Below are 144,179 nucleotides of genomic sequence, written 5' to 3' on the forward strand. Positions count from 1 at the left end.
TCAGAGGTGGATTGGGCCATAATGTTCAGAGCAAAATGTCATTTTCATTTTTAATCTACCCCAAATTATTTATTGTTTTGCGAAACACACTATTTAATCTTCGAGGTCATATCAATTACTGGTATTCTGGGATAGGGAAAAATGATCAGAAACAGGAAAACGAGGTGGCTAAATGTTCATGTCCTGCTTTAGTCTGTGGATTCATTTTTGGGCTAAATATTAATTGAACAAAGCAAGGAATTATCCTCATTACTATCTCATATATGGTTGACGTATGGGCGCCACTATAGTGCGGATTAAAAAGCTTAATTTTTTATTTTTTTATTCCACACATCTCTCCCTCAGCTTTAAATGCAGCCATTGTACATGGCGTATAATCATCCAGAGTACAGGACTGATTTTGTTTTCTTTTAAGGAAAGGTACAAAATTAGAAGGGTGGCAAGAAAGTACTGGCAAATGCAGCATTGTTTTTACAATGTACATGGTGTGTGACAATTATAAAAAAAAAAGCCAAACCTCCTGATGCTAATGCAAAGTGTGTGCTACAGGGTAATATGGGTGCATCAGTATTCAAAGAGGTGTGGATTTTTTCATTGTATTTATTTCACAGCAGGACTGAGCTGTGTAGCTGTGAATCCAGCAGTTAAGTGTGATGAATCACTTGCTAGAGGATACAGCATAACCTGTGTCTGTGTGACTGCCTCTCCCTGCTCCTCCCCCTCCATTCTCTATAGACTTTAAATAGAAGCTGAGCAGTAATTTAATATGTCAGTGAGCGGGCAGTCCTTATTATTTTGACCAAGATGGTTTTGGGATGAATTAGGAGTTCAGGGTGTGTGGGAAGTTGGATGCCTCATAAGATGTATTACAAGATTTCTTACATTTCTTTCAGCTATTAATTTATGCTAAGTTTGTTGAAACAACAGTGACCACTAAAAGGGTATAGTTTAACAGATGAGCCTTGTGTTCTTGCTGTGTCCTACAGATCATTCGGGTGATCTTACCAGTGATCTGCACACAGACATGCAGAGAGGACACAGATTGCCAATAGACAATTTATGTTTTGTGCCTCTTCCTTTAAGAAAAATGCATATATTGATATGATCAAGGTTATACATGTTACATTATCGGCATCTACCAAAATGTGAACATTTTACTGCTTCAAAATTAAAAGTTGAGCAGAGTGCGCAGACAGAATTCCTCGCTGTATTGATACATAGGTGTTTGGTTGTTATATAGTTTGGTATATAAATTATTTTCCAAACAGCAATAAAGCAAATGAATGACACCAGTAATCACCATGAGAAAAAAGTTGCCAACATTAATCAAAGAAAAAAAAAGAAGCCGCATAGTGCAAAGCTTCAAAGCATGTGTATTGCTAGCCAGTGGGAACAAGCACATTTATCTTGTTCAGGAATCTCATTTACTTTGCTGGCACTAGGAAACCAGTTTTTGCGACAAAACTAAAAGGAAAAAAAGCGCAATGTAGAACGTGTGCACATACCCTAAAGGCTATGTTCACATGCAATGGTTCTCCTGCGTTTATTAAAAAAGCAATATTTTTTATTAGTAAAAGCAAAAGCTATGGAACTTCAGAAATCTCATGCACGCACTTTGTTTTCCTGATTGAACTGCAGAGTTTTTTTGAAATCTACAGCATGTCAATTCTTTCAGTGTTGTATTTTTGCAGCGTTTTTGGTTAATAAAACTTTATTACACATGTACTGTAGATAAAGCAAACAAGTAATCCGTACCCCAAAAAATAAAAAAAATTTTTACATATAAATATCTGACACTCGGATCGCACTCAGCCATGGAAGTCAATGAGCTAATAAAACCATCAGACTGCATTCGGATGACATATGAGTGCAGTTCGATTTTCCAGACTGACACAAAGGAGACCTTTTTTCTCAATCTTCTCCTCATCTAAGAGAATCTGATTACACTCCGATCAGAGTGTGATTTGCATAATCGACCCAATTCTCTCGGATGAGAAAATAAACGGTCGTCTGCACCTGCCCTTACAAGCAGAAATTGACTATAGACACAAGACTCATGCTTGGAAGTGAATCAGTCAGGAAATAAAGCACCCGCCAGCCACAATTTAAAGAGATGGAAGAGTGATAAATCGGTGAGAGCTCCCTTAACTGAATATACCTTTTATGCTATAAACCTTACAAAACATATGTGCACGTTGAGTTTCTCCTGCAAAATATGCAGCATTGTACTATCCCAGCAAAGTGAATTGAGATTTCCGAAATATCATACATGTTGCTTATTTTTTCTCTTGCACATTTATAGCAGTTTCTAATCTGCAGCGTGTCAATTCAAAAACAAAATCGAATCAAAAACGCTAATTAAATGTCTGCAATAAACACTTATAGCGTACATACCTTACCTGCAGTACCCAAACCCTAAAAACTAACTCCAGTGGAAAGCAATCAACAGATTAACCCCTTAAGCCCCGGAGCATTTTCCGTTTTTGCTCCCCTTGTTCCCAGAGCCATAGCGTTTTTATTTTTTGGTCAATATGGCCATGTGAGGGCTTATTTTTTGCGGGACGAGTTGTACTTTTCAACGCCATTACTAGTTTTACCATATCCTGTACGGTAAAACGGGAAAAAAATTCCAAGTGCGGTAAAATTGCAAAAAAAAGTGCAATACCACAGTTGTTTTTTATTTATTTATTTTTTTTACCACGTTCACTGAATGCTAAAACTGACCTGCCCTTCTTATTCTCCAGGTCATTACGAGTTCATAGACACCAAACATGTATAGGTTCTTTTATATTTAAGTGGTGAAAAAAAATTCCAAAATTTGGTAAAAAAAAAACAACAAAAAAATAGTGCCATTTTCTAAGACCCGTAGCGTCTCCATTTTTCGTGATCTGGGGCTGGTTGATGGCTTATTTTTTGCGCACCGGGCAAACGTTTTTATTGATAACATTTGGGGAAGATCCGATGTTTTGATCGCCCGTTATTGCATTTTATTGCAATTTTGCGGTGACCAAAATACGTAATTCTGGCGTTTAGAATTTTTTTCTCGTTACACCGTTTACCGATCGGATTAATTCTTTTTTTATATTGATAGATGGGGCGATTCTGAATGCGGCGATACCAAATATGTGTATGTGGTTTTTTTTTTATATATATTTTATTTTGAATGGGGCGAAAGGGGGGTGATTTAAACTTTTATATTTTTTTATTTTTTTTTATATTTTTAAAAACTTTTTTTTTTACGTTTTGCATGCTTCTATAGTCTCCATAGGAGACTAGGAGCAGCAACTATCCGATCGCCTCTGCTACATACAGGGGACGAGCAGGTCCCCAGCATGCAGCAGAAATGGTCCTGTGCTATGAGCGTCGACCACTAGGTGGCGCTCACTCATAGCGACAAGATCATGACAACCACAGGCGTCTGCTGCAGACCCTGGGTTGTCATGCACGCCCATCGGCGACCCGCGATCACGTGACGGGGTCGCCGATGGGCGGGGCTTGTGACGCGCTACCCGGAAGCGCGCGTTAAATGCTGCTGTCGGAGATTGACAGCGGCATTTAACATGTTAACAGCCGCGGGTGGATCGCGATTCCACCCGCAGCTGTTGCGGGCACATGTCAGCTGTAAGAATCAGCTGACATGTGCTCCGTTCAGTGAGGGCTCAGCGCAGCAGCCCTCACTGAACCCGGGGCACGCAAATATGCGTACTAAGACGTCCCCGGTAAGTAAGGGGTTAAAAAGGATCTTTCATAAATGTTTCCTGTTGAACTGGACACATGATTTAATAATAGTGGTTGCAGAGCAGAATAATTTTTTTTTCTAATTTCGCCTCTCGTTGCAAAGTATTTTCCACCTAAAGCGCCAACACCCACCTGAACTTTAAAGTTATCTGAGTTTTCACTGGGGGCGTGTACTTCTTCCACCTGTATGATTTTGACCAATTAAGCAAGAGAAAGAAGAACACACCCCCTATTAGTGTGTGAGATACAAGTGCTTCTCACAAAATTAGAATATCATCAAAAAATTTATTTATTTCAGTTCTTCAATTCAAAAAGTGAAACTCATATATTATATAGAGTCATTACAAACAGAGTGATCTATTTCAAGTGTTTATTTCTGTTAATGTTGATGATTATGGCTTACAGCCAATGAAAACACAAAAGTCATTATCTCAGTAAATTAGAATAATTAACAAAAAACAACTGCAAAGGCTTCCGAAGCATTTAAAAAGTCTGTTTCTTAGGCTGTTTCAGTAGGCTCCACAATCATGGGGAAGACTGATGACTTGACAGATGTCCAGAAGGCAGTCATTGACACATTCCACAAGGTAGGGAACCCACAAAAGGTTGCTTGCTAAAGAAGCTGGCTGTTTCCATAGTGTTGTATCCAAGCATATTAATGGAAAGTTGAGTGGAAGGAAAAAGTGTGGTAGAAAAAGGGGCACAAGCAACCGGGATAACCGCAGCCTTGAAAGGATTGTTAAGAAAAGGCCATTTAAAAATTTGGGGGAGATTCACAAGGAGTGGACTGCTGCTGGAGTCATTGCTTCAAGAGCCACCACACACAGACATATCCGGGACATGGGCTACAAGTGTCGCATTACTTGTGTCAAGCCACTCACGACCAATAGACAACGCCAGAAGTGTCTTACCTGGGCCCAGGAGAAAAAGACCGGGACTGTTGTTCAGTGGTCCAAGGAGTTGTTTTCAGATAAAAGTAAATTTTGCATTTAATTTGGAAATCAAGGTCCCAGAGTCTGGAAGAAGAGTGGAGAGGCCACAACCCAAGCTGCTTGAGGTCTAGTGTGAAGTTTCCACAATCTGTGATGGTTTGGGGAGCCATGTCATCAGCTGGTGTAGGTCCACTGTAGCTTTTTTGGAGATGGAAATTTCATTCTCCAGCAGGACTTGGCACCTGTCCACACTGCCAAAAGTACCAATACCTGGTTTAAAACAACAGTATCACTGTGCTTGATTGGCCAGCAAACTTGCCTAGTATTGTCAAGAGGAAGATGAGAGACACCAGACCCAACAATGCAGACGAGCTAAAGGCTGCTATCAAAGCAACCTGGGCTTCCATAATACCTCAGCAGTATCACAGGCTGATCGCCTCCATGCCACGCTGCATTGATGCAGTAATTGATGCAAAAGGAGCCCCGACCAAGTATTCAGTGCATTTACTGAACATACATTTCAGTAGGCCAACATTTCAGATTTTAAAAACACTTTTCAAGCTGTTGTTATAAAGTATTCTAATTTACTGAGATGATGACTTTTGTGTTTTCATTGGCTGTAAGCCATAATCATCAACATTAACAGGAATAAACACTTGAAATAGATCACTCTGTTTGTAATGACTCTATATAATATATGAGTTTCACTTTTTGTATTGAAGAACTGAAACAAATTAACTTTTTGATAATATTCTAATTTTGTGAGAAGCACCTGTATATGCACACTTATGTCTATGTGCTGAAACAACTTGGAATAGTCCTGCAGTGAGAGCAGATCAGGCAGTCATTCCTGCTCACACAATCTGTTCTGGGCTCCTACTATGTGAGATATGATGTTCCCTGCTCTGATCTCACTGCGTAGTAAGTACAAGCTGAGTGTAGGAGTGGGGCAGTACAGCAGCGGTGACCATGCTATGAGAGGAGGAGAGCTGAAGAGTTTGTAATGTGACACAGCTAAACTTAGCTGTGCTGCTTCCCCTTCAATAACTGACTCATGCAGGAGGTTAGGTCTCTATCATTACATCACAGGCACTGAGAATCCTATTCTAAGCTATGGTGAGGGCGTGTTCTTTTTCTACTGTGTGGCTGCCTGCTTATGATTGGTCAGCATCATTCAGAGGGAAGTAATACATGTCCTCAGTGAAAACTCTGATAAATATTAGGTGCCAAATACTTTGATTGCCAATATTCTCTGCAACTGAGCGGCAAAATAAATTTTAAAAAACCCACAACGTTACATTCTGCTCTGTCTCCACTATTAGATTACGTGTCCAGCTCAACATGAATTTGATTGAAAGGTCCTCTAATACAATGCAAGTACAACATCCATCCGGAATTGATTGCTCAGCCGCCATGAAGATTTTCATTAAGTTTTCAGAGGTCTGAAGCTTTGTTTTGTCTCTAGTCACGTATTTCCAACAATATTGCATGTAAAGGAATAAAATGAAAACAATCTGGACACTTTGGCTGCCTTTTTCTGGGGATACAGAAGAGCTGGATGTTCACGTAATGCATGTATTATTTTCCTATTACGTGATGTCAACTCAATTTTGTAGTAATTACAAGGGTTGGCAGGTAGTTCTGGCAAGTGGAAAACTGGGGCAAAATGGTACATTTTATAGGAAGCAACATATATTTTAATCTCTTACTGGAGAAAAATAAAAATAAGGTTTCAAGCTCCTACATATGGCATTGTTGTAATATCCAATGTAAGGTAATTCATGAGATGGATAGTAGTCTATAGTTTTATTGTGATAGTTTATTTTGGACCAGAAATCATGATGTTTTGTGCAGGTATCCCAGCAGTGTTTAATGAATATGTATCATACCGAGGACTACTTGGTGTGACTGATGATTTCACTGCTTAGTGGCCACAGAAGTCCACAAAACCCTTCCAATATTCTCAGTTACGGCAGAGGTCACTAGTCTTGCACATCAAAGTAATCTATTACAGGTTCTTCTCGCATGGTCTTCTGTGGGCCACTGCTTCCTCCATTCCTGAAATAAAAATTTGCAAGCACATGGTCAACTCACATCCCACTGTAAGCAACACAGATCTATTTCCAATATGTCATTTGCTACAGTCATTGTACAGTCAGTCATTCTGCACAAAAGTTGATGTGAAGTACTTGTGAAGTGTAGTTTTTTCCTTTTTGTTTTAAATGACTTTAATAATACGGGTAGATAACCAACATGGTCTCACCTTTCACCCTGATGCCTGTAGTGGGCGATGGGAGGAGGGGGTCTTGCCTGGATTTCTCTTTCAATTACAGAAATAAGGGAAACACTTGGGCACATGGATTTGCCTCTGCAAAAGATTAATGACAAAAATGTATACATATTCAAGAATGACAGATTACACGTGTCAATATCTGGCTTTGAAAGAATTGGCTTTCCTTAAGCGAGTTATCCATTATTATTTTCTCACACTCATACTGGTCAATGGAAGTTCAACATGGCTCCTCATGGCAAAGAACTCTATAAGGATCTGAAAAAAGAATTGTTGCTCTACATAAAGATGGCCTAGGCTATAAGAAGATTGCCAGCACCCTGAAACTGAGCTGCAGCATGGTGGCCAAGACCACACTGCATCAAATTGGTCTGCATGGCTGTTGTCCCAGAAGGATGATGTACATGAAAGCCCGCAAACAGTTTGCTGAAGACAAACAGACTAAAGACATGGGTTACTGGAATCATGTCCTGTGGTCTGATGAGACCAAGATAAAGTTATTTGGTTCAGATGGTGCCAAGTGTGTGTGGCGGCAACCAGGTGAGGGGTACAAAGACAAGTGTGTGTTGCCTACAGTCAAGCATGATGGTGGGAGTGTCATGGTTTGGGGCTGCATGCGAGCTACCGGCTGTGGGGAGCGAGAGTTCACTGAGGGAACCATGAATGCCAACATGTACTGTGACATACTGAAGCAGAGCATGATCCCCTCCCTTCAGAAACTGGGACACAGGGCAGTATTCCAACGACCCCAAACACACCTCCAAGACGACCACTGCCTTGCTAAAGAAACTGAGGGTAAAGGTGCTGGACTGGCCAAGCATGTCTCCAGACATAAACCCTATTGAGCATCTGTGAGGCATCTTCAAACGGAAGGTGGAGGAGCACAAGGTCTCTAATATCCAGCAACCCCGTGATGTCATCATGGAAGAGGATTCCAGTGGCAACCTGTGAAGCTCTAGTGAACTCCATGCCCAGAGAGTTAAAGGGGTATTCCCATCTACAAGATCCTATCTCAATATGTAGTAAGTGTAATAATTAATATTAGCAAATACCTACAATTAGAAATGTAGTATAGTTTTTCTGATTAGCTATGTCTCTTTCCTTATGTGCAGGCATTGCAGTATCCATAGTTACAGCCACTGATATAGTGACCGTTAGCTAGTTGATAGTGGTCCTGGATACCCAAGGTCCTGCAATGCTTGCACATAAGGAAAGAGACATAGCGAATCAGAAAAACTATACTACATTTCTAATTGGAGGTATTTGCTAATATTATTATACCTACTACATTATTGTGATAGGATCTTGGAGATGGGAATACCCCTTTAAGGCAGTGCTTGAAAATAATGGTAGCCGCACAAAATATTGACACTACGGGCACAATTTGGCCATTTTCACACCAAATTTAACACCCCTGCTCCCCATTCACATGAGACCTTGTAACACTAATGAGTCACATGACACCGGGGAAGGAAAATGGATAATTGGGCACAATTTGGCCATTTTCACTTAGGGGTGTACTCACTTTTGTTGCCAGCGGTTTAGACATTAATGGCTGTGTGTTGAGTTATTTAGAGGGCACACCAAATTTACATTGCTATACAAGCTGTACACGGACTACATTATATTTTATCAAAGGGTCATATCTTCTGTGTTATCCCATAAATAGATATAATGCAAAGTGAACGAACAAAAGAAATCTAAATCAAATCAATATTTGGTGTGACCGCCCTTTGCCTTCATAGTAGCATCAATTCTTCGAGGTACATTTGCACAGTTTTTGAAGGAACTCAGCAGGGAGGTTGTTCAAAACATCTTGGAGAGTTAACCTTACTAACTAGATCTTCTGTGGATGTAGGCTTGTGTAAATCCTTCAGTCTCTTCATGTAATCCAAGAAAGACTCCATGTTGAGATCAGGCTATGTTGGGTCAGATCAACACTTCCAGGATGAGAATAGTTCTTAATGAAATTGTCTCTATGTTTGCAGACATAGGTGCGGGGACTGGAAGAAAAAATTGCGACATTAAAACTCATCAAGGAAAATGAAGACTTCCTGGACAGAACAGAAGCATCACTACTGGTCACGGAAAGTGAAGGAAGAGTCAGAGAACCTCCAGAGGCAGACAAGTGGAGGCAAGTGACCAAAAGAAGCAAGAAGACCATGGAGACACCACCAACCACACAACTGAGAAACAGATTCCAAGGACTTGTGGAGGACGAAGATGGCACACCTAAGGATGAGGAACTACCAGCAAGCAAAAAAGAAAAGAGCACCCAGAAACACCCAGAAGCGACAAGAAAAAGGACAGCCAAGAAGGGAAGAAGAGTGGTGGAGGTGGGAGACTCACTACTGAGAGCAACAGAAGCAGCTATCTGCAGACTGGACATAACCGCAAGAGAAGTATGCTGCCTCCCAGGGGCGAAGATCAAGGATGTTACCGATAGGATACCGAAGCTCATCAGTTCCAAGGATGTCCACCCATTTCTTCTGATACATGTTGGCACCAATGACACGGCAAAGAAGGACATACCGACAATCTGCAAGGACTTTGAAGCATTGGGGAAGAAAGTAAAAGAACTGGATGCGCAGGTAGTTTTTTCTTCTATCCTTCCAGTAGACGGGCATGGCGTCAGGAGATGGAACAGGATCCTTGATGTGAACAACTGGCTGAGACGATGGTGCAGACAACAAGGATTTGGATTCCTGGACTACGGTGTGAATTACCTCTATGACGGACTCCTTGCCAGAGACGGACTACACCTCAACAAACCCGGGAAACACACATTCGCCAGGAGACTCGCAACACTCATCAGGAGGGCGTTAAACTAGAAGAAGAAGGGATGGGAAGAAAAACGCCGAACACGAACATGCAACCAGAGAACATACTAATGAAAGATATGAAGTGCGACAAAGAAGGTCCAAGACAAGATACTTGGAAGGGAGGTAAGAAAATTTCTAATACAATCCACAGTAGGAAGATTGGAACAAAACAAAATCGTGTAAACTGCGTGCTAGCAAATGCCAGGAGCCTGACAAACAAGATGGATGAACTGGAAGCAGAAATATCTACAGGTAACTATGACATAGTGGGAATAACCGAGACATGGTTAGATGAAAGCTATGACTGGGCAGTTAACTTACAGGGTTACAGTCTGTTTAGAAGGGATCGAAGAATTCGGAAAGGGGGTGGAGTCTGTCTATATGTAAAGACGTGTCTAAAGCCTACAATACGGGAGGATGTATGGGAGGGAAATGAGGAGGTCGAGTCCTTATGGGTGGAGATACATGGGGCAAAAAACAATAATAAAATTATCATAGGAGTCTGCTATAAACCACCAAATATAGCAGAAGCCACGGAAAGTCTATTAATGAGACAAATAGACGAAGTAGCAAAAAATAACGAGGTGATTATTATGGGGGACTTCAACTACCCCGATATAGACTGGGAAATCGAAAGCTGTAGATCTCAGAAAGGAAACAGGTTTCTGTCAATTATCAAAGACAATTATTTGTCACAACTTGTGCAGGAACCAACTAGAGGGACGGCCCTTTTAGACTTAATATTAACTAACAGGCCAGACAGAATAACTGAGGTGCAGGTCGGGGGGCACCTGGGAAATAGTGACCACAACATTATACAATTCCACATGTGCTTCAGTAGGGTGCCCAGCAAGGGAGTCACAAAAACACTGAACTTCAGGAGGGCAAAGTTTGATCAGCTAAGAGATGCCCTTCACCTTATAGACTGGGATAGTATCTTTAGTAATAGGAGCACGGATAGAAAATGGGAAATTTTCAAAACAGTCCTACATAGTCACTGTAGAAGGTACATACCTTATGGGAATAAAAGGGCTAGGAATAGGAGGAAGCCAATGTGGCTAAATAAGGAAGTCAAGAGAGCAATGAAAAACAAAAAAAGGGCTTTCGGTAAACTTAAACAAGAAGGCAGCGAGGAAGCGCTAATATCTTATAGGGAAGAAAACAAAATCTGTAAGAAACAAATAAGAATAGCAAAAGAGGAGACAGAGAGACTAATTGCCAAGGAAAGTAAAATGAATCCCAAACTGTTCTTTAACTACCGTATATTCCGGCGTATAAGACGACCTGGTGTATAAGACGACCCCCCTACTTTCCTGTTAAAATATAGAGTTTAGGATATATTCACCGTATAAGACTACCCCTTTTCCAACGCATACCAAACACCGGTAAAAATAAAAAAAAAACAGATTTGAATTTAACATGGTCCTTTTTTTAATTTAAATTCTTATGACATGCAGGTATATAGCAGGAAAACTGTCACTCATAAACATATTAAAATAGGGGGGACCCCACGTCATTTTTTGGGGGGGTCCCCCATTCTAATAGCTAGTAAAGGCTAGGTATTCAGCTGGGGGCTGATATTAGTAGCCTGGGAAGCTCCGTGGGTATTACCCCCTTCCCAGACTTCAAACATCTGCCCCAGCCGTCTGCTTAACCTCCGCTAGAGACTATAATGATGGTGGATCCCACGCCAATTTTCTTTTTAAAAAATCCTTTATTTTAACACTAAATGACAATTGAGGGGTTAATAAAGATGCAGTCCCTAAATTATTATTAATTTTGTAATTAATTTTTCCCAAAAATGTTGACGTGGGCTTCGCCATATTTTTGTGTCCAGCCAGGTACAGCAGGCAGGAACGGGCTGCCCCCAACCACCAGCTGCCTATTTGTACCTGGCCGGACACAACAATATAGGGAAGCCCTTTTTTTTTTTAAATTATTTCATGAAATAATTAAAAAAAAAAAAGACGTGGGGCTTCGCCCTATTTTTGTGTCCAGCCAGGTACAACTAGGCAGCTGGGGGCTGGAATCTGCAGCGCAGGGAGGCCCAAGCTTTCTGGCCCCCGCCCGCTGCAAATTGCAGTCCGCAGCCACCCCGGAAAATGGCGCGTTCATAGAAGCGCCATCTTCTGGCGCTGTACCCAACTCATCCAGGGCCCTGGTGCGGTGGCTCACTGGGTAATAAAGGGGTTAAGGCCAGCTTGGCATTATCAGCTGGCCCTAAGCCCGAAATTCATGGGGTCACGCCAATATTAGACATGACCGCCATGAATTTCTAGTAAAGTAATTAAAAAAAACACAAACACCCAGAATAAAGTCCTTTAATTGAAATAAAGACACAATTTTTTAATGTTCTAAATTAAACCATACTTACCATCACGCCCATTCCAGCTGAAGCCAACGATCTCCTGCAATAAAAGTAAAATAATAAAGCAACCTCATCCTTACCTCTCCATGGTTCCCAGGACCGGTCCAGCTCTGCTACATTCACATGACAGGCTGCACCGCAGCAGAACGCTGCCGTTCAGCTTGCCATGCGGCAGACACTGAGAAGCGCAGGCATGCTTGTGCTCCTCAGTGTCTGACTGTGACGGCATCCAGATGAGCCGAGATCATGTCCAATGAACTCGGCTCACCTCATGCACGTCACTGACAGCGTGGGAAAATTCTCCTGCGCAGTAGAAGTTTCCCACGCTGTCAGTGACGGACGTCCAGGAGGTGAGCTGAGTTCATTGTCGGCTCATCTGGATGCCGTCACAGCCAGACACTGCAGAGCGCAAGCATGCCTGCGCTTCTCAGTGTCTGCGGGATGACAGGCTGGATGGCAGCGTTCTGCTGCGGTCCAGCCTGTCATGTGAATGTAGCAGAGCTGGACCGGTCCTGGGAACCATGGAGAGGTAAGGATGAGGTTGCTTTATTATTTTACTTTTATTGCAGGAGATCGTTGGCTTCAGCTGGAATGGGCATGATGGTAAGTATGGTTTAATTTAGAACAATAAAGAATTGTGTGTTTATTTCAATTAAAGGACTTTATTCTGGGTGTTTGTGTTTTTTTTAACTTTTACTATGGGGTTAGTAATGGGGGTGTCTTATAGACGCCTCTCCATTACTAACCTGGGCTTGATGTCAGCTGGCATTATAAGCTGACATCAACCCCAGCCCTATTACCCCCTGCCACCGCACCAGGGCAGCGTGGAAGAGCGAGGCTAAGTGCCAGAATTGGCGCATCCTATGGATGCGCCATTTCTGGGGCGGCTGACGGCTGGTGTTTCTAGCCTGGGAGGGGGCCAATATTCATGGCTCCCTTCCTGGGCTATTAATATCAGCCCCCAGCTGTCTGCCTAGCCTTTGCTAGCTATTAAATTAGGGGGGACCCCACGTCATTTTTTTGGGGGGGGTCCCCCATTTTAATAGCTAGTAAAGGCTAGGTATTCAGCTGGGGGCTGATATTAGTAGCCTGGGAAGCTCCGTGGGTATTACCCCCTTCCCAGGCTTCAAACATCTGCCCCAGCTGTCTGCTTAACCTCCGCTAGAGACTAAAATTAAGGGGAACCCCACGCCAATTTTTTTTTAAATAAATCCGTTATTTTAACACTAGATGACAAGTACAGTAACCAGCACTGTCACTGTACTTCTTATATATGTGACTGACATGTTTCTATCTATCTAATCTATGTGTGATGCTCTATCTTTCTGTTATAAATTGTCGGGTACAGATGCTGAAATGCCGGCCGGCTTTTTTAAAGAGACGGTGCATGAAAACACTAATATTTGTTTTAATAAATCCTTTACACTAAATGACAAGTACAGTAAGCAATACTGTCACTGTACTTCATATATATGTGACTGACATGTTTCTATCTATCTAATCTATGTGTGATGCTCTATTCTTTCTATTCTAAATTGTCGGGTGTCGGCTTATGCCGCTGCTGAATTGCCGGCTTTTCATATATTGTCACAGAAGCGATGCGAACTTCCCTGCTCCGGACACAGCGCACCGCTTCTGTGACAAGTGAAAGCTGTCGGCACAGAAGCCCTGCGCTGTGTCCGGAGCTGGGAATACGCAGCGATGTGTCAGTTTCAGCACAGAAGCGCTGACTGTCTGGACCTACCGCCGCCGTATTTTAACTCCCTCCACCTTATATTAACTCCGACATGGCAGGGATACGGCCACGGCAGCTTATTAACACCCCCAGAGTATCCCCGCATGTCAATTTCTGAAAGTTCAAAAGCATTACCGGCGTATAAGACGACCCCAGACTAGACAGAAGATTTTTCAGTCTTCAAAAGTCGTCTTATACGCCGGAATATACGGTATATAAACAGTAAAAGGATTAAAACTGATGGAGTTGGCCCATTGAAAAATAACCTGGGTAAAATCATAGAGGGCGATGAGGGTAAAGCAAACCTACTCAATAGCTTCTTCTCCACTGTTTTCACAAAAGAAAACAATTAATCGGAGGAAATGCAGAGTGATAAAGTAAACCCTCCGCTAAATATCACCCACCTAACCCAGGAGGAAGTTCAGAAACGCCTAAATAATATCAAAATAGACAAGTCACCAGGCCCAGATGGCATACACCCCCGGGTACTAAAAGAATTAAGTAATGTGATAGACAGACCGCTGTATCTTATATTCAAGCACTCTTTATGGACAGGGACTGTCCCACTAGACTGGCGCCAAGCAAATGTGGTACCAATATTCAAAAAGGGGTCTAAAAGTGACCCTGGGAACTATAGACCAGTCAGCTTAACATCTGTTGTGGGTAAATTGTTTGAAGGATTTCTTAGAGATGCTATTGTAGAATATCTTAATGATAATAACTGTCTAACTCCATATCAACATGGATTCATGAGGGATCGCACCTGCCAAACAAACCTGATCGCCTTCTACAAGGAGGTGAGCTCACAGCTGGACCGGGGAGAGTCAGTGGATGTTGTATACCTTGACTTCTCCAAAGCGTTTGATACCGTGCCACACAAAAGGTTGGTATATAAAATGAGAATGCTTGGTCTGGGGGATAATGTGTGCAAGTGGGTAAATAGCTGGCTGAGTGATAGAAAGCAGAGGGTGGTTATCAATGGTGTAAGCTCAGGGTGTGTCAGGGTTACTAGCGGGGTGCCTCAAGGGTCTGTCTTGGGCCCTATATTATTTAATATATTTATTAATGATCTAGTGGAAGGGTTGCATAGTAAAATAGCAATATTTGCAGATGATACTAAACTTTGTAAAGTAGTTAATACAGATGAGGATAGGGCACAGCTACAGGAGGATTTAGATAAATTGGGGAGTTGGGCCAAAAAATGGCAAATGGGGTTCAATGCCAATAAATGTAAGGTCATGCACATGGGAAAGAAAAACAGCAGTCACCCATACATATTAAATGGGAAACCGTTGGGGAAATCTGACATGGAGAAGGACCTGGGCGTCTTGGTTAATAGCAAATTAAATTGGAGTGCCCAGTGTCAGGCAGCAGCTGCGAAGGCAAATAGAGTTATGGCATGCATCAGAAGAGGAATAGGGGCATATGATGAGAACATTGTTCTTCCTCTGTATAAAGCGCTGGTAAGGCCGCACTTAGAATATTGTGCACAGTTCTGGGCTCCGGTGCTCAGGAAAGACATATTGGAGCTAGAGAGGGTACAAAGGAGGGCGACTAAGGTAATAAAGGGAATGGAGGGACTAGAATACCCAGAGAGGTTGTCAAAATTAGGCCCATTTACGTTGGAAAAGAGAAGGCTTAGGGGAGACCTCATAAACATGTATAAATACATCAGGGGGCAGTACAGAGATCTCTCCCATGACCTGTTTATACCAAGGATGGTGACAAAGACAAGGGGGCACACTATGCGTCTGGAGGAAAAGAGGTTCCTGCACCAGCATAGAAGGGGATTCTTTACGGTCAGAGCCGTGAGACTCTGGAACTCTCTGGGAGAGGAAGTGGTGATGTCCAACTCACTTAATGAGTTCAAGAGAGGCCTGGACGCCTTTCTTGTGAACAATAAAATTACATCTTATGCTTAGTGATAGTTAATTAATCCAGGGATTTAATCTGACTGCCAGATTGGTGTCGGGAAGTGAATTTTTCCTCAATGATGTAAATTGGCCTATACAGCATGTTTTTTTTTTTTGCCTTCCCCTGGATCAACGCTGCGGAATAGCTGCAGTGCACAAGAAATAGGCTTAACTGGATGGACACTTGTCTTTTTTCGGCCTTATAAACTATGTCTATGTAACTATGTAAGTCAAGTCCTGCTGTAGAACAATTTGAATACTTTGTAATAGAGGAGCGAAATTTGCGGCACTTAAAGCGTTAAAACAAAAACTTTATTCCAAAGACGGAAAAAAACAAAAACAAAGAGGAGAGGGGTAGTGGAATCCCATACAGACCACAGCGGTGTAACACCTAGTATACGCTTCTTCCTGTGCCAACAAGCGCATACTAGGCACGAAACCTCTGTATCAGGAAGAAGCACGTGCTAGGCATGAAACTGCTGTTGTGTGCATGGAAGTCTAATACCCCTTTCGTCCAAACATTGTTTTTATGCCTCTGGAATAAAGTTTGATACGTTTTGGTGAATGATGCAAATTTCTATTTACAAAGTATACATGGACTGTATCACCTTTTTCAATAGTTAAGCACCATTGAAGTGTATGGGAAACATGGTAATTGTTTGGAGTGCTAGCTCCATTTCTTAAATATTGGATAGAATAAGTTTGGAGCCAATCAGACGGCAGCCCCAAAGTTGCACAAAACCTCCACCATGATTCACTGTTACCTGCACACACTCATTGTACTGCTCTCCAGTCCTTTGGCGAATAAACTGACTTATTGTAGCAGCCAAATATTTCACAATTTGACTCATTAGTGCAAAACACCCGCAAGCAATTTTCTGTGCATAGCTTGAGTCGCTTGTCCTTATTTCCATGACGAAGGTATGTTTTTTTTGCCACAACTCTACCATGCAGACCACTTCTGGCCAGACTTCGCTGAATAGATTGGTGTAGCTGGGTCCCACTGGTTGTTCTCAGTTTTGAGCTGATGGCACTGCCTCCGATTTTGAAGGGAAATAAGCATGATGTGTCTTTCATCTGCTGCACCTAGTTTCCCTGGCTGAATCTATGGTTTTCAACTTTGACTATTATTTTGGGTATTTTCAAAAGAGCATAAAGAAGCACTCCTCCCATCAAAGTTTTTATGCTCTTAATATATTGCAATCACATTATATAGCACTGTGTACTTACAATTGCTCATTTGTCTTTCTACCCAGTTGATTCTTCTGTTTTCCATTAGGTCTATGACATCACGTGATTAAAAACTGACTAGCTGAATCCTCCTAAGCATTATGTAGAAACAGGAGGTCAGTTTTCCCTGCAAAAGTCCCTCGCAGGGGGAGGAACGGAGCTGCTGGGTCAAGAGTTGAAGAGAGGAATGATTTTTTGCAGGGAAAAGAGACTTCCTGTTTCTACATAGAGCAGAGAAAAGAGAAGAATTTGCTGAGTAGAAAGGCAAAACGAGCAATTGTAAGTGCACAGTGCCAAATAAAATGATGATTGCAATATATTAAGAGGATAAAAACTTTGATGAGAGGAATGCTTCTTTAACCAGCACATCATACAGCTCCAGTCTGCTTTGAAATCTTTTCCTTGGAGTGACCTTGCTGATGCAGTATAAAATCCCTTGTGTTTTGTTGCTGATGCTCAGTTCTGCCATAGTGTATGACCTGTGATCTGTATTCACCAATTTCACCTCTGTAGCAGATTTTGGCTGTTCCTCACCAAGTTTTAACCCTCCTACACAGCTGTTTCTGTTATAGTTAATGATCATCATCTCCATACGTAGGTTGAATCACAGTCAATATCACCTGTTTCATATAATTGGTTACACTTACAAAATCCATGACTTTCTGCAAGTGTACCTAGAATTAATGCTATTTTGAGGAGAAAGGGTTGTCACACCAACTATTGATGCAATTTAGATTTTTCTTTTGTTTATTCACTTTGTTAATTAATAAAAATAAACTATTAACACTTTTTTTTTTAAGCATTCTTACATTGCAGAAAACTTTCCCACACCTGCCTAAAACTTTTGCACGGTACTGTATATATTCGTACTAATCCATTTAAAAAATGTAACAATAATGTGAAAACGCACTCACTTGACAGCAGTGATGACAACATTTCGTTTGGGCTCGTTGTCGTAGCTCACACTTTCTACACTGTACACTTCAGCAAGGTCATGAATAACTTTTCGATGGTCTCTATTCATTGGTGGGAAACAATGGCTTTTTTTTGTTTGTTTTCCCTGAAAAAAATCATTACATAATAGAAGTGAGAACTCACACAGTTTACTGCACACGACAAAAAACATCAGTGTGTTACTTTATGACTGCCTGTATAAAAAGTGCCCTCTAAATCTGTCAGCAACATGGCCATATTTTTTAAGTCATAAGTGATTCTTGTAACATCTCCACCATAAAGGATTCAGTCTTCACAATAAAGAATCAAAAATGTATCTATAGGGGTCTAGAACACTTTTTTATCAACTACTAAATCAAACAAAATTCAGGAGAATCACAATTTAAATTGATTAAAGAAAAAACCTTTACATGGTGCAAAAAAAAAAAAAAAAAAAAACATTTTAAAATGATTGATAAAAGATAATATAAGGAACAGGTAGGTGATGGTGTTAAAGTGCAGGACTTAATACATTGCAATCAAGACTATGAAGATCCAGTGGAAGACTAGTATATGAATAGAAGCTATACACTATATGGAGATTGGTCTATGTTCCATGTGTCCTTCTAAGTTGCAGGTAATATCAATTGAACATGTATGAAATTGCTCATGTAAAACTCAGCCTACCTTATTGACTGCATCCACTAGAGCTTTCACCTCCTTCTCAATTTCAGAGACAAACTTTAAGTCTTTTCTGCGGTTCAAGCAGAAAAACAACATGAATATGCATCATCATTCAATGGCTACTTATCTATCATTCTTAATTTTTCTAAATTATTGACAGTTGCTTTATTTAGGTGATATAATAGTAGTAATTTTTGTAAACAGGGTCACTCATGACAGATCCATGTTAGACTGGCTATTTTAACATTCGTAAAAATCTCAGTGGTTCCTAAATACTTGTAAATGTGTAATTTGTTACAGCATGTTAGAAATATTCAGACTGTTCTGTGCAGGTCTTTAAATACTGCTGCTTTTTAATGCTAATTAATGTGAAGGCAACGAGTGCCATGTGATAGAAGAACAAACCTTGCATCATCTTTCAAGCTGTCACTGAACTTGAATCCAGAACGAGTATTAAAAGGATCCGAGTTCTCAGTAATGTTCAAAGCCTCTGCCAGACGTCTGTGAAGGATTTATAAAATTAGTGATCAACAACAAGAAAATCGGATTGTATTAACCTACAATTTGCCAGATCCTTGTCACCTGTCCCTGCTCCATAACCAACATAACGCAAATTTCTGCACTGACCATATTCTTCCTTCAGTGTCCCATCTATAATTGTCCCAGCCCGAAGGTTTACTCCCACATGCAGATAAACCCAGGGCCGCCATCAAGGCATTACTGCCCTTACTACTGTATGGGGCCCAGTGAATAGAAGGAAAAAGGGGGGCCCGCGGGCCCCGTGCCAGCCCGGGCTCCCCTTCTCTTTGTCTCTACTCACCGGGTCTCAGGGAGTCAGGGGCAACCGTTCAGATCTTAATGCACCCGGTGGCCGGAAATTAGCGCTATACCTTTAAACCGCCGCCGGGTGCATCATGGTCCTGACGCCAGTCCTGTGACACGCTGCTCGCTCACTTTCATTTTGGAGCAGAGCAGCAGTATGCCTCACGTGGATTGGGACTGCCTGGGACAGGCAGGTAGACTTCGCCGGCAGCAGTAGGATGTAGGCAGACTGTCTGTGTGTGTGCGTGTCAGTGAGGAGGCCACGGCGACAGCAGCGGGCAGTGTATGAGGACTGGGGGGTTTCTGGCCCTGTGAGGGGGCTATTTCTGGCCCTGTGAGGGGGCTATTTCTGGCCCTGTGAGGGGGCTATTTTTAGCCCTGTGAGGGGGCTATTTCTGCCAATTTTACCAGTATGCGGCCCCGAAATTCCTAGTGGCAGCTCTGGATAAGCCTACATGTCACCTAAAAGGAATATTTTTTTTTTTATTATTATTATTATTGAATTTTTTTTAGTGAGGGTTCATTACATGCATTTTTATAAAAAAAAATTCCATCTGCTATTTTTGTCTCCTTTTGATATATGTCAGGTTTTAAATAAAACAACTTTGTTTTGGAAATCTCCTGTTTACCCAGTTATGTAGATTTGATACATTTTACTTATAAAGTCATGTGCAGATGATTTTTTTTACGGCACTTCCATTGCAGGAATGCACCAAGAACCATATGTGCTTTTTTATCTGTGAATTTTCGGCATCTCACGCAAGTCTGCGGGAAAAATCTTTACTGCAAAAGAAAATGACATGCTGCATATTCAATTTACATAAATCTCATCCACTTTGCCAGAACTGTCATACTTTGCGTTTTTGGATCATGAAAGTATGAATTGTGAAAAGTAATATTATGGCTCTGAGAGTTGTTTGGCTGCAGTGGTGATGTCACATTGACATGGCTACAGCCAATCATTGAGCTCATTGGCTCTGAGCAGCAGCAAGGACACTGTGCTGGACTTGGGGAGGGTAAGTAAAGCACAGTTTGTTTGTTTTTCCCGCAAACAGTGCATATAGGGAAAGTTTTCAGAAAGGGTGCAATAATTTCTTTATGGAACTGTGACACCAATGGTTATTTGTACTTCGTAGCAAAATGTATACAATTGGCCATCCTAATACTAAACCTTGCACCCCGGCACAATGAAATTACTGTAATCCGTTGCCTGCGCTGGTATGCTGTCATACTGTGCATGAAATGGCAGGGTAAGGAGCCTACGGTTCGGAGGTGAACACAGATGAAGGCTTTAAATAGCTGAAGGCTGTTTGCCCAGGAGTCTGGGCCACCCAAAAGTCTCAGCCAGATCTGCAGGCACTTGAGCCAGGACAAGCCTTAAAGAGGATGCAAGCTGAGCAAGACACAGATGGTTGAGGCATCTCTATGATGTGAACCCCCACCAAACTATTGCTCATATACCAGCTTCCTGAGCTCTTGTGGGTGTGAGATTGAAAATTAGCAAGGTTACATGCAGGCAAAACTACATTTTTGCCTTTTAAATGATGGTAGACATCAATGCTTCAGGCCCACCATTTATTAGTAAACCATCATCTATGAATTTACTATTACTAAACCTCCATTTTCCATTGCATTTTCTCAATAGTTGGCATTTTTAGCTAGTTGCTTCCACTGATAATTTTCAATGACCTTGATTGATCAGAAGATGGTTTAGAACATGTTAAGCCCATATAAAACTCTACACATCCTCAGAGAGATGTCACCATGTGCCGACTTACCTGTTTCTTTCCATAGCCAAGCATTCTTCATCACACTGCAGCCTGTAATCAGAGCCAAACAAAGGCAACGTCAGTGGGGAGCGAGCTGAGAAGAGCGCGAGCTCAGAAGAGCGCTCATTTACAAGGCCAGGTAGCCAGCGTTCCTCTACACTGCTCATTGTACAGAACTCGCCTACTGCTTCTGACCTTTCACAATCAGCCGAAAAGTGTTCTCGCAGAATACATTCTAGTGGATTGCTGCGACAATCACAGAAAATTGGTATGTTAGGCGTTGAAAACAAAATTAAAGTGGCAGTCACCCACGCATATTGTTTTTGCAGAAAGCATAGGCAAATATGACATGGGAACTAGAACTGATACGTGCTGACCAATTTGTGTAATGAGAAGACTTGTAGCACTTACAAGGATAATCACTCTTAACAAGCATTGCGTAATCAGCATAACAAATGCTTGTCAAGACGTATTCTACAGGGCAAAACCTCAGAACTTACAAAGCCTCTGTTAATATGACTCCTTCATACAAAGCTGGGTGGCTACCACCTTTCTAACACGTTGCTGATTAGAAGTGACTAAGATGCTGCTGCTTACCAGTCATTTCCTAGTAAGACAGTGCAAAAGAGTGCAATAAAACAGGTCATAATAAAGAGCACCAAAGTACAGAAAGTACTACTGCGGACTATATCTTAAGGTGCATTTACACTAAAAGATGAACATGAATGAGTGTTCTGCTAAACACTTGTTTCACTAGAATCCTTCCTTGTATACAGGCTGCCGTTCACTCGATGAAAGAGCAAAACGCTTGTTCACTGGGTGATATGATCTTTTGCACTGCGCATATGATCATTGTTCTCAATGGTGCCACGTCTTGTTTAAGAGGACTCGCACAGCCGAAAACAATGGCAGCCTATGCGCAGTGAGCGATCTATTACAGGTTGCTCAGTGCACATCGCTTACTGCAGTCTCCCTGTGTAAACAGGCTATTAAATGGCAGCCAAACAGTTAACCTTTACCGATCTGCGATTTTTTTCTCCTCCTAATGGGGTCCGTTTACTCGGACCAACCTGTGGCATTAAACACCTTGATACCACCTAAATAATTCCCGACAGAAAGGCAAAAATGCAAACGTAACTGTGGCTAGAGTGATTAAACGCTTCAATAAAATTCCAAATGCATGGTCTGTTTCTAGGAACTGGAAACTATTCACATACATGTAGATGTAAAATATACACTTCTTCCGTGACTGCTCAAAAGAAACTCCTTCAAAGGCTTATGCCTTACTGACTGAACAAATAATCCGCTATACAACCTAAAAAGGGGATCTAAAGATCATATCCAGAAACACTATTTACCAGCAGATACAGTGGTAATCTGCACGCAGAAAGCATTGAAATCATGTCTGGATTCTGTATTGGAGCAGCGGCTACAGGGAAAAAAAATAAACTTACATCCTCCCTGCAGCCTCTCGCTTCCAGTTCTCATGGAGTCCTCAGTCACTACACAGTGAGAGCGGCTGTCACCACACACCGGCACTTTGATTGACAGCATGCTCTGCAGCGTATGTGAAGGCAGGTTATCAAAGTGACGGGAAGTTATTAAAGTGGCTCTGTGTAGTGAGTGGTGACTTACTCCTCCCTGCATCGCCCCAAGGACTGGAAGCGAGCAGCAACAGGAAGCATATAAATTAAAGGGGTATTCCCATCTCCGAGATCCTCTCCCAATATGTAGTAGGTGTAATAATAATAATATTAGCAAATACCTCCAATTAGAAATGTAGTATAGTATTTTTGATTCGCTATGCCACTTTCCTCGTGTGCAGGCATTGCAGGACCTTAGGTATCCATGGTTACGTCCACTGATAATGTGACAGCTAGTTAGCTTCCAATATGGCAGGCAAATTCCCTTTAACACACATGAAATTAACTGCAATAGCACTGGCATATAGCGAGCCATGTCGGAAAAATGCTTTATAGGCTATGAAGGTTTTGGGGAGAGCCACAAAGATGTGAATGCAGAGACTGAGCTTTCCCTCTGCCTTCCCCTCACCCTCCACTAAAAGTCTAGGACTAGATGGAGAGCAGAGGATAAGAGACAAAAGACAATTCAAGAGTAGAGAATAATTCCATTCCTATACTCTCAGCCCACATAAGTCAATTTGCTTACCTGGTCTGCTTTATTTCTTTTTTGGTGACGAGTTTTCCAATATCCACTGAATCACCTAGTTGCATTTCTGTCAGCTTTGTGGCCATCGATATAGCAGCTATTCTAGAAACAGAAGTGCAAAATATTTGCATTATTAAAGGGAACCTGACAGCTGATACATGCTACCTGAACCACGGGCAGCATTTATCAGACACTGGCTGTATGGTTTTAGGACAGACCTGTCAGTCACTGGCAGAAGGTGGATAGAAGCCACCGGGGACCCACCTGTCCGACTATTAAACTAAGTTTTTCTCTGCAGCACCGCAGCATTTTAGAATTAAACATACATGAAATCATGCAGCCAGTGGCTGATACATGTGTCAATCCAGGGGCAGCATATATCAGCTGTCAGGTTCCCCTTAATTAACAGTGAAAGTATATAAGGTTGCACTATTTTTATTTTATGCAGTAGGCTGAAGCTATGAAAAAGGCTTTGTTAATTTTACATATGGCTCAGAGGCAGAACAAAGGAGTGAACATGTGAAGAGATAAAAAACACTGGCCAAGACTGATGGGTCTATATAATGATCAGAACTAAATCAGGATCTGAACTTATATTCAAGAGTGATACAAAGATGCATGCAAATTAGATTACTTTTCTGCCATCTTTATCCCCCAAGAAGACTATATGCAATAATTAAGTACCCCACCATCTTATAAGAACGATCAGTGAACAGTTCTATATATTAACCTTTGATAAGCAGAGGAAGCTGTGGAGCACACTACGCTCTCTTTCCTTCGCCCACATTCACATTGGAGATCTACCTAAAGATTTCAGAAAAAATATTGGTTAAAAACACGGATGTCTTCATCCAGCTATAAACAGGAATAAGGCTGTGGGCTGTAAACTGAAGAATAGGGCATTCACATATGTTTAATATTTTCAAGATGTCTGCTTACGGTCAGTGAATAGAAACAATCTGCTGAGAAAGATGTGGATTTGTTACAATGCATCAATCTACTCAACTGTACTTGAGTTCAGCAAAAAAAAATAACAGGACCCTGGTCCAGTGACCACACTGGTCGTCTATGGCCGCCAGACCAGAACCCTCCAAAGCTCCTGTCATGGTCGCTTGGCCAGGGTCCTCTGAATCTTTTTGCTCATTGTTACACTGTACTACGATCGACTACTGTAAATATATAATCTTTCCTCTTTATAAATCCATTTATCCGAAAAAAAAAGGTAACCACTGGGGTTAAGAGGATTTCTCTTTGGGTTTGCTGTTCTTGTGATAGACACAGGAAAAAAAGGTGGCGCATCAGAAGATGCTCAGAAGCAGCCGTAAAAACATTAGTTGGCGCCATAAAGGGGTTAATAGAGATCTAGCCCCTTAAGAATATGAGAAATATCTCAAGCATATGTATATAGTAGTAAACATCCAATTACCATTGCACTGCAAATAGAAGGCGGGCAGGGTTGTGAAGGGTGGCAAGCGGCCAAGCAGGGGTGACCACAGTCCGGTCGTGGAAGGATGCACGGCTGCTTACAGTCTTCATCTATCAGACATTCGCCTTTGTGGCAGATCCTTTTGCATTTGTGCATTGCACATTGTAACAGCTGGTTGCATCTCAGGCCACATGAAATATCAGTAAGATGGCAGGGAATATTGTTCCTAAGCTGTGTAAAGAAAATGGGAGAATTTTATATCGCTCTGGTTACAATATTCCACGACATTATCTCTGCAAAAACTCCCTGGAGGATCACAATTTATTTTAGCAAATAAAAAATTAAAGTTAATAGCCCTTACCTCATGTTTTCCCATACACCACTTCTGAGTGAGATATGTACATGGGGGACATTTGTCCTCGCTGTGACATGAATGAAAAACTGCAAATGTAGAAATAAAAAATATATATTATTAGCATTTAGACAGAATAATCATTCTGGTAACAACAAATCTTATCAACGCTTTTGCAGTTTAAATGTCAAAACTTGATGAAGGCTGCTGGAAAAAAATAAATAATTGTCATTTGCCAATAAGTACAGTTTTTCTCCGGTGAGAACCTCGTAAAGGTTATGTATGAGGACAATTATATTTACAGAGAGGAACATTCAAAGCCAAAAGGTTAATTCTCCCATTCACATGCAGATGTTCACACACTGTTGATATTTTTCGTGCATTTTATTTTAGTGTGTTTTATAAAAAGTGAGCAAATAACAAAAATACAAATGAAAAGGCAAACACAAATCTCAAATAAATAGTAAGGAAAAAAAAAATGCAAAAAAACGTAAAGTAAATAAAATATAGTATGACGAACTTAACACCCCCACCTTCTTTGACTTTTTTTTATTTTTATTTTTTTTTATTTCTCATACGAGCGCATTTCGATAACCGAAACTAGAAATTAACAATTTTCCTGATGGCGCTGTCAAGGAATCTTTAACTCACAGTTGTTAATTACAGAGCTGGACAATTTCCAACGTTCCTGTATACATCAAGCCTTCACATCTAGACGATAATTACAGCCATCACAGATCCAATTATGCATTTTCTATTTCCTTATGGCAACCAGAAGTAATAATCTACCTCGCAATAAAAATATATTGCAGCACGGGAATTAGTAATAAGGGTATTAACTCTGATGCCTTAGTGATGGTCTGGATCACATCACACCATCTACATGATGCAAGAAGCCAAAAGTATAAAGACAAATTTAAAAAAATCTACATAATGAATGAGCTACCCTTATATATTTTAGGGCATTACATAGACTTTCTGTTCTTCATTCTTAGATACATGTTCCATGTCTATTTTAATACAGTCAAAATGTAAAACGTCATTGACGGTATACCTGGATGGTCACACTCGTGTTGTCTGGTACAAGAGTTTTTACACTCTGGAGGCCTGGTGCCACATGGTACAGGAGGGTATATAATGGACTCTCCACAATAGCAGGTAAGCTCGTCAAAACCTTAAATAAAAGGAGCATAGGCATTGTTAAAATAGTGGCTACTTCCTATTGCCCTATCAAACCTTTCAGCCCTTAAAAAAGACGACATTGAGCCATGTTCACACAAGATTAGGATGACATTTCTAAGAGCATGCCTTACCTATACAGATAGCAAAACTTCGCTATTAAATCTAATCTCATGCATCTTCTTCATTCAACAAAAACCTCACCATCCATCCTATAGAAATTACCCACTTGTCTCCAATAACATAATGTGTCCATCCGATCAAGAGTAGTGCCCCCCATACACTGCTGATAGCTGTTGGCCCACAGCCCTCCCCTCCACACTCCTCCATATGCAGCCGCCCTCCCCCCTCCACACTCCTCCATATGCAGCCGCCCTCCCCCCTCCACACTCCTCCATATGCAGCCGCCCTCCCCCCTCCACACTCCTCCATATGCAGCCGCCCTCCCCCCTCCACACTCCTCCATATGCAGCCGCCCTCCCCCCTCCACACTCCTCCATATGCAGCCGCCCTCCCCCCTCCACACTCCTCCATATGCAAACGCCCTCCCCCCTCCACACTCCTCCATATGCAGCCGCCCTCCCCCCTCCACACTCCTCCATATGCAGCCGCCCTCCCTCCTCCACACTCCTCCATATGCAGCCGCCCTCCCCCCTCCACACTCCTCCATATGCAGCCGCCCTCCCCCCTCCACACTCCTCCATATGCAGCCGCCCTCCCCCCTCCACACTCCTCCATATGCAGCCGCCCTCCCCCCTCCACACTCCTCCATATGCAGCCGCCCTCCCTCCTCCACACTCCTCCATATGCAGCCGCCCTCCCCCCTCCACACTCCTCCATATGCAGCCGCCCTCCCCCCTCCACACTCCTCCATATGCAGCCGCCCTCCCCCCTCCACACTCCTCCATATGCAGCCGCCCTCCCCCCTCCACACTCCTCCATATGCAGCCGCCCTCCCCCCTCCACACTCCTCCATATGCAGCCGCCCTCCCCCCTCCACACTCCTCCATATGCAGCCGCCCTCCCCCCTCCACACTCCTCCATATGCAGCCGCCCTCCCCCCTCCACACTCCTCCATATGCAGCCGCCCTCCCTCCTCCACACTCCTCCATATGCAGCCGCCCTCCCCTCCACACTCCTCCATATACAGCCGCCCTCCCCTCCACACTCCTCCATATACAGCCGCCCTCCCCTCCACACTCCTCCATATACAGCCGCCCTCCCCTCCACACTCCTCCATATACAGCCGCCCTCCCCTCCACACTCCTCCATATACAGCCGTCCTCCCCTCCACACTCCTCCATATACAGCCGCCCTCCCCTCCACACTCCTCCATATACAGCCCTCCCCTCCACACTCCTCCTATACAGGCCGAGCACTCCCATGCTCTCTATGAGTGCCGCTTCTAGACTCCTCCTCTAGTGGCTTGTCTTATAAAGAACAAAAAGATCCGCAATCAAAATCCTTCTGTCCCGCAAAACATAAGGGAGGCAGGAAGGGGGTATTGGCGAGTTTGACCAACATTATTCTACTGTGTATGGGGGCCCAAAGGAGAAATTGTGCTCAGTAGTTGGTGACATATGATGAATGGCGGATGTAAAGAACAAGTGTAACCTCCTTTCATTCTCCACAAAATGTTACTTTCTCGACAACTTTTAGCATCAATTTTGCTCTTCCTCGCATTCATTGTCAAACCATTTACATAAATGTGCCAGAAGCCTGGCAATTTGTGTTGCAGTTTGTCTAACATGCTTATCACTTTCATTACCGTATGTATTTTACACACTGTGTCCCATGTGTCAAGGAGTGTGCTATAGAGGAAATCAGACGTGGTTTTTGATTTGCCACCATGCACCAAAACGTCACCACAACTCTCTGGCACAAATTGTGCCTGTGTAAAGTTAGGTTAGACAGTTTTAAGATGCAATAACTTTATCACAGCATGAGTCACAGGGATAAATTAGATTTAATGCCGTGTAGTCTAAGTTTACGCTCTCCAGAAATTAGACATTTTTAGTATGTACATAAATTGAATATTTATTCAGCATGTGTGAATTACTCATCCAATAACAATGCAGCCAATTAACATTCATCCAACTAAGCATAATTAATGAGAAAACATCATTTCCCACAGCACTAAAGACATCACGATTCAATTAAGACTTAATTAAAGGGTTATCAACATTATCTATATAAGATGGTTTTCTGCTATTGGAGAAGGAGGTGGTCAGCGCCCAAAGATTGACAGTTCGGGCTAGTGGCATGGCTTCATAGCTGCACTTTCAAACTCTACAGAAGGAGCTTGTAAGCACCTTCTAATTGCCTAGGACACAGGCTACCCCTGATAGACTGCATTAGTAAACACCCCAAGCACTTTGCAATTTTACTCATATGAGAAAACACCCAAAGCACTTTGCAATTTTACTCATATGAGAAAACAGCATTAAGGTTCACATCAAGTGTTCATCCTTATTTAGTGAGCGTTAGCCAAACAGCATGCGCCACAGTGATGAATTCAATTGAAGGCTGCCTGGTCCAAGTTTACATTGTCTAGAAATTAACCAGTTTTAATAAATTTGCCCCATTTTATGTATATATATTGAATATTTACCTAGTAAGTGTGAAATCCCGGACCAATATAAATGCAGCTAATTAAAACTCATCCAACTAAACATAAAATAGAATTCACTTTCCACAGTGCTAAAGACATGAAAACGCAATTAAGATTTTTAATTAAGGTGTATATCTTCCTACAAAATGAAGAAATAACTGAGAACTCAACAGTAACCTAGAACCAATTAGCCATCTTGAATATGAAAGGAAGAAAAAGGAATTTAAAGGGTTTGGCCACTACTTTTTAATTTCATCAACTTCTGATTGGTTGGGGGGTGCGAGACCTGGTACCACTGCCGTTCAGCCGTTACTGGTTCTTGTGGAGGCTGGAAGAACATCTTGGATGCTGGTGGAACACAGCAGCTTCGTCATTTCTATAGTGGCTGCAGTCGGATACTGCAGACCCAGCCCTTAGTGAAATGAATAAGGGGGGATTCAGCAGTACCCAGCCGCAGCCACTATCATTTTGATGGAGTTGCTGTGTTCCGGCACTATCGAGAACTTCTGGCCACAACTAGTAACAACTGATCGGGAATCTGGAACCACCGCTATCAGATATTGATCGCCTATCCTAGGGCTAGGCAATCAGTAAAAAAAAAAGTAATGGCCAATCTCTTTAAATTTGGTGCATCGCTAGGATGGCCATACGTATACCAGAAAATGAACTGTAAGTTAGTTTTTTGGTGGACACTATAGAAAAGGTTTGCATGGCGGATGGCCAAGCTTTAGCAAAGTGAGGTGGCCAGATCAATAGTTTTGCTTCACCTAGTTTTTCAGCAGCAACACAAAGTAGTCTTTGATTGGTGATTATAACATATACTCACTGTGTCTACAATTAGTTTAGTTGTAAATTATAGCTTGTTTTGCTCCAAGGTTTTTGTTATTGCAACATTTAGAAGAAACTAGAATTAGACTTACTGGTAATTCGGTTTCTAATAACCCACCACGACAGCACACAGGAGGATGTAACCCCACCCTAATAGGGACAGGAAATACGAAGAGGTTTAAATAGCCCCTCCCATATCCTCCCACCAGTGTTATTACAAAGGACCACAAGAGTATAGATGTTTCACATTAATTTTTATTTCTACTGATCCAGCTGTCGTAGAAACAATAAGAGAGGGGGAGGGAAGGGACAATAGCCTGAAGGACCTTCTTTCCGAAGGCTAAATCTCCAACAGACATAAGGTCTAGTCTGTAGTGTTTGGAGAAAGTATGAATTGAGGTCCATGTAGCAGCTCTGCAAATCTGTTCGATGGATGTGCTGGCTTTTTCAGCCCAGGAGACAGATATCGCCTTTGTAGAATGGGCCTTGAGCTTTGCTGGAGGAGGTAGATCCTAGATCTGGTAAGCCTCCGTAATTGCCCTCTTAATCCAGTTGGCTATTGCGGAATTTGCTGCCTTCTTTTCTCTGTTTGGACCCTGTGTATGGACAAATAGGTTCTTGTCTTTCCTTCCTTCTTCTGTTTCCTGAAGTTAGTGCAGTACTATTCTCCGAACATCCAGAGTGTGGAATTCCATTTCTTTTTTGTCTTTTGGGTTGTCACAAAATGATGGAAGGATTATCTCCTGAGATTTGTGGAAATTTGAGACCACCTTAGGTGGAAATGAAGGGTCAAGTTGGAAAATTAGACGATCTTCCAGGATTCTCAGGTAGGGTTCGTTGACCGAAAGGGCCTGTAGTTCACACACTCTTCTGGCTGTAGTTATTGCCACCAGGAAAGCCGCTTTCCAGGTCAGCCTGTCCAGTCTTATGGCTGATAAGGGCTCAAAGGGTGGAAGGGTTAACCCCTTCAGAACAATGTTAAGGTCCCAGGGGGGAACCAAGTCTGTTACTCTAGGGTGGATGCGGGTGGCTGCTGTCATAAATCTTCTCACCCACTGATGTTCCGCTAGTCTTTGATCAAAGTATGAACTTAACGCCGCTACCTGAGTACTAGGTCTGAGACCTTTTGTCCAGACCTTCTTGTAAAAAATCTAGAATCAGAGCCACATCAGCCCTATGAGGGTCTGGGCGAGTGGGTGCACACCACCTTAAGAAGGTTTTCCAGATCTTATGGTAAATGGTGTTCGTTACAGGTTTCCTGCTCTTCTGGAGAGTTTTGATGACTCTCTGAGAGGCCTCTTGTTTTTAATATCAGGAATTCAGAAGACAGGCAGTTAGGTGTAGTCTCTCGGGATCCAGATGGTCAATTGGTCCCTGGAGAAGGAGATCTTTGATGGGAGGAAGGATTAGAGGGGTCTCCACACTCAGACTAGTTAATGTTCCGAACTAACTTCTTTTTGGCCAGAGAGGGGCCACTAGGATTACTCTGGTCCCTTCGGTCCTTATCTTCTGTAAGGTTTTTGAAAGGATAGGCAGTAGGGGAAAAGCATATGCTAGTTTGAATTCCCAAAGGTAAGCGAATGCATCCATGCCCAAGCAAGGGCCGTTTGGATCCAGGGAGAAATATTGAGGTACCTTCGCGTTCTGGTGTCCGGCGAAGAGATCTACCTCTGGATAGCCCCATCTGTCGACCAACATCTGGAAGACGTCTGGGTTTAGGCTCCACTCTCCTGGATGAATCTTTGTTCTGCTTAAGAAATCGGCCTGGACATTGACTGACCCTTTGATAAAAGGGCCGACAGGGATAGAAGATGTTCTTCGGCCCAGGAAAATATTCTATCAGAGATTGCTTTTAAGCTTTCGTATCTTGTGCCCCCTTGATGACGACGGTGGGCTACCGTGGTGATATTGTCTGAAAATATCTGAATGTGAGATTTCTGGACCAGAGGATCTGCCGCTCTGAGGACTTCCTCTACGGCTTTTAATTCTCTGAAATTTGATGAGTGTTGGCTCACCTCTTTGGTCCATATAACCTAGAATAGCTCTTGGGAGACCATGGCTCCCCATCCCTTCTCGCTGGCATCCACTTTTATGGTTACTAGCGGATTCTGGATCCATGGTACTCCTCTGTTCAGATTCTTTACGTTCAGCCACCAGAATAGAGAGGTCCTTACCCGTGGTGGCATAGGGATTCTCCTGTTCAGAGATCATGGGGATCCGTCCCAATTCGTAAGGATGTGGGTCTGTAATGTTCGGGTATGTGCCCGAGCCCAGGCCACCATCTGAATACAGGATGTCATAGACCCGAGGACTGACATGGCATGTCTCAATGATACTGATCTCCTGCTCCTTAGGACATTGATCTTTGCTTTTATCATGACCTGTTTTTGTTTGGGAAGGTATGACATCTGGCTGTGGGAATCCAATAGTACTCCTAGAAATGTTTTTGTCATGGAGGGAACCATATCCGATTTTTTGTGGTTCACTAACCAGCCCAGAGACAATAGGATCTGAGTTGTCAACTGTAGATGTCCTTGGAGTACTGGTACTGAAAGCCCGATTAATAACAGGTCGTCGAGGTATGGTATTATTGAAATATTCTGACCCCGGATATAAGCCATGACCTCTGCCATGACTTTTGTAAATATTCGCGGGGCTCATGATATTCCAAATGGGAGAACATTGAATTGAGAGTGGACTATTTGTTCCCCTTGAGCCACTGCAAATCTTAGGAACCTCCTGTGAAGTGGATGTATGGGGATGTGGTAATATGCATCCTGGAGGTAGATTGCGGCCATGACATGGTTCTGTCCTATCAGGGGGACCGTCGACCTGATGGATTCCATCTTGAATCGTTGGTAGTGGATATAATGATTCAGTGGCCTTAGATTGATTATAACTTGGTGTGAGCCATTTGGTTTTTTTTATTAGGAAGAGTCTGGAATAATGTCCTGTGCTTATCTTTCTTGTAGGAACCAGGGATATCACCCCTGAGGACAATAGGTCTGTAAGACCGGATATCAGGGTGGCCTGACGACTGAGAGGAGAGCTGTGTTAACTTTATCCTCTCTGGAGGATAGGAGGAGAAATTTATTTTTACTCCCAACTAGACAACCCTCAGGACCCATGGGTCTGAGCAGATTTCTTTCCACTGAGGGAGAAAATTCGAGATGCGGCCCCCGACTGTCCTGACGTCATGGTCTGTTCTGATGTTGATTTTGGGAGAGAAAAAGACTTTTGCCTCCTCTACCTTTTGGGTAGCTCCATCTTCCTGTTTTCCCTTTACCACTATATTGAGGGGTCTGCTCCTGGGAGGGACGAAAAGGCCTTATCCTCACATTCCTGAGTTCCGAGTGGGCCTTCTTCTTGTCTGAGGCCTTCTCTAGAAGATTATCTAGGGCTGGCCCGAACATGTATTTCCCTTTAAAGGGGATGGAACACAATTTCATTTTTGATGTCACATCGCCGTCCCAGGATTTCAACCATAGGGCCCTTCTTACAGAGTTTGATAGCCCAGATGCTCTTGCCACCACTCTCACTGATTCTGCAGAAGCATCTGCTAAAAACCCCATAGCTTTCTGTAGAAGCGGTAGGGATGCCAAGATATCTTCTCTGGGGGTGCCCGAGACTAGGTGTTCCTCCAGTTGATCTAGCCAACGAGCCATTGATCGAGCTACGCCCGTAGAGACTGCGTTGGTGTTTAATAGTGCTGCCAAGGTTTCCCAGGATTTTCTGAGTAGTCCCTCCATTTTGCGTTTCAAGGGGTCTTTTAATTGAGAGGAATCTTCAAAGGGCAGTGTGGTTTTCTTTGCCACTCATGCAATTTGGATATCCACTCTTGGGACTTCAGACCAGCATTCCGCCTCTCATTGCCTACAGGAAATTTATCTTTTAACTCCGTAGGGGTATTTAATCTCTTTTCTGGAAATTCCCACTCCTCTAAGACTAAGTCCCTAATACGCTGATGTATAGGGAACACCAATTTTTTTCTGGAACGTAGCGCCCCAAACATCTGATCCTGTACAGTTTGGGGAACTTTTTCTTCCTTGACCTCCATAGTTCCCCTTACTGCCATGAGGAGTTCCTCCAAGCTATCTGATGGAAAGTAATATCTCTCTCGCTGGGAGTTATCAGGAGTTGGACTCAGTTCACCTTCCTCTGGAAGATCTTCCGAGATATATATCTCCTCTTGAGAGTCTTCCTACCCTCCCTCTGGAGGGCTAATCTTCCTCTTTTTGGCTGCTGAGGGAGTAGATGTACAACCCTGACTAGGTGAGGCTGTAGGGAGCGTGACCGATGCTAAGGAGGATTTGATCTCTTGACGTACAATCCCCTTTATCTCTTCCATTAAGGAAGGTTGTTCCTGCCTGATAATCTTCTCCGTAAGTCCTTGCATAGGTGCTTTCTATGGGAGGACGATAGTTTTTTTGTACAGATGGGACATCTGCGTGACGGTTTAACTTTGTCTCCAGATGCAGGTTCTTTGTCCCCCTACAAGAGAGGGGAGAAGGGAAGGGGAGCTAGAATCACTATTACCTGCATCTGGAAGATGGACTACCAGTGCCATACTTACTGGGACCGGACCAGCGCTGGACTCTACAGATGCAGAGCGAGAAGCTTCAACAGACATGGCTTTGTCCTACCTGTAGATGTCTTCCTGTCCAGGGCTCCTTTATGGGCGACTGGACCAGTGCCCCCCTCTATTTAGAGGGCTCCTTCCCCCGGTGTCCAGGTGAAGACTTGTGATCACCGGCGGCATTACTGCTCTTTTCCCCCTTAGCTTCTGATGCGGTCCACAGTGGAACGCAAAACTACCGGAAGTGACGTCATCATCCACCGCCGGCATACGACGTCACTTCCGGCGACGCGGCGTGCGCTCCACATCCTGGAGCCGGCATCGCCCGTGCATCCAGCGGGGGAGAGGAGGAGGAGATGGACCGGAGAGCTCAAAGAGGCCTCCGGTCAGAAGATCCTGCAGACCTTGCCCGAGAGCGCAGACTGCAGGAGGGGGTCCTGAATTCGGAGGAGACGGGAGCAGCGCCCTGAGGAGGAGAGGTAAACCCCACCCCTATTAGGGTGGGGTTACATCCTCCTGTGCGCTGTCGTGGAGGGTTATTAGAGAAAATATATTACATTTGTGCCACTGAATTATCAAAGTAACTTTGCTGTTAGCCCTAAAGGATGTCAATATCTCTGTATAATTTCTAATCCCAAGAGCAAAAGAGAAGTCCTCAAACATTTCTCTAAGGCCTGGTTGACACTACCATAAAAAAAAAAAAAAAAAGTCAGTGTTTCATTCAGAAAACTTGGATGATTTTTTTCTCACTTGTCATCCATGTGCAAACTGTTTATTTTTGCAGCAGCTGTTAATAATTTACAGTTTCCCATTTACAGAGTTGCAATGTATTCGTAAAAACTCTGTATGGCGATTTTTTTTTCTTGTGCACCCATCAACTTGAATGAGTGAGTATCCTAAGATTTACGAGAAACTAGGGCATGCTGCGATATCTTCCAGAGAGATTCAGTCAGTGTCCAAAAACACGTTTATTCTATACTAATCTGTATCTCACAGTAATCTTTACCTACACCTGGGTTACAATTATGATATCAGAGGAGAGAACAGCTTACTTGTTTGCCAACAGTTCTGACAGTTCCCACGATGGCATGGTTGATCACATCTGTGAAGGCCACAGTTTAGTTTATGACCACAAATTAAGGAGCACTTATGTTCTTTGTCCTGTGTAGAAATAAAGAACAGTGTATTACAGTCAGAATACAATGTAATTTCTGTCCCTTCATAAACAGAAATAAAAGCACTTTTGACACTATTCTAACATTAAATCATGTTATTTCCAACTACTGAAGACCCTTACTACATGAGTATGCAATAACAATCTCCTAAGCCTGCACTGTGGTAGCAAGAACCTGTAGCCATCTTCTCCTGAGCAGTCTGTGGTGGTGCTTGCCCTCACTCTGTGCCACCAGACCTTCTGCTTACTAGTCTACCAGACTCAAGTGTCTCTACAGGGGCTAGGAACAGCAGTAGGGATTATTGCAGGACAGCCATCTACTGCCACGGTCCTCCCACCCACCAGTTACTCATATCTGCGCTAACAAAATGGCATTTATAAGCTTTGTAAAGAAATGGATTGAGTTTCTAGGACACTTATTTGAAGACATCTCCTTTGTTGTCCAAGTTGTCTACCCTGCATGGAGTTTGATCGCTCTTCAGTGAGGCCCATTTACATGGGAATTTGGAATATCATATCAATATTTCCCATCAGTATTTGGTAATCCATTGTTATTAGGGCTTATAGGGGATTTTAGTAAGTGATGACATAACATCTGGCTGTGCCATCACATGCGTGTGAAACGCTTGTTACCTGAAATGTCACATGGGTGATTAAACATATCACATTTCCTATTGAAAGTGCAGCCTGTCTTGCCTTTTTGGATTACATGCAAGATTTACACGGATCAAATCTGTTATGGGCCTGCATATTTGGTTTTTAATATATTTTATCTTGGTTTCTTTATTCAAGATCACTAGGTGGTCCTACCACTGGGCCCCCACCAATTTGGAAAATAAAGGAGTTGCAGGTCAAATTCAACCCTTTCACAGTTTTCCCTCTGAAGAAGATATACAAAGGGATACAGCACAACTCAAAGTGAACAGGGGCAGCTGCAGTTCCCGGCACATCCGGAGCACTGTGTACAAAAAGCTGAAGTGGGTGCAGCAATGTGGCCACCTAATTCCCAGGATTGGTGCGGGCTCCAGAAGACAGGGCACAGAGATATCACCAAGTAAAGGCAAAACCTAGTGATATACCATTACTTAGTGTGATAGGAATATCCCTTTAAACTAATGTTAACAGACAGAAATGATTGAGAAGTTGATCTACAATAGTGTAGCGTAACAGTCCAGAGCCATCAGCAGACCGCATCTAGTGGCCGCTCTATTCCATCAAATACATCAACTCACCACACAGCAAATTTCATTGCATTTATGTCGCCCGCACTGACGTTTCTTGTTACAGCGCTTGTCACAAATGAACGTGAGATCTTCTATAGTTGGAGAAGCAGGAAAAATAAAACAAAACAAATGAAGGTTTTTAAAACATTTGATGCTAATGAGATCTGTTGACTTTCCGCTGCTCCATGTGTCTGGCTGGTATATGTTTAGTTTCCTACATTGGTGACGGGGATTGAACAATAAAGTATCAGGTGAGTAATTATTCTATTTATTTTCAACCACACTTCCCTCTGGGAGCTTCAGTTTATCAAATCTAGGACAACCGGTTTAAAGCCCTGCATAGCAAAACATAGGGAAACATGGGAGACCCTCCTAAAGACACACAAAAAATAACTACTTTTTGGCCCAAATCACTCCAGAAAGCTTGCCTCAAGCTAATTTCCTGTAGGCCATCTGTAAAACTGACAGACAGAGTCACAAGCCAAACCAGGTCATCTCATCACCACAGCAGGTGAATCCTGTGAAAATACAGCCAATTTCCAATTCCAGATCAAACTGCTCATCACGAACAGAATGCTGCCGTATTTGTGGTGAAATAAATTAGCTCATGTTTACACAACAATTATTGTAAGGAACATTTCATTTTGCATCTCAGTTGTTTAATTTTAAATCCAAAATATTGGCATACAGAGCCCTAATCAAAGATTGGGTCAATGTCCAAGTATATCTAGACCTAAATGTATATAGCTTTAACATCCCACATCTATAAAATGAATTTGAATGAGCAGCCTTTGTACAATACCCCACTACCCATCATGTATCTGGTAGTTTTCAACACCCTCACCAACTAGAAAATTGGGGGAAGAGTGAGATGAACGGCTCAGTAGGTGCATCTTTACATTAGCAGGGCAGATGTGTGACGTTCGAAGGCTAACTTTGCAATTCTGAAATTCAAGTAGTACATTGTACCCACTGAAATCAATAGCCTGTCCATGTAGGAGAAAGACTGGACCAGGGTATCCAGAGATAGCAACTACAGAAAGTGGATATCTCCTTTAGCCAATTCATGGATAGGGGACTCCCTTCTTAAATTAGAAAGATGCACCTAATTCAAATGACCCATTTCAGAATACTCCGACAACCTCTTTAAACAGCAAAAAAATTAAAACAGCCACAACAATGTATCTAAAATCCTGCTACATAGTCACAATCAGATATAGTGACAGAATGGAACTGGTTTACCTTCATTTTGTATCAGTGCACATGGAACTTCCTGTAGAAGAATAAAATAAAAAAAAATGGAGAAAGTAATGGTGAATACACAAGCAAAAATCATTAAATTAATTCCTATATTAAAAAAAATAAAAAACACCATAAAAAGGTAAAATGTGAAAAATGTAGTAAACTATGATCAATACATACATAAAATGGATAGTCTAAAGTCTGTCCTAGCTACATCTGTTAGGCAGTTAAAGGGGTATTCCCATTTCCAACATCCTATCCCAATATGTAGTAGGTGTAATAATAATAATATCATCAAATACCTCTAATTAGAAATGTAGTATAGTTTTTCTGATTTGCCATGTATCTTTCCTCATGTGCAGGCATGGCAGGACCTTAGGTATCCATGGTTACGACCACTGATATAGTGACAGCTAGTTGCTAGTGGTCGTATCCATGGATACCTAAGGTCCTGCAATGCCTGCACATGAGGAAAGAGACATGGCATCTACTACACACTGGGATAGAATCTGGGAGATGGGAATACCCCTTTAAACGGAATCTATTCTTCTTGTAAGGGTCCATTTTAAGATGCGGATTATTATTGGGATTACAAACTAGAATTTATTGATCCTAAATATCACCAGTTGCTATCACTTCCTAAAATAATTCCATACATATGATACAACTACACCTATAAAGAATGTTACATTTACAAGCTTACACTATTAGTTTCCATTTACATTAACAAATCACTTCAGCTCTTTAGTGCATGGGATAATGTTCCTAATTTTGTGTTCATGCATTATCTTAAAAAAAAAGTTTAAGCAACACTCTGGGGAAAAGTTGGCTCGGTTCTGCTATAGTGCAGCTCCTGTGCACAATTATGCGGTTAGTCTACTGAACAATCACTACATTCCGTCATGATCAGCTCTTCTCCGGTACTCCGCTGTACCACTTGACCCTCACTGTGACTCTTTGGATCACAGCATGGATTGGAAGTCACTTTTTCTATCCAAGCCTATGACAACCTTGTTAGGAGCCTTATGGAAATGTAAAAAGAAAGTGACTTTCGTTCCTTACTGAAGACTTTGTGATCCATATAATGAAGTATTTCACATTTTCCCTGGTGTGGTTCTTAAAACATGATGTTAGTGGTTTGCAAAATACACCTGAGCAGTCACTGTGGTGCTGTCGCTAACTCAAAAAGTCACACTTTTCAGCCCATTTCAGCCTTGACTGACATTCCCCTAGCCGAGATAAGTTATCAGAAGCCGGCTCTGGTGGCATCTGGCACATGAGTAGTGAAGCGAGGAGTCCTGGCCTCTACTTCATCTCTGAATGCACTGGATGCTGCTGCGTGGCTGGCGAGGAGCTCCATTGTATTGCTCCACAGTATGCACCTGGCTATCCATCAATATCACAGCAAGTCTACAAACCTTTGTTTTAAAGCCACATCGGCAGGATACACTGGATGAACGAGAGCAAGGACCACATTCTCCTTCATGACAGAGATTCTCACAGGTATGAATGAAGTCTGAATGATACAGAAATTAGTTATTGTTTTACTACAATACTGTATTCAAAAAACATAAATAACCTGATTTTAATATTAATAAACATTAAATATTAAACAGCCATTGTACAAAACTATACAGAGTGTCTGAGGTATATGTTCTGCCGTAATTGAACTTTGCTTCAATAGAAACTACTCCTTTTCTCATAAATAAACCATTTACATGAAGATAAGATACTTGTAGTATATCTTATTAAAGAAAAATGCTTCTTTCCTCACATCTCAGTCACTTTGTCCCCTGCTCTGATTATTCTTGCTGAAAACCTACTCAAATCTGTCTATAAATCTGTCTGCAGTGAAGGATCAGATTACTAATGCTGCTTATAAAATGTATAGGAGAGGGGATGGAGAAATTAGAGGGAGAGAATAGTAGAAAGGCACAGAGAAACTGCCGAGACCTCCAGTGCAGAGGAAAAATAACTGCTAAAAATGCAGGATACGAGTCATTAATGGGCAGAAGTAGTGTTATTTCTCATGTACACATACATGGCAGCTTATTCTGGAGTCACCTGAAGGCACAGTTACAGTGGGTACGGAAAGTATTCAGACTCCTTTAAATTTTTCACCCTTTGTTTCATTGCAGCCATTTGGTAAATTCTAAAAAGTTCATTTTTTTTTTCTTATTAAAATACACTCTGCACCCCATCTTGACTGAAAAAAATAGAAATGTAGAAATTTTTGAAAATTTATTAAAAAAGAAAAACTGAAATATCACATGGTCATAAGTATTCAGACCCTTTGCTCAGTATTGAGTAGAAGCCCCCTTTTGAGCTAATACAGCCATGAGTCTTCTTGGGAATGATGCAACAAGTTTTTCACACCTGGATTTGGGGATCCTCTGCTATTCTTCCTTGCACATCCTCTCCAGTTCCATCAGGTTGGATGGTGAACATTGGTAGACAGCCATTTTCAGGTCTCTCCAGAGATGCTCAATTGGGTTTAGCTCAGGGCTCTGACTGGGCCAGTCAAGAATGGTCACAGAGTTGTTCTGAAGTCACTCCTTTGTTATTTTAGCTGTGTGCTTAGGGTCATTGTCTTGTTGGAAGGTAAACCTTCGGCCAAGTCTGAGGTTCAGAGCACTCTGGAAGAGGATTTCATCCAGGATATCTCTGTACTTGGCCGCATTCATGTTTCCTTCAATTGCAACCAGTCGTCCTGTCCCTGCAGCTGAAAAACACCCCCATAGCAGGATGCTGCCACCACCATGTTTCACTGTTGGGATTGTATTGGGCAGGTGATGAGCAGTGCCTGGTTTTCTCCACACATACCGCTTAGAATTATCACCAAAAAGTTCTGTCTTCGTCTGATCAGATCAGAGAATCTTATTTCTCATAGTCTGGGAGTCCTTCATGTGTTTTTGAGCAAACTCTATGAAGGTTTTCATATGTCTTCACTAATGGAAGGCTTCCGTAGGGCCACTCTGCCATAAAGGCCCAACTGGTGGAGGGCTGCAGTGATAGTTGACTTTGTGGAACTTTCTCCCATCTCCCTAGTGCATTTCTGGAGCACAGCCACAGTGATCTTGGGGTTATTCTTTACCTCTCTCACCAAAGCTCTTCTCCCACAAATGCTCAGTTTGGCTGGACGGCAACGTCTAGGAAGACTTCTGGTGGTCCCAAACTTCTTCCATTTAAGGATTATGGAGGCCACAGTGCTCTTAGGAACCTTGAGTAATGCAGAAATTCTTTTGTAACCTTGGCCAGATCTGTGCCTTGCCACAATTCTGTATCTGAGCTCCTTGAGCAGTTCCTTTGAGCTCATGATTCTCATTTGGTCTGACATGCACTGTGAGGTCTTATATAGACAGGTGTGTGCCTTTCCAAATCAAGTCCTATCAGTTTAATTAAACACAGCTGGACTCCAATGAAGGAGTAGAACCATCTCAAGGAGGATCACAGGGAAATGGACAGCATGTGACTTAAATATGAGTGTCTGAGCAAAGGGTCTGAATACTTATGACCATGTGATATTTCAGTTTTTCTTTTTTAATAAATTTGCAAAAATTTCTACAGCCAATCAACAGCTGCTAGTCCTCCGCTTCACAGTAAATTCTTTTGCATGAAACAGACATCCAAAGGAGCGAGCAGAGTTGCTTTTCTCAGACTTCCTCTTAATGTCCGTTACGTCTGAGGGAAGTGAGTGAAGCAGCTCATCAGTGACCGCTAATTGACTGTAGGGCTCACGAGACATAACGTCACGCGAGCCCTGGGAGATCAGGTGCTGGCGTTTCCAGAATGGCCCCGGCACCAGGGGAGAGTACAGTCATTTTAGAAGGGGGAATATAGCAATTGAGACAAAGGGGGTTGTCCAAGTAGTGGACAACCTGTTTAATCTATACCTGCATATTTGGATGACTGCAGAATAAGCCATCATGTGTATGTACATGAGAGGTAACACCATTTATGACGATTAAGGACCTGCATCCTATATTTTTAGCAGTTTTTTTCCTGCACTACAACATTTCATATTAACAAAGAGAATATGTCCAGAATTGGGCAGGGCAGGGATCCTGGGTTCAAATCCCACCAAGAATAACATCTGTAAGGAGTTTATTCACATGGGTTTCGTCCAGGTTCTCCGGTTTCCTCCCACAATCCAAAGACATACTGAAAGGGAATTTAGATTGTGAGCCCAATGGGGACAGTGCCAATAATGTCTGTAAAGTACTGTGGAATATAGAGATGCTATAGAAAAGTGACTAAAATAAATTAATTTTTCAAAATGCTTTGCGTTAACATTAGACCAATCATTTCACAATAACATTTTGCACTGTGAGGGTTATTTTTCCAGTAATTTTCTTTGTAATCTTCCTGAATGTCTTTTGTGCATCTTAAAGGGAACCTATTACCAGTTTTTAAATTTATGAACAAATACCACCACTTTCGTCAGCGCTTATGCTGCATTCCAGAAAGTTGCATAGTATATCCTGACTCTGCTGTATATCCCTAAAAAAACCTTTTGAAGTGCTCCAGTGAGGTATTCAAACTAGGAAGGTCTGGTCAAATTGGCTTCATTTCAGCGGCACTTGCCCCTCCTCTCCCCTGCTAAACGCCGTCCTCTCGCTGCGATTGATGTGGATGACGCGTCATCCACATATCCGAACAAAATCTCTTGTCTGTGTAGGGACATCGCTGGCTCATACATGCACTCTCTGCTCTGCTCTACTGCGGGCAGAGCCTAAAACCTAACTGCTTATGTGCCTTTCCAGCTCCTGCTTACCGGAACCATTTCGCCCATATTGTTTTGTTCCCTGCTACCAGATTGGAGTTTAATTTTTTGGGATATACAAGGGAGTAAGGACATAATATACAACTTTCCGAAAAGCAGCACAGGCACTGAGGAAGGTGGTAGTACTGTTTCATACATGAAAAAACTGGTGACAAGTTCCCTTTAAATCACAGAATTTACCAGCTTTCTCTACCTGCCAAATCATCCGTAATGTGACCTCAACTACACTACTGAAGAGCAGAGTTTAGCCAAAGCGCTTACTAAATTACCACAGCCATTAGACTCTGAATGAACGTATATTTATAAACTTTATTCTGACTCTAAAAACGAGACGCAATTATATGAAATACTCCCCAGAGAATGTAGTGTAAATCACTTTTAGATACACAGTGTCATGGCCAACCTATGGTAGAAAGAAGGGGCCAATAGCCAAGTGTAAATCGTAAAATTCTGACAAAATAGAACAAATATCTGGACATTTAAATAAAATATGTGAGACTACACCGCGTTCCACATTACACCGGGCTCCATATTATTATGCAAATTGGATTTAATTGTCATAAAGATGTCATTTTTTGCTTTTCAAATAGACTCATGGATGGCATTGTGTCCAGGGCTCTTTAGGTCACTGAAATCAATCTCAAATACCTGTGATAATTAGGTTGCCAGGTGAGCCCTATTAAAGAAAAACTACTTTAGTAGGATGTTCCACATTATTAAGCAGGCCACAGATTTCAAGCAATACGGGAAAGAAAAACATTTGATATTTCAAGAAAACTTAAGAATGATCATCGTAATAAGAACAGATTGGTGGCTGATACAGAACACAGATGGGTTTGTGCAGATAAAGGAATAATAAGGAAGGTTTCTGATAGACAAATTCTTTAAATTAAGAGAGCAGCTGCTAAAACTACAAACCTCAAGGAGTAGGATCCTCCAGAAGATTGGAGCTGTGCATAAACCTACTATTCGACCACCCCTAAACAGTGCTCACTAGCAGAAACAGTTGCTATGGGCCCAGACACACATGAAGACTAATTTTAAAAACAGTCTGGTTTACTGAGGAGTGCCATGCAACCTTGGATGGTCCAGATGGATGGAGTAGTGGATGGTTGGTGGATGGTCACCATGTCCCGACAAAGCTGTAACGTCAGCAAGTAGGTGGTGGAGTCGTATTTTGGGCTGGAATCAAGGGGAGAGAGCTGGTAGGCCCCTTTTGGGTCCCTGAAGGTGTGAAAATGACCTTGGTAAAGAATTTCTAACTGACTGCTTTCTTCAATAGTACAAAAAGAAAAACTGTGCCATCCGTAGCAAAATCATCTTTATGCATGACCATGCACCATCTCATGCTGCAAAGAATACCTCTGAGTCATTGGCTGCTACGGGTACAAAAAGGAGAGAAACTCATGGTGTGGCCACCGCCCTCCCCTGACCTCAGCCCTATTGAGAACCTTTGGAGTATCCTCAAGCAAAAGATCTATGAGGGTGGGAGGCAGTTCACATCAAAACAGCAGCTCTGGGAGGCTATTCTGACATCCTGCAAGGAAATTCAAGCAGAAGCTATCGAAAAACTCACAAGTTCAATGAATGTAAGAATTGTGAAGGTGGTATTCAAAGATGGGGTCCTATGTTAACATGTCACTTGGCCTGTTCAGATGTTTTTGATTTAAAAAGTTGTATATTTCAGTAAATGTGACCTCTTAATGCTGCAAATTCAATAAATGATTATTTTCAGTTCTTTACAACCTATAAAATGTGTGGAGAGTGGAAGTGTGCATTCTGAGCTTTTTTTTAGTTTTGAAAAAAATCCTGTTATCATTAAGAGGTTTGTCCAATAAAATGTGATTCATACTCTGATGGTTGAAGATTTGAACCTTATTCATTGAACTCATTTGCATCGACCATTTAGGAAAATCAGAGAAAAATAGCATTTGCATAATAATTTGGAGCACGGTGTAAATAATATCTGCAAGCTCCATTTGTCTGAGAAGATACATAAAAGTGGGGTTAGATTACCATGAGAACCACAAGGCAGAGGTTTTCCACAGGTCTTCCCACAGGATGGTATAGGATCAGTGCAGGTTTTTCTGTCCACACAACCCAACTCCAGTAATTTACTTAATGGAGTTTGTCCACAGGGGCAGAAACGCACAATCTGGGGGAGTCGTGGGCAAGGCTGGCAAGGCTGTGGATGGCAGACCTCCGTACACCCATGTTTTCCACAGTTTAATTTCCTAGAAATAAACACATTATGAATGCTTTATCCTGTACAATGATCATTAAACGTCGCACTATTTTATGTAGCTACATTTTAAAATGTGGCGAATGTCTTATAATTACCACTTTCTAATTTCAAATTGTCGTCCTAGCTTTTTAAATTTACAGATTGTACCCTGTACATGAAATCTTTCTACAAATGCATTCAATGAGAGCTTCATTATGAAAAATCTACTACTTCATGGATATAGAATGACATTTGGCACTTGCTAGCAATGAGAGCGGTTGGAGTGATCTAGAGAAAGCCCATTTACTTTTCTTAATTTTCTTTTGGAGCGCATTGCTCCTCTCCCTCCGTTATTACTGCTTGCCGGGGTTGGTGCGCTCCTGAAGACAGTATGAGCCGGGTTTAACTATGCGTTCTCCCATGCTACAAGCAGAGGCAGCTTTTCCTCTACAGCAGCAAAGGGGGACGGAGACTGGCCGGATCCAGCAAGCTTCAGCGCAGGGCTTGCAATCTGCATAGCAGATGGCTTGCAAACGTCCATGTTGCCAGGCTTCAAAGGAGACTGTGATTTCTGCTATATGCAGCGATGCTTGTATATGGCTCAAGCGATCGGACGATCGCATCTTCAAGTCCACTAAGGGGGCTAAAAATAATAGTAGAGAAAAAAAAAAATCAACAACGCCAGAATTTGTTTTTTTTTGGGTCGCAGCATTTCCACAAAAAATACTGTAACAAGCGATCAAAAAGTCACATCTATCAGAGTATGGTACTAATAAAACTATGTCTCGCCCTGCAAAAAATAAGCCATCACACAGCTCCATCGGCCAAAAAATAAAAATGTTACGGGTCTCGAAAAATGGAGAGACAATCCCCAAACTTTTTTTTTGCAAACTTCTGATTTTTAAAATAATTTAAAAGCTGGATGTGTTGGGCATCACCATATTCGTATTGATGAGCAGAATCACATTGCCAGGTCATTTTTACCACAATATTTACACCGTAAAAACAATGTCAGAATTGTGGGTTTTTTTTCCACAATTTCAGTGCATTTGGATTTTTTTTTCACATTTTCCATTGCACTATGTGGCAAAATGAATGGAGTCATTCAAAAGTACAACTCTATTCTCGTCCTGCAAAATCAAAAAAAGCCTTCATATGTATATGTGGACAGAACAATAAAATATTTATGTCTATGGAAAGAAGGGGAGAAAAGGAAACGGGAAACACAAAAATGGAAATTGGCCGCAGCATGAAGGGGTTAAAAAACTATTACAGATGCCCAGTTATGTGCAAAAGACCAGATGTGCATTAGAGCAAATCCCACCAATGCAGACAACTTCAGAAAGTGTACAGGCTCCTGCAACCGATCAGATGAAAGTTGTCCGAACCCACAGATATCGTCACGAGCAGCCGACCATATAATGTGTATGGGGGCTTCCAGACTTCCCCTCGGCGCCCACCCTGACAGGTTATGTCAGGGACACTAGGATCGGCAGTGGGAATTGAATTGCCTGCTCCTTTTGTTTAGCAGGGAGATCATTCTCATATAGTTCTGGCAGAGAATACAACAGAGCACACAGGAACGCGCAGCCGAGCTGACCATACTTGTACCTGCGGGAATTGGAAAAGATCGCCATCAGCCAAACTATCATTTTGCTGACAGCTATCTAATGTATATGGTCAGCTTAAGACAGGCCTCTTGGAAGGATGGACCAGGAAAAGTTGAGTTTCAACAGCCTATCCCTTTGTCTTCAGGGAAGATACATTGCCACCAGAAGTGTGACAGCAGCTTACTCCATGTTTACAGGAGGTGGGAAGCTACACAAGTAATAAGCCTAAGGTTACTGAAAGTGTATGGGCACCTTCTTAAGGCATCGTGAACAGATCTGATCCACTTCTTGTGTCAGACATAAGTATAATATCATACAGATCTACTAGGAAAAAAGGTTTGTAGGAACTAAAATAATAAATGAACTGCAAAGATAACAAAAAGTACAAGTATTAGCCTGTGGTGAAAAGCAATACAAGTGATAACTAGACAGCGGTGATACCGCTGAGACCAGAAGTTTACAAGCACTATGTAAAAAGCCCTGATCTCAATCCTATTGAAAGCTGAAAAGACAGGTGCGAGCAAGGCGACCTACAAACCTGGACCAGTTACAGCAGTTTTGTCAGGAAGAATGGGCCCAAATTCCAACCAACTATTGTGAGAAGCTTGTGGAAGGATATCCCAAACGTTTGACCCAAGTCATTCTGTTTAAGGGCGATGGTACCAAATACTAATGAAATGTATGTAAACTTTTGACTTACCAGTAAGTAACAAAAATGCCTAAAAACATTCTCTCTCTCTCTCATTATTCTGGCATTTGGTAAATATTAAAAATTATGGTAATCCTAATTTACCTAAAACGGGAAAGGTTTATTCTGATTTCATGTCAGATATTGAGAAAAACATGCCTGTGTCTTTTTATATAGTGTATGTAAACTTCTGGTTTCAACTGTAGGTGTGATGTCATTACTAGTCTATTAGTATAGCACATTTAACTTTAAGGAACAATCAGTATCATAAGCGATGAAGCTTACTTGCCACAGAGCTTTTGGCAGGAGAAGTTCCCAAAGCCATCATAGTTATCTTTGTCTGTTCCACATAGCACATCACGAGAGTTGCCACCACAATAGCACGCTGAGCGGGATCCAAACAAAAAGCATATCAGTGCGAGAAATCAATTACACGTTTCACACAACACAACTTACATTAAAGGGAATCTCTCACCAAACTTTCGCCACCTAATCCGAAAGCAGCATAGTGTAGAGACAGAGACCCTGATTCCAGCGATGTATTAAATTACTGTTTTAATCAGCATGAGATGATCACTAAAGGACTAGTAAATCTGCTGCCATGTAGTTCTAGAGATTTATTAGTTCTGTATAACCCCACCACTGATTGGGAGCCGTTTACACTGTGCATAGGCAGAAGACTGACAATCAGTGGTGTGGGCAGGGTTATACAGAGCTCGACGTTTAGAGAACTGCTAGATCTGCAGCAGAAAAAGCGGATTATATAAAATCTGCAGCAAGCAGCCCAGTAAGCGATACATCACTGTAATCAGTGAGTCTGCCCCTATATAATGCTGCGCTCAGATGGTTGTAGCAAAAAACTGGTGAAGGATTCCCTTTAAAATCTGCTGTTTTCAGAATTGCAAAATTATGTTAACCATGATGGGCAGCAATAAAATAAATTATAATACTTTCACATAGTTAAAATGCTGTATACTACACTTAACGCATCTGCAGATTTATTCTCAGATTAGGATAAAATTACACCCATCTGGTCAGCTCAACCTCTTCATTTGCAGTGACTGTGGCATCCAATTAATCAAAACAAAGGAAGCAGAAACTTTTGTTCCTGTCATTTTATCACTGACCGTTGAATATGGCAGTCTGGAACCTGAGAAAGGCCCTCATGACTACCATACATAGTTCACTACACTAATAGGCAATAATAAAGCAGTATTCAAAATGCACTATTTGTTAAACGTTACATTCATAAGTAAAAAATTATGTATCTACCTAGGGTGAAAAACTACAGACAAATAGACATCATATACAGTTCGGTATACTGTCCTGTCTTTTGCACACAATTATACCTAAAAGTTCAAGAGCTCGATCAAACATCGAAACAAATGAAGAAGGTAGACAGAACTCCAGAAGAGACAAAACAGTTTTATCCAGCTGAAAAACCTCAAGGCCATTGCTGAATGCTATATACATATAATCGTTGTTTATTTATTTTATTTTTCATCAATTAGCTAACTGTGAAGTGAATGAACACAAGAGAAAACTAAATCGGATCATTATTTGGTGTGGCCATCCTTTGCCTTCAAAAATGCATCAATTCTTATTCACAGTTGTTAAAGGCACTCTGCAGTGAGGTTCTTCCAAACATCATGGAGAACGAACCACATATCTTCTGTGAATGTAGGTTTAAGTAAATATTGTTTCTTCATGTAATCCCACACATACTCGATGACGTTGAGATTAGGGCTCTTTAGGGGCCATATCACTTCCAGAACTCCTTGTTCTTTACACTGAGGATAGTTCTTAATAAAATTGGCTGCAAGTTTGGGGTCATTGTCCTGCTGTAAAATGCATTTCAGACACCTCCTTGATGACATTGTCTGATAGAAGTATTGGTCTGTATTTGTCAGCATTGAGGGCACAATTAATACTCCCTAAATACCCAACACTATTTGCTGAAGTGCATCTAAAACTTGCAAGCAACATCCACCATGTTCCACTGCTGCCTGCAGTTGTACTGTTCTCCAGCCCTTTGGCTTACAAGCTGGCTTCTGTTACAGCCAAACATTTCACATTTTTCACCTCACAGCACCTACACACATTTGTTTGACACCCTAGTTCCTACGTTTTCATGCACAGTTGAATCGCTTGGCCTTGTTTCCATGTCAAAAGTATGGCTTTTTGGCTGTAATCCTATGAAGACCACTTCTGGCCTTACTTCTCTGAACAGTAGAGGGGTCTAGCTTGGTCCAAATGGTTGCGGCTAGTTCTGAGCTGATGGCAGTGCTGGACATCTTTCGATTTCAAAGGCAAGTAAACATGAGGTGTCTCCTCCGCTGCATGAAGCTTCCTTGGCCAACCACAGTGTTTGCGGTCATCAACATTGGCCATTTCATGGTGCTTCTTCAAAAGATCTTGGACTGTACTGACTTGAAGTGTCCTTCTGCTTTGAAATCTCTGTCTGGGATAGACATTGCTGATGTAGTATACCTTTTGTCTTACCATGCTGTATTACCTATGACATGTAATCATCTTCCACAACCAGATGATTATCACCACCTATTTGGTATGATTGGATACTCATACACATGACTATAATCCTACAAAATCCCTGAGTTTGTGGAAATGTACATAGAATAATTGATGTCGTTTTGAAGACACGGTGGTCAGACCAAATATTGATCGGATTTAGATTTCACTTTTGTTCATTCACTTTGCATTTGGTTAATTGAAAAAAATAAATTAATTATCTTGTCCATATCTTCTGTTAGAGCAAATAATCAGCATAAAAATAGATCCCCCACAAGAGCCCCCCCCCCATCAATAAGCTAGAATAGAGCGTCGCTTTGTTAGTCATGAGAAAAGTCCATCCATAGACAACTTTCCCCAATGACTGCAGTTGATCATGAGGTGCTAGAAGAGAAGCTAGACATGCAGTGGGCAGCTGATTGATGTACCAGCTTTTGTCCAACAAGGGTAACATCAAGTCAACCCCTTTTTAAAGAAAATCTGGTCATAAGGTTTTTGCTACATGGGCTCAGAGCAGCATAACATAGGGCAATAAAGCCTGATTCCAGGAACGTGTCACTTACTGGGCTGCTTGCTATAGTTTTCATAGGATCGCTGTTTTGTCTAATGTAGATGTAGCAGAGCCAAGTCTTCTGCTCTGGGCATAACTATGCCCACATCCCAGACTGGCAGCTGACTTCATAAACTCCGCATGGTGAGCAAGCTGCAACTCAGTGGTGGGGGTGGGTTTACTAAAATTAGCTGGTCTGCTATCTGTGGGAGATGTAGTCTGGCAAAAAGGGAATCTCACCATCTATCCCATCTGATGCTAACCCATCTGAGAGCAGCATGATGTAGTGGCTGAGACCCTGATTCCAGCGATGTGTCACTTACTGAGCTGCCTGCTGTCATTTTAATAAAATCACTGCTTTATCTGCTGATCTACCAGTTCTCTGAATGCTGAACTCTGTAAAATTCCGGTGATTGAGCAGTAAAAGGCCAATCCGTGGTGGGGGAGGGGATATACAGAGCTCATGAATGCACTTGACTACCTGGCAGCAGGTTTAACTAGTCCTCTAGTGGTAATCTCCTGCTGTTAAAACATTGATTTTTTAATCAAAACTACACTAAGGATCCCAGTGTCATGCTCCTGGATCCAATGACTTGAGTTTGTGTTCTGTGGTTGGCTTCTCTTTCTGCCGAGCCACAAGAGACACCTTTTCTCTGGGTGTTCGGCTTCTGTTATTCTGGCTGCTGTCTGTCTAGCTTAACACATATGTTTTCATTTGTCTGCCTATCACCTTTCAAGTGCAGCTTTATATTATGTTCCCTGGCTGGCGTTTCCTATGTAACAGCTTCATTTGGATCTTCTGATATTCTTTTGAGGTTTGGAGACAGTCTGCGAAATTCCAGCTAAGGGTTTTTGCTTTGCTGTTTCTTTGCTATAGTTTGCACCTATGTTCTGTTCATCTTTAGTAAGTAGGAAGTATATCTGTTAACAGCACTTGCTTTAGTCTTTGTTAGATTCATTATTTTTTCTGTAGCTTAAGTTGGTTACGTTTGTTTTTGTGTCATTCCTTTATTCCTCAGGGAATTGCTACTCTAGCTATACTAGGAGTTGGTAAGGACATTCAGGGTGAGCCGCTGTCGAGGGGGTGCGCCATTGCATTATCTTAGGGTGCCAACCTCCACGGTCAGGCAGGGTCAGAGGAGGGCTTTTCCTAGTCTGAACAGGGTTCTGTCAGGTTCAGGTATTTGTCTCCCTGGTTTGTATGCTACACATGTGAATGTGCTTTAGAAGTCATAACACCCAGTAAGTGACCCATTGCAGGAATTAGGGTATCTGTCTCTAAATTATGGTGCTCTCAGATTAGGTGGCAAAAACATGGCGAGTCTCCTGCTGATAAAACATTGTTTGTATTGAAACTACAACACAGCCTAATAAGTGACACATACCTGGTATCAGCGACTCTGCCCTATTTTATGCTACTCTCAGATTAAATAGCAAAAACCTGCTGACAGATTCCCTTTAAGTAAACCTCTCTGAAGCAATTCTCCATAGTGACAAAGCCCACCTACAGACTCAATAGTCAATAGAGCTGCAATGAAGACTCTCAAGTGCTACTTTAGGGACTAAATTTCCATGTTATAAATTGGACACAATAAGCCATAGAAAAAGGATTATACACTATAAAAAAAAATGTTCAGCTACCATAGTAACGCTTTTATAAAAATATAAAAGTGGCTACATTATCCAGAGGAATTAAAACAATTAACTTTTATTTAATAGTAATTTTGACATTACATAAGATGAGACAGTGCAAGTTCAAACGGCATTTTCAAAATAAAAGAACATGGATATAAATAATAGTTCTGGATATTACTGACCGTGTACTTGTGATAGGTCACACAAAGTCACGTTTCCTACCTTGATGTATGATTTGCTGGCAAGGCTGGCACTTCCCAGCATGGCACACCTGATTACAGTTGTGTTCCCCACAGTTCAATGGATTTCCACAAACATTTGCACAGTGCATAGTAGAGGACTGCCCACAGCGAACAGACTGACTGCAAAAAGAGCCGGAGTCTTAGGAAATTAAACTTTTAACTGAAAACTGCAAGACATTCATAGTTTTTGTAAAAAAAAAAAAAAATAATTAAAAAATGAAAAATTAATTCCTGCAAAGATGTGTATCTCTGTAAATGTCAAAGAGAATGATTAATCCAGTGTGTTTTGGTGATCTTATTATTACATTTCACTCAAGTCATTTAGTAAAATGCCATAAAATATGGCACTGAAATGCAGTAAAAAGTGGCTTTGGTCCAGGTTTTTAACTTTGGTCCTGAACTTTTTAAGTTCTCATAGCAAAGAGATCAGATGTAATAAAAATACAGATCATAACCCAAACCAGGTCAATAATTTTATTTGCATTTTAGTTCTTTTTATAGTCTTTAAAGAGGACTTGTCACCAGGTCAGAAGTGGGCAGTTTTTGCTTTTATGTATTCCTGCTGCTCAGGAATATTCCATTTTTTTTCCCTTTTCAAAAATCCACCACACAGTTCTAGAGACAGGAGCTTTTTTATTTAGGGTGTACGTTTTAGGGTCTTTACAAGGAGACGTTGCTCACAGTATTCTTCAGACTGCTCTGCATACTTACCCTGTGAGCCACGCCCCTTTGGTAAAGACCATCAAATATACCATATTGGGAGCACTAAATAAAAAAGGCACATAACTCTAGGACTGTACGGCATATTAAGAAAAAAAACACGGAATAGTTAGCGGAGCAGCAGGAATAAAATAACCACTTTTGATGTAGCGACTGGTCTTCTTAAATCCCTGTCCACACAACAGGTCGTTGCCACATAAGACGTTCCTTACTAGCCCCCATCCTTGTGATACACGTTGTCTCATTTAAGGCATTTCATACATTTTACAGATGTAACTGTACAGAGCTTGTTAAGGGGGTGATTATCAGAATAATGAGACATTTCACACAAAAAAAACACTTCTGTTCTAAGGATCAGCAACATAATGTTAATTACATTCCCATATTACTCATCCCGCTGTCATATGTCACTACTACGATGCCAAGGAAAACAAATGCACACAATCTCCATATGGTCATTAGGTTGTGGAGACGGCTAGGATGGTGAACGCTGTATAACCCACGATAAGTAATCCTAACATTTCCAGGCTTTATCCGATGACCCCTCTTTAGTATAGGTCAACCAATATCAGATCGGTGGGGCACTACACCCAATCAGCTGATATCAACAGAATATACACAGTGAACAGAGACACACAGCACTGTGAATAGGGACAAGCTGCAGTACCCAGGAATGACCACTACAAGATGAATGGAGCCATTCTGTTCACATTCAACTGCAGCTGGAAAAAAAAATGGTGCGGGGGGCCGGGTGTGGGACCCCCACTGATTTGATATTGATGACCAATTCTAAAGCTGCATTTACACTGCAAGATAATGATGAACAAGTGTTCTTAAAAATGCTCATTGCATGAAGAAATGATCTTTTGGGCAGTGCACCATCCTGTGTAAACAGGACTCTGATGAGACAATGGTAGCCTACACGTTCTGAGCGATCTATTACAGATCTCTTCATGTGCATCTCTTACTTTGGCTGGTTTACCGATCAACGGTCATATAGTGCCGCCAGTCGGTCTATGTAAAAGGACCCTATGGATTAGTCAGAAAAACCCTGTAAATGCACAGACAAATCAAATGTGCAGTAGTTGTAATGCTTCAAAAACACTAAAGAAAGTCCTGCACTGGGCCATTTTTTCTAGAGGGTGGGTTGCGGGAGCGTGTAACGTTTTTGATGTGTGAATAAGGCATGCAGAAATCTAGGACCTCTTACCCAGTATTTGGGTGTGATATTGCATTACCAAATTGCTTACAAGTACATTAAAATCACTTACTACAATTGCAGTTTACAAACTCACCTGGTTCTTCCACATTCACAGGTTTTTGTCACAAAGGCAGGACATGAGGGGCAAGGTCCAGGATGACACAGACTACAGGAAAAAGAAAAAACACAATTCTAGTCACGCCAAGTTAGAAAACAAATGTAGTACTGACGATAAAACATAGTAATGGGGCAATGTATAAGAAGGAACTTTACAGGACTCCCGCAGTCAATTATAAGGCCCTTTTGTAATTTCTATGCACTATTGGAAACCCACTAGGCAGGGTTTACAGCACCGATTTACTGCGCTAAATACGGCAGAATACTAGAGCATTTTGTGCCAAGTCTGTAGTATTACACTGATGATGTGTCTTAGACACTATATTTGCCTGGCTTGACCAGGGATGTAGCTTCATAGAAAAATAGATGTGGAACCCATACCCTTAAATTTTGGTGCAAAGTAGGCCAACCAACAGTTGATCTAAAGTTAGACAAAGTGTCTAGCATGAGATACATGTGGCACATTTTAAGACTATCGTGTCTAAGTTTACGCGGTCTAAGAATAAGACAGGATTAATAGATCCTGCCTATGGTTACCGACACACAACTACTGGTACATCCGTGAACAGAAGCAAAAAGTACATTATTCTCAAAGTAAACGGAACGCATGCTGCAGTGTTCTGTGTCAATCCAACAACTACAGGTATACTTGCAGTGTAAAAAAAATGAGCTACTAGTAATAATTACATAATTAGGAGAACCTTTATTATAAATACTTTCTTTAGGACAGTGTTTTCTTTTCCCTTGATTTGAGGGACATAATGTCAGAAAGAAACCATTACCAAGTCCTGCAAAAAAAACTTGAGAGGATACCTCCATCTGAAACATTAATGGCATGCAAAGCTGTAATCAGTGGAAGCCATCAGGAAGATGGGGTTCCGATTCTTCCCAGTTTAGCATTTCAGAGAGGAAGAGACTACCATGCATGTGGATCCCCCAACGTAGAATAGTTGCAAAAACAGCCCAGTATATTACAATTCTCGTAAAGTGCAATGGGGAGAGCTCCAAGCACAGAGGACCACCATACACACTTCTTTTTGTAGTACAAAATAAGGGTCAACGAACTTTGTTCCTTAATATGGTCTCATAGTGGTCCATTAGTAGCGATATTGTGTGTTACTCAATCTGGTATTGGAAACTACATGTGACGTCATCTGACAGACAAGCAGAGCTTTGTCCCAGATGGTCATGGCAGACGAGCATAGCTTTGTGGACCACAAGTTGTGCAGCCATGCTTTAGGTGATAACAGAAGAGCATAGTCATTAGAACGTGGGAGCATTAGGACTAGCATTTTAAGAAAAGGGGCTCTCTCCACTCACAATAAACAGTTTGCCATAAAGGAGCATTCTACTGGAGGGGCCTGAAGGGCAGCCACATAGGAATAGCTTTCCCCGCAGGAGCCCTGCTTCATTATCGCAGCTTCAAAAATATACTTCATAAATTAGAGCCCAATTCCCCCAATATATACTAAGTTTCTCCTACATAAGGACACTACTTTGTGAATAAACGGTTCAAAGTCTGTGAGAAAGGCCCTGTGCGCTTTGTCTTGCCTCTAGCTAAAAAGGACAAACGAGAGGACTCTTTTGAGGAGAACCCCGTCAGCTGCCTTTGATAAAAGCATCTACTTTAAACATAAATGTGCCCGCCATAACTAACTGGGGGCTTAATGTAACATGTAAACATTGCAATATACAGTAATAAAGTGGGCATTTTATTTGTATCTAATATCACAGGAAACAGTGTGACCATTATGCATAAACTGGACATAAGAGATCTTCAGTGGCCTTACATGTTGCAGGTATGAGGACAATCGAGGCCGGAGCGCTTCTTTCCACAAAGTTCACCGCAGCTATGGGGAATTTCATTTCTATTCCATTCAGGGTTGTTGACTTTACCTTAAGGATGCCACAGAAATAATGGTCATTTTGGTTTTCATTATTTAAAACCAACTATTCGTTTTCACCATGTACAGATTCATGTGCCTCCCAGACGTTCATACCACAGAAGCAGGTGTAGATGCTCGGGGCCCGAGAGGAGACATTTTGACAGGCGGGGCATCTCCAACCGCTAGTTCCATCTGGAAGAAAATAAACATGTATTCTCATTTACACTATAATGGGCTGCATGTAAGATATCAACAGTATGCACAAATAAAATAGGTCTTCCTTAAAGGGGTTGTCTGGTCCAAATCGATAAGTCTTAAGTCATGGCTTAAGAGTGTTGATCCTACTGAATGATTCCCTTTAAAGGTGCTGTCCGGTCCAAATCGATAAGTCAGCAGTCACTGTGTGCCATGGGGGCAGATTCTCATGCAGATCAGTGTCCGGCCCATAGCTCTTATCAGCTCATTTACATATAAGAAAAATGTGGATTTCTCTGGAATAAAACATCAGATCGCAGACATCAAGGGAGATTATGTTGTGTACACAATGGGGGTGGGGAATTTGGAGGGAGCTCTTATGATGACACAGGAACAGTGCAAACTCAACCAGCTGATAGCCCACTACAAGGACGGAATGGAATAACGCCAGGGGGCGCAAGGGAGCATACTTCAGAAGATAAAAGCTTGGTATTGATGGAATGAAGCATAATTTTTAAATAAATGTAAATTACAAAACCATTTATTTCCACATTTTCTGCTAGGTTAAAAGTATTCTTTATGGTGGCACAACCCCTTTAAATGCATGCATTTAGACCAGCGTCCTGAGATCTCAGCCAGTACTTGAATGCCAGCAGCCTCTGGCACTTACAAGGCCCAGGAGGTCATGACGTCTGCCACAGAGTATAGACGTGGATGCCAAACCACGATCCTTTGAAATAAGGTCTACAGACAACTCTTAAGAATATTCCTGGTGGTCTAGTGCAGGGTTCCCCAACTCCAGTCCTCAAGGCCCACCAACAGGTCATGTTTTCAGGATTTCCTTAGTATTACACAGGTGATAATTGCATCACCTGCACAGGCAATAATTCCATCACCTGTGCAATACTAAGGAAATCCTGAAAACATGACCTGTTGGTGGGCCTTGAGGACTGGAGTTGGGGAACCCTGGTCTAGTGTGACTTAGTGGTTAGTAGAATTTATTTCTGAAAGTCGTATACTTGTTTAGGAATCCATGGAAATATTAATTCCCTAGATTTGTTAAAGGATTAATGCCAGCATTGTTAATGCTAGAATCTTTGATTTTCTAGGGTAGAAAAGGGGATAAACACTGTCACTTCCTCTAGTGATCTTGGGTAGTGAAGGGGTTAAAGCTAGCTTTTATGCTGAAGTTGTCACTGAACAAGATGTAATAGTCCTCAAAGGAAAATAAATTTGCATAATTTCCATGAAACAACCTGTCTACAAAAACAATAAGACAGAATTGCTGTTTTTGTTCATTGTGCTTCACAAGAAATTGAATAAAACGTGATTAAAAAGTCAAATGTATTCCAAAATGTTGTCAATGGAAACGACACTTTGTTATGTGAAGAAACGAACACAAAGAAAAGAAAACCCACAACCACACCCCAAACACTCACATAAGTCTGCAAACAGTATATTAAAAAGAACATCTGTCTCCGAATAAAAATAAAATCTTTTAAAAAGGTGTTTTTTGTGTAATAGTAAAACTTAAAAAATCGTAGAAACTGGGCACAGTGTAATCACATTGACCCACAAAGTTGCCAGACTCTCCTCCGTGACAATGCCAGAATTCTCAATAAGTCGTACGTACTGAAAATTAGTACCAGTGAAAACTATTTTTTTAAAGAACAGTCCCTCACACAGGTTGGAATAAAAATAAATTATGGATCTCAGAATATATTAAATATATAAAAAAAATAGATTTATTTATAGTAAAACTTAAAGAGCTTTTCTACCACTTTGATATTGATGATGTATACTTCGGATAGGTCAGCAATGCCAGGTTGGTGGGGGCTCGTCACCCAGTACCCCCGATTGCAGTGCTAGCACAGAACAGATGTAACAATGTATGGCGCTCCTATTCGAATAGATGATCTGCAGTACGCGGCACTAAACGGTGTAATGGAACGGTACGGCTTCTGTGCCTATACTGTTACACCCAGCCTCTGCAAACAGCTGGACTTGTGAAGGTCTAATGTTGGAACTCCCATCTGGTATTTAAGACATATCTTAATGGTAGATCAATGTCAAAGTGATGGGAAACCTCATACATATACAATGAATACAATTGTTATGATACCAACCTTTTTTTTATTATTATAATTACTATGTAAATTATAATGAATTGGTTTTAACCTCTTCCTCATGGGTAATAAGTGCTATGTGTAAGTTGTTTCATTCGAGTTTTGGGTTGACAGACTACTTCCTTTAAATTATGAGATCACCCTGCTCACGCTGTCCCAGTCTACACAACCATGCTGATCAGTGCGGTACTGAAAACAGAAAAGGCCAGTCTATTGTGTCTACCAAGTGTGAAAACTGGATTACTTCAAAGACTAATAAATGCAAAAAAAACACTTTAAAAACATAGTTTATATTACTATGAAAATCTCCAATTATATGGTGCAACTCAACAAACTACTATGTACATAAATAATAGTGGCCCCACTGACCGCTTTTATTTCCCTGTTTAAACACACACCAGTTATTTCAGTACTTTATTAATTCTATGCCATCTCCCACAAAATAGGACTAAGAAATTATTAGTGAAACCTGGTTTGAAGTCTATTATAAATTCTTTAACAAACAGACAAGATGCTAATTGGATGGCATAAATTGTTTCTGTATTGTTGTCAAAATCATCCTTAAATGTTACCCAAGCGCAGGATGAAAAACAAATGCCTGCTGTCCTATAATTACCAATGTACAAATGACATTTCACAGCAAGCCACAATAAATCATGTGTAAATGTAAAAGCCTTTACCCCAGTGTTCATCATGCTGAGAGCTGCTCCTCAGCCATGCTCCCCTAACAATTCAGCAGATCCCCTGTGGTGTAAAGCAGAAGACAACAGCGGGATTTTAAAGAAGAAAGAAGATCTATTAGATCTACTAGAAGACTAATAGAAGAGGAGTAAGGACACCGGGAGGTTAGTGTCCTGCAATATCAGCCACTAGTCTACAATCTGGCTCCAGGAACAGTAGACGGTCCTCAACCACTACTATATCGGTGCGGGTGTAGCTTTCTGTTGTTTGATCATGTCTTCAATCAGAATCCATATTACTCCCAGAAAAACCAGCGACGCGTTTCTAAGTGCACTCTGACATCCAGTGTCAGCTCAGACTCGGAGTGCGTTACAAACACGCGGCTGTTTTTTCTGGGAGTAATATGGATTCTGATCTTTAAATCTTCCAATAAAGTTTTACATTTTTATCTGGAACTGGAAGCATATTCTTATGCATTTTTACATTTGGTTACAAGAGAGTCCAAGTCCCCTGCACTCCATGAGCAATACGTGGTGAGCTGGCTGCAATCTTTCTTTTGGCCATTAGAAGATCTGAGGCAGGACTAGTCCAGGGATGGGCTCCAGTGTGGACTAGTCCTGCCTCATTAGCATATGCGAGCTGCTCATTACAAGTACAATTTCAAGCATGGCTGCCTTAGGATAACTATATGTCCAGCAATCATCTGCTTGAATTAGACCCAGCAGCAGCTAACTTAGTAAGACAAAAAGAAAACAGAGGATGACTGGACACGTGAACTTAGCTTCAGGAAGTTACATAATAATCAGATTAACGAAATCTGCACCCGTATCGCTATAGTAGCTGTGGGGGATCGTCATGGGACTTGACAACTTCCCTTTAAGTATTGTGCTAGTTTTTATAGATTTCTTCTTATCCCCTTCCATGTAAAACAATGAACACTTACACCGTTCTCCCAGAATTAAAGCCGCCTTCATGCGCTGCAGTGCACGGTACTATTCGGTATAAGATGGATTGGGGCAATACAGCAGTACGGAGCAGTGCAGATGTCAAATAATGTATTGAATCTAAGGAAATCTTAGGGGAACTTTATATAATGCATCCAGAACAGCTAATCACTCTTCTCCATATCACAACCTGTCTTTTTTCCATTGCCGACAATGGCTCAGCATGGCAGCTCTACGCCAAGTTGCCATAACAACACTATAAAAGAGTAATAAAAACAGGAAGGAAAATGCTTGCACTTGGGCTAAGTAGCACATTACCTTCCGATGAAATGTCATTACTTGTGTAGTACTTTACAGAGGTATACATTGCGCTTACTGGATGTGACGGCCACAGTGTTACAGACAGATCAAAAGGGTTATCAAGCGAGTGACTGCAGACAGCTGTGGGATTTTCTAAATTTCCATTGTGAGCACAGCCCAAATCACTTATACAGTCAATATGCTTGATGGACGGGTCTTTTTTTTCTACCATGTTCAACCGAGGGGTTGGAAAAAGTTAGAGAACCTTCTAGTGTACTATAGGCACAATGGCCACAAGTCCTTGCTCAGGCATTGATCTTGCTAAGGATTTCAGACACGCACCAGTTTACGCCGCTTTAAAAAAAGAAAAAAAAACACCCAGTGGGCAGGAGATTTCTATAGATCCCATTCACTTTGCTGGAACTGTAAGATGTAGTGTTTTTTGCACAGCGAAGATATGCAGCGTCAAAAACTCACAAAAAAACTCACCGTGAGAACTTAACCTAACGTGATTGCATGAAACTGGTAATTGAAAGATTAGTAAAAGTGACAGCAAGGACTGTGCAGCAAGAACTGAAGACTCCTCCACACATTTAGAGAGAACATAATGCCAAAGGGATCAATAAAATATTACCCAAACTACTACTTTTTACTATACCACAAGGTCACTACCCTAAAGCAATTTCTGAGACATTTTAAAAGGCATGCAGCGCTTAAAGAAAGTGTGCCAAAGTGTATGCATTATGGTGAATGAATGAATGGGGGTCCTTCCCTTTGGACCCATGTGTTAAGCCCAAACAGTAGTTTATGTCCACATATATGGCATTTCTATACCTGGGATAACCTGCAATGTTAAGAAATAGGTGTCTCAAGAATCACAAGCCAAGATCCTCATTATTGGGCACTGACATATCTGTGGAAAAATGCACGCTCATAGATAGCATCTGTGGAGTCAAACTGCTTAATTCATGCTAAATGCCTGTGTAAGGAGATGGAAATGCGGCCCATGTTTCCCCTTGAAGACCCGTGTATCGTTATGCTTGAGTGTTTAATGATCTGTATTGTTAGTGATGAAGCAGAGTTCTGCCCAGCAACAGGTAGTTGACAGGACACTTAGTTAATAGATTATATGAAACACTTGTGGGGTCAAGGTGCTTATTACATTGCTTAATAGATTCTTTGAGAGGTTTTGTTTCTAAAATGGTGTTGCTCCTCCCGAGAGTCCACTGATAAAGTCAGTTAGTTAGCTAGTTTCTAGTGGTCGTAACCATGGATACCTAAGGTCCTGCGATGACTGCACATGAGGAAAGAGATAGTGAATCAAAAATACTATTCTACATTTCTAATTGGAGGTATTTGCTAATATTACTATTATTACACCTACTACATATTGGCATAGGATCTTGGAGATGGGAATACCCCTTTAAACACAATTGCGTTTTTACATGTAAGTTTTCATAGAGAGTCCAATAGAGACAAAAATGCACAGTTCAACAGCATCTCTAAAAGCAAGTGGGCATAAGTTTTAATGATGTCACATCCTCTTTACTTAACACAGCAAATTCGCTGCACAAAAAAAAAAGCAGAGCATACATTAGGTAGGAACATGACAAAAGCCAACTGATGGAGCTTCTCTTCAGAGCTCAAAATGTACCCAAACAGAAACTTATATGGGATCTTACTGTATTCAGGAAGTATATATATATATATATATATATATATATATATATATATATATATATATATATATATATATATATATATATATATATATATATATATATATAAAAAAAAAAAACACAGCGTAGATTGTTACCCAATTACTCCCATTACCCCTTGAAGTAGCTCTAAAGGGAAGTGTTCATCAGTTTAATGCTAACCGAACCATGGGCAGCATGAGCAGAGCCTGCATGATTACATAGTGAAAGACCGGTCAATCAACAGGAGCAGGGCAGGGATAAGCCGGAGAAGAACGTCATCGGGCTAGTGAGATCTCTCCCTATAGTCCCGACCAGCTTTTCAAATGATGTGTCCTCTGAAATACCGCAGCGTTTCAGGGTAAAACATGGCTGCATTCGTGCAACCAGTGCCGATTCCTGCCAAAGCCCGTGGTTCAGGCAGAATGAATATAATGACAGGTCGCCTTTTAAATAATTTGCGCTAAAGTTATATTTTATAGGAAAAAAAAATAATTTTCTATGGGTGAAAGCTAATTCTGCACATAGGGAAGAAATGGATACAGCTCATCAATCTAGCAGCTGTTTCTGTCACAGTTCCTGGAAATTCTCATCTCATCTTCCATTGCACACGAGCCCTTGACCAGGGAGCAGTGATAGTGTATCCATATGGTGAAGGTGTATGGGGTTAAAACTTCATCCTTGATTTAGTCAGGTGTGACAGTCTGCAAATATAGCTATGAACGCAGACTGTCGCACGTGGATATGGCATTATTAACCGTGACTGCATAAAAGATGAACTGTAAAGATAAAATACTTATCAAACCTCTTGATGGATTTTCTGAGGTGTTAAAATGTCCAGAATTAGCCATTTAAAAGCCTGATATGATGCCTGATATGATGCCTTATGCAAAATGAGCACCTTCATTTCTGATGCCCATAGCAGCACGTTAGTGTAATAAATGGAATATTTCTAAAAACTGCAAAATCTGGGTAATGCGTCACTTTGTAAACACATGCTGGGTTATAGAAAAAAACAAGAGTTACAACTGGATCACTTAGTTAGGATAGTTTTTAATATATGGGCCCCTTAACCCCCAAAGCCTGTTTGCACCTTCATGACCAGGCCAAATTTTACAGTTCTGACCACTGTCACTTGATGAGGTAATAACTCTGGCAATCCCCCTGATTCTGAGACTGTTGTTTTCGTGACATATTGTACTTAATGACAGTGGTAAAATTTCTTCAATATGACTTGCGTTTGTCGAAAAAAATGTAAATTTAGTGAAAATTTTGAAATTTTCAATCTTAATTCTTATGCCCTTAAATCAGTCATGTCACACAAAATAGTTAATGAATAACATTTCCCACATGTCTACTTTACATCAGCACAATTTTTGAAACATATTTTTTTTTTTGTTAGGAAGTTAGAAGGGTTAAAAGTTGACCAGCGATTTCTCATTTCTCAAACAAAATTTACAAAAACATTTTTTTTTTTTTTTTTTGCTTCTTAAGGACCGCATCACATTTGAAGTGACTGAGTGTCACCCTTCAAGGTGCTCAAAACCACAATCAAGAAGTTTATTAACCCTTTGGGTGCTTCACAAGAATTAATGGAATGAAAAAAATAAACATTTAACTTCTTTCCACAAAAATTTTACTTCCGACCCAATTTTATTTTTTTTCACTTTTTATTGGAATAATTAGCAGACGCCATGTCGCATTTGGAGAGCCCCTGCCTAAACAGTGGAAACCCACCACAAGTCAGACCATTGCACCATACAATTTGTTGTACATTTTCTACTGAGTATGCAGATACCCCACATGTGGGGAAAAACTACTGTTTGGGGGCAAGGCAGGGCTCAGAAAGGAAGGAGTGACGTTTTGGAACACAGACTTTGATGGAATGGTCTGTGGGTGTCATGTCACGTTTGGAGAGCCCCTGATGTGCCTAAACACTGGAAATCTCCCACAAGTGACCCCATTTTGGAAACTAGACCCCTCAAGGAATTTATCTAGATGTATGGTAAGCACCTTGAACCCATAGGTGCTTCACAGAATTTCACAATGGTGATCTGTGAAAATTAAAAAATAATATATATTTTTTCCCATTAAACTGTGGTTGTAGCCCAATTTTTTTTCATTTTCACAAGGATAGCGGGAGAAAATGGACCCCAAAATTTGTTGTGCAGTTGCTCCTGAGTGCGCAGATATCCCCATATGTGGTCAAAAGTTACTTTTGACACACATTGCAAAGCTCAGAAGGGAATAAGCGCCATATTGGAGTTGATTTTGCTGGTGCCAAGTCACATAGGCATAGCCCCTGAGGAGCCAAAACAGCAGAACCCCCCCATATAAGAGACCACATTTTTCAAACTATACCTCTCAATGAATTTATCTAGGGGTGCAGTGATAATATTGACATCACAGGTGTGTCACAGAATTTTATAATATTGGGCAGTGAAGAAAAAAAAAGAATTACATTTTTACCACCAAAATATTGTTTTAGTCCGAGATTTTACATTTTCACACTTGGAAATGGGTAAAAATAGCACCAAAATTTGTCTCACAATTTCTGCTGAATGTAGAAATGCCCCCTATGTGGCTGTACAGTACTGCTTAGCCATATGGTGAAACTGAGGGACAGAGCGCTATTTGCCTCCTGGAGTGCAGATTTTCCTAGAATGGTTTGCAGACTCCATATACAGAGCCCCAAAGGCTAGAAGAGCAGAAATCCCACCTCAAGTGGCCCCATTTTGGAAATCATACCCTTTTGGGAGCTTATCTACAGGTGTAGTGACGATTTTGACTCCATGGTTGTTTTCCAGAAACAAGCAGCAGTGGATGTTACTGGGTGAAAATTGCAAACTGCTGTTGTAGTGACCAGTATGATGTAGTGACCAGCACGTACTTTCGGAGACATGCACCCGTAAATTAGGCGAGCTCTCATTGCTACAGAAATGCCAAACATGTGGATGCTAACTGAGGTTTAGGCACACTGTGGTGCTCAGAAGGGAGAGGGGCATTTGGATTTGGGAGCATAAAATTTGCTCTATTTCTCTGGACGGGAAAGGGGCCTCATTATAGGGAATCTTCCACTGGGGTTCAGTGTAAATCACGTATTTCAGAGATTTACACGGAAACCGCGGTGTAAGCGCTCAGCGTATGGCGCAGGATAAATATGCGCCGAGACATACTGCGATCTTTGGGAGGCAGAATGAACAAATCAACAGCAGGTGAAGAATTGGTTTTATTTATTTTTTACGCTGTTCCTCATGCGGTATAAGTGATTAGATGACTTTATTCTTCGGGTGCGTGCGATTACAGCGATATCAGATTTACATCTGTTTTTTTATGTTTGACAGTTGTCACACACTAAAATACGCTTTTATTCGCAAAAACTAGTTTTTGCAGCGCCATATTTTGAGCGATATAATTTTTCCATATTTCGTTGGAAAGAGTCATGTGAGGGCTTATTTTTTGTTGAACAACTTGACGTTCTTATTGGTACCAATTTCGGGCACGTGACATTTTTTGATCGCTTTATATTCTCATTTTTGGGAGGCAGAATGAACAAAAAACAGAAATTCAGGAATTGTTTTTTAGGGCTTTTTTTATGCTGTTCTGCATGTGGTAAAATTGTTAAGGCAGCGTTATTCTTCGGATCAGTACAATTACAGCGATACCATATTTATATAATTTTTTTATGTTTTAGTGCTTTTACATAATAAAAACTTGTAAAACAAAAAAATATTTTTGCATCGCTTTATTCTGAGAGCTATAACTTTATTTTTCTGCAGATTGAGTTGTATGGTGGTTTGTATTTTGCGGGATAAGGTGACGTTTTCAGCAGTACCGTTTTTATTTACATTTGTCTTATCGCGTTTTATTACACTGTTTTTTTGCCTCGTTTTTTATTCATTTTTTAATGGTGTTCACTAAAGGGGTAAACTAGTGGGGCAGTTTTATAGGTCGTGTCATTTCGGACTCGGCAACACCAAACATGTACTTTTTTTGTTTATTTTTTTTCATAAAAAATGTATAGGAACAATATATTTTAATTTTTTTTATTTAATTTAATATTTTTACAATTTTTTTTCATTTTTTTTTTTTACTTTGTCCAACTATGGGACTTTCACATTTTGCATATATATAGTATAATCCCGGCACACAAAAAAGTGGAAAGACCAGAAGGTGATGATAAAGTAATATTCTTTTATTGATTAGATCCACAAAAACATCCGACGATCGTTTCAATCATAACATGATTTTCATCAGGGACAAGGATCTATATAGAAAATAATATAACATTTAAAAATTCATACATATACAATCATATAACCATGTATACAATAACGAGATGCTGCACGACTGGTGTGTTATATATTACCGTATACACTAATTTAAGACTATCTAAGTCAAAATCATCACAAGAACAGTGTATGCATATATACCTCAGGTCAAAATATGCTTAGAAAAAGCCAATAGTGAGGCCCAATAGAACAACCCACATCTCTGGCTCTGAGACCTGAGGTATATATGCATACACTGTTCTTGTGATGATTTTGACTTAGATAGTCTTATATATTACCGTATACACTAATTCAACACACCAGTCGTGCAGCATCTCGTTATTGTATACATGGTTATATGATTGTATATGTATGAATTTTGAAATGTTATATTATTTTCTATATAGATCCTTGTCCCTGATGAAAATCATGTTATGATTGAAAAGATCGTCGGATGTTTTTGTGGATCTAATCAATAAAAGAATATTACTTTATCATCACCTTCTGGTCTTTCCACTTTTTATGTGTGCCGGGATTATACTATATATTTGGTTCCTTTTTTTTCCCTGAGCACCAATATATTATCGGTCGAGCACAGCTTTATCTTTCAATATTTCACATTTTGCAGGCTGATCACTTATAAAGCATAGCAATGCTATGCTTTAAAAGCTGTCAGAGCTGCACTGACAGGCAAACTTGCTCTGAGTATGGTGTAGCAAGTTTGCTAGCTCCGGCGACTCGGATGTCATCCTGACAACACTGGATGACAACGGCAATGATCGGCCACTCACGATGACGCCGATCACTCTGCCTGGTCTCTAAATGTTGCGATCGTTTTCGTGCTGCGATACTGAACGTGGTTTAAGAGTTAAACATTCTGATCGCTGGAGGTTCGACTACCGAAAATCTGGAACCCTGAGAACAGGGCTCTGCCACCCCATCCTGAATGGAGCGGAGGTATGCATGCTCGGCACCTATTCTATTCATTGCCTATGGAGCATGCACAGTTTGGGCCATCCATCTAACCATGCTGCTGGCCTGAAATGCCAAACAAGCAAGAGCGCATGGTATTAAGCATATGTCAAGAGGCTGGGGAGTGGAGACAGCTCCTATAATAATTAACTAGTTACCCATTCGCCACAGGGTCCAATATAAACTCATCGCTCTCACCCACAAAGCTCTCCATAGTTCTGCACCGCCTTATATCTCCTGCCTCATCTCTATCGCCCTACATGTGCCCTCTGTTCTACAAATGATCTAAAACTAACATCCTCCATAATCCGAACCTCGCACCTCCGTCTCCAAGACTTCTCTCGTGCTGCGCCAGTTTTCTGGAATGCACTACCCCAGATGATCCAACTAATACATAGTCCCCACGTTTTCAAGCGTGCTTTACAAACCCATCTCTTAACAAGCCTACCAACCTCAACTCACTAAACTAACTTGCTCCTGTCCCCCCCTGCTAAATATTATTCAGAATCTGCTCCCTTCTATTCATCTGTCTCCACACCCTCCATGCACACGATAACTGCACTCGATACTTGATAATTGCACTTAAAAATACTGGCTGATGACCGGATCATGCAGCTTTATATGAAAATCCCTATTTATTATAATGGATAGAACTGAAATAAGCATTTTTCACCTACTTTTTCCCCCAATTTCCTTGTAGATTGTAAGCTTGCGAGCAGGGACCTCACTCCTAATGTAAATGTTTACACTGTCTGACCTTGTATTGAATTTATCATCTGTAAATGTCACTGCTTAATTGTAAAGTGCTGAGGAATATCTTGGCGCTATATACAGTTGAAACCAGAAGTTTACATACACTATATAAAAAGACACATATGCATGTTTTTCTCAATATCTGACATGAAATCAGAATAAACCTTTCCCGTTTTAGGTCAATTAGGATTACCATCATTTTTAATATTTGCCAAATGCCAGAATAATGAGAATGAGAAAGAGAGAATGAGAAAGAGAAAGAGAGAATGAGAAAGAGAAAGAGAGAATGAGAAAGAGAAAGAAAGAGAGAGAGAGAGAGAAAGAGAGAGAGAGAGAGAGAGCGAATGTTTTAAGGCATTTTTATTGCTTACTGCAAAGTCAAAACTTTACATACATTTCATTAGTATTTGGTACCATCGCCCTTAAACTGAATGACTTGGGTCAAACGTTTGGGATATCCTTCCACAAGCTTCTCACAATAGTTGGTTGGAATTTGGGCCCATTCCTCCTGACAAAACTGCTGTAACTGATCCAGGTTTGTAGGTCGCCTTGCTCGCACCTGCCTTTTCAGCTTAGTCCATAAATTGTCAATAGGATTGAGATCAGGGCTTTGTGATGGCCACTCCAAAACATTGACTTTGTTATCCTTAAGCCACGTTGTTACCATTTTGGCAGTATGGTATGGGTCATTGTCCATTTGGAAGACCCATTTCCGCCCAAGCTTTAACTTCCTGGCTGATGTCTTGAGATGTTGCTTCAGTATTGCCACATAATCTTCTTTTCTCATGATGCCATCTATTTTGTGAAGTGCACCAGTCCCTCCTACAACAAAACATCCCCGCAACCTGATGCTGCCACCCCCGTGTTTCACAGTTGGGATGGTGTTCTTAGGCTTCCAAAATCCTCCCTTTTTCCTCCAAATGTAACGATGGTCAATACGCCCAAAAAGTTACATTTTAGTTTCATCACACCACAGGACATGTCTCCAAAAATTAAGGTCTGTGTTCCTGTGTGCATTGCAAACATTAATCTGGCTTTTTTATATGTTTCTTTTGGAGTAATGGCTTCTTCCTGGCAGAGTGGCCTTTCAGCCCATGTTGATACAGTACTCGTTTCACTGTGGATATTGACACAATCTTACCAACTTCCGCCATCATCTTCACAAGGTGTTTTGCTTTTGTCCTTGGGTTTATATGCACATGTCGGACCAAAGCACGCTTATTTCTGGGACACAGAACCCATCACCTTTCTGAGCGGTATGATGGCTGGACATTCCCATCTTGTTTGTACTTGTGTATAATTATTTCTTCAGATGAATGAGGCACCTTCAAGTATCTTGAAATTGTACCCAAGGATGAGCCAGACTTGTGCAAGTCCACAATTCTCTTCCTGATATCTTGGCTGATTTATTTAGATGTTCCCATGATGCTACACAAAGAAGCAGTGTGTTTCAGGTGAGCATTAAAATACATCCACGGGTGTGTCTCTAATTAACTCAGATGTAACCAAAAAAGCTTCCAAACACATGACATCATATGGGCAGTCCAAAATTGTTTAAAGGCATAGTAATCTTAATGTAAGCAAACTTTTGACTTTGCAGTAAGTAATAAAAATGCCTTAAAACATTCTCTCTCTCTCTCATTATTTTGGCATTTGGCAAATATTAAACATTATCGTAATCCTAATTCACCTAAAACGGGAAAGGTTTATTCTGATTTCATGTGAGGTATTGAGAAAAACATGCATATGTGTCTTTTTGTATAGTGTATGTAAACTTCTGGTTTCAACTGTAAATAAAAATTATTATTAACTATATTTTATGGCATAACTACGTATTTTTCAAGTATAGAAATTCAGATTTTCGAAATAGCAATTTTTTTTCATCCAGAGATCAAACAAGAAACACATCAAAAAAAGAAGAAAATCATGCACCAGCTCATAATCTCTTGGATAGGTAGTGACATTAAAGTGGTTGTCCAGTCTAAAACTACACTTCGCGCTGTGAGGATTCTCCAATATCGGCGGTCACGTAACCACAAGTATGTGATATGCACACACCTGGCCACAGTGTGACTGGATGCAAGTGTGCTGCGAGAGACCGGAAACCGTGTAGTTGGATTGTGGTCGGGTGTGTGCATATCACATACTTGTGGTCACATGATCACATTTCCCACCAGACACCGTAAAATCCTCACAGCGCACGTGATGTGACAATTCACAAGTCTGCAGCCACATAGTCCTTCATACAGTATTATGGGCACCACATAGCCCTCCATACAGGATAATGGCCCCATATACGGACGGTAGTTCTGGTGTCGCGGGCCAAATAAAACCACCCTGCGGGCCAGATCGGGCCCACGTGCCGGAGTTTGGTATGTAAGCTGTAGTGTAACAAAGTATGCGGCAGAACATACTTTATATTTACATACAGGAGATGTCCCTTTTCTATGCAAAATGAGGTAAGCCAACACTTTACCTGCCACACTTCTCTGTGTGAACAGAGCTTTACTGGTGGTTCTGCCTAAAAATCTGCAAAAAAACACAAAAAAAACCCACACAAAAACAAACGATAAAGAAACACCCCAACATAATACTGACCTTCAGCTTGTGACGCAGGAGACCTGGCCCATTTTTTGATGCAATTAAGGTGGAAAACATGGTAGCAGCTCTGACAGCTCCACACCGGAGCCATAACGCGGACCACCTCACAGCAGACCATGCACTCGTATTTTTCTGCCGTAAGCTGCTCAATCAGAGACCCTGTAAAGAGAAATACCCAGTATTACAGAAGAATGCTATGGATTATCAAGCAGTAGATAAAAAGGACTTAAAAAAAGTAGAGAAGAAAATATCATAAAACGCCTATTACATTAGAACATCTTAGTTTCATTTAGGCACGGTCTTCCGTCATGGAAAATTTCAGATGGGCTTGGATTATTAGAATTTCTGTATGATCAGCTTTAGGATAGATGGACTTTCATAACATGTTGAAAAAATAAGTGACAGATGCCTACCAACCCGATTTCCACTTGTGACTACATCCACCCCTCAAATTCATCTATAGTGGCAACGCTTCTTACCCCAGAAATATTACTCCAGTTCCCAACTGGAGTAACATTTCTGGCGAGGCATACGCCACAAATAAGATGCACCTAATTTAATAATGTGCGCCTCTTAATCAATTCGGCACATTTTATTCCTGTATGCCCCTCATTAAGACTGGCGTACGAAACACTAGTCCTAATGAATCGAGCCCTAATCTCATCAGAAATATATTTTATAACATTAGATGTATGTAAGGACCTTTATCATAAAACATGAAAAGCTATTGTTGATATACTTATTACATGTAGAGATGCCTGTGACGAAAAAAGTGACGTGGCAACAGACACTTATAAATTCCCATGCAGAAAGTATGCAACGCAGTAAATACTTGTTTCATGACCTCCTTTTATATATTGGACATATTTTTTTTGATAGGGCAAGATGCAAGCAGCGATTTGGACTGCCAGTGACTTTTTTTAATGATTTTATTCCATTTCATTTTTGTAATTTTTATTTATTTTATATACTGTGACAACCATAAGGTCTTGAAAGGAGGCATTTTAACATATACAGTTTTTTCAGAAATTCCTTTGTAACTGGGACTGGTATATTAGAACCAGCTAAAAGAATTTCAGCCTGCATATCAGAGCTATCTGGGTTTCCTAGGACCCAGCGATCAAATGGAAGCAGGGTAAGAGCTTCATGATCTAGCTAAAGCTGGTTAAGATGCAGACGTTTTGTAATGTCAGTGAAAGAATAACAGAGTATTGCGCAGACATTTAAAGAAGTTATCCACTATTATTTAAAATGCCCCCAATGGATTTAAACTGTAGAGGGAAGATATTTTCTAACTACCTTGCGTTCTGCTTATCGCCTGTGAGCGGCGCTATCGCTGACTGCTCACAGACATCACGTGACCCCAGACTGCAGCCGGCTCTTGCTTCAGCTGATATCTCGTCAAGTCAGGTGTGATCCAGTGGCGCTCCCTGCCTTGGATGCTGGGCTGTGGGCGCGTCACGTCTGACTTGACGTGACATCAGGGGGCATTTTAAATAGTAGTTGACAACCCCTTTAAAGACTACGCGAAGTCCAGAAGCGGTTAAAGAACAGAGATCTATCAAAGTCTGATCTTCACAAATACATTTATAGAAGTGTATCATGGCATAAAAAAGGAGATTTCTAAAGACCTCAGAAGAAGAGTTGTTGATGCTCATCAGGCTGGAAAAGGTTACAAAACCATCTCTAAAGCGTTTGGACTCCACCAATGTACAGTCAGACAGATTGTGTACAAATGGAGGAAATTCAAGATCATTATTCCCCTCCATAGGAGTGGTCAACCAACAAAGATAACTCCAAGAGCAAGAAGTAGACCGACCCCAAGGTCGCAAAAGGAACTCAAGGTAACTTCCAAGCAACTAAAGAACTCTCACATTGATGTTCCAGAGTCCACCATAGGGACATTGAAGAATAATGGTATGCATGGCATGACAGCAATGAGAATTCCACTGCTCTTCAAATAGAACATTGCTGAGATGTGCAGTTTGTATAGATCAACTGGACAAGCTAGAAGGCTATTGGAACAACGTTTTGTGGACAGATGAAACAAAAAAAAAAAAATAGAGCTTTTTTGTTTAAATGAGAAGCATTTTGAAGAAAAAAAAAGAAAAAGAAAAAAGGAAAAGAAAGGAAGAAAAAAGAAAAACTGCACTACAGAATAAAAACCTCCTATGATCTGTGAAACAAGGTGGTGGCATCATCGATTGAGCCTGCTTTGCAACATCTGGGTCAGGAAGTCTTGACATCATTGATAGAACAATGAATTCGGAATTATAAATAGCAGATTTTCAAAGGAAAATGTCAAGACATCTTATCCAGGAGCTGAATCTCAAAGAACGCGAGTCATGCAGCAACACAAAGACCCAAAACACACAAGTTGTTCTAATAGTTAAAAGGAAATCTGCCAATTGATTCATGCAGCCCAAACCAAGGACAGCATGAATCAGCCTGGTTGCACGATAGCAGCCAGGTACATCCATCTCTGAAAAGCTCCAGCGTTTTAGAGACAACATAGTTTGAAGAGCCAAGTTGTTCACGGTGATTGACATGTATGTACTTCGCTAAATCCATGCTAACACATACAGCTCAGCTGCATGTCAGGAGAAAGAATTATATGTACTAACATTTTAGCATATATTACATCAATACACACTTTGACCCACAAGATCAAAACACATTTAAAGAGAACCTAGTCATCATTGTTATGCATACTATAATGGTGCTGGTATACTGATTTAATTCATACATTCAGTGAAAAAATCCACAGCCTGGATGTTTTAAAATCACCACTAGAAGTTTTTGTCTCCATGCATTGGGGTGGAACAGTGGGTAGGGTCTTCGGATTTGTTTTTATACTCTTCCTTATTTAAATTTCACGTCTGCGCCATCCCAGTCACGGGCGGCGCTCATAGATTGAAGTTGTGATGGGCTTCAGTAAAATGACGCCAGTAGCAGCGCATGCGCAGATTGAAATCTTGGCTTGTCATTGAGCCCAGATCTTAAGCTGCGCATGCGCCGGCACAATTTTCCTGAAGACTGCCAGGAGATCAATCTGCGTAAGCGCCGCCCGCACCTAGGAGGGCACTGGCTCGAAATTTAAATAAGGAAGAGGATAAAGACATCATAGGCAGTGGAGGGAAGGTAGCAGAGCCGATGACCCTACCCACAGTCTCAAACCGATGCATGGAAACCAAGACTTCTAGTGATGATTTTAAAACAACCAGGCTGCGGAATTCTTCACTGAATGTATCGTATTTTTTTGACAATAAGACGCACTTTTTTCCTCCAAAATTTTGCAGGAAAGTGGGGGGTGCGTCTTTTAGTCCGCAAGTACCTGCGGTGGACGAAGAGGGCGAGGGGGTGGCAGCGGAGGAGGAGTGGGTCACAGAGGCAGTAGCTGACTGCTGTGGTTAACAGAGCAGTGAATATTCCGGCAGCTGAACCGGACACAGAGCTGGAGCGGAGGGAGGGAAGGAGAGTAGAATAGTTTATTTTTTTTTCTATTTTACTCCTCTAAAACCCAGGTGCGTCTTATAGTCCGAAAAATACGATCTGTATTAAATCAGTATACCAGCGTCATTATGGGCATACTTTTAGTTTAATATGCATAACCCTGATGACAGGTTCTCTTTAAAATATTTAATATCAAACATGACAATGTATGGAAATGCTTCCAAAAATACTATAATTTGAATTAAAATTACAGGTTGACATACAGATGTACTTATTGGACCTAATAACTAGTTTGAACCACATAGAGCTAAACCATGGTAAAATACTTCTCTTCTCAAAGTAAATTTAGGAGATTAGAGCCTGACACAGTGAAAGGCACTAAAGAGAAGACTGTTCCGGAGCCAAAGCAAGTGGGGCAGAGCAGTTGAGGAGTTTAAGAGAAGGTGCGGCTGGGCTGTCCAGGGACTGTGCAGTGACATAGGATTGTAGTTCTAAGGAGAACTCATGCAGAGTAGAGAGACTCCCTATTTCTACATAGAGCTTAGAAGGATTCAGCTCGTCGGTTTTGTAATTGCGTGAGGTCATAAATAGTGTTGGGCGAACCCGAACAGTAAAGTTCGGCGTCTGTACAGAACATCTACTGTTCGGTCCCGGACCCCGAACACGGACTTCATCTGGAAGTCTGTGTTACTGTTCGGGTGTTTCCAGCGCTGTCACGTTTACACTCATACACTCAGCAGAGCACAGACGCCGGTGGATGGGAGACTACTGCTCCCATCCAGCGGTGCCTGTGCCCCCTGTTTCCTATTGCAGGAGGCGTCGGCTGATGGTGGTAGTAGTACCATCAGCTGGCGCCTATGACCCACGGTAAGCTATTTACCGCTGGGTCACCTGTCACTACTGTGCCATCATGCGGACACATGTAAGCATGATGCCACAGCACTCTGACCACGGTAATGCAATTACCGTAATCAGAGCCTGTATTTCCTGCGCTGTCACGCAAGTGACAGCGTGGGAAACCAGGTGACTGTCACAGCTGTGGCATCATGCTGACACCTGTCAGCATGATGTCACAGTGCTCGGACCGCGCTAATGCACCGCGATCAGAGCCTGTGTTTCCTGCGCTGTCACGCAAATGACAGCGCAGGAACCAGGCAAATTCGGGTCCCACATTCATATGAATGGGGTTCGTGTTCAGGGTTCGGGTACTGTTCTGGTACTCGAGCTTTAAAAAAAACTGTTCGGTGTTCGGTGATATTAGCTGAACCCAAATAGTGATGAGTTCGCCCATCACTAATCATAAACCTAATGGATAACAGAAGAATTAGCTGGGTAGAAGGGCAAAATGAGCAATTGTAAATACACAGTGCTATATAACATGATGACTTTAATATATTTAGAGGATAATAATATTTGATGGGAGGAGTGCTTCTTTAAAGAAAAATAAAGATTGTTTTGGAATAGCCAAGTCAAAGTCCTAACCTTAACCCCTTATTGACATAGCTAATTTTGACAATAACCGATCCAAATTTTAGAAATCTGACCAGTGTCACTTTATGAGGTAATAACTCTGGAACACTTCAACAGATCCCAGTGATTGAGACTTTTTTTTACTTCACGATAGTGGTAAAATTTGTTTGATATGACTTGCCGTATTTTCACAAACAAATGCAATTTTGCAGAAAATTAAAAAAAAAATAAAAATGCAAATTTCAAACTATCAATCTTTATATCCTTAAACCAGATAGTCGTGCTATACAAAATAATTAATAAATGACATTTCCCGTGTGTCTACTTTACATCTGCATCATTTTTCAAACATCATTTTATTTGGTTAGTAAGTTAGAATGGTTAAAAGTTTAACAGCAATTTCTAATTTTTTCAACAAATTTGCAAAAACCTGTTTCTTTAACCCCTTTCTGATGCAAGATGTAGCTATACGTCCCTGTGCATGCGCGATCGCCGCCCGGTGTCAGCTGATTCTGACAGCTGACACCCAGCACTTAGTGCCAGGAGCGGTTCTCGCACCACTCCCGGCACTTTAACCCTTCAAATGCTGGGATCGCTGCATTTAGCGAGCGAGAAGAGGGACAGAAGCCCCTCTGCTCTTGGATCGCAGACCTGGCCTCCACAGTCACCAGACCTGAACCCAATCGAGATGGTTTGGGGTGAGCTGGACTGCAGAGTGAAGGCAAAAGGGCCAACAAGTGCTAAGCATCTCTGGGAACTCCATCAAGATTGTTGGAAGAGCATTTCCGGTGACTACCTCTTGAAGCTCATCAAGAGAATGCCAAGAGTGTGCAAAGCAGTCATCAAAGCAAAAGGTGGCTACTTTGAAGAACCTAGAATATAAGACATATTTTCAGTTGTTTCACACTTTTTTGTTAGGTATATAATTCCACATGTGTTAATTCATAGTTTTGATGCCTTCAGTGTGAATGTACAATTTTCAAAGTCATGAAAATACAGAAAAATCTTTAAATGAGGTGTGTCCAAACTTTTGGTCTGTACTGTATGTATAAACGATATTGTGCAAAATGTTCACTATCCTATATGTATGTATATTTACAGTGACTTATGTAGCATTGGTCCCGTTTTCATTCTAGAGTGATATAGTTTCTTAAGCGTACATACAATATTAGAATCTTCCATGCTTTTAATAGGCTATTTCCTGATCCCTCTTGTTTGTATTTGGTAGACATCTATATGTGCTGTATGTATTGGGTTCCAGTGACTGGCGTGAGGATGTCGACATTCCCATATACATTACCTTGTGACCTAGTACGCAGGGGTGTCGCCATCCTTGCATGCCCGGCTTCTTTTGGCATCCCAGGGTGGCTTGGCCGCCGCTGTCGGGTATCCTAGTTACGGCGACGACGCCTTGCGTCACTTCCGGGTAGCCACGGTGATGTACTGGGTAGCATTTCTTGCTACCATGGTAAATAATGACACACAATGTACAACTTCCGGTGGAGGGGGTGCCGCATCCCTGTTGCTCTGCACGCCAATAGATTTTAGGCATCAGCTGTTCATCTAGAGCAGTCCCCTTGAGAAAGGCACAAGCGCCGAAACATGCGTCGGGGTAAACACATGCTGATGCAGGTTTTGTCTCCCTACTAAGGTAATGACGGCCGATGGTGGCCATGTATGATGTGAGGGACATTGATATATAGATATAATAGTATACTATTCATTATGCGAATATGTCTCCTTCTCTCTGTTGGCACTTTTTTCATTCTATCTATAGCTGAGGCTTAGTATGATCCCAGAGAGGTGTCTTACCTGCATCTTACATGTTATGTATCTGCTTTTAATCATTTTTATTGCATATGTATGTACTTTTTGCTCCCCTCCTCCCCACATTTCCTGTGCAATATTTATAATAAAGTCCTTTAATCTTTTTCACCATAATGGGCCATTTTATAAAGTGACAGTGGTCAGAATTGTAAAAATTGGCCTGGTCATTAATGTGCAAACAACCTTCAGGAGTTAAAGGGTTAAAAGACCTAATCAGATTTCAATGGACTTTGAGGGGCCTATATATTGGAAACTCCCCAAAACGGATACCATTTTAAAAACGGCACCCCTCAAATATACCAAAAATATTAGGCTATGTGTGCACGTTCAGTATTTGCAGAAATTTATGCAGGGTTTCTGCATCTCTTGGCAGCAAAAACGCTGATTTGCCGCGATTTGATGCGTTTTTGTACAGCAATGAATGCTTTTTGGAGCTAAATAAAGATATTTGAAAAAAGAAATGTGTGACATCGCTTTAACACTCGGATTATCGTCAGACCTGGGGTGAGTATATTGGTTAATTTAAATGATTAAAGAATGTGTCTGTTTTATTTCAAATAAACTTTATTCTCAGACCATTGTCTCCACTACAGAAATTGACATGCTGAGGGTGAGTTTGGGTACGTGCCCATGATCAGGAAATGCTGTGGGTTTGCTGCAGCATATTTATGCAGCGTCAAACCCACAACAGCCAGATGTTACAGCATAGTGGATGGGATTTCTAGAAATCCCATGTCCACTATGCGTGGTTCAGTGAACACATGCGGATTTACCTGCGTTCAATAGAATGTAGCGTTTTGGAAGCAGCAAAAATATGCTGAGTCCAAAGTGCTGCTACGTCCGGATCGTGGGCACATAGCCTAAAATTAAAAAAAAATGAGTGGGCTCCCGCGTCATTTTTATAACAAGCAGAGGGAAAGCCAACCACTGAAGGCTGATATTACAAGCCGGGGAAGGGGTCATTAGCCAAAAATGTTCCCTGGCTATTAATAACAGCCCACAGCTGTTTGCTTAGCCTTTACTGGCTAGATTACATGGGGACCCCAGAAAAAAATTGACGTAGGATCCCCCTATAAAATCTAACCAGCAAAGGCTAGGCAGAGAGCTGCGGGCTGATATTAATAGCCAGGGAGGAAGTCCTGGATCCTGGCCCCCTTTGAGGTTAATAATATCAGCTCTCAGCGGCCCCAGAAGTGGTGCATCCATAAGATGCGCCAAATCTGGTGCTTAACCTTGGCTCTTCCCACTTGCCCTGGTGCGGTGGCAAGAGGGATAATAGGGTTAGGATTCATGTCAGCTTTGTATTGGCAGCTGACATGAAGCCCAGGATGGAGGGCATCTAAAAGCTGAAGCCACTTTCACCTATAAAAAACAAAAATAAAAAAAACATATCCCCCTCACCTGTCCAACATGATGACATAATCCAGAGTGTACCACGAAGATCTGGGTCACTTTTAGAGCAGTCACATCAGCAATCACTGGTGTGACTGTTCTAGAGGACAGCACTCTATACACTGACAGAGGTGTATAATTCTCACGCAGTGGTGCAGTGAAGTCACCGGAGCTCATCAGCTGATGAACTCAAGTGATCTCCGTCCTGGCAGCTCAGCGCTATACACTGCCGGGGGTGATCCGATCATCGTTGGACAGTTGCGATTATGGCGCATAGGTGAGTATAAAGTGTTTTTTATTTTAATATTAATTTATTTTAACTTTTTTTTTTTTTTTTTTTTTTTTAACACTGAGCACAGACGCCGGCTGGAGAGATTACTTCTCCCCTCAGCGGCACCTGCTCTCGCTATTATCAGCGGGAGCAAGCGTAGGCTGATGGGAGTAGTCTCCCACGGTCAATTCTTTGTGCATTTTTGACTCATTGACTTGAAGTGAGTGAGTCAAATCTGTAAATATTTTTATACCTGCGTTTTTGCTGCGGATCTGACTAACTCTATTGAAGTCAATGGGTGAAAAACGCTGCAAAAACGCACAAAGAATGGACATGCTGCAAATTTAAACGCAATGACAATCCTAACAGGAAAATTCCTGATCATGTGCACAGCACTTCAGGATTGTCATTGCATTAGCTGGCACAAGGATTCCCTAGCATTTTTGGCCCATTTCCACGTGAAAAACCCACTGTGAAAACGAACCAAAAACGCACCGTGAGCACACAGCCTTGGGGTTTTTTGTTTTTTTTTGACCCTTCACGTGCTACACAGGAATTATTGCAAAGTGGAATGAAAGAAAAATTAAAATTTTACCTATAAAATGTTGCTTTAGCCCAATTTTTTCACTTTTACAAGAGGTAACATCAAACAGTGGATCCCACAGTTTGTTACCCACGTTCTTTATAGTGCAGCGATACCCCATGTGGAGTCAAAAAGTTCTGTTTGGGCAAACAGCAGGGCTTAGAAAGTATGGGATAATATTTGAATTTCGGAACACAAATTGGCTGAAATTTGTGTTCCAAAATTGCCAATAAGATTGCCTGCGACATGTCACATTTGCAGGGCCCCCAAGTTGCCTAAACAGCAGAAACCCCCCACAAATGACCCCATTTTGGAACTACACTCCTCAAGGATTTTATCCAGGGGTATAGTGAGGATTTTGAACCCAAAAGTACTACACAGAATTTGATAACATTAGATAGTCATATTGAATATGTCATCATTAGTGTTGAATACAAGTGCTCGCTGCTCTAGTTTGCATCGGGTGCTTGGGTATACCGAGAGTATCGCGGGTGCTCGAAAAAAACCTGAGCCTAACCCTAAGCCCAAGCCTAAAGTCAAAGAATGAAAGAAATAAAAAAAAAAAATGTAATTTAAGGGGATGACATGAAGGGATTTACTAATTATTGGCTTTTGATCGCTGTGACAGGGTCTATCATAGTGATCAAGTCAGGATCCAATAAGAAAATTTCCTGCTGTTGCCTGGTGCCAGCAGGCAGATCTAGGCGGTGTTGCCGGAGGTACGGGGGTGTGTGTGTGGGGGGGGGGGCATCATGTCAGAAGAGCGAGAAATTATTTTAATAGCGGGCACACCTTATTTTTCTTTACATGATGAATAATGGCGATCATGTGAACGGGGCCCTGATCGTGTTCTCCAGGATCTCAGCTACCTCTGGTAGCTGAAACCCTGGAGATTTTTGAACTCTGGGGGGCGCTATGCCCTTATTCCCGATCGCCGTTTTAAAACGTTAAGGGGTTAATCTTATAGCAATGTTGTGGAAGGACCTAAAGTGTGCAATTCATGGGGGAAAACCCTCCAACAGAGTTGAAGCGATTTTGTTTTTCCTCTAAGCTGATATACAGGACTAAACAACAGTTACCAGAAACAGAGATACACACGGGGGAAGTCACACCAGATACTGAAAGCAAAAGCTCACGCACGGCTGTCACTCACAGACATGAGTTATTCAATCATTTTCATTATTTAAAAAATGAGAAAGTCTAATATTTTTGACTCCGTTGTTTGATTTTGTTCTCTTTATCTGCTTTTAGGACTTATGTGAAAATGTGATGTTATTTTAGGTCAAATTTATGCAAAAATATGGAAAATTCTGAAAGGTTCCCAAACTTTCAAGAACCGCTGTAAATAACATGCAGCTAAAATTACTGTTGGCTTAGGCTATGTCCACACATCATGGTTTTTTTCAGGGCTGTGGAGTTGGTAAGCCACAGTTGCGACTCCGACTCCTGGATTTTATCAGGTTACGACTCCGACTCCTTCATAAATGGCCAATTCGTAACAATAAATTTACTGTTGTAAAATATTAACATCGTGCTTATTCAGTTTCTCACCATCATATAAGTAATCAGACCACTTAGAGCAAAAACTATATTTATTAGAATACAATTAGAATATAGCAAATAACTTTTACAAACTTTTCTAAACTCTTGTAAGTAAATATGCAATAAACACTGTTATGCATTTAATAAGAAGAAATCTATAAATTTGTCCTCAGAAAAAGTATTGCCTCTGTCAGATCCTCCTTCATGGATGCCCTCAAATCTGATCTAATTATTTTGAGAGCAGAGAACAACCTCTACACTAACTTGGGTTGGTGGCAAAGCAGTAACCACTCGGGCAACATCTCTGACAATGTCAGGATACAGAGGAATCGCTTGTTGCACTGTTATTTTTGATGAACGGTCAAATTTCTCAATTTCTTTTAGTGCACATGAAAAATTCTGCTGAAATGTACTGGCTGTGTTCTCTGATGGGGATGACTCTTCTATGCGGGAACGCTTTGCACGGTCCTTGTGATCCAAATATTTTTAGAAATTAAATTCATCAGTTGATGATGAGGGTGAAGATGTGGCAGGACGACCAAATTCTTCTTGTTCCTCCTGACTGTTCTGCAACCCTTTCATCCTTACTGCTATTTCAAACAGAGCGTATTTTCCTTTAGTTAGCTGTTGATCATCTAGAAGAATCCGATGCATTGGGTCTACATAAACAGCTGCCAAAAGAATGTTATTTTGTAATAGTAGCTCCTCTCTCCATTTCATTGATGTAGCAATGCCACTTGCAACTAACCCTCCTCTTTGGGACAGGCGAAGCATCAGGTTCTTCCACTCCTTTAAGAAAATACCTGGAGTTAAGTCCTTTGCTTGTAATTTTTGCTCTAGCAATTTTTCCAGCTCAGTCACCTGATTCCACTGACTTTCATTTAGCGTCAGTTGAGGGTTAGCCATGTCTACAAGAAAGGTTTTCAGTTCAACCAAGCGCTGAATCATTAAGTAAGTACTGCCCCATCGTGTGGCTTGATCAATAATTGGCCCTTTTCCAGCACGTCTCTTCAAAATTGAGTCAACTTTAGGGGTTCTGGCAACAGTAGCCAATTTTCTCACCTTGCCAATTAGTGCAGCAGCATGTCCTTCTTGCAGACTGTCTCTTATAGCCAGCTGTAGCGTATGCACAACACAGCGCATGTGATGAATGAAAGAACGTATTGACATAGTTTCAACAAGATCATCTAAACTATCATGTTGCTGTTCATCTGAAGCAACTTCAGTGTGCTCCTCAGTTACAATACTGTGTTCCTCTATTTCAAACATTTCTGTGTCTGTGGACCCAGAATGTTCTTCTAGCTGCTGGTCACCATCATTACTCTCATTCATTAGCTTAACAGTACTTATCATATTTGAAGCATTGTCAGTTACGACAGAAAGAACTTGCTCTTTTTTTAAGTTCTTAGTCTTGCAGAACCTTTTCCACCAAGACCTGGAGAAAGTCACTGGTGTGATGAGCTTTGGTGTCTTTTACTGCCAGTGTCTTGGTAACTATTTCATTTTTGTCACAAACAAATCGGACATTGATGGCAAAATAGTTCACTCTGTGACGTGTGCAGGCATCCATTTTAAGAAACAGAAAGCGTCCCTTGAGAGTTTTTTTTAAGTTCTTCCTTTTGTTTAAAAGCTTCTTCGATTACTAATTTTCTAATACTCTCTCTCTCCAGAGAAACACCAAGCTTGCGGGCCATTTCCCCATTCAGACACATAAAAGCTGGTTGTGAAAATAATGAAATAGGCACACTATCCTTTACAACAAGCTCTATGATCTGTTTTTTAAATGTATCTACTGTCATTGTCACAGTAACTTTGTCAATGACAAAATATCTTGCAACTGATGGCTGCAAAGTTCTCTGCTCCTTTGTTTGGCTGGAAGAGCTGGGCACTGGTTCATTGGTTTGGATGCAGTCTTTCTCATCCACTGCTTTCAGTATTTCTGGATGAAAGCGCTGTAAATGTCTCTTTAGATTAGAAGCTCTGGTAGGAGCATTTTTATCTTTGCCTGAATATGCACTGATCTTGGCTTCACAGCATTTGTTTTCGTCTGGATCATTTGTCATACACTGACAGACATAATGTTTTCTATCTTGAGTGATGGTGAAATGTTAAAATACAGCTGATTTAATGTGACGCTTCTTTGACACTCTCAGGTTTTTAATTCTGCATTCACAATCCAAATACAATTGTTTTTCCTAAAAACAATTGTACAAAATTATTGCCAGGTCATACAACTGATATAGTGGTCAGTAATACTGTTATTGCTCATGTACTCACAGTTAACTGATCCAAAGTTTGTTGAAAGGATAATACTTCTTACAGTCTTCCTCTTCTGAGTAGCAGCTGTGAGATGCTTGGAAGATGCACCCCTAGTAAACATCTAGTCTAGAGGAGGAGCTTTACTACTAAGAATTTGCAACACATTTTCACTTTCAGTAGGGGGGTTGGGGCAGCATGAGGTTAACCAAGTATAAGATTAGATAAGGGCAGTGGAGAACAGTGACACACAAGAAGTAAGAAATGTCTATCTCCAGCAGAACTGCTTATCACTGTTGTTCATAGTTTGATAGAACATATATATTTGAGTAACATTTATAAAATTCATATGAAAGTTCAATTATGAAATATTAATACATTTTTTTTTAAAGCTGGAGTCGGAGTCGGTACATTTCTACCGACTCTGACTCCAACCAAAACTAACTTCGACTCCACAGCCCTGTTTTTTTTGTGTCACAAATCTGCAGCAAAACTTTATCTTCAGGGGCATTTAATTCAGTATTTTTCTTGCAGTTTTGGTGCTTTTTTTATTAGTTTTTTTCACTGTCCTTCTGTCTCTATTTATGCATGTACTTAAACTTCTGTGAAAAAAAAGAACCCCATTCTATTTTGCCATCAAAAAAGCTGATGCAAATTTTGATGCCTTTTTTCAGCATTTTTTTCGCAACCCATTACTTCCTATGGGTAAAAAAAAAAACGCTGAAAGAAGTGACAAAGAAGTGACATGCTCCATTTTCCAAAAAAATATGCAAGGCAGAAATCACGGAACAAAAAAAAAAAAACATGATGTGTGAACTGGGAATTCTGATTTCTCATAGACTTTGCTGGTACTGCAAAACGTAGCTAAAAATTTGCATAAAAATCTGCAGCAAAAAACACAGAAAAAAAACACACTGTGTGAACATAGCCTTAAACTCCAATGTCCAAGGGAAACAAGGGCACTCCAGCTCTCCAACAGCATGAAGGGACACGGTAATGGCGGAGTCCTAAGCATGTTTAGGTCACACAAAACTGCTCAGGAGAACACGCTGAGTTAGGCTGCAGCTGCCACCTTCTCTGCGGGAGCATGCCTTCTCCTGTACAATGCTGCCATGTTCTGATTGTCCAGTGTTACAGAGGGAGAAAAGCATATACACAAAGATCTTCTGTGGTATACGCCCAGTTGTTAAAGGGAAAATGTGCACAATGGGTGGCATAACGTTAGAATAAAAGGGGAACCGAAAAAAAAGAAAGACTGTACTAGAATCAGTGGAGCAGCGCCAATTGATAGAGGTGATCAGTTTAAATAAGGTTAAGTGCACACGATGCGTCTTTGATGTGTTTTTGCGGCGGTTGTTCCGCCGCGGAAACGCTGCAAAAACGCTTGTTAATAGGTCTGCCAGCTATAGCAATGCTAATCCTGATGTGCTGTACACATGATGCAGAGATTTCCGCTCAGGATTACCATTGCGGTAAAAACCGCAGCATGACCATTATGCCCAGCATCTCCGGAGCGTTTCCCGCTCATTGACTTTAATTGAAACGCAGCAAATCCCCAGGTATATGTGGATTTGATGCGTTTCAATTAAAGCCAATAAGCGGGAAACGCTCCGGAAACACGGCGCGGGTGGTACCTGGGTCAGTAAAGGAGGACTACAACTCCTCTCATCCGACTGCCGCTCCTGCTGATAACAGCGAGAGCAGTTCGTCTGGGGGGGGGAGCAGTAGTCTGCTCTGCCCAGCCCACGGTGAAAAAAAGAAAAAAAAAAAAAAAGTAAAAATAATAAAAAACAAAACAAACAAACAAACAAAAACTCATACTCCCCTGTCTGGCGGCCCCCGGCGGCAATCCGATGCTCCCTATGGGCAGCGGTACACTGCGGGAGCACGCTTGCCCCCAGCAGTGTACTGAGCTGTTAGGACCTGCGGTGACGTTAGCGATCAGCTGATCGCTGAAGTGACCTCACCATGGGAACATTCAGAAGAATGATCCTAAGGTGGTAAGTTCACAGGGGCTCATCAGCTGATGAATCCCAGTGACCTCCTGCAGCATGTATACTGACAGGGGTGATTTTACACAGTGATTGCTGATGTCACTGCTGTAGAAGTGACACGGATCGGCGTGGGACACTCGTTGGCGGTGATCCTGGACTAAGTCGTTGACGGCGGACAGGTGAGGAATATGGTTGTTTGTTATTTTACGGTTTTTTTTCAGAAGATCGATAGCTTCGCGGACGGAGTGTAACAAAAAAAATTGTAGAACCGTGTGTTTATTTCATTAAAATAATTTATTCTGGCCGTGTCTTTTATTGAAAAAGCGGCGAGCATTTTACTACGCAGTTAGTGATGGGGGCATCTTACAGTCTTCATTACTAACCTGGGCTTCATGTCAGCCGACAATACAAGACTGACGTGAACCCCAACCCCATTACCCCACTCGCCACCGTTACAGGGCAGTGGGAAGAGCGGAGGCTAAGCACCAGATTTGGCGCATCTTATGGATGCACCATTTCTGGGACTGCTGAGGGGTGATATTAATAGCCGCGAAGGGGACTAGTATCCATAGTACCTTCCCTGGCTATTAATATTAGCCCGCAGCTGTCTGTTTAGCCTTTTCTGGTTAGATTTCAAAGGGGGACCCTACGTCAATTTTTTTCTGGGGTCCCCATGCAATCTAGCCAGTAAAGTCTAAACAAACAGCTGTGGGCTGACATTAATAGCCAGGGAACATTTTTGGCTAATGGCCGCTTTCGCAGCTACTAATATCAGCCCCCAGCGGATGGCTTTCCCTCTGCTGGTTATAAAAATGATGTGGGAGCCCACATCATTTTTTTTTTTCAATTTTAGGCTATGTGCCCACGATCCGGATGTAGCAGCGCTTTTGACGCACATTTTTTGCTGCATTCTATTGAACGCAGGTAAATCTGCATGTGTTCACTGAACCATGAGGATTTACCGCATTCAATACATTCTAGTGGTCAAATTTCTGTTGCGGAGACTAGCGACTCCACAAGAGGATTTGACATACTGCGGCCTGACAGATGCGCCGCATGTCAGTGTCCATGGGTCATTCGCAGCCTCAGATGCACGCATAGTGGACATGGGATTTCTAGAGATCCCATCCACTATGCTGTAACATCTGGACGCTGCGAGCATCAAACCTGCAGCGGCTCCTGACCGTGGCCACGTACCCAAACTCACCCGCAGCATGTCAATTTCTGTAGCGGACACGCCAGTCTCCACTGCAGATTTTGATTGATTGAAGTGCCATTATATGCGGTGGATTCACATTTACCGACAACAAAAGTATCGGTAAATTAGAACACTGCGTTTTGGATGCAGCAAAAATAAGCTGCATCCAAAGCGCTGCTGAGTGCTGATCAGGGTGACGTAGCGGCTAACAAACCAGCTGTGAGCTGTTAATTATAGCAAGGGAAAATGTTTGCAAATGGCACCTTCCTAGGCTAAAAATAGCAGCTCACAGCTGCCCCAGAAGTTACATGAATAGAAATGCTAATGAAGATTGGGTGAATGGGACTAGCTGACAGCTAGCTCTTTTGTTTGGTGATGACAAGGTATCAATCAGACCTTTTCATGACAAAACCTAATTAAAGAGTTAAATAAACACACAGACACAGAGTAAACACTTTATTTGAAATACAACAGACATATTCTTTAATCATTTAAATTAAAGAATATACTCACCCCAGTTCAGATGGTAATCCAAGGTTTAAGCAATGTCCCACCAAAAAACTTTATTTAGCTCCAAAAAGCATTCATTGATGTACAAAAACACGTCAAAAACACACGGAATTTCAGCAGCGTTTCTCCTGCTAAGGAGATGCAGGAACGTTCAGGAAATTTCTGCTTCAAATCATCAATGTGCGCACATAGCCTAACAATCCAGTGAAAGATCCTCTGTAAGAAGGGACTATCCAAGAAGCGGCCAACCCCTTTAATCTAATGTATATGGGCATACACACTGCAGTGGAGACATTACCACATCACACAATCTGTCACCATCTACAGCTAGAAAGTCATGCACAGTGCAGAGGGAGGAAATAAAAGGTCATAACAACTTGCCATGATGACTGCACAGTGTGTGTGTAATATCATGACTCGCTCTGGCATCTCTTCAATGTGCCGCTGATTGGGCAGATTTCTGCAATGGTCTACCCCTCCCCTGTGCAAAGCACACATGCTTACCATGCAGGTCTTGGCAAACCTTAGTAACAAGTGTAATTACAACTCAGATGCCATATCCGGCTCACTAACAGCAACCACATTCCTACAAAGGACCTAAAAACTAATGATCAAGAGCTCAACAGGTTACATGGGGGGGGGGGGGGGGGGGGGTGTTGTGGGATGCATAGAAATAGTAAAGTATATTATGACAAAATGCAGGGTGTGAGTCACATCACACTGACTACAATAAAAATGCACCAGGAAACTGGCACAGCTTAGTACTGTATGACCAGACGTCTGAGTAAGGTTATGTGCGCTCGATCAGTATTTGCTTGCAGAAATTTCTGCAGCGTTTCTGAAAGGTTCTGCACCTCTTGGCAGCAAAAACGCTGTGGTAATTCTGCAGCATTTTTTGCCTGCGGATTTGCCATGCGCATTTTCCAATGCATTGTGTAGGAAAAAAACAGGCAAATCCGCAGAAAGAATGGACATGAGGCTTATTTAAACGCACATGAAATTCTGTGAGGAAAATTCCTGATCATGCGCACAGATCTTCCAAATTCTTATAGGAAATGCTGGAATAAGGTTTGCAATGCGTTTTTGGGGCCAATTTCACACGGATTTACCACATCAAAAAAGCACCATGTGCACAATGCCTAAAATACATTCAGACTACCAAGTCCAACAATCTTCTCACCCTAAATATCACACACAGGCAACCCCACCAGTGGGTTATAAACTAAGATCTAGCACATCTGCTAAAGGGGAACCTAAAGGGAAGAGGTCACCAGGCTTTTGCCATTTAATCTGAGAGCAGAATAATGTAGAGACAGAGACCCTGTTTCCAGTTGTGTCACTTACTGGGCTGCTTGCTGTAGTTTTGATAAAATGACTGTTTCAGCTGCTGGAAATCACTGGAGGACTGGTAAACCTGCTGTCTTGTAGTCCTTCATATAAATGTGTGGGTTATACAGAACTCCGCATTAGGATATGTGCACATGATCCTTTCTGGCAGCGCTTTGAACGCAGCATACTTTATGTACTTCATTGAACACATGCGGATTCACCTGCATTCAGTATTCTGCGATCAAAGCGCTGACAAAAAGCATTGTGTGCACATACCCTTAGAGAACTGGTACATAAAACAGCGATTTTATCTTAACTGCAGCATAGTAGATGACACGTCACTGGAATCAGGGTCTTTGCCCCAACATCATGCTGCCGTCAGATGGGGTAGCAAAAACCTTGTGACAGATTCCTTTTAAAAATGTGACTGGCATCAGATCCACATCAGATGCCTATTTACTAATTCATTAACAGCAAAGGAAACAGGCAGTTAGTCAGTAGAGCAAAGTCATTTCTGGCAGTGCCTTCAGGAGAAGAATTAGTATTATTAACACACAGAGTCTTGGGATTTCACACATTTCCATAAGTCCACATTGAACTGAATACTGCATGTGCTGCCTTCTCAGAACTTTCTACCTGTTCACCTAGACAATGCTAGAATATGACGGAGACAGACAGTTGCATATTCTATTTTAGATCTAGAATTCTCTATATTATATGTATAGATCTATATATTTAGTTATGCAATAGGCATCACAGACGTCCAGTTATCATCAAGAAAGTATTCTATTCCTAAACTGATTGAAAGCAGATTCATTTTTACTTAATGGACATTTATAGACTTTGATACATTGTTCGCTTTCCACCACTATGCTTATCTTGTATTTTCAGCCTAGCTTGATATGCACGCATTAGAGAAGATGAGAACGAGTGAGGAATTACAGGATTTACTCATTAATATTATGCATGTCTTGTAAAATTCCTCGGCTCAAATCAAGAGAAGAAAGCTGCAGGAAAACATCAAGTCATTCATGATGGAAGAGAAAGGCGCCGGGGTAGCCATCTGGAGAAAGGGCTTTACTGAGGCAGTCAGTGGGAAAGTTGACACAGTGAGGCACGCTACTGCTGCCATTCTAGGGTTAGCTCTCTATTAGATAAACTTTTATTTTGTTCTTTCCCCTTGTTTGTAAGGACAGATTAAAAACAGACAGCTATAACTAGTACTGTAAAAGCATCTTGCAAGATGTAGCAGTGCTGACTTTTTTTTTTTTTTTACTTAAAATTTCCAAAATGAGGTTTTTATTTCACAGTTTTGTCTCATTTAATTAACTCGGTAAATTGCATGTAAAAAATACATCTTATTACAAATTAGGGATTTTTAATTATGTAGTGTATGGGTTTTGTCAAGGTTACGAGCCACCTTGGAAGTGGCTGGTCTCCTTGATAATGAGGCTAGAAAGTAGTTTGTCAGACATCTTCCAAGCACTGCTCTGAAGCTGGACGGATCGGGCCAGTCTCCGTGTCCCTGCGCTATTCCCATGCCATTGAGGAAAGACAGAAGCCATACAGCCTGCAAGTGAAGCATGCTCTTTGCTTAGGTAACCGGCCACTCAGACTGCAAGGTGGCTGGTAACCTTGGCAACGAGATGTACACACTAGAATTAAAAATCCCTCTGTCCTTTGGAATGGAGAAGATTTTTTTTAATAAGTGGTAAATTGCAAAGCTGCTTCCTTTTACAAGCACTTTGAAATATTACCCCATTTATGAAGCGGACACATCCCCTTTAATTTATTCTGAAAAGTGAATGGCATTTAAAAAACAAAAAAAAAACAAATGCCTCAGTCACATAAATGGGAAAAATAATAAAAAAAAAAACTGCTGAAATGCAGAGCAAAAAGAGTCACTACATGGTTAACCTTTAGTGAAGGACAGAACTAATCTGAAACTGGGCAGCCGCTTGTTCCCAGTAGCAACCAAGCTTTTTTTTTTTTCCTTTGAACTGCTTTCTTCCTGATGTAAGAGACCACTTTTAGAGGTCTGCTGACCACCTACAATCATGGAATTGCTGCTGGCGTAGATTGTAATTAAATGGTAGGGCATTGTGTAGGTCTAATAACTGCTTACTCATAATGGTGTGAATGCAGGCACTGTAACGCTTAACACAATATCATCCATTCATGTACAAACGCCAAGTAAAAAGAAATAAGGCTAATAAAAAAAAATTATAGAATGCAAGAGAAATGGAAAACATGTAAAGCACAACCTCATTAACGTCAGATTTTGGAATATATTAACTTGCATATCAAGCCATAAAATACACAGAGTTCATCAGCTACAGTAGACATTGTCATTTCTTGCAGCCATGTACCTTTGCATGTCTTACCATCTTATTATAGTTGTTTCCGCCAGGCTATCCGTGTAGTGAAATAACTGGAATCCTAGGAGGTCGTGTTATTACTTACTATGGTCTTGTGGGTAGTTTTGCCTTAAGCATTAATTTAAAACACCAGAAGGTACAGGCAGTGCTACAATCAGGACTCAAGGAGAATTTTCTACACAATTACTTATGTTACATTTGAGGACTTCTAAAACTTAAGGTACCTTTTCCACCTACTCATTGTAAAGTCCAGACAAAATCTAAAAATACTTCTAAAAAAATTACCTTCAAAACTCAGGAAAATCTCCAAAAAACATAGCTATATTTATCCCAAGTCGTTTGCTTTAGGGTACAAAATAGAGCAGATAAGGAAGTTTCTATTTTACCATTTCCAGGCCAAATGCAATACGAGACTGCTTCTTCGAAGCTGCATAGCAGTCAACCATCAGGAAGCTTCAGAATCCCCTACACTGGTAGAACACCCCAAGAATTAAAGCAGAGCACAAATACTATAAAGTGAACCCTGCAAGTGGGAGATACTAAAACCTTTACAGGTATTGCTGATAAGGCAACAGCCAAATATATTAACTAGTTCAGGATCAGGTCATCACCCCCCCTCTCCCACCCACATATTTCTGACCAGACAAATTTTTGGGTTTTTCATACATGCAATTTCAATGGCTCTAAGTCCCAGTCTCCATCTCTCTCTCTCTCTCGCTTGTTCAGTGCTGCGTATAAATCGATCAGGAAGGCAGAGATAGTAATAAACATTTCTGCCTTCTCTATGGAGACTCCGGCTGGCTTCCAGTCCCACACGATTTTGTCCAAGCAGCTTACTCTGCATTGACATTTTAGAATATCAGTGCAGAGTAAAGTGTGGACCGTCGAGGTGTTTTTAGTCTATGGGCAGTCCATAAGTAGCTAAAGGAGGTGACTCACTCTGGACTCTAATAAAAGCTTATTACAATGAGTTCTAGGTGCAGTCTGGCTAGAGAAATAAGTCCTGAATGGCTGATAAAGCATCTCATTAAGTGCCCCCCACATACTAACCTGTGGTTACTGATACAAGATCACATTTAACACTCTGCATGCATAAGTTCAACCAGTTCATTTCTACACAGCAAGGAATAATACAAAAACATTTCAAACCAAGCCACCAGGCATTTAACTGGAATATTGGACTTTTTACTTAAAGACTAGCTTACCTGTATGTGTTTCCTTGCTCTTTGGTATATCAGGTTTCTTCCACTGTCTACTAATCCCAGGCTGCACAGATGACTTAGAAGCACGCTCTTGAGATGGATGCTTCCTTCCTGCCAGTTTCTCACCGTCAGCCGGCCAGTGATGTCCACGAGACTTTGGCTCCTGGTATGTACTAGAAGGATGAGGTTCTTTACCCCGATCAGTCTTCCTTTCCTTTGCTGTAAATGTTGCTGGTTGGTTTTTGTCATGTCGTGACAACTTGTTGCCCTGTGCTTCGTTACGCTTAAATGTCTGCACATCATCCTGAGGCTTTTTCCAATCTAGCGGCTCTCGTGAGGGTCTATTACCAGATGATGAAAGCTTCGGCTTGTCTTCAATTCCTCGATCAAGTCTGGTTTTAAAATGGTCTTCCTTAGGTGTCCCTGATTTCCCAAAATCTCGAGGTGGAATGTTTTCAAACAACTCATCAGTTTTTTGCTTTGGAGCTACCCGTTTCTCCCTGTCATATGAATATTTCGCTCTGTCACGAGGTCCTCTGAGAGAACCTCCAGACACATGAGTTAGTCTCTTTGGCTTGGCACCTCGATTGTCAGCACTGCCAACCTCTTTCTCACTTTCTGACGAGCCTAGATCAAAGGGATCTCTTGTCCTTACACGCCAGTCACCAAGTGGTGTTATCCCAACAAATGATGACCTTGCTGATGTATCAGAAAGTGGCTGTCTGGAACTTCTATTGTGAGATCTCTCACTTCTAGATCGATGCCACCTTTGATTCTGAAAGCTGTGATTCTTTACGGGTTTGTTGGTGACTTCAGGTGATCCTTGCTGGCCTCTCACATTGTTACTTGTGGCAGCACTGTTGTAGGAGGGCACTTTCTGAGAGGGGCTGTCATGATTGCTCTCCCTTTGTGGCGGATGCTGATGGGAAGCAGGCATGTTACAATTTCTGGACCAATTCCTATTACTTTCCGTTCTCCCATGATTTCTCCAGCTTGTATGATGACTTAAGTGCTCTCTTGGGACAAAGTCAGCAGCCTCAGGGTTATACTTTGTTAGCCCTAAAACAAAGGAAAAACATGTGAGTACAATGACGATACATTACAAAAAGCTAGGCATTCATTAGAGGAAACAGTTGCATGCTGAAATGTGACTCTCCCCATATGGCTCTTCATTTGCAAGCCTAATTCAGAATGCTCAGAGTGTGATTCAATGATATGTTTAAATCAGAAGTCAACCAGATAAATGTGAAACGCTCCAAAAGTTGAGCAAGAATTACTTTTATAGAACAGACAGCATAAACATAGTATTTTCAGTACTAAAGGCTTTGAGAAAATAAAATAAAAATAGAACTTAAAATGTATTCAGAGTGCAAAGTGCTGCGGAATATGTTGGTGATCTATAAAAAAAAAAGATTATTATTATCATCATTAACATGTGTGGATTGGGAAAGTAGTGCAAAAATCTGTTTACTTCACATTTAGTTCCATTAAACAGAGTTCCGGATGACAATTCAAATGTTGGCAAATGCAACCAAAAAGTAACATTTGGCTTCTTTTTTTTTCCCTTTAAGACTTAGGAGCCCACCATTCTGCAGCATAGCATTAAAGTTTCTAACTTCTCCTTAGGACATGTCATCAATATCAAACTGATTGGTGTCCAACACTTGGCACCCTCACCAGTCAGCTCTTATTAAATCTGGACCAGATATACACATTGAACAGACACGCTCAAAGTGTAGCAGCCTCTGCTGAGAGCTGCAGATCAGCTCCCATCCCAACAACAGATGATCAATATTAGTTAACCGGACCAGCCCTTTATAATATTATCTTGGCTGTATAATATTCTGTAAACCACACACTGTTTACAGCTGATTGTCGCTGTGTTTTTACAGGACACGGATTGTGATTTTAATGCTTGGTGTTAAAAATCCACATGCATTGTTACCGCAAGCAGCATTTTGTGTTGCAGTTTTGGCAATGTGGCTCTTACAGAAAAAAAACAATTATGTCTATGTTAACACGTTGCTTTTTTCTTGCAGCCAAAACCTGATCTCTTGGAAGTAAAAAAAAAAAAAAATAACACAGGCTGCAGCCAAAACACAGGTTTTTCCTGCGTTTTTTTGGATCTCAAGGTTCAGCTTTGCTCCACATCGCTAACACAAGCAATAGAATGTGTTAGGCCATCAATGCAAGATGTATGTGAAACCAGAAATCATTTTTGTAAAATAGTGCATTTTGAGCAAATTATTTTGGGGAAAAATGTTTTATATTTATTAGGTAGGGCAGTTTACTTTTACTACATAAGGCTATGTAGCCACGATGCAGAAATGCTCCGATTTTTTTCTTGAGCGTTTCTGCATCTCCCTGGCAGAAAAAACGCATGCGGTCGCATGACCTGTCACATGGCTAAATGACGTCATGGAAGGTCCTTTTAGACCACCGCAAGCCACCCAACACACCGGACGTACCGGAGAAGGAGACCAGGGGCCATCAGAAGTTGAGTATGTTTATTTTTTTACCATTCTTTTTAACTATTAACTTGGTCACACTATATAAATCCAAGCTGTGTGCATGGATTTATATAGTGCGACCAAGTTGTCAAGCACTTTCCAAGTGATGCTAAAATCGCTTGACAAATCCGCATGCGAAATCGCATGTGAAAAATGCAGGACATACGCTTGTCCCTGGCAGAAAAACACATGTACAATCCGCATGCGTTTTTTCTGCCAGGTAGATGCAGAAACGCTCAGGAAAAAATCCTGAACATTTCTGCATCGTGGGCACATAGCCTTAATGGTATTGTAAAAAGCAGCTTAATTTGCATTAAAAAATGCAACATGTGAACATAGCCGATTGCTGCAAAAACATCCACTGTGGATTTTACCGCAATTTCACCGCAACAATGAAATGCAATACATGCAGGTTTGGTTGAGGATTTCATTGTGGAATTGCGGAAGACTTCAACATGACTCTTACATTATGATTCAATGTGGCATATACAATGAAGATTTTCAGTCTGGATTTGTGGGATGAAAATCTGATGCATATTGCTTTGGCAGCAATGCAGAAAAAAAACTGACCAGCACCTCCTAACAGAATAAAGCAAGTGTGAACAGGTGCATTTTGCCATGACTGCATAATATACAAACAAAAGAATACAGCAGCACTCTGTAAGCGCTAAGATGTATGCAAACACTGAATATATGGAATGTAAACTGCATTACCGCTAGAAAGATAATACTTATAAAATTAAGGTACTTAGCGCACAGATTGGCAGCAAAGTAGATACCATTTTACCAATTCTCATCCACAGAAGGTGGAAAACAAATCTGCAGCAGAAATTGGCCGGCAGTGCAGATTTGACATCCACAGTATGTCAATATAGGTTGCAGGATTTTTCCCCCAGTGGATTTCATACAATGCATTGCAAAACATTTGCAACAATTATGGGTTTTCATGCTCACTTGCCATGAATCCTATGAAAAATTCACAGTGGAAAATTTGTATATGTGACTGTAGTAAAATCTCTTATTTCTATTCTGGTTCTTTGCATTAAACTATTATTTTCAGGCCAAACCATCTGTATGAAACTTTACGCAACAAGTTTTACGCTGGTTAGGAGCCATTATAGAATATCTCAGTGATATAACTCTAGTCAGCAAAAATGTTTTAAATTTTGGGAATGCTGGTATGGGCGTACCGAATATGTTTTGGATACATCACAAAAGTGGACTTATTGCCATAAGCTTAAAGGGATTCTGGCAGCGGTGGATACGTGCAGCCCGACCCGCAGGCATGATCCATTCTTGTTTCAGTTTCCTACATTTTCAAGATTTCTGCTTGCAATCCCTCCTAAATTATTCCTGGGGGGTTATTACAGTATTTCAGTGTAGGCAAGGGAAATTATCCTGAAGTTCAGAGCGGAGACTTATACGGCTGCAGCGTTTAAAGGGAACCTGGCAGGAGATTCATGCTATCTGAACCAGGGGCCCTTTATTCTTGTTGTGGTATTTGCTAAAGTTTTTTTGTGCCAACTTCTTCAAAATGGTACACAGTTCTTGAATTTGGCGTAAAATAAAAAATGTTCTCAATTTTTGTCTTTAACTATTTTATTTTGCAACTTTAGCTCAAAAAAATTGCAAATTTTTTTAAGGCTATGTGCCCACGATCAGGAAACAGCAGCGTATTTTCGCTGAGTTCTAATCACACAGGTAAATCCGCATGTGTTCAGGGAACTATGCAAAGTTATCGCATGTAATGAATGGCTATGGGTAAAACTACGCAGCGGAGACTAGAGTCTCTGCAGCAGATAATTAACAGCGCAGGTGAACTATGTCCAAAACGCTGCTATTCCTGATAGCGGGCACCTAGCCTAAAAGTCACAACTACACCAAATTGAAAAATCCATCAGAAACCTTACTCAAGGCAGTGATGGGACTGAGACATGCCAAACAAATGTGACATCTGAAAAAGTTCTATTTCATGAATCTGTCCAAAAACGACTAGATAATCAAAATTGTATAGGACAAATAAAAAAAGAAAGCCAACTTACAAAATAACACAAAAAAAAAACACTTAAAGAAAATGATGCACAAATACTAAATCCACTAATGAAGAGCAATTGATATGTGTCTCAGATTACAAGTCTGTGCTAGGTCACACTATGTTTATAGGGAAAGGTCATTTTTGGGGAGAAAGCCAGCAGGGACCTGCCACGGGCTAGTCTCCTGAGATGCATAGTCAACGGCCGTCTACTAAAAGTGTTTTTTTTTCTGAAAATCTGCAGCCTTTCAGAGTAAAACACACATGGCTGGAATAACACAACATGTTTCTGATCCATGCTGCTCGTGGATCTGGCAGCATCAATCATCCTGTCAGGTTCCTTTTAAGTGACTGAGAATTGCTTGTATCAAGGATGAATAAAGGTCCCCATACATATTACCATAGGCAAAAGGCACAGATTTATAGCGTTTATTGGGGGCCTCCTGACTCTAAATAAAGCTGACAATGAATTAAGGCTTGCAAGAGATGTCAAAAGCAATAAAAAAGGATTTTGGGGGTATGTCAAAAGTAAAAGAAAAGTCAAAGATGCTATAGGATTTTTACAGGATGAAAATGGAGAAATGGTAAGAGAGGATGTTGAGAAGGCCAAACTTTTTAATTCCTATTTTGCATCTGTTTTCTCTCAGAAAGAAAATGTAACATCAACTGATCTTCACTGTCCTTTTAAAGGAATAGAGGAATCCAAGTTATCAGTAAACAGAAAGATTGTGAGGGAATATTTAGCTAACATAAATGAGTTCAAGTCTCCAGGTCCAGATGAATTACACCCCAGAGTACTGAAGGAGATCGTAGAAGAAATTTTAGAACCACTCTCCATAATTTTTGAAAATTCTTGGAGAACAGGAGAAGTCCCAGAAGACTGGAGAAGAGCAAATGTTGTTCCTATCTTCAAAAAGGGGAAGAAGGTGGACCCAGGGAATTATAGGCCGGTGAGTCTGACTTCTATACCAGGAAAGATCTTTGAACAAATTATTAAACAACATGTATGTAAGTACATGGATAAGAATGAAGTGATTAACCAGAGTCAGCATGGGTTTGTAACTAACAAGTCATGTCAGACTAACTTAATTTCCTTCTATGACAGAATTACTGACTGGGTGGATCAGGGAAATGCTGTAGATATAGTATATCTTGACTTCAGCAAAGCATTTGACAAAGTATCTCACACCATCCTTATTGAAAAAATGACCAAGTATGCAATGGACCAGGCAACTGTTAGGTGGATTCATAACTGGCTTAGTGATCGGACTCAAAGGGTGGTTGTAAATGGCTTCACATCCAGCTGGATGAATGTCTCAAGTGGGGTACCACAGGGCTCCGTCCTGGGACCTGTATTGTTCAACATCTTTATCAATGATTTAGATGAAGGAATTGAGGGTAAACTGATTAAATTTGCTGATGACACAAAGCTAGGAGGGATAGCTAATACTAGAGAAGAGAGAGAGAGGATTCAAAAAGACCTAAATAAACTGGAGCAGTGGGCAGCAACCAACAGAATGGTTTTTAACAGGGAAAAATGCAAAGTACTACATCTGGGCAATAAAAATGAAAAAAGCATATACAGAATGGGAGGAATAGAGCTAAGCAACAGTACATGTGAAAAAGACTTAGGTATACTAATAGATCATAGACTGAACATGAGTCAACAGTGTGATGCAGCAGCAAAAAAGGCAAATACAATTCTGGGATGTATTAACAGAAGCATACAGTCTAGATCACGTGAAGTCATTATCGGTCTTTACTCCTCTTTGGTCAGACCTCATCTGGAATACTGTGTACAGTTTTGGGCACCACATTTTAAAAAAGACATAGACAAACTGGAGCAAGTTCAGAGAAGAGCGACCAGAATGGTGACTGGTCTGCAAACCATGTCCTATGAGGAACGGTTGCAGGATTTGGGAATGTTTAGCTTGCAAAAAAGAAGACTGAGAGGAGACTTAATAGCTGTCTACAAATATGTCAAGGGCTGTCACATTGTAGAAGGATCATCTATATTCTCATTTGCACAAGGAAAGACTAGAAGCAATGGGATGAAACTAAATGGGAGGAGACACAGATTAGATATTAGAAAAAACTTTTTGACAGTTAGGGTGATTAATGAGTGGAACAGGCTACCACGAGAGGTGGTGAGGTCTCCTTCAATGGACGTCTTCAAACAGAGGCTGGACAGACATCTGTCTGAGATGATCTAGTGAATCCTGCTTTGAGCAGGGGGTTGGACCAGATGACCCAGGAGGTCCCTTCCAACTCTACCATTCTATAATTCTATGATTCTATGAAAGTAGAAATCCAACTCAACGGTATAAGATCTTCAGCTTTATTTGTATATGATCAAAACATCTCCACATGCATCATTAGTCCATAGATAAGAACATCAACGCATTTCTGGTGCACTCTGCACCCTTACTCACAGATGATGTTAAGAAAATGGGGTATGTAGAATTTCAGGTGTCTGGCTGGATCCTGTCGATCGTGCATGAATCCGGGAGGTATGTGTAGATACAACATCATGGGCACTGATCACCTCCCTAAATGTGATATGTATTGGACAATCCCTTTAAGGGCTCTTTCACAAGTCAGTATTTCCGGTACAAGTGGTGACGGTTTCCACACGTAGAGACACTGACACACGAGGACCCATTCAAATCAATGGGTCTGTGCACATCTCAGTGTGTTTTCACGGACCGTTGGTCCGTGTGCTCCACACGCTGACATGTCAGTTTTCTTACGGATGCACGGTCCGCAAAACATCCCACACGGATGACATCCATGTGTCATCTGTGTGACACGTACCAGCGCCTTGGAATCAGCGCTACAGTCAGTCATTCTCCCCGGCTCCTCGGCATCAGCGATCAGAGGATTACAGTGGGGTACACCTCCTGACAGGCGAGTATAAGGATTTTATTATTTTATTCTTATTTTTACACAGGGACACTGCGGAAGCAGACACTAGTACTCATCATTGTCCCTGCTGGTGCTGATCGCAGCACAGGCAGGGAACCATGATGAGGGCAGTTTTCAGCAACTGGGGCTTGGGAAGAGCGCTAACTGTACACTGATTTCCAAGCGCCAGTACGTGTGATTGCAGCACACGGATGCAACACGTAAAACACACACGGGACACATATCTCCGGTACCAGAAATATACAGACGTGTGAAACCGGCCTAACAGTGGGCTTGTTAGAAAGTATCAGTGTAGGTAGAAGCCAACCCCCTTGTTAGCAGAACGTTACATCCAGCAGACTGCAATGGGGGAGGATGTTCCAGAGCACAAAGGAGGAAGAATTTATGGGGAAGCAGTCAGTAAATTCATGTGAGATATTGATCATTTCCCCTATAATATTTTATGACCCTGTGAGCCACACCCACTTGGTAAAGACCATAAAAACTAGCACTAAATAAAAAAGGTGCATCTCTCTACAAGCATAAGGTGGATTATTACTCAGGAGCAGTGGGAATAAAATAGGAGCAAACACTGCTCGCTTTTGACCTGGGGACAGGTCCTCTATAAATGTTGCAGGATTTCAGAGAACAGAGTGGAATGACTGCGGTTAGGGAGAGGAGTCTGCTGAGTAGCCTCCCTTAGCTTCTCCCAATGTGGGTTGACCTGTCATAGCAGAACCAGAAGAGATACTACACAGATGCCCAGTGGACCCTAATCCCAGTACCCAAAAACGATTCTATGAAACCTGCAATACAGTTCATTCTAACGAAGCAAGAATTCATGGTGGCCAAGATCAGAGCAAACTAGCCATACTGACCGCTTCCCTTCACATGTAAAGCCAGGAGCAGGCTACAGGGCACCCGTCATTAGCACAGAGGTTTGGCTAGTGGAGTCGTTGAGAAAAGGTTTTCAGCGTATATTTATATGATCTAAAATAAAGTTGCATCATAAAATCGGCATTTATGGGGTGCGACGAAGTAAGGATATAGGGCAGACTGAGCCCAACCCTCCCCTAGGGAAACATGACACAGTAATAACCTTCCTGCAGACCTGTCCCTGAGCCCAGACACAGCACAGGTCGCACAGTGTCAGAGGGGCAGGACAAGGGATTGCAAGATTTATTAGGAAACAACCATTGTGTAACATCTGATACATAGAAAGCTTCACACTCACAGGTTGTACAGGATCCTGCAAGATCAGAGTCCCAACCAACAAATCGCTGTATGTATCCCACATCACAGGCAAATCTGGTGACAGGCCGGCTGTCTGTACACAGGGTATATAGTATTCCCAACCAGCCAATCACTAGTGTGTGTAATATATATATCTGACAGGCCGGCTGACTGTGGGGTCTGTACACATGGTATATAGTATTCCCGACCAACCAATCACTAGTGTGTGTAATATACACTGCTCAAAAAAATGGGAACACTCAAATAACACATCCTAGATCTGAATGAATGAAATATTCTCATTGAATACTTTGTTCTGTACAAAGTTGAATGTGCTGACAACAAAATCACACAAAAATCATCAATGGAAATCAAATTTATTAACCAATGGAGGCCTGGATTTGGAGTCACCCCCAAAATTAAAGTGGAAAAACACACTACAGGCTGATCCAACTTTGATGTAATGTCCTTAAAACAAGTCAAAATGAGGCTCAGTATTGTGTGTGGCCTCCACGTGCCTGTATGACCTCCCTACAACGCCTGGGGATGCTCCTGATGAGGTTGCGGATGGTCTCCTGTGGGATCTCCTCCCAGACCTGGACTAAAGCATCTGCCAACTCCTGGACAGTCTGTGGTGCAATGTGACGTTGGTGGATGGAGCGAGACATGATGTCCCAGATGTGCTCAATCGGATTCAGGTCCCCTGGAGCCCCGGGCGGTAGCCCAGATTACCCTCATTATAATCCGCCTATGAGGAACATGCCCAGGCGTTGTAGGGAGGTCATACAGGCACGTGGAGGCCACACACAATACTGAGCCTCATTTTGACTTGTTTTAAGGACATTACATCAAAGTTGGATCAGCCTGTAGTGTGTTTTTCCACTTTAATTTTGGGGGTGACTCCAAATCCAGGCCTCCATTGGTTAATAAATTTGATTTCCATTGATGATTTTTGTGTGATTTTGTTGTCAGCACATTCAACTTTGTACAGAACAAAGTATTCAATGAGAATATTTCATTCATTCAGATCTAGGATGTGTTTTTGAGCAGTGTATATATCTGACAGGCCGGCTGCCTGTACATAGGGTATATAGTATTCCCGACCAGCCAATCACTAGTGTGTGTGATAGATATATATATATATATATATATATATATATATATATATATATATAGCTGACAGGCCGGCAGACTGTGGGGTCTGTACACAGGGTATATAGTATTCCCGACCAGCCAATCACTAGTGTGTGTGATAGATATATATATATATATATATAGCTGACAGGCCGGCTGACTGTGGGGTCTGTACACAGGGTATATAGTATTCCTGAGAGACCACTAGTGTATGTATATACAAATCCCGGGCAATAAGTCACTGTATATACACCACATCCCAGGCAGATCTGGCTGTCAGTCAGTGGACTCTGTGCATAGGTTCCCCATGATCACACAGCCAGGGGCGCCAGCGCTCAGCAGAGGTGGCATCCCAGGTCCTAGAGGTGGCGGTCACCTGGCCGAGCACAGAGGTGACAGAGCAGGGGTCTCCGCACAGACTATGACTCCCATCATCCACAGGGAGAACTTCTACCCCATGAGATGTCTTCCCCGGCGCACTCTGCCGACATCTGCTCCACATGCACAATCCTATACATGACACATTCTACAGAACTTATTACCGGAAAGTGAACGGTACCTGAGGGTTGCGCCTCCGCCATTCCACCAACGCAACTGGCGGACAGATCACGTGACGTTTTGTCCCCGGTGATTCTCCCGACCCGCAGCTCCACCGACACCGAGACAGAACCGTGCTCCTGCCTCCTACTGACGTCACATGCTGCTAGTCACCGCGCATGTTCTGACAAGCCACGCCCCTTGGCATCGTCCGTGTGTTTTTTCCGTCTGCTTTTTTTTTTTTTTTTTTCAATAAACTTTATTTTGCGAATGGACAATTTCACGAAAACGCCTCACCTGCATGCGATATACTGATCTCTCCATGCCGACTAGCAGGGAGTAACTGGCCCAGATGGGTCTGACCCTGGAGTGAGGCGTTAGAGGCCGCCATGCTGCTTTGCAGCATTGTTCTTTTTTCTCTTTCCTGGTGTCTTTCAAACGACAACTTATCCGGCTCAACCCAAGTCCTCATGCTGCCATGTCACCGGAGTGCTAAAAAGTTATGGCTGTTGGACGGTGTCTCCCGGGAGCTGGAGCTCCATGGCTGGTTTATGTGGGACGAGGTGGGGTTTTGTAGGACACCATTCACTTTCCCATACAATGTGCTGGAAACCGGGGAGAATGGAAACTCCACCATTGCATTGTTTTTACTATGTTCATTGCTTGTTAAATTACCTGGCGGCGTGATTCTACAGGGGTCACTATGATTACAGCAGCGTGATTCTACAGGGGTCACTATGATTACAGCAGCGTGATTCTACAGGGGTCACTATGATTACAGCAGCGTGATTCTACAGGGGTCACTATGATTACAGCAGCGTGATTCTACAGGGGTCGCTATGATTACAGCAGCGTGATTCTACAGGGGTCGCTATGATTACAGCGGCGTGATTCTACAGGGGTCGCTATGATTACAGCGGCGTGATTCTACAGGGGTCGCTATGATTACAGCGGCGTGATTCTACAGGGGTCGCTATGATTACAGCGGCGTGATTCTACAGGGGTCGCTATGATTACAGCGGCGTGATTCTACGGGGGTCGCTATGATTACAGCGGCGTGATTCTACAGGGGTCGCTATGATTACAGCGGCGTGATTCTACAGGGGTCGCTATGATTACAGCGGCGTGATTCTACAGGGGTCGCTATGATTACAGCGGCGTGATTCTACAGGGGTCGCTATGATTACAGCGGCGTGATTCTACAGGGGTCGCTATGATTACAGCGGCGTGATTCTACAGGGGTCGCTATGATTACAGCGGCGTGATTCTACAGGGGTCGCTATGATTACAGCGGCGTGATTCTACAGGGGTCGCTATGATTACAGCGGCGTGATTCTACGGGGGTCGCTATGATTACAGCGGCGTGATTCTACAGGGGTCGCTATGATTACAGCGGCGTGATTCTGCGGGGGTCGCTATGATTACAGCGGCGTGATTCTACGGGGGTCGCTATGATTACAGCAGCGTGATTCTACGGGGGTCGCTATGATTACAGCAGCGTGATTCTACAGGGGTCGCTATGATTACAGCGGCGTGATTCTACGGGGGTCGCTATGATTACAGCAGCGTGATTCTACGGGGGTCGCTATGATTACAGCGGCGTGATTCTTCGGGGGTCGCTATGATTACAGCGGCGTGATTCTACGGGGGTCGCTATGATTACAGCGGCGTGATTCTACGGGGGTCGCTATGATTACAGCAGCGTGATTCTACGGGGGTCGCTATGATTACAGCAGCGCGATTCTACGGGGGTCGCTATGATTACAGCAGCGTGATTCTACGGGGTCACTATGATTACGGCAGCGTGGTTCTACAGGGGTCACTATGATTACGGCAGCATGATTCTGGGAAGAGATCTTAAAATTGCTGTTGGGAGGAGGCACCCTTCAAATATGGGAGACCTGGAGCAGTTTGCAAATGAAGAGTGGTCCAAAATTCCAGTTGAGAGGTGTAAGAAGCTCCTTGATGGTTACAGGAAGCGATTGATTGAAGTTATTTATTCCAAAGGGTGTGCAAGCAAATATTAAGTTGAGGGTGCCAACAATTTTGTCTGGCCAATTTTTGGAGTTTAGTGTAAAACCATGTCAAATTTGCCTTTTTTTCTCTGTTTTGTTCCAGTACACGCAAAGGAAATAAACTTATATAACAAAACATGTGTAATTGCAATAATTTTCTGGGAGAAATTCTTCATTTTCTGGAAAAATTTCAAGGGTGCCAACACTTTCGGCCATTACTGTTATAACATGGCTGTGGTGTGGAGACCTCCAGAGTGTCTTTGCTACAGGACACTGACTGTGAGCGGGCGAACCCGCAATATTGTATGGACTGGTTATTTTCCTGTTTTGTTACTTTGTGCCAGACAAGGCTGTCTTTTCTTTACCTTGCAAGGACGGTTTATGGGGCCTGAATAAACCAGCCCTGGACATTTTTAAGAAACTAACTCCTGTGTCTATCTCAAAAGCATAAGAGTGAGTACCGAACCCTACAAAGTATATAACTAGAGGTGATACTATGTAACAATGATACAGCACTATAGATAACTAAAGAGGACGAAAACAAAAAGGAGAAAATCGGCACTCCAACAGGTAAAATATGAAAAAACTTTATTGGATCATTTAAAAACAGGGAAAAAATGTAAAATTCTTACTCGTTTCTGGCATTAGGGTTGCGCCCTTAATCATAGCAGATGAGAAAAGGAGAATGAAGTCATATATATACAAGCACAATGGATTCACATGACATGCAATAAGAAATGGATTAAACATGCAAAAGGTGTGCAAGAAAAATCACAGCCACCGTTCACATTGAAAACAATTAGATCAAATACAGACAAGATGATCATTGCAAGCATCACACAACAAGCCAGAAATGCAAAACAGCATTATGGAGAAGAATAAATAGAATTAAACCTCGTACTCTTGTTCATGCATATTTGTATCCCACTCTGTATGTAAACTGTTCATTACATCAATTTTGTATGAAAACCACTGATGTTAGTTGCCAGGGGATTAGCCCAAATAGGAACACAACACCGGGATTAAGTATACAGGTGAAAAATCACAGAGTTGAAAAATCGCAAATGCCATTGCCTATAGCAACAGAAAGTAAGAGGTTATATGGGAAATTTACAAGGAAAAACACCCGCATTTTATCTGGTGCAAAACCTAATATCCTGGCAAAAGCTCATAGAGCCACAGATATCCCAAGCATTATCAATCGTATCAACACGAAGCAAATAGATGCGTTGTTGTAAAACAGACGAGAACAAGTATGTGCAAAACACTGGTGAAATGACTGTGGAACATTGCAATGGCGAATCAAAATAGATGGAACGAACGGACAAATCCATGTTATCCAAGAGTTGAATGTATAACAGATCAATTGCAATGGGATCCATCTGCATAGAGTATGATGCAAAACCTGATCGTGAGGCTATCGATGCAGCAAGCGTTACTATCTGTATCAATGAAAAACAGGTGATTAAATTATAATAAAACTAACAAAAACGAATATCTGATGCGGAACTTAATCGTGGAGCTGTAGATGTAGCAAGAATTTATCTGTATCAACGAAAAACAAATAATTGAATTATATTAGAATAAAACAAAAAAAAAACACAAGTATATGAGAAATAGAGGGTAAATAAGCTGCAGAACATTGCAATGGAAATAATCAATTGTCATTGCTGAAAAATCTTTAAAATATTTGTATCATTTATGTGCGTTTTGCGAAGATGATATCAGCAATGATAGCATAGTATTCAGAAAGGCAAATAAGTACGCCAACAAATAACTGGAAAAACAGAAACTAAATTAACAAAACATGGATTATCAGCTGTAAGGCGGCGGTGTTCACAACGTGCAGTAAGTGAGGCAGTGACCCAAGCAAGTCCAATATAAACAGCTTTTTATTTCAGCAACTCATGGGTTAACAGAAAGTCCTCCAGTTCACAGCTGGGTTAACAGAAAGTCCATACACAATGGTTGCCGAGGGCAACGGCCGTGCCGGCTGCTCAGAGCCTGACAGGTGCAGAGGGATCCCAGGCAGGGGTTCAGCCACCCTCAGTCCTGCTGAGGTTTCCTGCTATGCTCCTAGCAGGTTCCAACATAGAACAACACTAATTCTTAGTGCAGGGTTTTAAAGGACTTGTGGCAAGAGCCACTGGAAAACCCGGGTTGGAGGGAGGAGGCCGCCCCACTGCCTTCTGTGACCTCCTCCCAGAAATGAAGGCCCTGCCAGGTTTTACTAATCTGCCTTAGCCAGATAGCCTGACTAGGTCCACGCTCTCCTTCATTCCTGCATTGCAGCCGCAGGTGTGCCTGTGACTGCAATGCACTCCAATGGTTTTAATAGGTCTCTGTGCACATTCTGGGGGAGATATAACGTCCCTCGTATACGATCCCGGTCACTGCCTCACATATCCCCCCCCCTCTGTTCAAACTTGTGGGGTTGAACATTTGCCATCATACAGGGTGCCCGGGACAGGCCATCCACGTTTCCCTGCGACTTCCCAGGGCGATGTTCTACAGAGAAACTGAAATTTTGCAGTGACAGGAATCACCTGGTGACTCGCGCATTCCTCTCCTTGGCATTCCTCATCCATACCAAGGGTGAGTGGTTCCAAGCGGAACTGACGCCCGAGTAAATAATAACGTAGTGATTCCAAGGCCCACTTAATAGCCAAACACTCCTTCTCTACCATGCTATAGTTTTTCTCTGCCGGGACAAGTTTTCTACTCAAGTAGGTGACCGGGTGCTCTTCACCTTTCACTTTTTGTGACAATACCGCTCCTAGGCCTACCTCCGAGGCATCTGTCTGTACAATGAAGGTTTCCTTGAAGTTGGGGCTAATGAGGACCGGCTGTCCACACAGGGCCAACTTCATGGACTGAAAATCTTCTTCCACTGAACCATTACCGATTTTTTCCTTTCAAGAGATCAGTCAGGGCCGCCGTTCGCCCAGCAAAATTAGGTATAAACCGGTGGTAATACCCAAGGATGCCAAGGAACGCCCTCACCTGCTTTGTACTTGACGGTTTAGGCCAGTTTTTTATGGCCTCAACTTTATTGATTTGGGACTTAATAGCTTCTCGGCGTATCACATACCCCAAATATCGGGCTTCCTCTAGCCCTATCGCACATTTTTTTGGATTTGCCGTTAACCCCGCAGCTCTGAGAGAATCCAGAACCGCTTGTACCTGGGATAGCTGCGTATGCCAGTTAGTGCTAAAGATGATAATGTCATCTAAATACTCCTGATGGGGCTTGAGCACTATGTCCATCAACCTCTGGAATGTACCCGGGGCCCCACGTAACCCAAAAGGTAAGACCACATAGTGGTATAGACCCTCCGGAGTTACGAAGGCGGTTTTTTCCTTTGCCGAATCTGTGAGAGGTACCTGCCAGTAACCCTTGGTGAGATCGAGCGTAGTAAAGTACTGGGCCTGCCTCAGTCTCTCAATAAGCTCGTCCACCCTGGGCATTGGATAGAGGTCAAACTTTGATACTTCATTCAATTTCCGGAAATCGTTACAGAAGCGTAACGATCCGTCTGGTTTTGTAATCAGTATGATAGGGCTAGCCCACTCACTCCATGACTCCTCTTTGACGCCTAACTGAAGCATTTGTTTTACCTCAGCTGTGATGGCTTGCCTCTGGGCTTCGGGTACCCGGTACAGTCTCATTCGCACCCTTACCCCAGGTTCGGTGACAATGTCATGTTGGATCACCGTAGTCCTACCCGGTAGCTCTGAGAACACATCGGTATTGTGCTGCACCAGCGAGCGAGCCTCCCGTCGCTGCTGTTTAGTGAGGGCATCACTTATCCTGACCTCCCCCTCGGACGCTTCCCTGGCTAAAGGTAGTGAACTCTCTGGCGATACGCCCGGGGTGACGTCTGTAACTAAACACTCTCTGTCTTTCCAAGGTTTTAGCAGGTTTACATGGTAAAGCTGCTCAGGTTTCCTTTTTCCGGGCTGATACACCCGGTAATTTACCTCCCCCACTTTTTCTCGAACCTCATATGGCCCTTGCCACTTGGCCATGAGTTTACTCTCGGTTGTGGGTACCAGAACTAACACCCGATCGCCCTTGTTAAAAGACCTGACTCTGGCACTTTTATTATATGTGCGCCTCTGGGCTGCCTGGGCATCTAACAGATGTTTTTTCACAATGGGCATGATCGCAGCGATCCGGTCCTGCATACTAGCCACGTGTTCAATTATACTATGTGGAGTTGGCTCTTGTTCCCATGTCTCTTTGGCTACGTCCAACAGACACCTAGGGTGTCAGCCGTACAATAACTCAAAGGGAGAGAATCCTGTGGAAGCCTGGGGTACCTCATGGACGGCGAACATCAGATAGGGTAGCAACATGTCCCAATCCCTCCCGTCCTTAGAAACCACCTTTTTAACATGGACTTGAGGGTTTTATTGAACCGTTCTACTAGCCCGTCGGTTTGAGGGTGGTACACCGAGGTGCACAATTGTTTAATTTTTAGCAATTTGCACAGTTCCCTTGTCACCTTGGACATAAAAGGGGTCCCTTGATCCGTCAGGATCTCCTTAGGTAGTCCAAGGCAACAGAACATGGCAAACAGCTCCCATGCAATCAGTTTTGCTGAGGTGTGGCGTAGTGGTATATCCTCCGGGTACCGGATGGCATAGTCGACGACCACCAGTATATGTTGGTGGCTACGGGCGGATTTTACAATGGGCCCTACCAAGTCCATTGCAATCCGTTCAAAAGGTACCTCTATCACTGGCTGGGGTACCAATGGGCTACGGAAACTTGCGGTGGGTGTGGTCAACTGACATTCGGGGCAAGATTCGCAGTACATTTTGACCTCCGCATAAATCCCAGGCCAAAAGAACCGCTGTAAGATACGTTCTAGCGTCTTTTTTACCCCTACGTGTCCACCCAGCAGGTGTAAGTGTGCCATCTCCAGAATCGCTCGACGGTATGACTGAGGTGCCACTAACTGATCCACAACCTCGTCCCTGATCTTATCTATCCTATAGAGCTACTCACCGTTGATTACCATGCGTGGAAATACAGTATCTGCACCGGGCTGTTGAGCTACGCCATTTACCTCTAACACACTTTCCCGCGCCTGAGCCAGGGTGGGATCCTGTAGCTGAGCCATCCCAAACGTGTCCCGGGACACTTACAGCTCGGGGATCAATGGGATCTCCTCGACCTCTCCTGCCAGCACCTCTAAGGGAAACCTATCGGGGTCACACTCTGTCCCTAGGTTGGACACCCCTACGACAGGTTCCCCTGACTCAGGTTCGTCGGGTACAATCCCCGTAATACATTTTACTGGGGGAGGGTGGATTTTGTTTTTCCACAGAGTCCAGAACAGGGGCAAGTCTCTTCCCAACACCGTCCCATAGGGAAGAGTTTTTACCACCCCTACCACATGTTTTATTTCTCCACACGGCGTGGACAAGACTACCTCCTCAGTTGGGTACTCTCGGAGGTACCCATGGATACACACAACCCCGACGGGCCGGTTCACCGGGGTTGTCTCTTGCCACCAGCGACCCATGTACCAAAGTCACAAGGCTGCCTGAGTCCAGGAGGGCCTCCGTGGGGTACCCATTAGCCAGTACCTGGCATAGTTGGAGTTCACTGTCCCGGGGGGTCGGCGCTCGCCGTGCAGACGATCTGGGCATACATTGAGACCCGGCGGCTATATCCGCAGTCCATGGGGTCCGTAGTCAGGGGGCAATTAGCAACCACATGTTCCGGCCCCTGACACCTCCAGCACCTAAGGGTGGAGGTACTGTTAGGTCTTATGACAGTCTGGGAGGGAACCGGTCTCCTGCCACTCTCACTCCGGGGTTCCCATTCAGTACGGTTATGGTGCTGACTGTCCCCAGCATAGGGACACGACCCGTTTCCTGACTCCTGGGTGGGCAGGGATCGGCGTGACAGCCGCAAGGGGGCAGATTCCCGAATAAAGACCTGAGTAGCCGAGTAGCGCTTGATCAAGCTGACCACCTGGTCGAGTGTGCCGGGGTCCCCTTGCCCCTCCCAACATTGTATAGCGGCTGGCAGAGTCCTCACCAGCCGGTCAATCACCACCCTCTCCACCATCTGAGCTGGAGTCAAAGTCTCAGGCTGGAGCCACCTCTTTACCAGCTGCAGGAGGTCATAAGCCTGAGACCGGGCGGGTCGGGTCTCCACATAGGCCCACGAAAACACACGCTGAGCCCTCACGTATGTATTGACCTCCAGCCGGGCAAGGATCTCACCTTTGAGTCTCTGGTAGTCCTGGGCGTCCTCTCGACTGAGGTCGAAGCAGGCCTTTTGGGCATCGCCGACCAAAAACGGAGCCACCACTTCTGCCCACTGGCCGGTTTTCCCGCTCTGCCATGCGCTCATAAATGGTCAGGAAGGCTTCCACGTCGTCCTCTGGTCCCATCTTCCTCAACGCTGAGCGAACCTTGTCCCGGGCTTCGCGTCGTTCTGGGGCTGGTGCCGTCGGCGTCTCCGGCAGGGCAGCAATCTGTTGCAGCAACAGTTCGTTTGTTTTCTGCTGCTGCTGGTACAGTAGCTGCTGCTGTTGATTATGCTGCTGTTCCCGCTCCTGCTGTTGCAGCTGAGACTGCTGCTGCTGGGTAACTACCAGCTGCTTTAACAGCTTGTCCATTTTGTCCACGGGGTGAGGCTGAAAGGTGGCAGGCCGGATTGTGGTCATGCAGCGGCCGGTGGGGTATGCCTCAGTCACTACGCCCGCATTCTCCACCAAACTGTAAGGCGGCAGTGTTCACACTGTGCAGTAAGTGAGGCAGTGACCCAAGCAAGTCCAATATAAACAGCTTTTTATTTCAGCAACTCACGGGTTAACAGAAAGTCCTCCGGTTCGCAGCCGGGTTAACAGAAAGTCCATACACAATGGTTGCCGAGGGCAACGGCCGTGCCGGCGCTCAGAGCCTGACAGGTGCAGAGGGATCCCAGGCAGGGGTTCAGCCACCCTCAGTCCTGCTGAGGTTTCCTGCTATGCTCCTAGCAGGTTCCAACATAGAACAACACTAATCCTTAGTGCAGGGTTTTAAAGGACTTGTGGCAAGAGCCACTGGAAAACCCGGGTTGGAGGGAGGAGGCCGCCCCACTGCCTCCTGTAGCCTCCCCCAAGAAATGAAGGCCCTGCCAGGTTTTACTAATCTGCCTTAGCCAGATAGCCTGACTAGGTCCACGCTCTCCTTCATTCCTGCATTGCAGCCGCAGGTGAGTTTGTGACTGCAATGCACTCCAATGGTTTTAATAGGTCTCTGTACACATTCTGGGGGAGATATAACGTCCCTCGTATACGATCCCGGTCACTGCCTCACACACCACATAGATGGTCTGCTAGAAATAAACCAATAAGAATTTCCTCAATAGATGTACAACAGGTCATTTCAGAAATTCATACCCATAGGGTATTTATAGTATTTAAATGTAAGATCCAGAAGGCTTCACGCATATCAAGGTGTTTCTGTTTGTTTCCACCCTGTACCAGATAATTAACTTTTTCAAGACCAAAGAAAGAAAACTGTATGGACACAAAATGTTTTGATGCCCCAGAGTATGTACTATTAGAATTATTGATATTTGAAATATGATCCGCTATTCTTTTCTTTAATTTTTGAGTGGTACATCCGATATAACGGATGTTACAAAATTTACAATAAATGCAGTACACTATAAATTTTGTGTCACAATTAATAAAGCTGGTGATATTGTGCTGGACACTAGATGTAATAGAGAAAGAATAGGTTCTATCCTGGGCATAATAGCGGACATTACACCTAGAACCACCGCAGTTGTGAAATCCAGTGGTTGCTAGCCAGTTATTATTGTTTTTCGGACGTCTTAACAAGCTAGGGGTAAGAATATTTCCCATTATTAAACCTTTCTTTGGAACACATCTACAGCCCTTAGAAATGACCTGCCTGAGAATATCATCTTGATTGGTGACAGGTACATTTCTGGCTTGCAGGGATCTAGGTTTTGCTGAGACTGTGTTGAAAGCCCGTTTAATAAAGGAGACACCATAGCCTCTATCAGCAAGGCTGTGCTTGATGGTATGACTCTCTTGAAGAAATGAACTATGTGAAGACCATATACGTCGGGCTTGATTAAATTTACCAACTGGAATGGCATTAGTTGTATGGAGGGGATGAGAACTGGAAGATAACAGTAATGTGCTACTTGACAAAGCGTTTTCTATAGAGTGTTGTATCCACTTCATGAGAAGTTACTATCCCTGTCAGGGAAATATCCAGAAATAGAGTGGAAATCGAAGGTTCACTAACAGTGAGTTTTAAATTTAAGGGATTGGAATTCAAATACAAAGCAAATTGTGAAACTAACTGGGGGTCACCTCTCCATACTAAAAGTAAATCATCCACATATCTACCAAACCAAAAAATGTGCTAAAAAAATGGATTATCATCAGAAAAAAATGTACATTTCTTCCCACCACAACATGTACAAAATAGCCAAAGATGGTGAGAATTTGGAGCCCGTGGGGGCTCCAAGTACCTGTAAATAATATTCAGAATCAAGCATAAAATAGTTGTGGGACAGAAAATATTTTAGAGATGTTATGATAAACCTTTTTAAATTCACTGAATATCCACTATATTTATTTAAATGGTGCTGAATGGCAATGATTGCCAATGCGTGAGGGATTGAGGAATACAGGTTGACCTCATCGCTGGTGACAAACCTATATTCCTCCCGCCAGACAAACCGGTCAAAAACCCTCAGGACAGATGTAGAATCTTTCAAATAGCCTGGTGTTTGAATAACCAAAGGATACAAATGTTCATCCAGCCATTGGCTTAAAGTCTCATTCAATGAACCCATACCCGAGATAATAGGGCGAAGGGGGGGGAAGGAAAGATACCCTTGTGTGTTTTGGGGAGCCCATGAAAAATGGCTACAATGGGATAATCAGGTAACAGCCAGTGCTGAATTTTGTTATTAAACACCGACAAATAAATACCTTCCTCCAGAATAGTGGACAACATCATTTTATACAAATTGGTAGGGATTAGTGTTGAGCGAGTATGTTCTGTTAACCCTTTCGGCAAGTATGCTCGGGCCGAGCTCCGAGTATTTACAGCTGCTCGGTGATAAGGTTAAATCGCTCCCGTGTGCATGATTTGCGACTGTTTGACAGCTTTATTACATGAGAGGAATGTCTATTTCTTACACATTCCTCACATGTAATAAAGCTGTCAAACAGTCGCAAATCATGCACACGGGGAGCGATTCAAACATATCACCGAGCAGCTGTAAATACTCGAAGCTCGGCCCAAGCATACTCGGCAAAAGGGTTAACAGAACATACTCGCTCAACACTAGTAGGGATTCATAGAGAGCACCATATGTGTTGATGGCATTAAGAATGTTTTCTACTAGTTTAATGTATAAGGAGGTGTCCAATATTGTGATACACCTTCCTTTATCAGATTGTCGAATGGTGAGATTACGATTTGATTGTAAATCCTGTAGGGCTTTGAACTCACTAGGAGTGGTATTTCTGAAATGACACGATACTAAATTCTGTTCATGAAGGAGTTTAAGATCTCTCTCAACAATGGTTTGAAACAAATCAAGTTAAGGGACCCTAGATTGCAATGGGTAATATGAAGAATTTTTAGTAACAATTTTTACATCCTTATCTACAATGGAGGAAACATTTGCCCCCTTTTTCTATTTTTTCATGCATGTGTGCAAGTTATCTCAGTTATAATTTGAAGTATATTCAGCTGCAACAGTATGGCTAAATCTGTGGATCCTCGTATTGCTCGCTTTTCTCAGGTGTTTGAGGATACCAATAATGGCTGTGATGAAACGTTTAAACTTAAAAATCTCATCAAGCAGCTGTTATGTTCTGCAACTTATAACTGAGGAATAGGAGGAAAAAGCAGTCCCTGCACTGAGACTCCGCTTTACCCTACGCTGGGGTGGGTGCCCTATTCCTTATGAATAGCCCCACCGAAACTCCTGCACTGAACTCAAACGAAGACCTGTAGGAAGGGGAAAAGGGGTCCCTAAAAAGATCTAAGGACTGGGAGCAAGAGCACGAGACCTCCTAACAGAAAAGCTAGTTGCAGAAACGAAAAATAAAGGAAACAAAACTGGTGGAACAAGAAGTCCCAGGATAACTATGGTCCAAAGCAAGAAGAACAAAACAAGGCTACTTAGCCAGTGCACGAGCATTACAGCACTGATGTCCAGCAGGGAATGGGGGCCAGGTGCTCGGTAATAAAGAGTGCAGAGATCACGTGATCAAGACACCCAGCACCAGAGGAAAAGACTACAAGCCAGCAAACCACAACAAGATGGCCGATAGTAAAACAACATAGATTCTAACAGTTGCATGAGAAATTATCCCACCTGGAGCAGCGCACCTGGTGGACCATAACACCCTCAAAAAATATCTGGAGAGGGATATTGTAACGGGTCTGGGAGGTGGAACCTCTGAGCAACTATACAAGGGGGCAGTCCTTGTAAGGAAGCGGGTGGCTCCCAGGGAAGGCGGGCAGGTAGTCACGGCTAGTGACGGGGACAGTCTCTGGGTAGAAGGGCAGGAGGACACGGCAGGTGACTGGGACAGTCTCTGGGTAGAAGGGCAGGAGGTCACGGCAAGTGATGGGGACAGTCTCTTGACAGGCGGGTGGGGATGCCACACCCTTAAATTGCACAGAATGCAAACAAGACAAAAAAACAAGCAATGTGAACTGAGGTCTAAGATGGTAGACATGCAAGAAATAGGAGCATGTTCACACTAGCAAAAAGAAGCAAAACCTACAAAAGACAAAAATATATCTCATACCCTACCATCATTATATATAAATGTAAAGCAAAGTTGCATAATAAATATAGGGTACTTAGTGAACTATTTTTGATCAAAAAAAGTATACAAGCTGTCCCACCAGCGGCAAGGTGACCCTAAATTGGGACGGTACCTATACTGTCTATATTAAAAACCTTACTATATATCAAAGTTACTTTTTTTGATCAAAAATAGTTCACTAAGTACCCTATATTTATTATGCAACTTTGCTTTACATTTATATATAATGATGGTAGGGTATGAGATATATTTTTGTCTTTTGTAGGTTTTGTTTCAGGGAAAGGAAGGCCTCCTCAGCTTCGGATGACCATACCTTGGGATTTGCTCCCTTACGGGTGAGCGCAGATATGGGCGCAGTCCGTGACGAGAAGTAAGGAACGAAGAGACGATAGTAATTAGCGAAGCCCAGGAATCGCTGTATCGCCTTCAAGCCCTCCGGACGGGGCCACTTTAGGACAGCAGAGAGCTTCTCGGGATCCATTCGCAAGCCTGTCTGGGAGATAACATAGCCCAGAAAAGTAAGAGAGGTCTGCTCAAAAAGGCACTTCTCGTATTTAGCATAGAGGTGGTTCTGCCTGAGCCTAAGCAGGACCTGACGAACATCCCTCCAGTGTGTGGGAAGATCCGGAGAGAAGACCAAGGTGTCGTCCAGGTATACCACCACGCAGGAGTAAAGAAGGTCACGGAAGATGTCGTTGACCAGTTCTTGGAAGACGGCGGGAGCATTGTAGAGACCGAAGGGCATCACACGGTACTCATAGTGTCCGTCCCGGGTATTAAATGCTGTTTTCCACTCGTCTCCCTGACGGATACGGACCAGGTTATATGCTCCACGTAGATCCAGCTTGGAAAAGATCCTGGCGCCTTTAAGGCGATCAAATAACTCAGAGATGAGCGGAAGGGGGTATTTATTTTTAACCGTGATCTGATTGAGTCCTCTATAGTCAATACAGGGGCGAAGCGAGCCATCTTTTTTTTTGACAAAGAAGAATCCGGCTCCAGCCGGGGAAGTAGACTTCCGGATGAATCCCCTGGCCAGATTCTCTTCTATGTACTCAGACATGGCCCGGGTTTCTGCCGCAGACAACGGATAAATACGCCCACGGGGTGGAGTGGCGCCGGGTACCAGGTCGATCGGGCAATCATATGGCCTATGAGGTGGCAATGTCTCTGCTTCTTTCTTACCGAAGACGTCAGCATAGGGCCAGTAAGGAGCCGGAAGACCGGGTAAATTAGCTGGGATAGGTGGAGGACGAACCGGACGAACCGGAACCAGGCAGGTCTTATGGCAGGCCGGCCCCCACCGGAGTACTTCACCGGAATGCCAGTTCAACACGGGTTCATGTGTCTGGAGCCAAGGTAGACCTAGCAATAGGGAGTGGGAAAGTCCGGACAACACATGGAAGGAGATTACCTCAGAGTGCAGCATTCCCACCTGCAGGGTTATGGGTTCCGTGACGAGCAGGATGGTCACCGGAAGGAGTCTTTTATCCACGGAGGCGACTGACAAAGGTTCAGCCAGAGACTTGGTGGGAATACGGTATTTCTCAACCAGGGACTGAGAGATGAGGTTTCCAGCGGATCCAGAGTCCAGGTGGGCGAGTTCAAAGTGACGGTTCTCTCCCCAGGAGATAGATACAGACAAAGTCAGGGTTGGAGAGGACTTATTTTTGTCTAGGGCGACCTCTCCGAGCGGTCCTAGACACTGGAGTTTCCCGGCCTCTCCGGGCAGGAACGAATCAGGTGCTCCTTACTGCTACAATAGAAGCAGCTCCCATCGGCTCGGCGTGACTCTTGGCGAGATTTGACCAACTTGGTCTGGTCGATCTGCATGGACTCGGGTGAGTGCGCCCGGGGTGTGACAGAAGAGGAGACAGGTTTCTGGAAAGTAGGAGCTAGGCGGGGAAACCTTCTCTCACGGGTGGTCTCTTTGGTACGTTCTTGAAACCGGATGTCAATCCGGGTAGCCAGAGACACCAGGTCATCCAGGGTGGTAGGAATGTCCCGACCGGCGAGCTCATCTTTAATCCGACTGGAAAGGCCCTCCCAGAAGACGGACACCAGGGCCTCATTATCCCAGGCAAGCTCAGAAGCGAGGGTGCGGAATCGTATGGCATATTGGCCCACGGTGAGACTCCCTTGGCGGAGACGTAGCAAAGAGGAGGCAGATGAGGTCTTTCGTCCTGGTTCATCGAAGACCCTTCAGAAAGTAGTGAGGAAAGACGACAGGTCGGACACCAGGGGATCCCCTCTCTCCCACAGAGGGTTAAGCCATGCCAGTGCCTCCCCAGTGAGATGGGACATGATGAATGCCACTCTAGCTCGGTCGGAGATAAACTGGTGGGCCAGGAGTTCAAAGTGCAGGGTGCACTGGTTTATGAAGTCCCGAGCTTGAGGGGGGTCGCCTCCGAAGCGAGGAGGTGCAGAAAGCCGGGGACCGGGGCAGGATGCCATGGTATTGGTGGGCAGCGGCGCTGCCGGGTTGCGAGTCAAGACACTAGCGGTGGTTGCTGGTGGAGCAGTCAGTGTCCAGGCGAGAGTTGACGTTCCGCAGGTGGCTCAGGATGGACTCCTGTTGGGACCTCTGACGGGACAGTTCATGGCATAGGTCCGAGAGCGAGGGAGTTTGGGTGCCACCGGGTTCCATGGCCCGAGCAAACTGTAACGGGTCTGGGAGGTGGAACCTCTGAGCAACTATACAAGGGGGCAGTCCTTGTAAGGAAGCGGGTGGCTCCCAGGGAAGGCGGGCAGGTAGTCACGGCTAGTGACGGGGACAGTCTCTGGGTAGAAGGGCAGGAGGACACGGCAGGTGACGGGGACAATCTCTGGGTAGAAGGGCAGGAGGTCACGGCAAGTGACGGGGACAGTCTCTGGGTAGAAGGGCAGGAGGTCACGGAAAGTGACGGGGACAGTCTCTTGACAGGCGGGTGGTCACGGCAAGTGACGGCAGAGCCTCCAGGTAGGCTAGCAGGCAGGTAGCAGGTGGACGCTCCAAGGTGAGCGGGCAAGAGTCTCTGGACAGGCCGGTGGTCACAGCAAGTGACGGCTCCAGGTAGGCTAGCAGGCAGGTAGCAGAGGAGCGCTCCCAGGTGAGCGGGCAAGAGTCTCTGGACAGGCAGGTGGTCACGGCACGTGATGGCAGAGCCTCCAGGTAGGCTAGCAGGCAGGTAGCAGGTGAGCGCTCCCAGGTGAGCGGGCAAGAGTCTCTGAACAGGCAGGTGGTCACGGCAGGTGACGGCAGAGCCTCCAGGTAGGCTAACGGGCAGGTAGCAGGTGAGCGCTCCCAGGTGAGCGGGCAAGAGTCTCTGGATGGGCAGATGGTCACAGCACGTGACGGCGGAGCCTCCAGGTAGGCTAACAGGCAGGTAGCAGGTGAGCGCTCCCAGGTGAGCTGGCAAGAGTCTCTGGACAGGCAGGTGGTCACAGCACGTGACGGCGGAGCCTCCAGGTAGGCTAGCGGACAGGTAGTAGGTGAGCGCTCCCAGGTGAGCGGGCAGACTGATCCATAGACAGACTGGCAAGGCTGGTAGGCAGACTGTCGGACCGCAGATAGATAAGTAACAGGCAGGAATCTGGTAACGGGACCTGAGGGCTGAAGCAGAGTTGAAAGGCTTTGCAACAACATTGCTCGGGCACCTCCATTTTGGAGGAGGTGCCTTATATATGGTGAGGTCCTCCGGCCATTGGCCGGGGACTCCTTAGGACGGCGCGCGCGGCCCCTTTAAGAGAGGGGGAACGCGCGCGCGCCCTAAGCACAGAGGCCGGGAAGCAGAGCGCGCTGCCAACAGAGCGGGAGGAAGCCGCCGGGCACGGAGCGGAGAGGTGAGGGGAACGGTGTCCCTGCCTAGCAGGAGGCAGGGACGCCGACGCTACAGATATGATCCCACGTGGATCACCACAGCATATAGCCCACAATTCAAAGATATAGTTTTAAAATATTTACCTATCACCAACCAAGATGATATTCTCAGGCCGGTCATTTCCAAGGGCTGTAGATGTGTTCCATGTTGAGGAAATTCTTATTGATTTATTTCTAGCATACCATCTATATGGTGATAATCCATGTTTTGTTAATTTAGTTTCTGTTTTTCCAGTTATTATTTGTTGGTGTACTTATTTGCCTTTCTGCATACTACGCTATCATTGCTGATATCATCTTCGCACAACGCACATAAATGATACAAATATTTTAAAGATTTTTCAGCAATGACAATTTCTCATATACTTGTGTTTTTTTTGTTTTATTGTAATATAATTCAATTATTTGTTTTTCGTTGATACAGATAAATTCTTGCTACATCTACAGCTCCACGATTAAGTTCTGCATCAGATATTCGTTTTTGTTAGTTTTATTATAATTTAACCACCTGTTTTTCATTGATACAGATAGTAACGCTTGCTGCATCGATAGCCTCACGATCAGGTTTTGCATCATACTCTATGCAGACGGATCCCATTGCAATTGATCTGTTATACATTCAACTCTTGGATAACATGGATTTGTCCGTTCGTTCCATCTATTTTGATTCGCCATTGCAATGTTCCACAGTCATTTCACCAGTGTTTTGCACATACTTGTTCTCGTCTGTTTTACAACAACGCATCTATTTGCTTCGTGTTGATACGATTGATAATGCTTGGGATATCTGTGGCTCTATGAGCTTATGCCAGGATATTAGGTTTTGCACCAGATAAAATGCGGGTGTTTTTCCTTGTAAATTTCCCATATAACCTCTTACTTTCTGTTGCTATAGGCAATGGCATTTGCGATTTTTCAACTCTGTGATTTTTCACCTGTATACTTAATCCCGGTGTTGTGTTCCTATTTGGGCTAATCCCCTGGCAACTAACATCAGTGGTTTTCATACAAAATTGATGTAATGAACAGTTTACATACAGAGTGGGATACAAATATGCATGAACAAGAGTACGAGGTTTAATTCTATTTATTCTTCTCCATAATGCTGTTTTGCATTTCTGGCTTGTTGTGTGATGCTTGCAATGATCATCTTGTCTGTATTTGATCTAATTGTTTTCAATGTGAACGGTGGCTGTGATTTTTCTTGCACACCTTTTGCATGTTTAATCCATTTCTTATTGCATGTCATGTGAATCCATTGTGCTTGTATATATATGACTTCATTCTCCTTTTCTCATCTGCTATGATTAAGGGCGCAACCCTAATGCCAGAAACGAGTAAGAATTTTACATTTTTTCCCTGTTTTTAAATGATCCAATAAAGTTTTTTCATATTTTACCTGTTGGAGTGCCGATTTTCTCCTTTTTATTTTCTTCATATGGCTGTACTCACCAGCGGGACCTGCACCCTCCAGTGGATTATCCTCACCTTGTTTGGATTCAGCGTTGCAGGTCCCTAACCCTCCCTTCTGTTTCTAACAAAAGAGGACAGTGCCATAAATAACTAGACAGGATGCTATGTAATAAGGGATGGCGCTACACATATCAAGAGAGGACGCTATGTAATAAGGGATTGTGCTATTCATAATAAGAGAGGAAACTATGTAATAAGGGTTGGCACTATACATAACAAGAAAGTACGCTGTATACTAAAGGTCGGTGCTATATGTAATAAGGCTAGATCACACATCTGTGTGAAGTGTTGGTGTGATGCCTGATTTTTTTTCTCAGACAGCACAAAATCGGATTAGAATAGGACATGCTTTCAATCTGACGGATCTCATTCTCAGATATGTAAATTTCATGCATGTACACTACCGTTCAAAAGTTTGGGGTCACCCAGACAATTTTGTGTTTTCCATGAAAACTCATACTTTTATTTATCAAATGAGTTGCAAAATAAATCGAGAATATAGTCCAGACATTGACAAGGTTAGAAATAATGATTTTTAATAGAATAATTTTCTCCTTCAAACTTTGCTTTTGTCAAAGAATGCTCCCTTTGTAGCAATTACAGCATTGTAGACCTTTGGCACTCTAGCTGTTAATTTCCTGAGGTAATCTTGAGAAATTTCACCCCATGCTTCCTGAAGCCCCTCCTACAAGTTGGATTGGCTTGATGGGCACTTTTTGCGTACCATACGGTCAAGCTGCTCCCACAACAGCTCAATGGGGTTGAGATCTGGTGACTGCGCTGGCCACTCCATTACAGATAGAATACCAGCTGCCTGCTTCTTCCCTAAATAGTTCATGCATAATTTGGAGGTGTGCTTTGGGTCATTGTCCTGTTGTAGGATGAAATTGGCTCCAATTAAGCGCTGTCCACAGGGTATGGCGTTGCAAAATGGAGTGATAGCCTTCCTTATTCAAAATCCCATTTACCTTGTACAAATCTCCCACTTTACCAGCACCAAAGCAACCCCAGACCATCACATTATCTCCACCATGCTTGACAGATGGCGTCAGGAACTCTTCCAGCATCTTTTCAGTTGTTCTGCATTTCACAAATGTTCTTCTGTGTGATCCAAACACCTCAACCTTTGATTCGTCTGTCCATAAAACTTTTTTCCAATCTTCCTCTGTCCAATGTCTGTGTTCTTTTGCCCATACTAATCTTTTCCTTTTATTAGCCAGTCTCAGATATGGCTTTTACTTTGCCCTGAAGGCCAGCATCCCGGATTCGCCTCTTCACTGTAGACATTGACACTGGCGTTTTGCGTGTACTATTTAATGAAGCTGCCAGTTGAGGAGCTGTGAGGCATTGATTTCTCAAACTAGAGACTCTAATGTACTTGTCTTGTTGCTCAGTTGTGCAGCGGGGCCTCCCACTTCTCTTTCTACTCTGGTTACAGCTTGTTTGTGCTCTCCTCTGAAGGGAGTAGTACACACCGTTGTAAGAAATCTTCAGTTTCTTGGCAAGTTCTCGCATGGAATAGCCTTAATTTCTAAGAACAAGGATAGACTGTCGAGTTTCACATGAAAGTTCTCTTTTTGAGCGTTTCATAGAACAAACAAATGTAATGCTCCAGATTCTCAACTAGCTCAAAGGAAGGTAAATTTTATAGCTTCTCAAATCAGCCAAACTGTTTTCAGCTGGTCTAACATACTTGTGCAAGAGTTTTCTAAACATCCATTAGCCTTCTTAGCAAACACAATGTACCATTAAAACACTGGAGTGGTGGTTGTTGGAAATGGGCCTCTATACACCTATGTAGATATTGCAATAAAAACAAGACTTTTGCAGCAAGAATAGTCATTTACCACATTAACAATGTATAGAGTGTATTTCTGATTCATTTAATGTTAGCTTCTTTGAAAAAAATTTGCTTTTCTTTAAAAAATAATGAAATTTCTAAATGACCCCAAACTTTTGAATGGTAGTGTATGAATAGAACTGGGTCCGTGTGATGTGTGATAAAAAGAAATCCAGCAGCATACGGACATATCACACGGATGTGTGTTACGGGTCCGGATGGTGGAACCACTGTGCCTTGGTACAAGGAGAGACCAGAGGGGCGTAACTAAGTGCCTTCCCGGACCGACCCTGGCTACACGGCGGCTTAGTCGACTCGGTGAACCAAGGAGAGACCGGGAAGGTGAACCAGGTGCCACTCTGGGACCGACCTCGTGTGAGAGCAGGCGACTCATAGAATCATAGAATCATAGAATGGTAGAGTTGGAAGGGACCTCCTGGGTCATCTGGTCCAACCCCCTGCTCAAAGCAGGATTCACTAGATCATCTCAGACAGATGTCTGTCCAGCCTCTGTTTGAAGACGTCCATTGAAGGGGAACTCACCACCTCTCGTGGCAGCCTGTTCCACTCATTAATCACCCTAACTGTCAAAAAGTTTTTTCTAATATCTAATCTGTGTCTCCTCCCATTTAGTTTCATCCCATTGCTTCTAGTCTTTCCTTGTGCAAATGAGAATAAAGATGATCCTTCTACAATGTGACAGCCCTTGACATATTTGTAGACAGCTATTAAGTCTCCTCTCAGTCTTCTTTTTTGCAAGCTAAACATTCCCAAATCCTGCAACCGTTCCTCATAGGACATGGTTTGCAGACCAGTCACCATTCTGGTCGCTCTTTTCTGAACTTGCTCCAGTTTGTCTATGTCTTTTTTAAAATGTGGTGCCCAAAACTGTACACAGTTTTCCAGATGAGGTCTGACCAAAGAGGAGTAAAGACCGATAATGACTTCACGTGATCTAGACTGTATGCTTCTGTTAATACATCCCAGAATTGTATTTGCCTTTTTTGCTGCTGCATCACACTGTTGACTCATGTTCAGTCTATGATCTATTAGTATACCTAAGTCTTTTTCACATGTACTGTTGCTTAGCTCTATTCCTCCCATTCTGTATATGCTTTTTTCATTTTTATTGCCCAGATGTAGTACTTTGCATTTTTCCCTGTTAAAAACCATTCTGTTGGTTGCTGCCCACTGCTCCAGTTTATTTAGGTCTTTTTGAATCCTCTCTCTCTCTTCTCTAGTATTAGCTATCCCTCCTAGCTTTGTGTCATCAGCAAATTTAATCAGTTTACCCTCAATTCCTTCATCTAAATCATTGATAAAGATGTTGAACAATACAGGTCCCAGGACGGAGCCCTGTGGTACCCCACTTGAGACATTCATCCAGCTGGATGTGAAGCCATTTACAACCACCCTTTGAGTCCGATCACTAAGCCAGTTATGAATCCACCTAACAGTTGCCTGGTCCATTGCATACTTGGTCATTTTTTCAATAAGGATGGTGTGAGATACTTTGTCAAATGCTTTGCTGAAGTCAAGATATACTATATCTACAGCATTTCCCTGATCCACCCAGTCAGTAATTCTGTCATAGAAGGAAATTAAGTTAGTCTGACATGACTTGTTAGTTACAAACCCATGCTGACTCTGGTTAATCACTTCATTCTTATCCATGTACTTACATACATGTTGTTTAATAATTTGTTCAAAGATCTTTCCTGGTATAGAAGTCAGACTCACCAGCCTATAGTTCCCTGGGTCCACCTTCTTCCCCTTTTTGAAGATAGGAACAACATTTGCTCTTCTCCAGTCTTCTGGGACTTCTCCTGTTCTCCAAGAATTTTCAAAGATTATGGAGAGTGGTTCTAAAATTTCTTCTACGATCTCCTTCAGTACTCTGGGGTGTAATTCATCTGGACCTGGAGACTTGAACTCATTTATGTTAGCTAAATATTCCCTCACAATCTTTCTGTTTACAGATAACTTGGATTCCTCTATTCCTTTAAAAGGACAGTGAAGATCAGTTGATGTTACATTTTCTTTCTGAGAGAAAACAGATGCAAAATAGGAATTAAAAAGTTCGGCCTTCTCAACATCCTCTCTTACCATTTCTCCATTTTCATCCTGTAAAAATCCTATAGCATCTTTGACTTTTCTTTTACTTTTGACATACCCCCAAAATCCTTTTTTATTGCTTTTGACATCTCTTGCAAGCCTTAATTCATTGTCAGCTTTAGCTAACCTGATACGTGCCCTGCAGGATCTGCAGACTGCATTATAATCTTTTTTAGATATGCCTCCCTCTTTCCATTTAATAAACATTTCTTTCTTTCTTTTTAGCATGTGTTTAAGTTCTGTGTTCATCCATCCTGGTTTCCTTAAATGCTTCCCATTCTTTCTACTTTTCGGGATTGTTAACGATTGTGCTTTGAGAATCTCATTTTTAAAAATTTCCCATCCTTCCTGGACATTTTTGTCCTTAGGGACATCCAGCCATTGGATCCCTCCTATTCTCTTTCTGAGTCTCTTAAAATCTGCCTTTCTAAAATCTAACCTTGAAGTTTGAGTCTTCACATGTCTTCCTCCTCTAGTTATCCAAAATTCTATAATAGCATGGTCGCTGCCTCCTAGGGTCCCAGCCACTTTTACCTCCTCAACCATTTCCTCCCTGTTTATAAGGATTAGATCCAAAGTAGCAGATCCCCTTGTTTTCTCCCCTACCTTTTGGAAGATAAAGTTGTCAGCAAGAGAGGATAAGAATTTGCTTGACCTGTTAGTTTTACTTGAGAGAGATTCCCAACAAATGTCTGGATAGTTGAAATCTCCCATGACCACTACGTCATATTTTTTGGAGAACTTGGTCATTTGATACATAAAGAGTTCATCCATATCTTCAGCTTGCCCAGGTGGCCTGTAGTAAATGCCTACAATGGTGTCCTTTCCGTTGTTCTCTCCTTGTATTCTTACCCAAACAGTTTCCACAGAACTCCCAGTCTCTGAAGCTTCAATCTCTGTGCAGATATACGCTTTTCTAACATACAATGCAACACCTCCTCCTCGTTTATCAAGTCTGTTTCTTGCAAATAAGTTGTATCCTTTTAGCCTTTTATTCCAATCATGTGTATCGTCCCACCAAGTTTCAGTGATTCCAATTACATCATATTCCTTTTCCTGCATTAGTAGTTCCAATTCTCCTTGTTTGTTGCCCATGCTTTGTGCATTTGTATAAAAACATTTTAGTTTGTGATTGGTTTCTCTTCCTCCCATATTTTTATTATTTAAATTGTTTTGTCTTTGTTCTTCCTTTCCACTTCCAGTAGCAGAGATCTCAATAGTATTTGTCAGCTGTATGGCTTTTTCTGGCCTTTTGCTTCCCTTCCCACATTGTTCTAGTTTAAAGCTCTCCTGATGAGTGTAGCAAGGCGACTTCCAAATACATGTTTTCCAGTCTTCGTAAGGTGCACCCCATCTCTAGCAAGTAGTCCATCGTATAGGTAATTCTTTCCGTGATCCAGAAATCCAAATCCTTGTTGACGGCACCATCGACGTAGCCAGTTGTTCACCTGTAGAATCTTATTCCACCTCATTGTTCCATGGCCATCCACTGGGAGGATGGATGAGAAGACCACCTGCGCTCCCAATTCTTTCACTTTCTTGCCTAAGTCTTCAAAGTCACTGCAGATGGTTTCCAGGTCCTTTCTTGCGGTGTCATTTGTCCCCACATGTATTAGCAGGAATGGGTAGTGATCTGTAGGTCTGAAGAGTCTTGATATCCTGTCAGACACATCTTTAATTTTTGCTCCTGGAAGACAGCACATTTCTCTTGAGGTTATGTCTGGTCTGCAGATAGCGGCCTCTGTTCCTCTTAACAGGGAATCCCCCATGACCACCACTCTCCGTTTTTTCTTCACAACATTCTTCTTTCTCCATCCAGGAGGATTCTGAGGGCTTACAAGGTTATTCATTGCTGGCAAAGTCTTATTTTGCTGTATTTCTTCCTGGTTCTCCTGCGTGAGAGCCTGGTACTGGTTCCTGAGCAGTATGGGTGCTGACTGCCTCTCGATCCTCCTGCTTCTGTGGGTCACATGCTTCCATTCCTCTGTTTCGTCAGGTGCAGTTCGAATTTCTTCTCTTTCTGAATCATGAAGAGATAATTCTGCTCTGTCTAAGAACTCTTCACCTTCCTTAATGATTTTCAAGGTAGTTAACCTCTCTTCTAGATTTCGCAACTTTTCCTCCAACAGGGACACAAGCTTGCATTTCTGGCATGTGAAGTTTGGCTTTTCCACTGGCAAGTCTGTGAACATGTAGCAGGATATGCAGCTCACCAAATGGCTCCTGGACTCTTCCATGTTCTTATTGTTAATGTTCTGAAAACAGTGAAAAAAGCTTAAAAAAAAGCTTCAAAATGTTTACCGATGTCCTCTTTTCAGCTCCAACAGCCAAAATCCAGTGTTCTTTGAGCTCGCGGAGACTCTTCACTTACCCCAAAATGCAGTGGGAATATGCAAATTATCTCCTCAGGACTCCTCCCCTGGTTTACCGATGTCCTCTTTTCAGCTCCAACAGCCAAAATCCAGTGTTCTTTGAGCTCGCGGAGACTCTTCACTTACCCCAAAATGCAGTGGGAATATGCAAAGTATCTCCTCAGGACTCCTCCCACGGGGCTGATAGCCGAAGCGGACTGGCACGACAGATGGGCACGACAGATGTGCACGGCTGGTAGGCAGGCGGATGGAGCTGACTGATGGACAGGCTCGGCTGGCAGGCTGATTGGCAGGCACAGCTGATAAACATGCTGGTGGACAGCACTGGGACATGAGGGCTGGAGAGAGCATTAGCATACAAACTACAACATTGCACAGGCACCTCCATTTTGGAGGCGGTGCCTAAAATATCAGCTGTCCTCTGGCCATTGGCCAGGGACATATTAGGATGGGGCGCCCTAAGCATAGTGCCTGGGGATCTGCGCGCGGTGCGCACACCCTGAGCACACACGGCCAGGGGAGTGGAGGACGCCGGAGCAGAGCCGCAGCGGTAAGGGGGTCGGCTTCTCTGCCAGGCAGGAGCCAGAGATGCCGGCGCTACAATGTGTTAATGTAGCCTACCGGACGTTGTTTTACAAACGAGTATTATTCACATTAACTCTCTGCAATTCATACAGTATAAAAATGAATAAATATTTACATCCAGTCGTTCTCTTTTGTTTCTTCTTCATCTGATCTGACCTTCACATCGACATCTTCCAACGACGCTCATCACCACAACCCTGAAATGTCATATATACATTTACCTCTTGAATAAAAACTCCCCGACACTGCGTCCCTGAATACAAATATGTACCATACTATTACTATTCAATTAGCCATGCACCATTCAAGATATAAATTTATAAGCCAGCACTATGCCCCCATTAACTATAATTAACACTGTCCAATAAATTTAAATTATTCACTCACTGCGACTCCTTCACATTTCATTCTAAATTCTGTATCCTTTCTTCCCCACATTCATTTTAAGTTTCTGTTCTGTGTTTAGCATCCTTTCGCACTCCACACATCATTATAAGTCCATGTGAAGTGTCTTCTACCAGCCCCACTTCATTATAAGTCCCTGTAAAGTGTCCTTTCTCACCCCCCAATTTATTATAAGTTACTATTTAGCATCCTCTCCAACACAATTCACTATAAGTCCCTGATAGCATCCTCCCTCACTCCCCAATTTATTATAAGTTCCTGTAGAGCATTATCTCCCAGCCACCAGCTCATTATAAGTCCCTGGTTGTGTCCTCCACCAACTCCCGTTTGATTATAAATCTCTATGTAGCATCCTACCCCACCCTCCTTTAATTATAAGCCCTTCTATAAATTCCTTTCCCACCTCCCAATTCATTACAGAAGTATAATTTTCCCCCTTTTTCCCTCATTGTGCTCTCCCCACTGTGTTAAAAAAGAATCACTCACCTCTCCTAACGATCCCCAGCCACATCGCAACCTTCTTCTTCTGGTCAGGTACTTTCTAAATGACGTAGGGCATTGTGAAGAATCATGACACACACGATTTAGTCATAGAGAAAGCGCCGGGCAGAAAGCTGAGGACGGTTTTCCCCTCCACCTCTGGGCCCGCGTGCAGCTGCACTGGTGGTATGTCCGCCTTTGGTTTGAGGAACATGATATAGAGTTTAAGGTGTTATCTTAGCCCACAGTTCCCCCAGATATCAATCATATTTTTTTTTAGTTATGATTATGTTAGTATCTTTTGAGATGTGCTTAAAAACCTAGTCTGATCTATGGGACCTCGCCTTGCGACAGGGCTTAACAGAGCAACTTCTTAGTATATCTTAGGGCCAGATACCACAGGGCACCTGTGTACACTGTAGATTGACAGAAAGCTGGTAACCAATGGTGGGGGCAGGGTTATATAGAGCAGGATGACCACTACTAGTTCGGTAGTGATAATTTCTTTCTGATAAAACACTGATTTTATTGAAACAGCAACATATCACTGCATTTGTATGCTCCCTTGGGTGGCCACAAAAACTAATTTGATCTAGAAAAAAATTTCTCTAACAAAATTACAGTATATAATACTCTTCTGGGAGAAAAAAAAAATCACATAACTACAGGAAATGATACATTACATTTGGAGGCCACCAACCTTTGATAATTACAGCTCTCTCACTATGACATTGAATTGCTGTAATATGCAATTTTAGAAACTTTGGGTGGGAGGCTTTTTTTATTATGGCAGACAGACAAAAACAAAATATAATAACAGAGAGTGATAAAATAATAAAATGTAACCTTTCTAAAACATTGCCAGACTTGCATCACTTAAAAAAAGTCTGGTATTTGATTCCATAGTGCTATCGTAACAGATTAATGTACAGGATACCTAGCGTAAGGGATCATGTTCTAGGGTAGCCACTTGGAAAACTAAGTCACAGGGTTTTTTTTATCTCAGAAACGGAATAGTGTTTATTTCCACTGTTTGCACAGTACCAAAAACAAAACCATAAACATAAACTCCCTAGCCTTGTCCAGGCGCTATCTAAACCATACAGACCCTGGCTACTCTGACACGGCTGAGCTAGTCTCAGTTTAGTCACAAAAACAGCTATCATCCATGGCAACCACTGATACTTGCAGTTTGGTTTACACGGCTTGTACAGTCTCTTTTCAGAGAGAGTCTGGCTTTTCTCTCCCCAGTTCCACCACAACACACTCAGCTCAGCTTTCCCCAGCTGACTGACTAGTGAACACATGGCCTGGTTCTAGTCTAGTTATCCAGGTGCACCTAATCAAGACCTGTAGTGCTAGGATTTAATCCTTAGCCTACCTAGCTTTCCTAAATAACCCCCCCTTTGCCCAAAGCCGGGGGGCTGCGCACAATCTGCCAACCCACCGTGCTTACAGGGACCAGTTCTGTATGGGCCTCAGGAATCCTACAGGGCTGTAAATTGACTTGGGCATAAGGCTCAAGCCTGATGACACGCGGGTAACCTAGTAAATCTAAAAACCTGCTCCTGTTTTTGGGTAGCATTTTTCGGCTATGCTGTCTTTGGGAATATGATAATGTGACTGGGCCAACAAGCAAGTGGTTTAGAGCAGGTTGCCGTAATATATGGGAAAGGACTTCCTTTTCCCTGGTTGGTATACTTTATTGTTGACCTCTTCCACCTTTTCCAGCACCTCATAGGGTCCCTTCCACACCATAAGGAACTTTCTCTCCTCTGTGAGCATTAACACAAGTACCTGATTCCCAGGCCTAAATTGTCTCACTCGAGCCGACCGATTATGACCCCTGGACTTTTCATCTTGGGCCTAGAGGAGGTGCTCTTTTACCTGGCCCCTAACTTTGGTCACTGGACACAGCAGATGATTATGCCTGGCCAATTTTAGAAAACAATTATCGTCTCCCGGCTCCTGGGGAACACCATTTAACAAACATTTTCCAGAGTACCTTTTACCGTTAAGTCCCTGAGCTGGGCAGTCTCAAAATTGTCCTCGGACTCCTCCATGTCAGGGATATTGGCATCAAGGGATGCTTCCTCATCCTTTCTAGCCAGTACAGTGAAAGGAAATTCACTGATTACATCATATGATCTTGTTACCATACCTACAGCTTTAACCCACTAGTCTCAGAAGAAAGGAAAGTCATGTCTGACAATTATAGCATGCAATAAGTCTTTCACCCCTCCTACTACATAAGACAGGGAGCCACAGTCTGTGTGTATGTCGACCCAGGCCATTGGATAGTTATTGGCATCTTCATGGATACACCCTACCTCCACCCCCTTCCACTAGCAAACGCGGCTTTCCGGGTCACCAAACTTCCTGACACAGTTACTCCGTTGCGATCTGACTGCCAGGGTTACTCCCAAATGTGCCATAATCTCTGCCTTCAGCTTGCGGTACTCCTTGGCACTCAGCAGGGCAAGGTCATAGTTTGCTTTCTGTGGTTCCCCAGTAAGGTATGCAGCAAGGACCTCTGCCCATTGCTCTGGGAGAAGTTTATCCCTGTCTGCCACACTCTCAAAGACAGTCAGGAAAGCCTCAACGTCGTAATCCAGAGTAATTTTCTGTAAGGCCTCTCATACGGTTTTCCTCACATGATTACCTTTACTTTGGCTTGCGGAAGGTGCGTCTCCCTGGCCCGGACAGTTTCTGCCAAAATAACCATCTAGCTGCTGCTGTAACTGCTGCTGCTTAAACTGTAGCTGCTGCTGTTGCAACTGCTGGATCAGGAATTTATTGGTTTCTTGTTGGTTCTGTTGCTGCTGCTGCTGGTGCTGTAGATTGACCTGGATCAGTTGCTTAACAAGTTCCTCCATGTTTTCAAACAAAGTAGAAGGATCCCGGCACTCACATGTATACAATCAATTCATTTATTCCACATGTAGGAAAACTACAACAAAACGTTTCAGCCCCTTGCAGGCTTTTGTCAATTGTGGATAACAAGACAAATTCCACACATATATAGAAAAACTTAGAGGAAATAGACATCATACAAAGAAAAATATTATAGAAAACCACAACGGAACATTACACAAAATATATCATACATGAAATAATAAATAGACATCATAAATAAACAATAAAACGAAAACAAAAATAGACATAAAAAATGACATCATAAATTAACATAGTATCTCCATACCAGTACAACAAAATATTAAATACAAAAACCTTAACATCCTTGCATATAATACCAAAAATTCCTCCAAATATTAAATATCCCATTGTTGATTCACCTATCTAGAATATATAAATAAACAATCCATAATTAATACAATTAATGAAATTTTATAGAAAAAATTCCGGCAGTGACATCTCTGGCTCCTAGAACCAACAGCGTCCTTTTTTTCGGAAGGGGAGAGGACGCCAGCCCACAAGAAAACGCGGAGAGGGGGCTGCGATCACAGGAGAAACAACACCATCGATGATCACCAGGTCTCAGGTACTGAAGATTCATTGATTATAAACATTTTGTCTAAGACTATATCACCGAAACAGATACAGACCCTGCAAAAGGGTTTATCCTTTGGCATAATGACTGATTTAAATGGTTTTCAATTGGACATTGCTTTAAATCTTTTTTATAGACATATTAGATTGAAATCACACTTTTCTAATGTTCCACTGCCATTGCCAGTAACGACCACTAGTGATGGTGATGATTGTTTGAAATTATTTGACCTCGGTCTTAGGAACAGAGGTAGTTTTGTACCACCGAAAATATACCATCCGACTGAGACATACAGTACAGACCAAAAGTTTGGACACACCTTCTCATTAAAAGATTTTTCTGTATTTTCTTGACTATCAAAATTGTACATTCACACTGAAGGCATCAAAACTATGAATTAACACGTGTGGAATTATATACTTAGCAAAAAAGTGTGAAACAACTGAAAATATGTCTTATATTCTAGGTTCTTCAAAGTAGCCACCTTTTGCTTTGATGACTGCTTTGCACACTTTTGGCATTCTCTTGATGACCTTCAAGAAGTAGTCACTAGAAATGGTCTTCCAACAATCTTGAAGGAGTTCCCAGAGATGCTTAGCACTTGTTGGCCCTTTTGCCTTCACTCTGCGGTCCAGCTCATGCCAAACCATTTCGATTGGGTTCAGGTCTGGTGACTGTGGAGGCCAGGTCATCTGGCGTAGCACCCCAACACTCTCCTTCTTGGTCAAATAGCCCTTACACAGCCTGGAGGTGTGTTTGGGGTCATTGTCCTGTTGAAAAATAAATGATGGTCCTACTAAACGCAAACCGGATGGAATAGCATGCCGCTGCAAGATGCTGTGGTAGCCATGCTGGTTCAGTATGCCTTCAATTTTGAATAAATTCCCAGCAGTGTCACCAGCAAAGTACCCTCACACCATCACACCTCCTCCTCCATGCTTCACGGTGGGAACCAGGTATGTAGAGTCCATCTGTTCACCTTTTCTGCGTCGCACAAAGACACAGTGGTTGGAACCAAAGATCTCAAATTTGGACTCATCAGACCAAAGCACAGATTTCCACTGTTCTAATGTCCATTCCTTGTGTTCTTTAGCCCAAACCAGTCTCTTCTGCTTGTTGCCTGTCCTTAGCAGTGGTTTCCATAGCAGCTATTTTACCATGAAGGCCTGCTGCACAAAGTCTCCTCTTAACAGTTGTTGTAGAGATGTGTCTGCTGCTAGAACTTTGTGTGGCATTGACCTGGTCTCTAATCTGAGCTGCTGTTAACCTGCGATTTCTGAGGCTGGTGACTCGGATAAACTTATCCTCAGAAGCAGAGGTGACTCTTGGTCTTCCTTTCCTGGGGCGGTCCTCATGTGAGCCAGTTTCTCTGTAGCGCTTGATGGTTTTTACAACTGCACTTGGGGACACTTTCAAAGTTTTCCCAATTTTTCGGACTGACTGACCTTCATTTCTTAAAGTAATGATGACCACTCATTTTTCTTTACTTGGCTGCTTTTTTCTTGCCATAATACAAATTCTAACAATCTATTCAGTAGGACTATCAGCTGTGTATCCACCTGACTTCTGCACAACACAACTGATGGTCCCAACCCCATTTATAAGGCAAGAAATCCCACTTATTAAACCTGACAGGGCACACCTGTGAAGTGAAAACCATTTCCGGTGACTACCTCTTGAAGCTCATCAAGAGAATGCCAAGAGTGTGCAAAGCAGTCATCAAAGCAAAAGGTGGCTACTTTGAAGAACCTAGAATATAAGACATATTTTCAGTTGTTTCACACTTTTTTGTTAAGTATATAATTCCACATGTGTTAATTCATAGTTTTGATGCCTTCAGTGTGAATGTACAATTTTCAAAGTCATGAAAATACAGAAAAATCTTTAAATTAGGTGTATCCAAACTTTTGGTCTGTACTGTATATTGATTTTGTGAAAAGAGATGTCGATATTTTACTGAATCAAATGCAGCGAGAGGGTTTTCAGATCAGTGGTAATTTAACATTTGAAGAGAGGGAAGCCCTTCAACTATTGCAAGGGGACAAACAAATTGAAATGAAGCCTGCCGACAAGGGGGGGTCAATTGTTATAATGGATCGTGATAAATATATACGTGAGATCCAGAGACAATTGACTGATATTGAAACATATATGCCATTAAAAAAAAATCTATTACAGGAAATACAAATCAAAATAAAAAATGTGGTTGATAAACATAGGTCCAGGGGTATTATTGATACTAAATTGGTGGAATATTTGATTAAAACAGATCCTATTACTCCTGTGATCTATATATTACCTAAAGTCCACAAAACTTTGATTGATCCCCCCCGGCAGGCCCACAGTGGCTTCGTCAGAATCTGTGTTCAGCCCCTTGTCAATTGTTTTGGAACGAATTATGACTCCTTTTACTAAAAAAAGTAAGTCTTTCTTACTTGATACGGGTGATTTTTTGCAAAAAATTTAAAATGTTGACAACATCTCTGAAAATGCTATTATTGCTACTATTGATGTAGTTAGTTTTCATACTTCAATTGAACCCCATTCCCCCAGCTTATCCAGTTCAAACTACAAAGACTGACCTACAAAGCCATCCATAACCTTTCTCCTCCATACATCTCTGAACTAATCTCCCGATATATTCCCTCACGTAACCTTTAGGCCTCCCAAGACCTCCTTCTCTTCTCCACACTTATTCGTTCCTCACGCAATCGCCTCCAAGATTTCTCCCGAATATCCCTCGTCCTATAGGAATTCTGTGCCTCAACATGTCCGATTATCCACCACACCTGGATCCTTCAAACGGAACCTGAAAACCCATCTCTTCAAACAAGCTTACAGCCTGCCATTATCCTGCCTGCTGCCACCTCAACAACACCGGAGCTACCCCAACCCTCCAACCTCCGGTCTCCTTCCCCATTCCTGTAGAATGTAAGCCCGCAAAGGCAGGGCCCTCTTCCCTCCGTACTGTTCTATCATTGTTAGTTTGTTTACTGTAAGTGATATCTGTATTTGGTATGTAACCCCTCCTTATGTACAGCGGCATGGAATCAATGGCGCTATATAAATAAATAATAATAATATTGAACATCAAAAAGGATTAAGTGCAGTTAATTGGACATTAGAGGAATTTCGAGTCCCTGAGACACGGCGAGAATTTATATTTAACCTGTTGGAAATTGTTCTATATGAGAATTACTTCTTATTCCAGGATGATTTTTACAAACAGAAAAGGGGATCAGCGATGGGTGCGAATGTGGCCCCCCCATACACAAATCTTTATATGACATTTTTTGAGGAGAAATTTGTCTATTGTCATGATTTATTTAAAACCTATGCCAAAATTTGGCTGAGATTTATAGATGATATTTTTTGCATATGGGAGGGGCCACATGAGACACTAATGGAATTTCAAAACTATTTAAATAGTGTATGGACAGAATTAAATTTACTTTATCATATGATGGTGAATGCATGAATTTTTGGATACAATGGTCATCAAGACTGGCACTAGACGTGTGGATGTTGATCTATACAAAAAGAATACAGATAGGAACAGCTTTTTACATTTTAAAAGTGCCCACCCATATTGTATGAAACAGGCGATTCCTAGATCGCAGTTTTTGAGGGTAAAAATAATTGTTACAGATCCTTTAATCTGTAAGCAACGTATAACAGAAATGAGGAATAACTTCCAGCATCGTGGTTATCCTAAACATGTCTTGGATCAGGCAGAGAGAGACATGGGACTTGAAAAGGGTTAAAAGAGACAGCAATATGCTACGAATACCTTTTGTAAGACAATACCATCCGATTAATGTTAGAGTGGATAAAATAATTAAAAAACATTGGCATATTTTGAGGGAAGCTTTCCCAACTGTGAATGAATTTCAAACACCTCCCCGAATTTGTAATAAAAAGGTTCCTAACATCAGGGATAAATTAGTGCATGCTGATGTGGGTAGTGATTTATTGATCCCCAGACAGACATTCCTTAGTACAAAAAGTAAAGGAACATATCCCTGTTTGGGATGTGCGCAATGTAACAACGTTATCAGAGGAGAATATTTCTGCCACCCCCTTACTGGGAAGAGATTTTATATCAAAGGTTTTTTTACCTGTAAATCTGCCAACGTCATCTATTTGATAAAGTGCCCTTGTGGCTCTATTTATATAGGCAGACTACACAGGCAGTCGGTGTACGCATTAATAAGCATAAATCTACCATTAGATGTTGCGATATTACACTTCCTTTACCACTGCATTTCAAAGAAAAAAAACACTCTGTGGCACAATTAAAATATCAAGTAATTGAAGAAGTAAGTGTACCCAGAAGAGGGGGAAGCCTCGAAAAACTCCTTTTGAGGAGAGAGGCATTTTGGATTTTCACACTTAATAGTTTATCTCCCAATGGTTTGAATAAGGAATACAGTGTAAGCCAAATGTTCTAAATCATTATTTTTCCTTTTTTCAGACCATTCAAAATCAATGAATATTTTTTCGTGATATTACAGTATTGGATGCGGCCAATAAGAAGGCGATCTCCAGATATGGCCATATCTTGCAGCAGTGAAACATATTATATGGGGCATAATATTATATTCTTGTGATTTCTCTCATTTTTTATTGGTAATAACTTGATGTAACACAATTTGACAATAGAATTAGTGGTAGGAGTGACTATGAAAATGATTATGTGGAAATTTAATGGTTTGTGATGCTATAATTATGGCATGACCCTATACGAAATGATCTGATTATTGGTACTGTTTTTTTGAGGATTAGTGTCAATGAATTAAAAATATTAATTAATTAAATTGAGTGAGCATTATAAAACTAATAAAAATTATAAAAAGTAAAAAAAAAAATCTTTATAAAAAAATCTTTAATAAAATAACTTTCAAAAATTTTTTCTAAAAAATTTCATGAATTGTAATAATTCTGGATTGTTTGTTTATATATTCTAGATAGGTAAATCAACAATGGGATATTTAATATTTGGAGGAATTTTTGGTGTTATATGCAAGGATGTTAAGATTTTTGTATTTAATATTTTGTTGTACTGGTATGGAGATACTATATTAATTTATTATGTCATTTTTTGATGTCTATTTTTGTTTTTTGCTTTATTGTTTATTTATGATGTTTATTTATTATTTCATGTATGATGTTATATTTTGTGTAATGTTCCGTTGTGGTTTTCTATAATATTTTTCTTTGTATGATGTCATTTCCTCTAAATTTTTCTATATACTGTATGTGTCGAATTTGTCTTGTTATCCACAATTGACAAAAGACTGTAAGGGGCTGAAACGAATTGTTGTAGTAGTTTTCCTACATGTGGAATAAATGAATTGATCTTATACACGTGAGTGCCGGGATCCTTCTACTTTGTTTGCAATCTATTTCTCCACGTGCACCACCATCACTAACAAGGACTACGGAGTGCCGACTATTTCTTTATACCTCCATGTTTTCAGACTCTTTGCAATGCTGAAACAGCTTTTACCTACGACATTTTGTCTGTAAACTGTAATCACCTGTGCTCTTTAGGACTTTCTGCCCACATTCAAAACACCAATTTGTAGGGGATCACGTTCTCGGATAGGCACTTGGAGCACGAAGCCACAGGGTTTTTATCTCAGAAACGGAATGGTGTTTATTTCCACTGGTTGCCCAGTACCGAAAACAAAACCATTAACATAAAATCCCTAGCCTTGTCCAGGCGCTAAGTAAACAATGCAGATCCTAGCTACTCAGACACCGCTGAGCTAGTCTCAGTTATGTCACACAAAACAGTAATCGTCCATAGCAACCAGTTTTATTTCTGTTTTGTCTCTCTCCAGCTCTTACACAACCCATTCTGCTCAGCTTCCTCCATCTGACTGACTAGTGAACACATGGTCTGGTTCTAGCGTAGAAGGGAGGGGAAATATAGAAAGCTTACCACGTTGTCGATTTCAAAACCATATGTTAGCTGGAATCCATCCTGATGGTGCCGCACCCATTGGTGATCACAAGCAAATGAAAAAGAAAGGGAAATCCACCGGTACATCCAACAGGAAATAATTAAAAATGTTTCTTTATTGAAGAAAAAACTAAAACATGCTAAAATGAAACCTCAGAAACCTCAAGCACCTTGGAAAGTGCTTGACAACTTGGTCACACTATATAAATCCATGCAACCGGCATGGATTTATATAGTGTGACCAAGTTGGTTGAAAAAAAGAATAAAAATGGTAAAAAATAAAAAAAAAAACATTATACTTACCTTCTGATGGCCCCCGATCTCCTTATCTGATGCTTCCGGTCTCCCCGGTGTCTCGCGGTTTTGTAAAAGGACCTTCCATGACATCATTTAGTCATGTGACAGGTCACGTGACCACCGACGTCACGTGACCCGTCACATGACTAAATGACGTCATGGCAGGTCCTTTTAGACCACCGCGAGCTGCCGGGGAGCCAGGACGCATCACTAAGGAGACCGGGGGCCATCAGAAGGTGAGTATAATGTATTTTTTTTATTTTAAATTCTTTTTTTTACAGGTACTATGGTACCTGGGTCTGGAGGAGAGTCTCCTCTTCTCCAGACCCAGGTACCATCTGCACATTGAATCGCTTAATATCCGCATGTGCACATGTAGTGATACAGATATCAAGCAATGCGGAAGCGCTTAAAAAACGCATAGTGGGCACACAGCCTTAGTGTGGGGAGAGGGGTGAGAGAGATTTTGTGTGTGGGTGATTGGTGCGGACACAGAATGGGGAGAATGGGTGAGTATTCAATATGGGGAGCGAAGGAAGGGAATGTATGCAGACACAATATGGGGAGCGAGGGAGATGTGATGTGTGCAGGCACAGTATGGGGAATTGGGGAAGGGGATGTGTGAGGGTAAATATATGAGGAGACAGTATGGTTAGCAGGCTGTGAGAGAAGACAGTATGAGGAGGAGGAGGGGAGGGGGAAATAATGGGGGGAGAGAAGTGTAAGTGGGCACAGCATAGAGACTAAGTAGTTTTGGGGGTGTAGTATGAGGGGACAGTGTAAGGGCACAGCCCGGAAGGGATAGTAAGCCAAGGAGGGGGAGTGTAGTGAGTGGGCTCAGTATAGACGCTAAGTTCTATAAAGGGGACACAGTGTGAGAGAACAGTGTGAAGAGGGGGCCCAGTATGGTAAGGAGAGGGCAGTGTGGAGAGCATATACCATAAGAGGGACAGTGTGGGGGTCATATTTTGTGCAGGGAATATAGTGAGGGGCAATTATTTATTCAGGGTCTCAGTGCAGGGGAGATATTTTTATTCAGGCTCATTATAATGACACTTCTATCTTTAAGGTCATCTTGTGGACACGTGCTGCAGGTGAGGTGTAGATGAGAAAAGTCATCATGGCGTCTGGACAAGATGAAAAAAAGAAAGAGAACGACTCCAGAGACAACGTCATCTATCAGGTACCTGGATGTAAATGTTTTTTGTGATACTGACTAATTCTCATATTTTATTTATGTTAAGGGTTGTTTAAGTTTGTTATGAGTCTGCAGGCTTCTGACTTCTCACAGTGCGCACTGCACTCTGTCAGGATTCTCTGGTGCCGGCGATTTGTATGCATGCAGTCACATGCCAACTAGACAAGCATGGCCTCACTCAATGACAATGAATTGAGCGAGGCCAGACATGTCTAGTCGGAATGTGGCCAGAAGTATACTAATCACATACTTGTGCAAAGCAGAATCCTAAAAGCGTGCAGTGCATCCGCTGTGAGAATTCAGAAGCCTGCAGTCACATAGAGTGACTGCAGACTTTAATCTCAAAGCTGGACAAGCCATTTAATTATAAAATGAAGCCCTGTAGCCAACAGTGTGTACTATCCTCACTGTCAGGATTCAGATCTGCTTGCAAGTTCCAGCAGTCATCACATGGGCACTTCACTCATATGCGATTTTCATACTTACAGTCACGTGACAACGAGCTTCTCTTTCTCTCAGTTTTTCACTGAACATTGAGAAAATTAGGTAGAGCAGCTCGTCGGCATGTGACTAAGTGTGCAAATCGCATATGTGCTTGGTGATGGTGTGTGTGTGTGTGTGTGTGTGTGTGTGTGTGTGTGTGTGTGTGTGTGTGTGTGTGTGTGTGTGTGTGTGTGTGTGTGTGTGTGTGTGTGTGTGTGTGTGTGTGTGTGTGTGTGTGTGGGGGGGGGGGGCGCCAAACTGAACTCTTGCCACGGGGGGGCCAGAAGGCCTAGGTATACCTCTGAGGAAGTAGAACAACTATCGCTGGCAATTCCCAAGTGTCAGTGGAGAGCATGTGTACCAGGGGAGAGTGGCCAACCCAAAAGAGCTGAGACAATTCAGGGTGGAGAACTCCAGGAGATCCACTGAACTGATTAATCCTTGCAATGACAGAGCAAGGAAAACCTGCACTGTTTAATAGGATGGTGAAGCAGTTCTAATCAGTGCAGGAGTTTGCATAACCAGACACCATGATCTTCTGGCCCCTCTCTGTCGTGGTATTCCTGTGATAAGTATATTAGAAACTAGATTAAATTAGGGCATTAAATAGATAGAGATTTAGGATTAAAATACATTTTAGTTTCGGACCACCCCTTTAAATTAGGAAATTGTTTTGAAGTCAAATCTTTCTGGTTATTTTAATTGATTATAGTATTTGTATCCATATTATCAACTATCTTATTGGCTGTCTGTATAGTACAGGTATTTTGTTGGACTCTGATCAGTTCCCCGACAGGAACATTTTTAATAACCTGTACAGGATAGCACAATGTCACTGATAATGTAGAATTGGTTGCCATAGTTTTTTTTATTTGGGGCAATGATAATTCCTGTTTTTTTAATTACGAGTCAAAGTAATGTCTAATTAGTCAATGCTAACACTATTAAGATAAGTACATTTCAAATTGGTTAGATTTTTATTAATATAATAGAAGAAATTCATGTCCTCCGCCTGATTTCCCTCCATATCAGGAGCGCGAGATCTTTTTTTTACTTAGCGCCTCTAAGGGACTTGAACAGTTTATACTCTACTGGTCTAATATCCTGCAATTTTTATGAAGAGGAAGATGCTTCAGAACACTTTGGTATCTTTGGTCCTGAAGCATCTTTTTTAGGCGTCTTTTCGGTAATTTTTTGGAGCTCTCGTGGTCTCATTTTCACCCGTGGCGTTTCTAATTACTTTATTATATAAAGTAGTGAGCGACTTCCAAGCTGAAGCCACCTAAAGAATGGTCAGGTCACTTCTTTTAACTGGAAACCTGAAGCAATTTAAAGAAGTTCAAAAGACTGAACATATGCTCTGTAAGTCGTTTTTACATTGCTTTTATTAAGCACCTTTTCAGGTGGGTTACGGAGCTTGATCTTGAGTGCACATACCCTAAGGCCACGTTCACACGTTGAGTATTTGGTCACTATTTTACCTCAGTATTTATAAGCCTAAACCCGGAGTGGGTGATAAATACAGAAGTGGTGATGTGTTTCTATTATACTTTTCCTCTGATTGTTCCACTCCTGGGTTTGGCTTACAAATACTGATGTAAAATACTGACCAAGTACTTAGCGTGTGCATGTGGCCTTAGGCATTTCACAGATTTCTTTACCTTTGGCCTGTAAAAATGAAAAATTTAGTTTGTTATACAGATTTAGTTCAGTTTTTCATCTCTACAACATGCAATAAGAAAAATGCACCTGCGTACTTTATTACTAAATTTCTTCCGAGCATGGCAATGTCCTATATGTAGTTGTACGTCACTGTTTGAACACGCGGCGAGGCTCAGTAGGGATGGAGCACCATTTTGAAAGCAAATTTTGCTGGAATGGTTTTCTGTTGCCAGATTACATAGGAAACACCATCTTGGAAACTATACCCATTGTAACGGGTCTGGGAGGCAGAACCTCTGAGCAACTATACAAGGTCCTTGTAAGGAAGCGGGTGGCTCCCAGGGAAGACGGGCAGGTAATCACGGCAAGTGACAGGGACAGTCTCTGGGTAGAAGGGCAGGTAGTCACGGCAAGTGACAGGGACAGTCTCTGGGTAGAAGGGCAGGTAGTCACGGCAAGTGACAGGGACAGTCTCTGGGTAGAAGGACGGGTACTCACGGCAAGTGACAGGGACAGTCTCTGGACAGGCAGGTGGTCACGGCTAGTGACGGTAGAGCCCCCAGGTAGGCTAGCAGGCAGGTAGCAGGTGAGCGCTCCTAGGTGAGCAGGCGAGAGTCTCTGGACAGGCAGGTGGTCACGGCAAGTGACGGCGGAGCCTCCAGGTAGGCTAGCAGGCAGGTAGCAGATGAGCGCTCCCAGGTGAGCGGGCAGGCTGGTCCATAGACAGACTGACAGGTGTCGGAAGGCAGACCGTCGGACCGCAGGCTTGCAAGCAGGTAAACGGACATCTGGCAGGTATCAAGCAGGAATCTGGCAGGTGAATGGCAGGTAACAGGCAGGAATCTGGCAGGTGACTGGCAGGTAACTGGAAACGGGACCTGAGGGCTGAAGCAGAGTGAAGGCTTTGCAACAACATTGCTCGGGCACCTCCATTTTGGAGGAGGTGCCTTATATATGGCGAAGTCCTCTGGCCATTGACCGGGGACTCCTTAGGACGGCGCGCGCGGCCCCTTTAAGAGAGGGGGAGTGCGCGCGCGCGCGCCCTAAGCACCGTGGCCGGGAAGCAGCGCGCGGTGCCAGCAGAGCGGGAGGAAGACGTCGGGCACAGAGCGGAGAGGTGAGGGGAACAGCGTCCCTGCCTAGCAGGAGGCAGGGATGCCGACGCTACACCCATCAAGGCATTTATCAAGGGGTGTAGTTACTATTTTAATCCCAAAAGTGTCTTCAATAATTTTATGTGCAGCAGATGGCAAAAAAAGTGAAAATTGCAGGTTTTCTCCTCTATGAAGTCTTATTTTTCTGTTGACAGACCAATATAAGGGCTTATTTGGGCAGGACGAGATTTAGTTTTCAATGGTGGGCATTTTGGGATATATGTGTCATTTTGATTGCTTTTTATTCCATCTTTTGTAAGATGTGACATAAAACAACAATTCTCATGTGTTTATTTGTGGTGTTCATTTTATAGTTTGGTTTATGGACATTGTAAGAGATCAACTCTCTGGTAGACGCTGGTGCACATACAAGGATCTGGTTCTTTGGTTCAAAACAAATGAGCAATTTTTTTTAATGTCCATAAGACGTCCAGGTTAGCAAAACAAAACAGCCTTCTCTGGCACAAAGGAATAATATGAAAGTAAATAGCCCATTTAGAGGTACATGCTCAGCCATTCAGACACTCATTGCTTGTCATAATCTTACTAACACGAACAGTGGTGTTTCCATCTCTACTCACAGACAGTGCAAAAATTGGACCTGTCCGTCCCCACATATTAGTCATATGTATGGGCCCTTGTAGCATTCTAAATCCTATAAGGACACACGTCTTGCCCCTCCCACCTTCTCCATTATGTAGCAATGTCCTGCTTCCTGGGCCTATTCTGGTATATAAGTCCCTCATCCTGGGCCCCTTTCTGGTATATATATCCCCCATCTTGGGCCCCTTCCTGGTATATGTGACCCCCATCCTAGTATGTATATATATATATATATATATATATATATATATATATATATATATATATATATATATATATATATATATATATATATATATATATATATATATATATATATATATATATATATATATATATATATATACACACACACACACACACAGTACAGACCACAAGTTTGTACACACCTCCTCATTTAAAGATTTTTCTGTATTTTCATGACTATGAAAATTGTACATTCACACTGAAGGCATCAGAACTATGAATTAACACATGTGGAATTATATACTTAACAAAAAAGTGTGAAGCAACTGAAAATATGTCTTATATTCTAGGTTCTTCAAAGTAGCCACCTTTTGCTTTGATGACTGCTTTGCACACTCTTGGCATTCTCTTGATGAGCTTCAAGAGGTAGTCACCGGAAATGGTTTTCACTTCACAGGTGTGCCCTGTCAGGTTTAATAAGTGGGATTTCTTGCCATATAAATGGGGTTGGGACCATCAGTGGTGTTGTGCAGAAGTCAGGTGGATACACAGCTGAGAGTCCTACTGAATAGACTGTTAGAATTTGTATTATGGCAAGAAAAAAGCAGCTAAGTAAAGAAAAATGAGTGGCCA

At 42.2% G+C, this 144,179-nt stretch overlaps 2 protein-coding genes across 2 annotated transcripts; both read right to left on the reverse strand.

Annotated features, from left to right (window-relative positions):
- Window positions 1-6,469: 6,469 nt before the first annotated feature.
- NFX1 (nuclear transcription factor, X-box binding 1) lies at window positions 6,470-102,705 on the reverse strand. Its single transcript, XM_073678597.1, has 24 exons — window positions 102,519-102,705; window positions 92,150-93,205; window positions 70,739-70,900; window positions 56,316-56,393; window positions 56,106-56,211; window positions 54,293-54,364; window positions 52,258-52,397; window positions 47,607-47,706; window positions 44,816-45,033; window positions 39,435-39,532; window positions 38,017-38,047; window positions 36,784-36,866; window positions 35,430-35,538; window positions 26,238-26,357; window positions 25,193-25,272; window positions 24,832-25,062; window positions 24,136-24,209; window positions 23,406-23,507; window positions 21,246-21,287; window positions 19,051-19,146; window positions 18,649-18,715; window positions 17,943-18,088; window positions 6,934-7,038; window positions 6,470-6,728 (listed from the first exon to the last, which is right to left on the reverse strand). The coding sequence occupies exons 1-24, from the start codon at window positions 102,538-102,540 to the stop codon at window positions 6,653-6,655; spliced, it is 3,414 nt and encodes a 1,137-aa protein (XP_073534698.1). The 5' UTR covers window positions 102,541-102,705; the 3' UTR covers window positions 6,470-6,652.
- Window positions 81,540-83,683, reverse strand: LOC141265456 (uncharacterized). The gene is made up of 2 exons (XM_073678598.1): window positions 83,557-83,683; window positions 81,540-83,474 (listed from the first exon to the last, which is right to left on the reverse strand). The coding sequence occupies exon 2, from the start codon at window positions 82,630-82,632 to the stop codon at window positions 81,766-81,768; it is 867 nt and encodes a 288-aa protein (XP_073534699.1). The 5' UTR covers window positions 82,633-83,474; window positions 83,557-83,683; the 3' UTR covers window positions 81,540-81,765.
- Window positions 102,706-144,179: the final 41,474 nt, after the last annotated feature.

Source organism: Phyllobates terribilis, unplaced genomic scaffold (assembly GCF_046119375.1).
Source record: "Phyllobates terribilis strain yellow unplaced genomic scaffold, ASM4611937v1 Scaffold_4__5_contigs__length_816908805, whole genome shotgun sequence".
NCBI classification, from domain to species: Eukaryota; Metazoa; Chordata; class Amphibia; order Anura; family Dendrobatidae; genus Phyllobates; species Phyllobates terribilis.

Coding starts and splice junctions, on each gene's coding strand:
- LOC141265456 (XM_073678598.1), bottom strand. CDS start 82,632: ATGATAAGTACTGTTAAGCTAATGAATGAGAGTAATGATGGTGACCAG.
- NFX1 (XM_073678597.1), bottom strand. CDS start 102,540: ATGGCGGAGGCGCAACCCTCAG. Junction 47,707..52,257: donor CCAGCAAATCATACATCAAG/GTAGGAAACGTG, acceptor GATCCCGCTCAG/CGTGCTATTGTGGTGGCAAC. Junction 26,358..35,429: donor TCAGAACTGTTGGCAAACAA/GTAAGCTGTTCT, acceptor CTTTTATTTAAG/GTTTTGACGAGCTTACCTGC.